General features: G+C 36.2%; 2 protein-coding genes across 2 annotated transcripts; one reads left to right on the top strand and one right to left on the bottom strand.

Moving 5' to 3' along the window:
* Nucleotides 1–34908: 34908 nt before the first annotated feature.
* Nucleotides 34909–84818, top strand: LOC149774970 (neural proliferation differentiation and control protein 1-like). Its single transcript, XM_089944612.1, has 7 exons — nt 34909–35075; nt 45524–45616; nt 52856–53059; nt 54957–55023; nt 67196–67360; nt 68758–68857; nt 75955–84818. The coding sequence occupies exons 1-7, from the start codon at nt 35003–35005 to the stop codon at nt 76036–76038; spliced, it is 786 nt and encodes a 261-aa protein (XP_089800738.1). The 5' UTR covers nt 34909–35002; the 3' UTR covers nt 76039–84818.
* Nucleotides 84819–87983: 3165 nt separating this feature from the next.
* LOC149774969 (uncharacterized) lies at nt 87984–114486 on the bottom strand. Its single transcript, XM_089944613.1, has 9 exons — nt 114359–114486; nt 113292–113345; nt 95017–95096; nt 92417–92488; nt 91988–92129; nt 90500–90588; nt 89893–89964; nt 89308–89434; nt 87984–88093 (listed from the first exon to the last, which is right to left on the bottom strand). The coding sequence occupies exons 1-9, from the start codon at nt 114387–114389 to the stop codon at nt 88074–88076; spliced, it is 687 nt and encodes a 228-aa protein (XP_089800739.1). The 5' UTR covers nt 114390–114486; the 3' UTR covers nt 87984–88073.
* Between the last annotated feature and the right edge of the window lie 469 nt (nt 114487–114955).

The raw sequence follows: 114955 nt of genomic DNA, 5'->3' as shown, positions 1-114955 counted from the left end.
GGTATGATCCAGTACAATTCGAACAGAATGTGACAATGAAAGCAACGCATACTATAAACAAATTTGTACTACCCTCTATTATGGCGATTCCACTCGATGGGCTCTTATTTTGGCCCAAGTTTGCATGTTTAGTACATGACAAACATTGGAAAAATCCATAGCGATATATAACTTTCGTCTGGAAGTTTCTTGGTGACAGTTAAGATGCAGAGCATTCAATAATCAGGACTGAACAGTCTTTTGTTACAGAAAGTTAGTGTACAATTTTAAAAGAACAATTTATATTTAATTTAAAATGAGTAAATGCACATAGACGATCCATGTGACTGGTACGATGGCTCGTTTTGTTAACGATAAGAGATCTTTATCACACATGCACAATAGCATATCGTTAACCAAATAGCAGCTTAATATTTTCCTAAGATATAAATTCCGTACTTAAATTAAAAGTTAGTTTGGGTCAACCACATGCGGGCGTTTCATTTTAATTTTTTATTGAGAAAGTTTCCATGTGACCCCACACTTGTTTTCGATGGCGTTGTTTTATTTTCGCAATTTGATTTTCAATAAAACTGACCTACACTTCAGGATAAACAATGAAGTCGTACGCACGACTGGATTAAAACCAGCCAATGCGATTTGACAATTTTTTAAAACTTTTAGTCAGAAAATGAGGTTTTTAACCTGTATAATTCGCAATGTCATGATGACCGAATCTGCAAGTGGCGATTCCATCAGGGAGTATCCATCGCTTGGTACTGCGCGGAGACAAACTCATCTTGGTACATAGATGTATAACTATATGATGCGTTTTGGATCGCATGCTATTTGCAATGTGTGCAATTTCACTTAAATCTGAAGACAGTCCAGGTACAGTTCGTGCTTGAGATTTCTACAATTACCTTCGGAATACCTTTGCCAATTTTAATGTTCTTGGGTCCGATCACATTCGAGAACATTTCGGATCGCAGTCCCACATACTATTCGATTAGTTTACCTGCGCATTTGTCTTTCTCTTGTCAACCACCATTATATTCGCATTGCTAAACAACGTTTGTTCTTTCGAACACTCGCTGGTATCAAATGCGATGACCAAACTTGATTTTGCTATGTCCACATACACATCATAGGTGGTGATGTGCATCAGCAGTGAAGCAATGTTAGTGTACAGCATCTTGACCTGATCCTGATAAAAGGTTTGATCGTTCCATATTAAAATTCGTACATGAGCAGCTTTGACAGCTCCAACAAGGATGAACCCATATAGAATGAGTTTGTCACATTGAGTTTAAATGTTTTAATGAGAACGGCAATAAGTTCATCATCAGAGATTTTGTTCTGGATTCAAAGAAGTCTGCTTCCGCAATGAGCCTTCGAAGTTTGCTTTGCTTATTATCACAGACAAGATCGGCTCGAATTCATTTGCCCAGATTTTCTATGGTTTTCCCAGAACGGCACTGTTCATGAGTTTGGAAACGTCCTTGTAAGAATAGAATCATTTGTGGCATTGGTGCGCAGGTCCATATTCATCTGAATGTGCGGCGCCATTCAAACTTGTTGACGAAATCCACGCACTCAATGAATCTTGGTTACACGCGTACCTAGTCGCATATACAACTACAGGTTTGGAACGTGTAATGTATAATCGTGTTTGGTTCGAAGACTTTGGTACCATTTTAGTGCATCCAGTGTATTTACAGCCGAATTCATCAATGATCGCTCACTGATACGGATACAATCATGAACTGGGCACCCATATCGCTTCTGTGGCCATCAGATAATCGTTGTGTTCCTCGTGTGAATGCTCAGGATATTCCAGGTCAGCTTAAAAGAAGTATACATGATCACCATGGATAGTGTGATTATGCACGTGTCTTTTTTAGATCACTGTACGCAGGATCGATCCATCGAAATCCACCAACCGGAAGTTGCTGCATCATGGCCTACAATACAAATTATTGTCATCTAGATACATCATATAACTGTTGGGTCAGCGGGGTCATATCCGTCCACGCTGGTGTTGTTGGCACAAGCGTATATGTGGCTTGACATAGAAATTGCGCCACGAAGCGATTGCGCGATAAATAGATGCTGCTCAGTGTCAGTGGACAATTCCAACTTGATTTTGGTTTAGGTCAACAATGCATCCCAGCCTATACCCGGTAATGAGAAGTAATGGGCGGGATCAAGCTTATACAGAAGCGAGGTAGTATCACGAAATTTCTCAAACACATCAGCTAGCAACATCGCATATGTGCGTAGATACAAATCGTGTTAGTCACCTAAGATTTTACACTCAAATGCAGACCAAAGTTTCGTTTCATGTTCGTAATTTTCTTCTGAAATACCTGCACGTGACAAATGTAATCCAATCACTCTTTTACATGTAGCGATAAACACCTTTATTTGTCAACAGGTCTGTATTGGTTGGACAGTATCGACGAGTGGTTTTGAAGTTTTCCGCCGTCAGATTGTTTGTCAACTTGTCCAAGGACCAATTCAAAAACTGTTTCGAATCGATAATATGCAACTGACCCAGACGAAACATTATGCAGTTTTCCATGTTATTGGAGATCACGCTTATCGAGAGTTTGATGTGGCTATTACTTGCATTATTAAGTGGCCATCATACCCACACAGGTTATGAAGCACCAGAGGGATTTTGTTTTTCTTGGGGTACAGTGACATCACTGGGGGTAATGCAGGGGGTGCGAACAGCACCGGGTGACGCCGTCAGAGGGGGTGACACTAAAATGATTGTCTGCAAAAGTTGTTAATTTTTGTGCAGGAAGGAGGTGCATCAGTAGTATAGTGGGGCGATAGGGGGACTATAGAAAATACAGTCAAAAAGGTCGCAGGCCTGTATAGAGACAATATTTATAGGACAAGGGAAAATCCAGTCGAAAAGGTCGTTTGCCGCTATAGGGACGAAGGAAAGTGGAGTCTGTATAGCGACTGACGTCACGGTATGGGAGATTGGTAACAATGTTGCAAAAATGTAGGACGTCACTGTACTGAGTAAAGAGTGGGTGGACAGGTGTGCACCGGACTGACCTCAATCGAGAAGAAAGAGTGGGGCTTAGATTTATATCACACATACAACATACAGTCATAAACACGTATACAACGGACAAAAATAAATTGAGGCAAGAAGGCAAATGTTTTCGAGGCATATGAGGGGGCCATGAAAAGGGCCTTTGGGTTTATGTTAACATTATTTAGTTAACATGGAGGGCATCGCATAGGTCTTCTTTTCCTCAAATTTCTTCTGACTGCTGGTCCGTAGAGAAGGACCCTCTTCAAACAGCCTCGTCTCTCCACATAAGTTCTTCTTTTCCAAACGCTCATATCCGTGATCCTAATAATTGTCCATGATGATTTCACATGCTTGGGTAAGTTCGTATGGAACAGTATTGACGACACGAGAGTAGATGATTCTACGTTGGTCCACATCTTGTGACGAGAACAGTTGAAGGGAATGCAGTGAACTGCGGTTATTTATAGGGGAATGGCGGATCGAAACGGATTGAGTTTATTCAACAATCCAAACACGAGTTACAAAATTCATTCACAACACGGAACCAGTCTTCCAATCCGAAGACAGCGACCTCTGACGTCACATTCCCTACACAGAGGCACTAGCGTCTGTGCACAGTCAATCCATGCGACACAGCTTTCAAGTATGACGGAAACTAAGAAGACGATGAATTGGGGTGCACCAGCCGTGCAGACGACAAGCGATGTTATAGCAATGGCTACTAAAGTCATCACATGCCGACTTCCAGAAGAGGTTGATTTTAATTGGGATTTAGTCGATTTTCTTTCTACGCAAGAATTTGTTCCGGTACCAGAACCATCACCACCTTCTCCTTTTTTACCACACTTGGAGGATTTTAAACAGAGAGAGAAAGAAGAATTGGATAAATTTTTACAGCAGCAGAACAAGCTTTTCTCCTTCAACAGCAATAGCGAGAAGAAGATGCAAAAAGGAAACAACAGGAAAAAGCAGCAGAGAATAAACAAGATCTAGGAGAGAAGGAGAATAGTGAACGCCAAACAGTAACGATACTTTTAGACATTTTAGCAGAGATAAGGAGTCTGAAACAAATGTATCAGACTTCGTTATTACGACCCAAGAAGAAAAGGCCTTCCCTAGCTAAACCACCCAGCCTTGTTACTACGCCTGCGATACCACACCTAGTGATTTTTACCAAATCATCATTGACAGTAGCCAGTCCAGAAGTAGGCCTTAGTCGTGGCAAAGGCTTTAGGCAATTTAAGCAGATTACGTCCCGTTCCTGAGTTTTTTTTAAAAAAAACAAACAAACAAATACCCAACGGTCCTTTTCAGGGCCACCCACTTCTCTCGAAAAGAGATAGTATTTCAAATGCAAAAATCAATTGAAACTCAAAACCCCTTTTTAACCTATGATGTACGTGTGTGAGTGCGTGGGTGTGGGTTCTTATTCTAAAAATCAAAACCAAGAGACACTAACATTTTATGCCTGCTTTATTCTGGTACAAATTTTACAATCCAATTCACAACACAACACAACACTTTAAAAAGGACATAGGCATCTTTTGTGTCTGTTTTCATTCTCTCTTTTAGTTTAATTTCTTCACTTTCACAGTTTTTTCTCCACTTCGTCCTCACTTTCTCCTCTTCTTCTTTATCTCTCATTTTTCTCTTTCTGCACGTGTCTGGGTTCTTCCTTTGGGGAGGTACCTCTTTTTCTTCCTGTTCGGAGCCCCTCTCTTCTTCTTGCTCCTGTTGATTCTTATGGCAATCTGTTGACACTGATAACAGGTATCTTGACTTTTGTCTCTTCTAACACCTGTTTTGCTTTTTTGACGGTCTGGACACTCTGAAGACCAATGCCCTTTCTTCTTATAGATATAGCATGTATCTTGACTTTTATCTTGAAAGAAAGGGTAGTTGTCCGTCGGCTTGTCTGAAGAAAATTGTATTATGACACCTCACAAAGCTCTAATCAAAAGTTCGATATGTGCGGGCCCTTCCGACGTTCTGCTCAGTTTGAGAGTGAAATGAATGTTGGAAGAGACGTCATACACCCTTTATATATACGCTGGTCTGCCATGGATATAAAGTGACCCTTGGCGTTTAAAATGTAGTATTTTTACTTTTCGCAGTCAAGATGAAACGATAGTATAAATTCGTGGAGAAAGGAGAAGAAAGTAAGAGGCAGAAACGTGATTCATCGCCTCGTGCAGTAGCTGAAGTCTTGGCACAAACTCATGCCAGTGATTTTCAAAATGACATTAATGAGCCGGAATCCAGACCCAGACACTCTACACCTAGCCAAGTTCACCACCATTAGTAAGCCCTGAACATTACTATCACATTCGAGAGACGGAAAAGCGATCCTGTAGAAAATGTAGAACTACGGCATACGCCTAAACAACATCTGAAGAAGCAAGGTTCACAGCATAAAAGTGCTTGTCAACTGCTGAGATTGTGCCCTACTTGTAGACAAGGCATACGTACCAATAATGCCAAGGTACACGTATGTTCAGGAAAGAAACGATGTCACTTTTGTCACTACATCGTGGACTTTGAACACCAATGCTATATTCAAAAATACCATTCCAAACATCAAGTGGAAGACGATGACCAGAAGAAAGAGAATTTCATCTCTTTTTATTTTGATTGCATGCAAGAGGCTGCCATTCACATTCCTATTTTCTGTGTTGCTCATCGAGCGTGCGAGAAATGCATCCAAGAGCCTATCTTTAGTCATTGCCCTCACTGCTGCAAGATTCCTGGAGGATTGGAAAAAATATTTCGGGGACCGAACACACAAACCGATTTCGCCCAATGGATCTCAGACCCCATTGACGAGACGTGGAGCCAAGAGGACATGGAACGTTACGGAGATTGTCATCACCATGCCACGGTGATGGCTTACACTTTCTCGGGATACCATGGACAGTTTCTTTTGAGATACTATACAGAACAAGGCACAGCAAGTCCTAAAGTGACTTTGAACGGTGCCAAAATTATTTACATGCAAGTGGGACAAGTACATGTCACAGAATTAGGCAAAGAAATGACTTGGTTTTGTCTTAGAACTATTCGACTATTTCTCGTTGTAAATGCGTACAACGTTATCTAGGGTGAATAAGTGTTTTTCCAGGTAAGCAACTGTATTAACATGTACCTAGCCTGTTCATGTGGTGGATTCATACAGAGTGCGAGCGACCGATAAGAGTGTGGGCCAACCCAAGGAATCGAGCGACTGTACAAGGAGTCTAGAAACATACGTTTGGATCAATTGTTGTTCCATTGCATTTTTATATTCATAAGATTATTTTGAATCTTGGTTGTGTTCATAAGATTATTTTGAATCTTAGTTGTGTTCATAATATTATTTTCAATCTTAGTTGCGTTCATACCATTATTTTGAATCTTAATAGAATTCATATTCGAGATTATGTGAATCTCTCTTATAGTGTAAAATACTGTTTGAGGCGTATCTGCAGTCCATCAGGTTTCTTAAATCTGTATTTCATGTCGATTTAATATTTTTGGTTTATTTTCGATGTGTAAATGTTGAGTAAATCGTATGTTGAGAGCGTGAGAGAATCATTGTATTTTTACATCAGATATTTGTCTTTATTAATTTATTCATAAATTTCCATCTTTCTCGCATTGTGTTTGTCTTATTCATTTAGTCCAAAAAACCCACTCGGTTTCTATTCTGCGACATTACAGTTTAAAGATTCGATGAGTTACTTGACCATACCATTGAGTCGAATGCCTAAAACGTTTGGAATGACAGAAAAGGCCAAAGGTTATTTTCCTCACTTTTTCAATACCCAAGCCAATCAACACGCGGTTCTACCCCATTTACCTGAAGCTCGCGACTACGACCCCGACAACATGCGTACCGTGCAACGAGAAGCTTTCTACCCTTGTTACCAGACTCGCTCCTCGGACCCGTTCGAGTTTCAGGAAGAATGTTAAAGTATTGTCGTTCCGACGTGGACATTTGTCGGCGTTGCTGTGGAAAATTTCGAGAATATTTCATGGACACGGTGGAATCGATCCTTTGAAAGAAGCCTGCACCACTGCCAAAGCGTGTCCCTTAGTGTACCGCCAACGATTCATGCCCGAAAACACCCTGGCTGTCATCAGCCCTCAAACGTCAATACTCGGTCAAAGACCTACGCTGACTACATTACTTGTACAAATGGATTCAGCACGCCCGCAACGAAGGAGGCTAAAAGATCATCGGAACGTAATCAGTGGATGGCTGTGACTTAGAAAATCCCTAGATAGTGTGCGAGTTTAACGGTTGCTTATTTCACGGATGTACCCTCTGCTACCCTGAACATGACACTAAAAATCAGCTTTTACAACGAACCATGGAAAACTTATGCGAGGTCACTTGTCAGTGACGCATGAAGTAAGAACAGCCAGGATACCATGCGGTAGAAATGTGGGAACACGAATACGATCACCGTTTGAAAACCGATCCAGAGTTTAAACGCATCGTGGAAAGTTACAAGCTGGTTGACCCATTGAACCCACGGGATAATTTGTACGGAGGACGGACAAATGACACATGTTTGCTGTACCACGTTAACGAAGAGAAAGGAGAAGAAATAAAATACTTGGACGTGTGTTCACTGTGTCCCTACGTGTGCAAATAGTGTCGCTTTCCTGCAAGACACCCGCAACAAATCGACCTGGACAACATTCGACAATACGAAGGACTGATCAGGTGCAAAGTTTTGCCTCCCACTGACTTGTATCATTCCGTGTTACCTCACCATTGCAAAGGAAAACTGATGTTTCCCTTGTGTCGTACTTGTGCCGAAACGTGTAACCAAGACCAACCTTGTCATCACAGCAGGAAGAACGCGTCTTGACGGGAACGTGGGTCAGTATGAAATTGTTCAAAGCTCTGGACCTGGGATACTAAGTGTTAGAAGCGTACGAAATTTACTACTTTCCCAAAACACAAAAACAACATAAGAGCGACGAGATTCAGAAAGGCATTTTCGCAGACTACGTGGATGCCTTTTTCAAACAAAACAAGAAGTCAGTGGCTATCCTTCCTGGTGCCACACTCCCGAAGACCAAAAGACATTCAAAGATAAACACTGGGAGCAGGAAGGTATTACTTTAGACCACATCGAGAAAAATGAAGGCAGTTGACCGTTTGCCAAATTGTTTGTTAAACTGATTGTGGGGCAAAATGACACAACGACCGTGTTTCGCCAACATAGAGTATTTGACAGAAACTTCCCGGTACTTTCAGATGATTCACGACAAAACCAAATACTTGATATACGTGGGCGTGTTTCGTGAGGATTTGATCGTATTCAATTACGAAGAAAATATGAACTTTGTACAACCCGACGAATTCGCAAATGTCATCTTTGCAGCTTACGTCACAGCCCATGCTCGCTTAAAATTGTAAAAAGCTTTAAAACTGTTAGGTGATAGCGTTTTGTACTTTTACACAGACAGTTGCAGCCGATAGTCTGGGTCAACGTCACCCTGACATTGAATGAAACCGTTTAGGAGCCTTGACGGACCAGCACCCCGTAAACAGGATTCTACGTTTTGCTAGTGACGGTCCTAAACATTACGGCTACGAATACAAGGACAAACGACCGGTGAATTTTGGGGTATTGAAAGAAGCCTTGCAGTCTGGAGAGGATGGAAACTTTAGAGTGACCACCTACGAACCGAACAAGATTATACGTTTACCTACTCACCAAATCGTCAGTCGACCCTTGGAAAAACTGTATTGAATCATGTACCAGAAGCGAGTGCGTCTTCCCAATTACTTCACGTTACCGTATGGACATGTCGGTATAAAAAAAATGGTTGCAAGAGGATAGCCACCAACAAGAAGGATGATTCCGCCACAGCAAGAATCGAGTGAGAGACACAATGAAAACATTGCCATTTTCCTGTCTTCTTGCCTAACTATAACAATTGTTCCCGTCGATTGGAAATGTTTCGAAAATGGCCTACGGATAGGGAAGGATTACCTACTTTGAATGTTTTAGCTAGAACATGATTTGTCCACTTGAGACCTGAGAGGGGATTGGGAAACGAAGTACAGTGTTTCATTTGTGGTCTGAAATTGCGAATGGATCAATGTATCTATGCAGATTCAGCTATTCTGGAACATACTTGATGGTCTCCGCACTGTCCTTACCTTTATATGACCTTTCCACCTATCAAATTCCGGTACATTTATGACGGTACCTTAGAGAAGGTAGTACCGTTGTCCAGGAAGAGAAAAAGGAAGACTTCCACAACTAGACATAAAAAAAGAAAGATGTACAAGCTCGAGACTTCAGTATGGCTAGTATAAAAAGGGACAACGTCCAAGATTTATAGTTCATTGTAACTACCAAGACCATGTGAGAAAGATCGTTAAAAACAGACATCATTCAAGTTCGGTGATCCTGAAGTGGAGTGCGATGTTGTGCCTTGCGAAGAGAGCGGTGTAGTAAAGCATCATGGGAACTTTGTTATCACTATTACTACTTGCACTACACCTACCATGGAAACTGATGATGTGCGTATCAAACCTGACGGCCGCGAAAGCGATGCCACTAGTTATCGGGGACTCTTTACTTGTTTTCATTGTCTATGTCAACCGTCCCGAGAGACCATGCGTCTGCCACCATACGGATTCATCCAAAACTGATGAAACTACTGTCGATGTCACCCTGCTATCTTCGAAGCGAACCTGTGAAAGATGAATATTCGTTCCCTGTGCGTTTGCCTGAATACTGAGACTTTGAAAATCGTATTCAAACCTTTCAAGGAAAATGGCCTAAATATCTGGGGGGGACATACCCCCGAAGAATTAGCCAGAGCCGGATTTTTCTACTTGGGCGAAGGGAATACAGTCAAGTGCTTCAGTTGTGGTGTGTTACTACACCAGTGGGAACAACAAGATTCAGCATACATGGAACATGCTCAATGGTTTCCGTATTGTCACTACTTACCTTCAGTGGGACCAAATTATACCATGCCGTTCAAGAAACCAGCTTGGTTAGGAGTCAAACCTTGGACACCACCGAGACCAGTATATAATCCCCATTTAAAAATAATATTCAATCATTCCAAACGAACTGCAAGAGAAAATCTGCAAGGAAGTTTGGAAGAGACTTGCCAGAGCGAAATCTTAATCGGTGACTGTATAACCTTTGTGTCGAGAAATTCACAAGAGGAAAGTGAAAAAAGTCAACAAACGGATCAGATTTTTTTGGATCTAGTGTGCGTTCATCCTATTATTCCGCTTTAGACGGTTTACATTCAGAAGATTTTATTGATATTCTTGACCGTTACCCTGAATGGCAGTGGTCAGAAATTACTCACTATGTTCATTACTTTCGCTCTAGGAGAAGATTTTAAATAAAATAATCTTGACTGACATAATTATGGATACTTTACAAGAGAACATTCGTGGATTGCCTGTGGAGTTGAGAGAACGCATTTACCCAAAGCTGGTAAAAATTCAAGTGAAACGCAAAAAACAATTGCAACCGTTACGTCACCGGAGTTTAAACCACTGGTACCTGAATGCTATAAGAGGACTGATTCATTTGAAAACGTTCCAATGGTCAGACATTCTTCAACTGGACAAGGACAAGAAAACTTTGGTGTCTACTCATCCTACCTGTTACATGTTGACCATACTACAAAGAGTACCAGAGGAATAGTGAATTACTAAAATCTTTTACGTGATGGAATTTTGTCTCTAGATTAAAATTCTCTGCGATGTGTATTGTGTGAACTAGAGACTAAACAGTTTGGTTTAGCTACTGGAGTACAATCAGTTTTGTGCAGAAAGTACACTTATTACCTCCGACAAATGATGGTATAAACGGGCTACCATGCCACTAACTTTATTAGAAGTGATTCAACAGATTCCCTGGAAGGAAATCAATGAGGCTATTCAAACAGTTGAAGGTTACCAACACTTATTACGAAAACTGTATCCATTCAATTGGGGTCGCCGTGTGGTGTGTGTCTTAGCGACTTGCTTTTTGGGATTTCGTTTACCAGCCGATTCCTTCTGGACTCTTTACAAACAGTACTTACCACCAAATATTTCTCGACCTCTACGGCAAAAAAAAAAGAATCGTCAACTTTTACGTACCGAAGATGTGTATGACGATGTGTGTTTTACTTGTGACTTACACCCTCACTTGACAGATGTACGTGACTGGAAAAATTGGGGTTTTGAAGCTTGGACAAAAGAAGTGGCCCATTATGCTCAAGAGCTGTGAACCTCCAGTCAAACGTCCAAGGAAAAAAGTCACTTTTATACCTGTTTGTGACATTACCAGAAGAACCCGTCACCGAGGATAACCACTCCCTTCAGGACAGGACTGTCATGGACATTCCTGAAAGACCATACCGGGAGGACACTTGTGTGACATTACCCCATGTAGAAACCGTAAGAACATTACACACTGTCCCTAGGACATCTTGGTTACCAAAAACATGTTGTAGAGAGACTTGTTTATATTCCGCTTTGATCGTTTTGATGTGTATTTTATTGTAGTATTTAACCATTTGGTTTTTATCTATTTTTGTATTTCGTGTTTATTTTTTAAAAATCAGTAAAGGTACCCTGAAAAGAAACTATAAAACTCTTGTCTTGTCTATATTTGTGTCAAAGGTAACATTCCTTGCACTATGGCTATCTCTGCTCTCTCTGCTCCCTCTTCCTCCACTTTCAAAGTCATCGACGAACACTTAGATCGTGCCAGTTGGGATGCCTTGTATCTTCGTCATCCCTTTAACATGTTAATTGCTGGACCTAGCGGTTCAGTCGAAACCGAATTTGTCAAACGTTTGATCGAACATAAGCATCATTTGATCGATCGTCCACTTCAATGAAACGTGTGGTGTTACAAAGAGTGGCAATCGGCGAACATTCTCTTGCGAGAAAGTCAAGACGATTCCATCGTGTCTGTGGAAGGCATTCCTAGCGAAGACGACGGAATAGTGTCTGACTCAAGTCAAACATATCTAGTCATTTTCGACGACATGCTAGGACAAGACGAAGAACAAATTAAACTGTGGTTTACGCGCAAAGGGCATCATCGTAATGCCAGTGTCATTTACATTACTCAAAATTTGTTTCAGCAAAATAAAGCCCATTGCACCATTAATATCAATGCTCATTACGTGGTCTTGTTTAAAAGCCCTCGAGATTAATCGCAAGTGCAAGTCTTAGCCATGCACCTTGGCTAACTCATGCGTACGACGATGCCACTCAAACCCCACACGCCTATTTACTACATCCCTTCAGACTCATTTTCCCCTCAAACTGAGTTGTGCTTTGTGTGGCATCAGTCGCGAAAAAATCCATAAATACGTTCTCGTGTCATAGAAGCCAGTCTCAAAGAAGTCTAACGATGGTTTACAGTCACAGGACGTCAATTACTGCAAGGCATCATCAATCCAAACGTTTTTTAACACAAACAAAGTAGCCTTAATACAACTGGCCTATCCCCGCATCGACACTCAAACCAAAAAGAAATCATTTTGAAACACTGGAAGGAGCGGTTCTCTACGAGGTGTTATCATTGGCTCCCTCTTAAAATGAGATCCTAATGGCCCCAAATTCTCCCCAAGAAAATAGCCACTCCCACAAAAGCGGACGCAACCTTACATTTGCAAACCACGACCTGCACCGACTTCTCCGTAGCCTCAGGTTCTTCCACTTCTCCGTTGCTGGTGATGCCTGCTGAACCCAATTTGACACCCATTCTTCCTCAGTTGATGAAACAATGGAAACCCGCGTCTCCGAAAACTTCACCTCCAGCGGTCATACCTTCTTCCTCTTTAGCTGTAGTGGCAGCTGCTCAAAAAGTACTTGCTCCCAAAATCAAAGTCCAAGAGAGATCGGGCATGTTACAGAGTTTACTGGATTTGTCCAAGCAAGAACTGTCTCGATTTAGTCCGTTACGAACCCCTCCACGTCGCGTGATGCCTGTCATCAAGTTGGTACGACGTAAAGACAATCAGTGGCGACGTGTTCCAGTATTAAAAAAGGCCTGAGACAAAGCATGGGTAACAGTGTTTTTGTGATCTTGAAGACCCAAAGATGTCACCCCCTAGAAAACATTTTTCTAAACCCAAAGGAAAGAAAAGGAAAATACTGCCTCCTCGTTTAGTCAAACATGGGGACATGTTGCCAGTCCTGTCCAAAGCTTCTCCACCCATGCGGGGAAAAAATCATTCAAACTGCCTCCAAAGATGTCATCGATACCGTGTACGAATGTTGTTTGAATGTCTTGAAAGACACGGTACCTTTGTCTAAACACCAGAAACAATGCTTAGCCAAACATCGTCACGTTCAAATGCATCAAAAAATAATCCTCATTCGTCAAAAGAAGAAGATGTTGCTACAACGCAGAGGAATTTTACTTCTGTTGTTAGGACCCTTGCTGAAAAGAGTATTTGGAACCATGCTGGTAGGACTCGTGGGAGCAAGACAAAAGAGACCTCTGAAGTTCAAGCATCTCAGACGTGACCCTTGAAATCGATTGGAAGGACGAGAACTGGCTTTAGTGCCGTACAAACGATGGACAAAATACCAACTTTGGCAAGAACAACGGACCCCGCATTTGCCTCCCAATCCAAATTTGACCGAGATGTCCCAGTTACAACACGAATTGCAGTCATTAATGGATCGCCACGATTTGTCCGAAACAGAAAAATCGCAAAGGCATGGTCAACTCTTGCAACGACTACAACTCTTTCACTCGAAAGCTTTCGACGAAACAGCTCTACCCACTCTGAAAGATTTTTAAGACCTTGATGAAAAGTCCATCACCCACACCACCACCACCACCAGCACTCCACCCCCAGTGGTCATGAGAGACACAATCCCACGAAATCCTGAGTAAGAAGAGGAACGAGAAGTCTTTCAAACACCGTTATCAGATCCCATTCCTAGTGAGATTTCAGCGTCTTTGTTGCCCCTTCTCCCACAACCCAACGAGAAGAAATGAAAGCTTGGGTTAAAAAGATGCTGTCCACTCCTCCTTCGACAGAAGTTAAACAGAAAGACGGGAAACCAGAAGTGAAAAAAGAAGACCAAAGCCATTCCATTACCACCACCTCCACCACTACCTTTGACTTCTAGTCCCGTGGCCCATCGGACACGTAAATCCGTTTCCAAACCACCCTTTCGCCTCGTCCAAAGTAACATCAGCGAACTGGGTGACTTATTAACAAAAATGGAGGTGTTAGCCAACATTTACTACGATCCATCCCATGCTGCAGGTTACGGAGGAGTTTAGAAATTGTATCGTGCTGCCAAAACTCGACTGAAAAGTCTCCGTTTACCTCAAGTGCAACGATGGTTACAGGAACAAACCACCTACACTTTACACAAACCCATTCGACGAAAATTTTCAACAAGTAGCACTCGGGTGGAAGGCATCGATCATCTATGGCAAGCCGATTTAGCCGTTGTCTCTCATTTGGTCACCTACAATAGTGGCTATAAATTTTTTATTTTGTGTCATCAGTGTCTTTTCCAGATTTGCCTGGGTCGTCACATTGACTTCCAAATCGAGCAGTGAATTAGTGCGAGCCCTCCATTTGGTGTTGAAACAAAGTGGTCTTCGCCCTCTTCGATGGCAAACTGACAAAGGCATCGAATGTCTGAACCAAGCTTTCCAAAAAAGAATTAAAGAAACGTGACATTCATTTTTTCGCCACCGAGAATTCCGAAACCAAAACCACATCTTGAAACATTTTCAACGTACTTTGAAAGAACGCATGTGGAAATATTTTACGCATCACCACACTCTCAAGTACATCGACGTCTTATCGCACCTTGTTCAAGCGTACAACAATCTTACCATCGAAGCATCGGACGTGCCCCCCAAGAAGTTACTCTAGACAACGAATTGACCGTTTCTGAACGCCTGTTTGATAAGTCCCTGACGGTGGCTGTCCCCAAGAAAAATGGAGTGTTAGCAGTAGGAGCTTGGGTGCGCATTGGCAAAACCAAATGCACTTTCGACAAAGGTTACTTACCCAACTGGACCACCGAATTGTTTCATGTCACTGGACGACTGCATGGTCGTCATCCTGTCGTCTAAAAATTGGAAGACATGAACGGTGAAGTTTTAAAAGGAACATTTTACTTGCCCGAGTTACATCGTGTTACTAAAAAGGAAGACGACGTATACGACATCACAAGCATTCTCGAACGCAGAACCCGTAAAATGTGAAAACGACGTTTTCAAAGAAGTCAAAGTGCGTTGGAAAGGATATCTTCACAGTTTTGATTCTTGGATCTACCCTTCGCAAGTCATCGACTAATAAAAGAAGTGACAATTATGCCCTTCAACACAGCCTCAGCTACCGCTTGAACAACTTTTTGCACTCGTTTACACATAGAAACACGCATTAGAACGAATTTTAATTAAGGTTGACAGATATTACAACTTGTTTGAAAACATTTTAAAGTCGTTTGAGCAGTTTATAATTTAGTATTTTCCATTTACTTGAATCCACGCTCAACACACGTTTATATTAGTCCAAAACGCCTTTTTCAACTTCGTTGACGTATTTTGAAGTATTTTGAATAATTTTAAAGGTAAACTGTACACATTACTCCAGTACGTGTCCAGATTTGTACAAAACTCCTTCTAACCGCTTTGAAAAGCGATCAAGCGAGTTATAAGCTTAGTAAAGTGAGTTTGCTTGTTGTTGTAGGGTTTAACGCCATTTTTCAGCACAAGATAGGCTATACATGGCGGCCAGTATAATTGGTGGAGGAAGAACCCTGGAAAACCCCGGGAAGAACCACCGACCCACGAGAAGCTACTGGCAGGCTTTCTCACGTACCAACGTTAGCCGAAGCTGAGACTTGAACTCACTCAGACAGAGGTGAGATGGCAGTGATCCGTAACGGCGAGCGCTTTAGACCACTCGGCCACTCGGGGCCCCTAGTGAGTTTGCAATGTACCTCAAATGAGAATTAACCTTATTCAAACAACTTCAAATGTTGTTAAAGTATCGTTCAAACTACTTTTACATTCGTTATATTTGTCATCCCGACGGTAGATGCTAGAATACCATGATCATCTGATAAGGAAATGAGTCACTCATATTCATGAGTTAGTTAATTTATTATTCAGAAAGGAAACAGAGTGAATTGCTTGGAGATATGGATTGTGTATTTTTGTTTTTTTAGAACAGTTTTATTGTCTATATTTTCTGTGTTTTAAGTCAGTAACAACTGGTACAAAATTGCACAAAATAGGACTGTCCTTGGATAATGTAAGTTGATGGAAATTCTATATGTTCGACGTTTACAAATAAATATTATTAATAGCTTAGATTATCAATGACTTGCAAAGCAAGAATACACAATACCCCTTGATAGGTTAAGTTGATATAGTTTTGCATTAAGATCAGAGTAATGGCGTTGATGCTGCTGCTGATGATGATGATGATAATAATAATAGCGGTGATGATGATGACTTAAAGCTAGATGAATTAAAATATTGCACATTTTAAAATTACTATATAAAATAGTTTCCTTGAATAATTATTTTTAAACTTCAACCGCCATGTATCATCGAGTCCCATAATTCATCCCTTTGTCTGAACACCTATTCTGCATACAGGATATCATGGGTTTCTCATAGGAAGACCGAGACAGGAAGATTAGTTATGCCACTGTGTTAGAGACTTTCAGGGACACACCTAACTGTTTAAGTTAAGGTAGCTTGGTACAGAGTGACATGCTCGGAAGTAGAGTGGAGGGATCTACAGGGCCAGGGCTTGGATCAGATCAAGACATTCTGATACATACAGTAACTATGAAGGTAGTCACTGACCTATCTGAATGTCAGCCTGTGAAGAACAATTTCCTCATGGTGAAGGATGATGACTTTACTCATCCTGAATATGTTAAACTACAGACAGTAACGATACTACCCGATAATATTCCTCTTACAAACTTCTTTTATAAACCAAATGAATGTGTAGACGCATATTGTAGAGTTGTGTTTCTAAACACCTTTCTTCATCATGTTAATGTTCCTGGTGAAGACATCACTGCCCAAGCAAATGACCACGTATTTGCTGTAAAGTGTACCAAATGGTCTAGTGAAGCTCATGAATGGTTCCAACGCCGCTGACTATATGAATGGGCCAAAAACAGATCGTATACAAAATGCAGAGAAAGATGGTTGTTTTACTGTAGCTACTGGACACCCGCGCAGTTGCGAGAAAGATTAAGTCTGGAGATTTTCTTTCTCTGTCACAGAAAGAAAATTTACAAGGTCTTTTGAGGACACAGTGATGTATGTTTGTATGCATGTATGTGTGTATATATATATATATATATATATATATATATATATATATATATATATATATATATATATATATATATATATACAGTTTAACTCTCTTCTGCATTAAATCACATCCTTGAACGAGCACGTAAAATGTACTATCTTGCTGTAAAGTCAGCTGTATTTGGTACCCAGTAATCGTAGATATTTGGTTTGCATTTATTCTTACGAGGATTGGGGGGGGGGGCTGGAGGCGGTGAAGCATGATACATACACCTTCATCGTATTCTCGAAGATATTGAGTTGATAGGCAAAGACCAATGATACTATTATAAACATCAAACGCAAAGTGTAAAAAGAATCAAACGGCACTAACCACGTTTTGATATTATTATGGTTCTATTGTAATGAAGATCTGGTAAGAAAAAATAAAAGTTTTCCATCTGAAAGCAGTATATGTTGATTTCTTTAAACATAATTTTATGCAGACATAGTACCACGTCTCATGATTGTTTAAAAGCAAAAAAGTGAAAGTGTCATTTCTATGAACATAATAATTTTCTTCTCGTATGATCTATGGTCTTTAACTAAGTAACATAAATGAGCAGAAACCAACACGTTTTGAAATATTCAACAAAAGATGTATTCTCCTCTAATGCAAAGTGAAAATTTAAAACGAACTTTCAATATTGTTAATTAAATCCCAAATAGTTCTAAAAGTTCTCTCAAAAGCCCAAACCTATGAAATCCCCATTGAATTCCAGTGGTAGTCCAAAATAAATTCCAATATTGAATATAGTGATGTGCCTGTAGTCTCGAATGTGCTAATGTGCCAATGGCCTGGAGTGCAATGGTGTGCTAACAGTCGTTTGATATATCACAATAATATAATCCAAAATTCCCTTGTCTGGATTCAACATAATTCCAAACTAATGTTCCAGTCCAAGAATATTATTTAACACTTTGTAATTCCAGTGAATCATATTTCGAATAAATAATTCCACTCAAAGTAGAAAATGAACACAACAACACCATTCTGCTTCCGATCTTAAGGCAAGAATGGGTCATTTTGAAAGTAAACAACGTCATATAAAAAGCTAAGACACAGTAATACAGCCAGGATTAGGCCAGTATACTCTATAAAACATTCAAAGCTGTCAAAAGATTAAGGATATTCCAAGTGAAAAACTTAATGTCCTAGAGTCAGATTCAAGTAAATATGTTTACCATTAAGAATGTTCTGAATCATTGTAAAGAAAATGTTAGCTACGTACTATGTTGTTAAGAAAAATAAATGTTACTGGTCAGGTACTCCATGACCTTGATTTTGGACAAGGTCAAATACAGAAGCACATAACAAATAAACATTAAGAAAAAACGAAATATATCATTTTTAACATGCATAACACTTAAATCTCAGGCATATGGATATACAGATGGTAATGATAACGATTGTACTTAAAACTTGGAAATAATTCCAGTACTTTCTTCTGTATCTTTGGTAAAAAATATGCAGAATCATATTTTCATTTTCTTTTTCATTCTGGACATCCTTACTAATCATAATACTACTCCGTTCGCCCTAAGACGTAAGCGAAACTGTTTGCCACAGAGTACGGGTATATAAGACAAGAATAAGGGGTATGTCGTGCCTCATTGTGTACTAAAGATGGTAATTGCTCATCCCTCTCACCAGGGTCTGACCCACTACCACCAACTTCAGACTTCCGATTTCATCAGATAGTATAGTCCCTTTAAGCCCCCATCTCCACCCACCAGTCCACGTCAGGAAAGTTGGTGAATAGATGGGACAGTTCAACATTGCTTGATGCCAGTCTGTTTGCCCAAGGATTGTCTCATTGTTCTCTTTTCTGTTATCTCCAACGCTCCTCTTACGTCTCCATAAAGCTGGTGTTCAAGCAATACTGACGAAGATTCCGGGTGCAAAGCAGAACATTTATTCGCTCAAGGTTGTGTCAATCTGGACAAACTGATCATGAAATCTGGTATGCTGTCGCGAAAAAATATATGTTTATTACAAATTGCATACCTTTTACTTGTTAGCAGTTAAGAGGACAATAATTACAATGATGTGGGATGTGTCTCTTTGGCATACATCATAATATACGATTTGTTCGTTTTTAGCTGGTAAACATCCACAATTCTCCACCAAACTAGAGGCTGATTCCATTGCGACAGAAATCTGAATACCTGTCTCTCAAAGTTTATAACCGATTTTATATACCGAAATCTAAGAAAGTCATACAAATCTTGCATATTATCTATTCAAAACATTAGAAGACTCACGGACAGTTTTACAGCTTTATTTCCAACATATGACAAAGTCCAACACGCATGCAATAATTAAGAGCAACGCCCTCTGCTTTACTACTCGAATTAAATTGATTAATTTTACGTGCGATAACTGATCAATTTCCGCATCATCTCGTTTTGTGTCGATTGTCATATACCGAATACTGTTTGGTTCACATACACACCGCAACACGACGAAAGTGCAAACTTATATTCCTGTAATCTGATTAAATCCAATTGCACGTGCAGAAGCATACTTCCTTCGTTTTTGATAATGTATATGTAATACATGTGTGTTAATTGGCTATTAATAGTACTAATCATCACGGAAAACACATCGTGTGTCCTCAGGCGTCGACATCACCACAATCTCAATAGGGTGTCATTAATTATTCATAATCTATTTTTCGACGGGAAATAAAAAGACAAGAATACATTGGCAAAGTACGCGTATCAACGACTGAACCCAGGTTATATAGCCGCATGAAGATAACCGAATAACGAGACATTATTTCAAATTTTTAATACGTGCAAATACACGGAAAAAAGTATTCATATCCTGTTTTCAATTGCACTTTAATTAGACAATAATTATAATTTTCCCGTCTATTATAATGTATAATTTCTGTTTGGAACACTTCCATTTGTAATCTAGTCCAAACGAAACTCTCGCCTAAGCGCTTTCGACTCTTAATGAGTCTTTTTCAAAGGCAAATACAAAACATAGGCAAGACAAACAAATAAAACAGACAAACCGTTGTCTTTGTAAACCTTTACACGACTATGACTTGTTGTGGATGCTGAAAGATATTTCATATCGAAAGCGCTTAGGCTAACTAGATACTAGTGTTGCACAGTTTATCACATTTATCTTAATCAATCCCTGACAAACATGATCCCTTGCTGGTTCCAGTGCACTTGAAAGGACTGTTATTTGTCATATGATTTGCATTCTTTAATTGTAACAGAAATGGTCATCAATTCCAAGTGATAATATTATTTATTTTAATAGGTTTGGGGGGATTAAGGACTTTAATATTACTCCTATGAACATTCCTAACTGTGTGTGATGCTATTGCTATTTAATACAAGTTGTTCATGCTGTTAGTTATTATGACATAACACGAAATAAAGCGCGTATAATAAGATAACATGTAAATTATGTTACATTAATTTATTTATTGACAAATATAGCATTTTAAGACTTTAATGAACCATTTATTTATCATATATAAATATCAAAATGGTTTTGGGTGGGTTTTGAAAATTAAAGTTGAAAAAAAATGATTTATCCAAGTAAACAATTTCACAAATTAAGCATTGCTGGATCTGACAGGCTATATAGACAATCAGAGAGAGCTGGTTTGAAATTACCAGACCAGACAGACGGCAGAGGCTCATCTCGGGAGTTATGCCATCAGTACACGGCCATTGGTAAGGCGTCTGTGGTTGACAAACAACAAAATTAGACTCAACAATATTTTGAATTGTACTGCTAGAATAATTGCAAATGTTAAGATACTAATATGTAGTGCTCTAATGTCACCAAATCTAAATGAAACAAAGGAACACCATATAGCAGCGTAAAGTCCGTTCGTGCGTTTGAATACATTTCTGAGTCTGAGCAATAGAAGCTAACTATCTGTTCTTTTGCCAAACAAGACTTTACAAAAGTCCAGAAAATCCCGTCATAAAATTGAATATAATACAGAAGTACATTCCCATCGGTATGCATATTTTTCCGTATAGCAAATCTTTATAAGATAGTGTAGAATACTTTGTATACTGTTTTGCTTGAAAAACTAGAGTTAACGAATCCCCATGAAAAATAGCCGCAAAATAGAATAAAATATATAACCACATATCGAATAGGATGCACTTCTCACACACATCAGATGTGTATATGATATTGGAACACATTCGCGCAGCTTTTCGGCTGGCAACTAAGCGCTAAGAGACTGACTTGAAATATTGCAAGACACACTAAAGCGACGTTATTATTAACACGTACTCATCGATAAACAACGTACTAAAGAAGAAGTCTTGATGAAAGCAGGAAAGAATGAGTTGATTAAAACATGAAAAGGCCTCCTAAATCATCAGGACACTTCCACAAATTTGATTCACGATTCCAGTGAGTCCAGCAAGGACAAGGCAGAAAGAGACGTTGAAGGCCATTCAAACCTCATAGACATTATCAGAAATGAAATAAGCAGAAAAGAACATTGGCCGTAGAATCGAATGTTTTGATTACTAACGAAGAAAAAAAATGATGCACAAAGATTCTTCAAAATGTTCCAAATTATAACTCGATTTGTTTGCCATGCTACTGACGATAATGATAGTGCAAGAATCCAAAATGATTATAATTTTATCCTATGTCATTTGACGACCACAGCACCTGCCAAATTTGAAACGAAGGGCCAAACCAATGGTTACATCAATCTGAATAACACCTACTTGTACTTGAAAAATGAACGTTCTCAAAACGGAAAACAGCAATCCAGGAGACGATGCCAGAGCAGCTACAGTCAAGACGTTCATGCATGCTGTTGTGTATATTTAATTTGTATTTTGTGACATACATACATACATACATACATACATACATGCATGCATGCATGCATACATACATACAGGAATGCATGTATCTACATACATACATACATACATACATACATACATACATACATTGTGTGGTTGAAATTGGTCAGTAACTGAGTTAGGGCTTACCTGACTAATGTCTTGTTATTTTGCATAAATAAAAGAAACATATTACATTGCTTATATTTGATTTTAGATTTTATTTTAAGATCAATCTAATTAGGAGGTAAATGTGTTTACTTGGATCTGAATTCAGGTCATTAATATTGCCCTTAGTGAAATTAATTTTGTGTTTACGATTAAATCACTATTTTGGAATTATTTATGAATTCATTAAAGGGCATTTTATATAATATCATTGCAATACATCTAGAGTTTTAGCACATTAGCACATTTGAGACTACCTGCACATCAGCACATTCAAAATCCGGCATTTAATCGGACCACCACTAAGGCTCATTCGGAATACTTTATGCCTTTGGACCTGTGTTTCAATTTTTAGGACTATTAGAGATTTAGTTCAAAATACTTGAAGATATTGTTAGTCATATTTGTTAGTTCTTTCTGCTACTTTGTTTAAGGCCATTGAGTCGTAACAATGCATTCGTTGTTAAGCGAAGTGGATTAGTACTTGAATAGCAACCTAGTGAGTAGTAGTAGCATGTCCACTTACCATGGAAAATCTCTTGACGTACGGAGAATAGAAGCTACGAACACATATATGAATGCTTGAGTGGTGTAGAAATATAAAACGGCATGACTTGAACGACATAGAGATGGTAAAAGCTAGTGATTGTCACAATGTTGGCCTTAACAAGCGCCGAAAGAAAGTCAAGGAAGGGCGTAGATTAGACATTAAGGGTCGTTTGCATTTAGACATGTGGTTGCATGACATATTTTCGTTAACTTTATACGTCTGAGATTGAATGAAAGTAGTACTCTGTTTCATTTCTTTGCTACGCTAATGAGCACAAAACGAATATTGAAGAAGTCACACTACATGTACATAAACGTGAATAATAACATCAATCACACGAAAGCATAATGATATCCAAGCATCTTCTACAACGAGTGGAAGTCACAATTTTAACAATTCCCTATGGAGTCCGATCCATGATCAACTAACAAAACCTTTACACATCGGAGGCGTCAGCAATGCGACGCTCAGAGGAGCTACGAGTAAAAAAAAAATTCGAGTTCCAGTATGTTACTACGTCCAAGATACAAGTTGCATGAGATGGCCAGACATTATGAATCAGGCCCCTTGAAAATTACTTTGGACAGAAAATTAACTGAGATCTTGCTTTGACTCTAAAGTCAAGGACAGTTATGATTCAGCAGTATCAGGGCATTTCGTACAATGCGTGTGCATGAGGTTATTCTTTGTTGAGATTTGATTTCACTTCAGATATTAGTTCTTATGAAAATCGTCTTTATGAGAAGAAATGCAGTATTCACAATCATTGATGCAAAATTTACAAGGGTCAGACTTGATAGTGTATGAACAGTGTCGTGTATTGTTTCTTCATCCACGCAGTCTTTTATTTCACTAAGAATATTTAGTAACATTTCTTGTAAGTGATTACTCTAGAAATGATGACAAAATGGTAGGTGGTTTGTGAATATTATACCTATATTTAGCACATAAGCTGTACTAGTTCATTGGCAGTCTAGACAAACTCCATAACATTGTCAACCTATTATATTTATCGGTTACTGCATTTGTACTAGAATATATGAACGAGTTTTTGGATGGAAATACTGCACGACCTTGCGAGTGCAGGATATCCATCCGACAAAACGAGGTCTTATTTTCCCATACAAATGCAGTAACCTTTATATTATATGTTCATTTTGTTATTCTTCCTAAGGCTCAATTATGTAAACAAAAATAAACTACACGAAACAAATAAATGAATGTATGCCGTATTCCAAACTAAATACACAAGCACAGATTCATCAGTACACAACAACATTACTATCACGCACATAACTTAATATAACTTTTAAGTTAGTCGCGCGCTAAACACAACCTTCGAAAGAAAAATGTGTTTTGGTCCACTTTAAATTGAAATTTGGGGTCATAGTGTGAATGAATGCGCATTGCAACAACTTTTACATTTGATCTGAAATGAATATATTTAGGTATTTGTGTCGTCTCTACGAAATTTCGTGATGATGGGCTGGATTTATCTGTGCCAATCCTATATGAAGTACATCGGATTTCAGCGGCGACTGAACAGTGTGTTGACATCTGCAAGTTTGTTTCTGTTCGGTCATTTAATGTTTGAAATCATAATATGGGGAAAATATGAAGTCTTTCAATTAAAATTATCGAAAAGATCCCGTGGAATATAATGTTTATTTCATTTTGAGTGCAGTAAAGAGGATGTAATTGCACTTGGAATATTGTCGAAATTACAGTACAATTTCGCAATGTGTAATCAAGCGTGAGAACCCGTGACGTGGCTCATGTAATTCGGATTTGCAGAACTAAGAAAGTACATTTTGAGTAAATTCATGATGTAAAACTGTAAGCATATTTTTGCCATTCTTATTAACAGCTAAAGAAGACATCTTATGCATTGTCACTTGCATGTTATTTGTAAGGATCATGTCTGGCGTTTATAGCTAGTCTAAATCCGAAACACTGAATCAAGAAAGTTAACGCGGAATGTGGCAAAGCAGCTCGTCTGTGGCAGTCCAAGAAACATCTGTTTTAGTTCATTCAGTTGGTTTACTTCATATACAGACAAAACAAAAAGACTTGTTTGTTTACAGTAGAAAGTAGTTCCTTTATTCGCGTGAGTTCAGTATGAAGTGCGTGCAAGTGCCATATCGTAAAATACTGAACGATTCTGACAATGTAACGTTAACGGAGAAAAAAAAAACAGCCTATGATAAACGTTAATCTTTAAAGTTTAGTATTTGCACAAGAAGAAGAACATTTCACTTGCCGAGGTTCCGAAATATTAACCTATCCACACCTTAGCCGATCGATCAGATATTTCACTACTTTGTCCAAGAAATATCTATTGGATTTCATGAGTTGCCTCCCTTAGTACAAAATGAAAATTAACCAATATCGTGTACCAGCGGTACGTTGTACATTGGTCAAAAATGGTAGAGGAAAACAACTTCAAAGGAATACTTTATAAGTTTAACATCGAAAGTATGACTACTTACCAGAGAGAAGCCATTTCAAGTGTATTTGAGCGAAAGTTTGTATTTGTGCAAACACGGATCGGCAGAGGAAAATTGCTTATTTTATGAGTCCAATCAAGTTGTGTGCTTTCTTTGTCTCGATCATATAGGAACAATGTTCAAATCTGAACAAAAGCGAAACCATTGTCAACAAATTACAATCAAGTCTAAATGTAATTGGTAAATGGGCAGACAAATGGGATTTCAAAATATCAACTAGCAACTAGGGGGTGGAACTGATACGCTGAGATGGCATAGAGAGGTGTAATATACCTATTAGACTCAAACTGGTTCCAAACATCCAATAGAGACGCGAAACCCCCAAAGTAAACTTAAATGCGCTATCATATGGGACCAAACAAGAACAACTAATAAAAATAATGGAAAAGTTACTCTCAGAGACAGACAAGATATACAGATGATATACCAAAATATTTTTAACGATGGCATAAAGTCCTCTGACGAGGCTCTCACTGTAAGGACGGTTGTGAGCCCATAGAATGTGATGACGCTGGTAGCGAGATTACCTGACTCCTGCTCTATTTACACTATGTAAGTTTGGACTAACAACGAAGCCATTACATGGATTGAAAACACAAACGGAAAGAGCAGTTATAGTTAGCGACTCTTCAGTGTGTTGCGTTCCTGGAATCAGACAACTCCTTGTGCAGTGAAAATCTATTAAATAAAATAAATAATTCCTTTTAAAACTTGGAATCCAAAATTTGTAATGTAGAGTTCATGTTTGTTCCTTCCCGCATAAATATTCCAGGAAACTAAGTGAATAACAAAACGAAGCAAACAAAAATTCAGTGATCTCAATATCCTGCAACTGGGTTATGGCACCCAGAAAATATACCTTACAATAAAAGCAATAGACAATAAATGGTAAAGGGAAGGGTATAACAGTCAGAAAGGGCGTATAATATATAAATACAAATAAGCAGTAATAGAAAAGCCCCAAAATTGGTAAATCCCAAGGAAACTAAAGCAATAACACGACAAAAAACTGGGAAAACATTATTAGCCACTAGTTTCGACACATTTTTTCATCATCATCATCATCATCAGTCTCATGACCTAGTGTGGTTGTTGAGGCACTGTGCTGCTGAACATCTGACCAGAGAGAGAGAGAGAGAGAGAGAGAGATTTTGTCTATAGGGTAGGGCAATGTGGGCTGTTTATGTTTGGGGTGGTGGCAGGAACCGTCCAAAGCTGATGGCTAGTAGGATTTAGTTCGCCAGGGAGTGGCTGAACATTATATTTTGAAAAGGCGAGACGTTATACTAAAAACAAAGATGTGAATGACCAGGAGTACCCTGAACTCAGTGAAAGGCAGACAAAATAAGAACAGGAGACAATATGAAAGACATCAGGGTCACCAATCCTTACATTTTACTAAGCAAATGCAACTAAGAGAGAGAGGTCTAACTGACATATACAACGGGTATACTGAGCTAGCACCAGCAAAAACATTTCAACCCCAAAATCATTTTATATTGTGTCAATGCTGATCAGTTACAAAACCAAACAGCCTTACAAAACATACCGTCGAAAATAACCTGAGATATATGATGAAAAGAATCATGACGCAGACAGGTAGCATGCTGTACTATCCAGTCACATTATCCTGACACCAGGCCGACCAGTCCTAGCACTAACCTCTTAATTCTGAGCGCCAAGCGAGGCAGCTGTTTGTACCATTTTTGTAAGTCTTTGGTATGACTCGGCCGGGGATCGAACCCACGAACTCCCACATCCGAGGCGGATGCTGTTACCACTAGGCCACCGGAGCGGTGTAAAAGATACGTTAAAAATCGAAATCACACACATAAATAGTTTGTGGGAAAAAACAACATATTCCATAAGTAAAAAAGCAAAAAACATCTTTATAATTACTAATTAAATGCTGGAATTTGATTTTAAAAAATAATATAAACGATTTGACAGATGTAATCGAAGACTTTGATAAACAAAATAGTTTATCATGACATTTATAAATTTGACATTCATCGATACAATGAATGGGATTATAATAACTATTCGAATAATAAAAGTAAATATATGTTAGAAAATTAACTATTTAAATAATAAATGTGGGGTTTTTTAATAGTCGGATTATATAATTTTATCCTGTACCTACATATGTATTACTAAGTGAACGAAATTGCTGCCTTTTCAGTTAGAGTGGTTGATAAGGGCAGAAAAAGACATAAATAACTGAGAAAATAAGAATTTTTACTTCAATTACGGCCTAAGTATAAAAATGAACTTGTTGTACAAAATCACACGGGAACATGTCTAAATTAAATCAACAATGAAACTTTTAGGAGAATCAATTCACCACATTTTGTTTTACAGCGATGCATTGTTCGTCTAAATGCTTATGCAAATAAATGATATTAACAGTAATTATGTTCGAATATAGCTTCCAAAGTTCCAATCACTGGTCAATGTCGGTACTGTAATGGCGACATTTCACATAATACAAATACGGCCTTGCCCATTAAAACCGTAATGGTCTAGAGACACCGAAAAAATTACATCCAACAGATTCGAAACTGTTTCTGACGCCTGCGTAGTCGAGTGCTAAGTGTGGCCGCTTTCCCTTGATGACGAACATTAGTGAAAACAATGGGGGGAACTTATTTATTTATTTATTTATTTTCTATTTTACTTTGAATTGTAAAGGAGAGATATGTCCCTGATTATACTCTCTGTGCGAATATTCACCAAACACAACAGAACATAAACGGTAAACCGCTGATATGTGAAATACTCTTTAGTTTCGTCAGGGATTTAAATGAGGCATTTACATTTGTTTTAAAATATTATATTTCTCATTATTTCCCAAGTACATTGAACAGTTTCAGTATGCATTTAATGAAATAAACCCCGACTGTATGTGTGATCATGGTGTTGTTACATATACTGAAAATCAATTATTTATTCCCCCCTTCTCTCTCTCTCTCTCTCTCTCTCTCTCTCTCTCTCTCTCTCTCTCGTGTGTCTGTGTGTGTGTGTTGGTCTCAGTATGCTAATGTTTTAGTTTCTTTTTTGCTTATATATATATATATATATATATATATATATATATATATATATATATATATATATATATATATACTGGTTTAGGAATGTTAATGCCATTTTTAAACTACATTATGTAGAATATTTATTTATGCTAAATAAATCTTGATACGTAAATAATAAGCACCGCAAGTAATTTTCATTACCTGAATTTATAATGTACTATTTAACTGCATGGATATTATTATTGAAATTGGATACTATACAATAGGAAAGATAAAAAACATAGATTATTATTTAAAATAGTTTTATTTACGTAATATAGAAACTGAGAAACTTACATGGTCTGTAAATCGGGAACGTAACTTCGGCAGTTGATTCGTGGAGGTCCACTTATCAGCGTAGGTCTGCCATGGTGTGTGTGTGTGTGTGTGTGTGTGTGTGTGTGTGTGTGTGTGTGCCCCACCCAGTCACATTATCCTGACACCAGGCCGACCAGTCCTAACACTAACCTCTTAATGCTGAGCGCCAAGCGAGGTAGCTGTTAGTACCATTTTTGTAAGTCTTTGGTATGACTCGGCCGGGGATCGAACCCACGACCTACCGCATCCGAGGCGGACGCTCTAACCACTAGGTCACCGGAGCGGTGCCATGGTGTCATCGGTCATATTTGGCACTTTCTGGTCTGTTTACGTTGACATGTCCTGAGTTTACCCTCAAATACCATCTTAACTTAAATGATCACCGCTTGTCTATCACTTTGTTTAATCATTACAGCCTTAATTAATTTAAATGCAAACACTGAAAGTGAGATCATCTGACCATGAACAGGCAAAACCTGTTTGGCCATTGCCTATATAATTAAAGCATGTTTAAATTCATTTGCCAATTTTCTCAGTTAGTCACCATTATAGAACACAAAATAGAATGCTGACTTTAAATAATTTTGCGATCATTGGTTTCATGGAAGTTTTATTATACTATATTATATTATATTATATTATATTATATTATATTATATTATATTATATTATATTATATTATATTATATATTAATGTACAAAAAGATATACTCTGAAATCAATATTTACTTGTTTTAAAATGTGCTTTAAATTAAATATTTTAAAATGTTTCAAAGGCTAAAACTAAAATAGCTTGGTTTACTGACTCAAGATTTATCTCAAAAGACAATTCAACGATCGCAGTAGAAAAAATATAACGATAACAGCGATGTACGTTATTCTATAGCTTTGCTCATCGATAACTTAATACAATTTTGTAGTTGTAAATATAACGCACAGAAAACACGATTTGCTTGAGATATCAATAAATACATGAGTCAATTTATAAGAAATATTGCTCAATAATTTTTATTATGGACTGGTTAATGAAAGATTAAATATATATTTTCTTTACTGAAACACTGAAAAGTTATTTTGGTTAAAACCAGGCTAAATGCTATAGCTCGCTCGTATCTATTTTATTCTGATTTTGGACATAAATGTGTTAAAAACTATCTAATTTTTTAAACTTAAGAGCTGAATTTATATTATATTACCGTGCATGCGAAAACAGCAATAACTATTTAGTAAATCTGGTGTGTTTCATTATTTATCTTTTATTTTTTAACATGGTCCGAATCAGCTTGGCATCTGAGCCGAATCAGCCTGTAACTTGGGCTGAATCAGCCAAGGTCCGAATCAGACATAATCCGAATCAACCAGCTTTATTTCAAGGACGATGAACTACATAACATATGCTACTAGAAAAGAAATATGACTATCGTGTTACAAAGATAACTCCAGTCTGATTCAAAATGTCAATATGCTGACAGTGTTTGGGGCCCACTGGTCACAATCAGCTCATAAATTATAAACTGATGAATGCAGTGACTGTTTTGTGCATTTTTTTCTATATCTTTGATACCTTTCGTTTTTAAAATTGGAAGGCGGTACAAATGAACGGGAGGGTGTGCGAATTCTATACTTCGATCTGTTATACATACTGCTAGGCAATGCATTTGAGCATATAATAACAGAGAAGTTGCTTCCTACGAGCAAATACTGGATATGTTTCATCTTGTGCGTGAAAAACTTCAGTAATTGCACTTGTGAAAATTCTGAATTTTTCACGCATTCGATGAAATATATGTGAAAATTCTGAATTTTTCACGCATTCGATGAAATATATCCCTTATTCGCTCGTTACAGGCAAATATCCTTTCTATATAGTATTAAATTGCATCTTTGATACGCCACTCGTGGTATAAACCTTCCATTAAAAGGAAACTCGACATGACTCGTTTCCTTTCAATTAAATATTACAACACGAGATATATCAAAGATGCGGCGCACATCCTTTCCCGTCTTTATGCATCTATATTTTAAAGATCGACAGCTATCAACATCAATATTGCATACAAATATCTTAAATTTTATAAATAAAACACCCATCAATATAGGAAATTTTCATTTAAATAACGTTTTAAACCGTCTTTGTGTGTCTTTGCATGCTTTTCCCCCAATATTTACTTTCTGTTTATAACAAATGTGTACTCCAATGAGTATTGACCATCATTATTAAATGACACAAATCTGATAAAAATAATGGCAAGATTTCATTTCTTGAGAAAGTGCGTTTCTGAATAATTGCCAAAAGTCATTACAGTTCTGAGTACAAAGAGACATTTTTTTCATTTACAAAAGGACATTAAATGGACAATACTAGCATTTCTAATTCTTACACATTTGTTTTAAACATAAAACTGGAATCAACATTCGGCGTGTTCCAGTATTGTCAGTTTAAAGCTTCCTTGTACCGTCTTTACCCAGTCCTTGCTCAATTTCAATGATATCTGATAAATTTAGTTCAATAACAAAGCAATATAATATCACATAACGTTTTTGCACTATCTTTAAAATTTTACATGTTTTTCCCGTCTTGATGGTGTTTGTTGTTCGTCCTTCGAGTTCGATGACAATTACATCACTGACCGGTTTGGTTTCTTCGAGTGCGTGAATGCCAGTTTGTGGTACACTTGAAAGGAGATACCGAATGCGTGCCTGATTCATGGAAGATATCCTGTTATTTGTTCCCCTGATATTTACTCTGCTGACGCTTCTGCACTGCCTCTGCAGCTCTCCGTTCAAACCATGTAGCCTTAGTTCTGATAAGACTCCACTAGGTGGAGCGATCCTATTTTAAATCTTCCCAAGATTCAGGGTCATTACTGATGTTTTCCAAGAATGGCTTGAAGGAAACTTTGCCGATTTCATTCCATCTTTCAGTTCGCCATAGAAGATCTTCTTTGGTAGACGCTCCTCTGACATTCAGGGGGCGTGGCCTGTCCATCTCATTGTGATTTTCATCAGTAGATTGTGGATACTTGGAATGCAGGCTTGTGCAAGAACCTCAGTCTCAAATCCTTTCCTGACATATTATCCTCATCAGCTCATCGGGCAGCCCATGTGAAAATGGTTCAGCTTCTTGGCATGATGTCGGTACATTATTCTGATTTAGCAAACATACAACATGGTCGGCAACACAATATTTTTTTAGATCTTATGTTTTGTTTGTAGAATATTGCCTGGATCCAGTGACAGTCGTGAAAGGCATCAGAAAGCATTGCGTAGATTTTCATTATGAAGAGGGTTGGGGACAACATCCAGACTTGCTTGAATCCATTGGTGACTGGGAATGGTTCAGATGAATCACCATGATCCACAAAACAAACGATCATACTATCATCGAATCGCCGAACCATCCAAACGAATTTCTCTGGGAAATCACACTTCGCCATGATCTTCCAAAGATCTCCACTGCTAACTGTGTAAGCGGCTTTTTCCAGGTCAATCAATGTCGTATGCAGATTGTAGTTCTGTTCCGGACATTTCTCCTTGAGTTTACGAGCTGCAAACACCATGTATGTGGTCCCTCATCCGTTCCTGTACCCACGCTGACTCCCTGGCAGAAACCCTGGACCAATGTGATGCACAAAGCGACTCAGAATAATTCTGGCATGGATTTTGCCAGCTATTGACAGGAAGAATATGCCCCAATTGCTGTCACTCGATTGTATGTTGCCTTTTCACTTGTACAAGTTGACGATGGTAAAGTTGAAATACTAATTGACAAACATGGTTCAATTCTGCCCCATGCCAGTTTCACGTAATGATTCTACTTGATCAAAGAAACTCTATAACGTGGTCGACAAGTTAGATTTCTCACCTCATATAGGCATACGTATGAAAACGATTGCCTAGGTGAACTGTCTAACAGATTTTGCACACCTGAAAGTATTCCGCAGATCCTATAGTCAAGTTCCTGTGAAATGGGTAACACTGCCCTTCTTGTAACAGGAATATCCACATTTGTAAGACAGCTAATAACACTATGTTGTCCTCCAGTTTTCTAATCTGGTATTCGATTCTTAACAAATCTTGTATTAATATTTTGTAGACAAGAATTGATGTCTATCAAGAAGTCGTCAGTTTCATTTCTCTCCATGATTATTCATTGAAGTAACGTTCTTTCAAATAAATCACAAAGCACGATTAGTGCAGGACCGGCAGACACGAAGGGAGATTAATCTAAATTCCAAACGGCATAGTTTCTATTGTGAACGTTTTCTACTGCTCACCTTACGATTACTCCAGCTCACTCTACGATTACATCAGTTCACCCTAGATCCCTCCAAGCTCACCCAACGATTACTCCAGCTCATCCTAAGATTGCTCCAGTTCATCCAACGATTACTTCAGCTCATCCCACAGGGGCTCGTTACAAAGAAAATCAAGGGATGGGGGGTCTAACCTGTAACAATATAACATTATTTTGTTACAGGTTAGAACCCCCATCCCTTGATTGTTACAGGTTAGAACCCCCATCCCTTGATTTTCTTTGTAACGAGCCCCTGTGGCTCACCTTACGATCCCTCCAGACCACCATATGGTTGCTCCAGCTCACCCTACGATTACTTTAGTTCACCCTACGATCTATCCAAGCTCACCCTACGATTATTCCAGCTCACCCTAAGACTGCACCAGCTCACCCTGTAATTATTTCAGCTCACCCCTCAAGCTCTCCAAGCTCACCATATGATTACTCCTGCTTAACCATTTTGAATGATTAGGCGTGTTATATGTTTGAATCCTGTGGCACGAAAGTGTCAACACGTCTATAGACAGGTCCGAATGTAATGGATGGCCACTAGTTCCTACTGGACCTGAGCTAATGCCCTGCGCTGTTCACACAGCTTTTGCCTGCTGCATTGACAGCTGGCGGTTGAGCGTCTCTGCTCGACCGCCCAGATCCACCAGAAGGGAATTTCCAGAGAGTTCCAGGTGTAACTGTCCGTTCTAAATGAGCACTCTTTGGCAGTGCCGTCTACTGTGTCTCATGGTAGTAGGACATGTCTGACCTAACGTGTTTAGTAGGGCCCTCGCAACTAAGGTATTACGTCGTCAATTATGGTATTATGTCATCAGTTATCCTCAAAACACGGGTATCGAGCACCACTATCTCCCCCCCCCCCCCCGTGCTTTTCACAATTCTGCGTAACAAATCAGTAAAATGAACATTATTAATTCAACAAACAGCCAAAACGGTGAAACAGCAGCTTCTTGAAGAAATGGATACGAATCCAACCTGATTTCATCGTCGTTTCTTGCACTGCTGAATCTTCATGAAATATTTGTTCATCATAAACAATAAAATTAGCTATATTATTCATGATGTTCATAACACTTTCGTTTGTTCCGTTTCCTGGCTGTATTTCCCTTAGTTATTCATTCCATCTGATTTATCCTTTTCAGCGGTTTGCATTCTCGGAATCAACAGTTCTTGAGAAATTTCGCCGCAAAAGCGGAATTTAAATATATTAAAAAGCTTGCTGGAGTAAAAAGTACTTTTGGTCGCATTTCTGAAACAATGCGGAAAAAAAAAATGAACACTCTCTCTCTCTCTCTCTCTCTCGTTATTTATTTTTATTAAGAAAGTTAAGTTACATTTCGAGCAAAGTTGAGCCATGAAGATCAACAAAAAGTAGGTCTTCGCGTCCTTGACAAACAGGTGATTGCTCCTGAAAAATACAATTTGTACATTTTCTTCTAATGTGCGATTTGGAAATCAATTATAGTCCTACATGTAGGCAAGTGTGGGCGTAACTCCGAATCAATACTTTTCAGCTCAGGTCATCTTCTTTCTTAGTGAAAACGAATATATCTCAGTTCTATTTAATAAGTCATTTAGCCTAACGCTACCGCCATATGCTTAAAGATATCAAACTACCTCACATAATAAAAATAAAATAAATCGATAAACTGCAGAACAATGTCCTAAGAGCAAGTCCGTTGTCGGATTCTAGATTCGTTTAACATATGTTGTGCATAATTGTGTAGCTTGAACAGTGAACCAGTCACGGTAACCCATACATTGACGTCAGAGGATATATTATCGGGGAAGGAAAACAATGTAGATCAACAAAATTCTCAGGAAGATCTTCCATTTAGTCAAAATGGCCTGGTTTTTTCGTTTAACTGGATTACTTCTTATACTGCCGGGCTTCTATTCTAGTATACCCGTGACAGGTAAGGCGATAGAACACGGAAAATGTTGCTGGCATGATAGTGGATGGACATCGAATCGATCAAGATGTCATTAAATTTATGTATCGTATTTTCTTTGTTAGTGGTTGAAACTCAAAGCTATTCTTTGCAACAGTTCTTTTTTATATTTATGCACACGCCGTTTTTACACTTATATGGAATCGGTTATATGCCCAGACTTTTGCCGTGGCATTAGTGTCTGTGTTTTAGATGTTACCTAATTTCGCGGGGTTTGTTGCTTCTCTTGAGTCTTGAATTTGGCCCATATGTAGTATTTTTGTATGCCGATCGCAGCAAATAAGCGGGTTGGGAATAAATATAAAATGTATGGACAGTTTGTTAGATAATGTATGTTTCAGTCAGTGATTGATACATTCGACTCAGTTGTACCCATACCAGTGTTTACAGCACAGGGGCTCGTTACAAAGAAAATCATGGGATGGTGGTTCTAAAACACAGGTTAGAACCCCCATCCCTTGATTTTCTTTGTAACAAGCCCCAGTGGTTTACAGTACAAGTCATACATATCATTTAAATGTTTACTGTATAGTTCGTTCCACAAAACATAGAGAATGGTATTATATTATTACAGGTTAGAACCCCCATCCCTAGATTTTCTTTGTAACGAGACCCTGTGGTTTACAGTACAAGTCATACATGTCGTCTCAACGTTTACTGTATAGTTCGTTCCACAAGACATCACAAATGGTATTCATGTCTGTTTTTCATTCAATTTTCACGTCCGTTTCTGGAAATGTTGCAGAAATTACCAAATTGATTTTGGGCATGAATGATTTAAACATAATTCAGGCTGACATATAGCACTGCACAACAGCATTCAATTGTTACATGATGAAAAAGACTGGCCTGCGGTACGTCAAATCCGCCATATTCTTCCTGAGTTCTGGAAGACCAATTTTGATAATGCAGAGAAATCAAAGGGAGGCAACTACATTATGGCCGAATCAAAGCCAAATAGGAAAGTTGATCACTCCTTAAATAAACAAATCAACTCTTCCACAGGTTATGGTGGTATACAATAATTTTATGTAAACAGATCACATGTTTCAGCATGTAAGGAGTGGCATGTGCTGTGATGTTTATCGATACAGATGGTGTTGAAATAGTTTGTGCTCAAAGCAAGTTAAGAAATTTTCCAAGCATTTAAAGATGCTGCGAAAATTCACTGAACTACAGACATGGGTATCATTCGTGATGTTGTGTGAAACAAACTACAGTATGAACTGTTTCAGCAATGAGTGTTATTTTGCTTGAATCATACCTTTACATGCCAATTATTCACTTTATTTAGGTCCTCATATATTATTATGACTCATTGGTCATAAAATAATTACTGGAAAAGAGTGAGAACCAACAAGTTTTGTAAAATTCGACAAATATTTTTTTTCCCTAAAATACAAATTGATTAATAGAAAAATAACTTATGGTATTGTGAATTCAGTCCCAAAATAATTCTGTAATTTCTAAAACAGATCCTAAAGATTAAAGTTCTGAATAAACTTTAGTGGTATTCAGGGTTCCTGCCATCATGGAAATTCTTGAAAAGTTTGGAGATTACAGAAAAGCGTTTCTGGGGTGTTGAAAAGTTTTGAAATCTTCATAAGTCATTCAAAATTATGGAAACATCAAGGAATTTTGGGGGTTTTGGATTGTTCGGTGGCAGTTTAGTTTGCAAATGCAAAATTTTATCAAACTACCTAACTTCAATGATGGATTTTTTAGGGTAGGTTCCCCATAAACATCCAGGGATCAAAATCATTTTAATCAAGGCACTCATAAGAGAATCACCTATCTAATATAATGAAGTATACCCAAAGCCACTATAGAATAAGATGTTGTATTAAATTTACATGTTAGGTAAATATTAGAGGTCTTAAATTTTATGTAATAGATACTCTTGAAATTGATTAAAAAAAAAGGTCTTGGAAAAGTCATGGAATTACATTTATTAAAGATTGCAGGAACCCTGGGTATTCCAAAAAGTAATCCAATGCTGGAAGTGTTGATGTACCTGTGGTTGCCGGTGCCATGATGATTTACCAACAGTCTTTTATTTTGAATCACAATAATATAATTCAAAAAATATATCCTTATTTGAATTTCACTATAAAAGCAAGTCTCTATTTCTAAGAATGTTGTTTTGGAGCACTTTGTATTTGCAGAAAATAATACCTTGAATTAAATATTTTGATTAAATAAATTCCAGCTCAAATGAAATACAGGACACAACAATAATACAACTGAATCTGCTCAGATCTTACAGGATGAGTGAATAATTTCTAGATAAACAAGATTATATAGTCCTCTACTTGACATCAGGTCACAATTTGCATTTTCTTTTATTAAAAAAGAGACTACATGTATTACCTAATGGAAAATTTTATTATGGAGGGTTCCAAATGTTTACAAGACAAAATATCTGTTATAATTAGAAAGTCTGTTACAAAAAATTTAATATGAAATGTGGTAATCAGTTGGTAGACCCGGCATTTCATAGGGAATTTCTAATGTTCTGGACTCATGTTGTTTACAAAGCTTAAATGAATTATTCAGGTCAGGTAGAAAATGAACTTGATATTGGACATTAGCTTAAGTCCAAAATACAATTATCCATTGCATATGATGAATTTTTTCAAAAACAAAATAACAAAGAATGCAGTTGAATATACATAACATCCATATTTGTTTGGAAGATCATTATTTTTGCACACTGATAATTACACAAGGCAAAATTAATGTTAAGATAAATGGATAGCCTGAAGGTGTTATCGAGATCAAACTGAATTTATTGGTACACACTGTGAGTGCGATGTTACATTAAAAGCTGTGCACATTGTACCCTTTTCTTTGCCTAATAAGTTTGTGGCCATCATTGTAATTTACAATTTCCAGATGAAATTTATTGATTACTAAAGTCTTTTACACTGTAAAAGACTATAGTAATCAATAATTTTCATCTGGAAGCTTTTAGATGACATTTAAGGTGCACATTAACCACCAGTTAGAACATAATAAAACTTATTCATTGTATGACAGACAGGAAGCAGTGGTAAAGATGCAGAGAAACATAGCACAAAATTAACCATTAATTGTTCTTTAAAGTACAGAGATGCTGCATCACAAAATGCGCAGTTATACAAATTTGCGCAGAGCCGTGATGTGCGAGAGCTCCTAGAAATTAGTTGAAATTCATGCAATATGAAAATGTACTTCACGCATTATACAATTTTTTGTTAATGAATTATCATAAAGTTCTTTTTGCCACATCCATCATGCAAGTAGATGTATCATATAATTTGTTGTGATATCCTTTCTTCAGAATGGCAGCAATTTAAATATCTGTTATCTTCAGCTTGATGTGACTGTTTATTAAATTAAACTAAAATTTAATTGACAGTGTGCCCTGTAATGAACATTATGTCATTGTTTGAACCTTGCAACAAAGCAATTTTGTAAATGCATGTTTAAAATATTGGCTACCTTGAACATTTAAAAAATGGTGCATTCTCAGCATTTTTATCTTCAGATGACAAATTTTGTTTTGTAAATACTGGCCGATGATAGTTATAATGAAAATAATTTGTAAAGTTATGAAGTACTGGAAGTATTGTACATCAAATTGTTGGTGCTGGGAGTGTTAACTGAGATACCAGTGGGCAATTTTGAGCCCAAAAATGGTGTTAGATATGAGTCTGGTGTACATGATGGATGGACATAAATGGATGGCATGCAGTTCAATCACCCTTTCAGCAAGGGTAGAAAAGGCAAAATACCAAGCCAGGTTAATATACAGACATTTTCAAATTGAACACAATTTTCTAACCCGCAGGATCCTGTGCTTCCCAACTATATATCCCTATTGTGGTTAACGTAAACTGAATAAATGAGAATGACAGAATTAAGAAGTAACAATATTTATTTTACCAGAATACCTCTGTCTGGTGGCTAAAGTAAATCCTGTATCTAATCAAATGGAGCAGCCTTAAATGGCTTAAAATGGTTAATAAAAGTCAGACAACTAACATGTAGTCTGTTGAAAGTAATTTTTTTTTTGTCATCTTGTAATGGATGAGAGTGGCATCTAATAGATCTTAAGCATATGTCTGTCTATAATTTGCCTACTGGAAATACACCAGTTAATCACATAAGGCCAAAAAATCCTGTGTTTTTCATATTGCACTTGTTCAAAAATTAGGGTAGGTAGGTAGATTTTTTAAATGGTTTTTATATTAACATTATGTCTATTATAATGATTAGTATGTATAATGTACTAAGTGCTTCAAGTACTGAACAAAACTAGCTCACAAATCAGGTTCAGAATTTTTTTGTTTAAAAAACTTATAATCTTTTTTACTGTTTCTTTTTTTTTTATACAAAAACCATGAATGGTCAGCTGTCTGGAAACACATGGGGGAGGCCAGAAATGGCACCCCCTACCACTAACAGACCTTCTAAAACTGGAAAGACCATCAAGTTCTTTTGCATATTTATAATGTATCATAATGCAGGCTGTGTATAATGAACCACAGTGATATTGGGTGCAAGTGTATCGTTTCACCCCTAATGAAAAGTTGCGACAGAAGGGAAAAGATTTTGACATACAATAGACCACCTCTATAACGGACACACTCACCAGCGGCCACCCACTTCTTATGGCCAAAATCCCTTGGCACTGACAAGTTTGTATTCAAAAGTACCACTCAAGAATGGCCACCCCTCTAACATGACCAGCAGCCAGCATATTAGGACAAAAATATAAAATGTTCCCCTCACAAGTGGCCACTTTTTTTTCTCAAATATATCCAGAACCAATAATTTGTGTCATGATGTACAGTAAGTAATCAGATTATCTCTGTCATCGATACATGTCTCCCAGTGTCAAGTTTCTGTTACTGAAAGAAGTGTTGACTAAAGTACATGTAACAGTAAGATTAATGTTATATTATTATTGTCTCTAAAAGCTGATGTTTGCAGGAAATAGACTCAACAATATGATGATAGAGTTTTGGGCATCACACATCTGTCGAGTTCTTCTCTTTGATCATTACAGCCGGACACTTGTCAAGATCATAACAGGGTCAGCATAGGCTAAAAATAAATTCTGTGCATTAACAGACACACAGAAATTAAGCTTGAACAAAACAGCGTACCAAACAAAGACCGAAAAATCAGGTGACAGCACATTTATCACCTCCTTAACAAAGAAGGCATCTCATCCACACATCAAAATTTTCGTCTACATAATTCAAATGCATACAGTTAGCAACATCCAAAGAAATAATTACCAAACATTAACATGTCATCAAAAAAATGGAGACGTATTATCTTAGAAAAAGTCAGTTATTCTACTCAACGACATCGGGTGAGGTGGGGAGGGGTGGACTTGGCGAACAACTTTATGTAGAAAAGACTCGAATAAAACAGTTTTATGTTGCTAAGACTTGAATAAACAAGTCATAACCGATAAGGAGGTTATTCAGTAGCATTGGGAAAATGAATGGGAAGAAAATTATGTATGTACCAAATTTTAAATGACACTTTTGAATGGTTTTACAATGTTCATGACAACAATACCTTCTTGCATATTACGCTTACACCAAGATCAAGAACAGTTAATGCATGTTCTGTTGAAATAAGTCTATTCTTAGGACAAGAACAACCTTTTAATAATTAATGTTACTTTTAAATGAAGATATTAAATGCTTTGAAGTATGTAGCTTTCTTACTACATACATTACATATACTTCTCACAAAAAAATTATCCCCCCTCTAGAAAGGCCACCCTTCTTTTAAGGCCATTTTCCCAGTGCAGAAGGGGTGACTGTATAAGAGGGGTGCTACTGTACCTAATTTGTAAATGTACCTGAAAATTTGTAATTTTTGGTTCCACATTTGCTGAGGCTTTTGTATTGGTATTACCCTTCTGTGCTTAACTACCGCTCCAGTGGTCTAGTGGTTAGAGCGTCCACCTCGGATGCTGAGGTCGTGAGTTTGATCCCCAGCTGATTCATACCAAAGACTTACAAAAATGGTACTAATAGCTGCCTCGCTTGACGCTCAGCATTAAGAGGTTAGTGTTAGGACTGGTCGGCCCAGTGTCAGGATAATGTGACTGGGTGGAACATCGTGCTACATGTCTGCAGCATGATGCCCCAGTGCTAGACATCACTATAAACTGCCACATAGCAGATATCGTAGCGATATGACTGAAAAATTGTTAAAGCTACGTTAAAAATCCAAATAACATCACATCTATGCTTAACTGGTTTTCTCTCAGATTGATTATTTATAAAATTTTAAAAAATTATTTGAGAAAACTATGCTATAAAATTGCCATGTGCAACTTCATATAGGGTGCATGCTATATAGCAATTTTTAAATGCCCCTGTACGATATAACCAGATAAAACCCAGCTGTTTGCCAGATTGACCTGCAAGTCTTAGGTTGTACACATCTACTTTATGATTTCAGCCAAAAGCAGTATTTTTTTCATTGTAAAAATCTAATAATTGACAACAAACAGACATGCTCCTTGAAAATATGTTTGAATTAAAATTTATTTCAGGTAAAGTCGGATGGGGACGTTTTGTTTGATCTGTTCCCAAAATAGAATTGATGAGAGAAATTCTTATATTTACATATTATTCTTTATTTCCCCAAGTTATAACATGATTCAGTGTCAGACTCATTTATTTTAATTTGTAATTAAATAATATTCTTAGTTCCTTCACTTTCCCATATATTTTCATTGCCGTTTTAAAATCAAATTGGGATTTTTTTTAAATATGACAACTAGTGTTCATAGGTACAGCAATTCATATACATGATTGCAAATTTATGGCTTACGATTTGTTTACTTGCTCATGTAAACATTGTGTATTTGTTGGATGTTATTTCTTTTGACAGTTTTTTTTAAATTATATCAAAACGGTGTGATGTAACAAAACAACCTTGACCTTACAACACTTCTTGAAATCCACAATATAGCATTGTCCCATATGTTTCTGACAGTACGTTTTTGAAAAATCACTAAATCTTTTATCATGTCATATTTATGCTTTGCTTTAAATAAATTGTGTATTTACCTTATTTCATGTGCACAATGAACAATAAACAGGCACTCCACCAAAGAGATACTTTTAAGACATAGCGATGTCTGCTGTTGTTACATTTTGGCAGTTTCTCTTGAGGTTTTCAAACTGATTTTGTAAAGAAAACAGCAATTACAGTTACAATCTTAAAAACATATTTAGAAAGTGCTTTTTCTGATTCTTTTCTTAAGACACAAATTGTTATTTACATATAGATGCTTTAATTTTTGAATTCATGTTGGTGAATTTTCATCAACATGAGATGATATTTTCAGGATTATACAGCATATAACAAGGGAATATTTTATGCACACTTTGAGCATGCAAAATACAAAAATGAACCCATCTTGGTGATATCTTTTAAAAAACAAACTGACAGGAAGCATTCAAACTTATGTACCAGCCACCATTTTGTAATAATAGTCTTTGGTTGCTTTTTGCAAAATCTTGACCTTGTGTTATTTCATAATGGAATTTGTTTGTGTGTGTGGTTTTAATTTTTAATGTAACTTTTAAAAAATTTCAGTCATATCACTACGTTGTCTGCATTGTTGCAGTTTATAGTGATGTCTAGCACTGGGGCATCATACGGCAGACATGTAGCATGATGTCTCACCCAGTCACATTAGTTAAGCCAACCTGCTCCAACACTCACCTCCTAATGTTGAGCACAAAGCGAGGCAGCTGTTTGTACCATTTTTATAAGTCTTTGGTATGACTTGGCATGGTTTTCAAACTTTTAACTTCCCGCATCCGAGGCAGATGCTTTAACCACTATGCCGCCCAAGAGGTCATGATTCAATTTGCATATTTCATATATATGGTTGTATGGAAATGTTTTGTGAATATACATTCAGCTTTAGGAATAAATACACTTTTACTATGTTCAAGGTACTTCTGAAGCCTTTTTGTGCTTTTAGATTGCACACACACACACACACACATGCCCCCAACATTTATGCCTGAAAAACCATATTCTTGTGTCAAACACAAGTTGACATTTAAAACTGGTAGTATATATTCATTTCATTGATCTTGTACATGTATACATTGATCTGAAAGAAAACAGTTTTATAAATAACAACGAACACTTTAAAATTTAGTTTTAAGATATTTTGGTCAATTTTAATATTTTAAAAATAAATTAGTCACCCCGCACCCCCTGAACATAAATAAATTGCAACAACAACCGTATGTGGTAATACCTGATCATCATCAAGATATGACATCTCAGGTGATCTCAGTCTGGGTCAGGTTTTAATCATTAAATGGGTGATCTATGAATACAAAGATAAAAACTTGAGGTAGGCTGTTACAACAGATTGGACAGACCCAAGGGATTTGGGTCATGTGGACCTTCTGTTTATTGCAGTTTTCCACTAATTTTTCATTACACTAAGTCAGGATTTCCTGGGTGTAAATTTTGGATGTTGAGGCAATAAATCTTGGCTATTTCACAAAAGGATTAAGATGTGCTTCTCAGACCTCTATTTGACTGGCTCAGCTGTGTGCTTTAGCACCTTTAGGCTGTTTGAAGCTTAACTGATTATACCTCGCTTTGTTCAATAAAGAAACTATCAACAGCACTGTGTCCCCTTTTGAATTAACCTAGCTTGCCCACTTTTATTTATTTTCAAACCAAAGAAACAGTCTATAAAGTTCACACAGTAATTTTATAAGTTCACACAGTAATTTTACTTAAGTAATTTGTTTATTTGACAGATGAGACAAATCAAACACAATTTGATATAGTATCTGTGATACCACATGACCATTGTCTGGCTGTGCCATATATGCCCAGGTCAAAAACCTTTGAACTGCCAGTTAAATTCCTGACAAACATGACGTATGTACGTTCATACCTTACTATTTTTGGGCACCATATAGTTATCATAGTACAAAGGTGTAAAAGCTAATGCATCCATCCATCCATATACGCACACACACACACACACACACATGCAAAAACACACAAACATATGATCTGACATAGTGCCAATAAGTTTTTGAGCATGTATATACAGAGGGTCCAATTAACTCAACATAAACATCTCTAGTTTATAATTGATGTATCACATGTTGCTGGTTTTATGTCCCTCTCACTCTTCCATCCATACTTTTGCATCAGTGACATAAACATTCATTTTAATTCAGGACACACAAACACATATGAAGACTAATTTTGAAGCATGTATGTATCATATGATGGTTCATTGTGACCTACTTGTTTATTATTGCTTTTGAATAACTGTTTCCAGATTACACAATTCATCCAGTTGCCACATATGCCTCTTGAGATGAAATGACATCAAAAACATAGTAACATAAACCCACCTGTTAGAGTTTTTTCAACATTTCTCAGAAATACTGACTGTCGCTTCAGAAGTGGCATATCTTGTGTCAGTCCCTGCCCAAAAGCCACTTAAGTTTGTGAAAATGTTCTGGTGTGACTCAGATTATCTTGGCGTATGTACATTGTAACTATTAAGCAAATAATGTTTTCCTGTAGCATTGGTTTTAAAAGTACAGTAGACAGGTAATTTTTTTTTTTGGTGTTTTAAAAAACAAACATTTTACAAACTGTAGATATTATAATGATTAGTATATATAATGTACTATGTGCTTCAAACTACTGGGCAAAACCAGCTTAATTAGATTCAAAAATCAATTGAGGCAGTGTGTATTTGTTGGTATTTTTACCATGGGCTGGAACATTACTAGGGTTGGCAGTGAGAAACAGGAACAGTTAGCAGACCTGAAACATATATTGTGGGGTGGGGGTGGCAGGGCTGCCTTATACACAAGGGAACCTATTATACAGGTGTATATGCATCCAGTAAGGACCAACTGTGTTATATGTGTAGCACTATTACTGCAGTAAGAATAATCAAAAATTAAATTAATGAGATCAAGGGGTGGGGAGAATAAACAAACACCAGCAAAATGCATAGTAGTACTGTTACTATCAGTCAGTTTATGTAACAATCAGGATATAGATAACCCATGCTAAATAAAATTAACCATTGGTGTGTAAGAACATTAATTTTGATCAGGAAGCTCTAAGTTTTCAGAAACTTGACTGAATTAATTTTACCTGTTTGTTAACTTGGCTGAACTATTGCATTGTGTCAGGGACATTTAATTAAGAGAAAAAATGAGAGCAAGGATATAATTATGTTATATTCAAATTTGTATTCTAAATAAGCAATCTTTTATGGGGCTTCCCTATTCTGAGGAAAATTTCAGCCAAATTTTTGCAACAATATACATGTAATATTTATTCAGTAGGTTTTCATTTCTAATTATGTCATCTTTCAGATCCTGATAAAGAAAATGAAATCTATGATCGGTTGCTGTCCTACATGGAACAGATAAGAACTGCAGAAAATGAAGATAAAAGAGATGGCACAAGTAAGAATTAGTTATTTTCTCCCTTGTACAGTATGGCACAAGTGATAATTAGTTATTGCTTCCCCTGTACAGCATGGCTTAAATAATAATTAGTTACTCACTCCCGTAAAGTATGGCACAAGTGATAATTAGTTATTGCCTCCCCTGTACAGTATGGCTTAATTAATAATTAGTTATTCACTCCCTGTAAAGTATGGCACAAGTAATAATTAGTTATTGCCTCCCCTGTACAGTATGGCTCAACTAATAATTAGTTATTCACTCCCTGTAAAGTATGGCACAAGTAATAATTAGTTATTGCCTCCCCTGTACAGTATGGCTCAACTAATAATTAGTTATTTACTCCCTGTAAAGTATGGCACAAGTAATAATTAGTTATTGCCTCCCCTGTACAGTATGGCACAAGTAATAATTAGTTATTGCCTCCCCTGTACAGTATGGCTTAATTAATAATTAGTTATTCACTCCCTGTAAAGTATGGCACAAGTAATAATTAGTTATTGCCTCCCCTGTACAGTATGGCTCAACTAATAATTAGTTATTCACTCCCTGTAAAGTATGGCACAAGTAATAATTAGTTATTGCCTCCCCTGTACAGTATGGTTCAACTAATAATTAGTTATTCACTCCCTGTAAAGTATGGCACAAGTAATAATTAGTTATTGCCTCCCCTGTACAGTATGGCACAAGTAATAATTAGTTATTCACTCCCTGTAAAGTATGGCACAAGTAATAATTAGTTATTCACTCAGTGTAAAGTATGGCACAAGTAATAATTAGTTATTCACTCCCTGTAAAGTATGGCACAAGTAATAATTAGTTATTCACTCCCTGTAAAGTATGACACAAGTAATAATTAGTTATTGCCTCCCCTGTACAGTACGGCTCAACTAATAATTAGTTATTCACTCCCTGTAAAGTATGGCACAAGTAATAATTAGTTATTGTCCCGTCTGTACTATAAGTACCATGAGATGAAGTAACAATTTTCAGACACCAATGGCATCAGCAATTTTTTAATTTTTAGTGTGTTTGTGTGTGATTTGGATTTTTAACTTAGCTTTAACAATTTTTCAGTCATATTGCTATGATGTCTGCAGTGTGGCAGTTTATAGTGATGTCTAGCACTGAGGCATCATGCCCAAGACATGTAGCACAATGTCCCTCTCAGTCACATTAGCCTGACACCAGGCCGACCAGTCCTAACACTAACCACTTAATGTTGAGATTCTAGCGAGGCAGCTGCTAGTACCATTTTTATAAATTTTTGGTATGACTTGGTCAGGGTTTGATTTCATGACCGCCCCACATCTGAGGCAGACGTTCTAACCACTTGGCTACCAGAGTGGTCTTTAAGTTTTATTTTCAGTGGTTTATATGTTAAATAATGGGAGAAGATACGTAAGTATATGGTCACAGATAATACACAATCAGACCACACTCTGGACTTTTTGTCAGTGCTTGCTAAACTCATTGGAAATTCTTTGATTGTTGACATAACACATATACATATACTTTTTTGTACAGATGATCAAGTTTTAATATTAGATTAATGTGCATTTAGGTGATAGAGACATATTGCAAAGGGATACACTCTTAAGCAAACAGCATAGAAATGCATTTTTTCTGTTAATTTATGTATCCGAGACATCTTCAAAACTAATGATTATTGGTATAAGAAAATACATTGTTCTCCTTTTCACTGATAACTGGCTTAAAATTGCACTTGTCTGTTTGAGCTAGAGTCCTTATAAAAAGTCTTTTTGAGCTAGAGTCTTAAAAAAAAGAATCAGTTGCCATTCCACACAGTCATTAATAACTACAACCAGATGTGTGGAATTTTCAATCCCTGCATTAAGTGATCCATTTGCAGAAACCATTAACGGATAATACCCATACAGCCACAATAGCGAGGTCAGTTTAATTCTTTTGAAAATTTAGTTGGGGGACATTAAGGTAGAATGTTTTTAGAAATGGTCATGTTTGTCTTGTGCTTTATTAAAGTAGCCTTTGAAAGATCTTACAGATTAGTGAAAGTGAACTGCCAACATTGTTTTATTAAGGTGGAGCTTAGCAGACAAGTTATATGGTATGAACAACAGAGCTGACAGGAATCTGTTGTGGTCCAGCTTTGCAGTTTATTGGTGTCAGGGAACACTGCTTAAACATTTATTTAATTACTTTGACAGATCTTATTGATTTTATGTCAGTTAGGCCTCTTGCAGTTAGGATACACTTATCCTCACTTACAAGTCATGTTTAACTGCAAACAGCATGTACATGTAAACAGATCTGCTTTTGCATAATGGACAGGTATCTTTGGGTCTATGCAGTTTGTTAGGAGTAATCGGCAGTGCAAACAACATAGATCCTAATTTGCTTATGCATTATGTGATGATAGATCAGGGTCTGTGCTGTTGAACTGGATTTATAAGCAAGTATAGAAGGTACCATTATAGCAGCAGTGGTTAAATTTTATATTGGGACCCTTTTCCAAATAACCATTCCTCCAATTTTAATAAAAATTGCTTGGTTGAAAGGTTGAATTTTAGGTGCATTATTGGTTTAAATGACTTTCCCATGGATACAATGAGAATGATTTTCAAGTTTGGCCTGGGCAAGTATTAAACCTATGTCACTATGAAATGATCATGTCAACTGAGTAAATGTGGCTTTCCCAAGCTGAGAACTTCAGAAGTGCACATTAAGTCATTAAGTCATTTTGAAGCTTGAATGAGTCATTTGAACATTCGTTTGTTGAATTGTTGTTGGTATAGGTATTATATATCAATGATACATGTGCCTGTAACATCTTTTGGTTATGTGTGCATGGTCGAGACGGTATAGGAGTCATTGTTTACAGGCAAGGTGATGCCATTTACCAATGGACATGGGTTCAGATCCCCATAGAGTATGAATTAATCTCTAACTTCTCTCATTTAATTATATAGGCATATATATATATATATATATATATATATATATATATATATATATATATATATATATATATATATATATATGTGTGTGTGTGTGTGTGTGTGTGTGCTTTTCTTTTCCGTTAACATTACATTGTTAGAATCATTCAGTATTTTACACTATTGCACTCGTGTGTGCCCAGTAGTGTATTAGAAACTACTTTGTAAACAAATCATGTACACTCATGTAGCAGACGCATTATGTTTTGATTGATTAAATTTGTTTCTGAATGAACTAAAGCAGATGTATCATGGACTGCCACATACCAGATGCTTTGCCACATTCCGCTTTAACTTTCTTGATTCATTGTTTCGGATTTAGGCTAGCGATAAAATTTAGCTGGTAGTAAGAATGTCAAAAAAATATACTTACAGTTTTGCATCCTGAGTTTGCTCAAAATGTACTTTCTTAGTTCTGCAAATCTAATTACATGAGCCATGTCATAGGTTCTCAAGCTTGATTACACATTTCAAAATTGCACTATAATTTCTATTATTTTCCAAATGCAGTTACATCCTCCTTACTGCACTCAGAATGAAATAAACATTATATTCCATGGTGTCTTTTTAATAATTACAGTTAAAAGACTTCATATTTTTCCCACATCGTAATTTCAAACATTCAATGACAGAACAGAAACACACTTGCAGATGTCAAGACGCTCCTCCTTAGCTGCTGAAATCTGATGTACTTCATGTGGAATTGGCACAGATAAATCTAGTTCCTAATCACAAAATTTCGTGGAATCAACAAAAATACCTGTATCTATTCATTCCAGATCAAATGGAAAAGTTGTTGCAATCCGCATTCATGCAAGATATGACTCCAAATTTCAATTTTAAGTGGACCAAAATGCCATTTTCTTTTGAGTTAGTTGCGTATTTATAATGTTGTGTAATGATGAATATAATGATGAATCTGCGCTTGTGTGTTTAGTTTAGAATACAGCACACATTCATTTACTTTGTTTCTTGTAGTGTATTTTTGTTTATATAGTTAAGCCTTTAGGTAGAATAAGTAAATGAGCATAGATTAAAAAGGTTACTTCAACTGAATGTAAAAATATGAACTCGTTTTGTCTGATGGATATCCTACACTCCAAAGGTCATACAGTATTTCCATCTGAAAAACTCAGTCATACTTTCCTCTACAAATGCAGTGACCTATATAAATATATATATATATATATATATATATATATATATATATATATATATATATATATATATATATATATATCATGAATCTTAATTTGTTAGACCTTTCATGTCCACACAAAAACTTAATACACATTCATGAACTGAATCAGAAGATGTATCTACTATGACAGCTCTGGTGGCCTAGTGGTTAAAGTATCCATCTCGGATGCGAAAGATCGTGGGTTCAATCCCCGGCCAAGTCGTACCAGAGACTTACAAAAATGGTACTAACAGCTGCGTTGCTTGGTGTCAAGCATTAAGAAATTAATGTTAGGACTGGTTGGCCTGCTGTCAGGATAATGTGACTGGGTGGGACATCATGTTACATGTCTGCGGCATGATGCCCCAATGCTAGACATCACTATAACTGCCACATTGCAGACATCGTAGTGATATGACTGAAAAACTGTTAAAGCCACGTTAAAAATCCAAATCACATATGTATTTACCAAAAAAATTTGACATGTATGGAAACAGCTGAGCAAACTGTATACAGTGTGCATAATATTCATTGATAGTACCAATAAAACTTGGCTTTTATTTTGCAACATTGTTTAAATTATGTTTATATTGTTTATATGGTTGACTACCTCCTGACACCTGTGTCCAGTTTGATTGAAAAGGTTTCCCTTTTACTTACATTTAGCACTGACTTTATTGTCAGATTCTTGCCACAATCACCACAAAAAGGATGGTTTATTTCTTTCTCTCTATATTATGATTCACATAAAATACATGCAAGCCTATCATACAGTAGTCTGAGTGATAGTAATAGCGGATACCAAATGAAGAATCAGTTGTTTTCATGTCAGTTATTTGGATCATACAAAGCTATTTCAGCAGAGTCTTGTAGATTCAATACATGTGTTGAGGGTTCACTTACAGAACACAAATCCATCTGATGGCTTGGGAAATGCGTCATTTATATTATACAAATCCATCTAATGACTTGGGAAATGTGTCATTTATATTACACAAACCCATCTAATGGCTTGGGAAATATGACATTTATATTACACAAAGCCATCTGATGGCTTGGGAATTGTGTCATTTATATTACACAAATACATCTGATTGCTTGGGAATTGTGTCATTAATATTACACAAAGCCATCTGATGGCTTGGGAATTGTGTCATTTATATTACACAAATACATCTGATTGCTTGGGAATTGTGTCATTAGTATTACACAAAGCCATCTGATGGCATGGGAAATGTGTCATTAGTATTACACAAAGCCATCTGATTTGGATTTCTCATATTTAACAGTGCCAATCATACTCAACAATCAGCAGTAGAACATGTTTATTTGATAGATAGTTGCCTGTAAAAAATAAAGTTAACTACTGAAAGGAATAATAATGTGGGAAAATTGTCATCATTCCAAGTCTATTCTCTCTGACACTCACTTTGTGTCTCAGTCCAGAAATTATTAGCAATTTCCAACGGGTTGTGTGGACTACCATTCCAACCCTGCCTTGATTTTATGTGTTGCTATAGTCATGCATCTTTGGCATTTCTACAGTTCTCTCTCTCTCTCTCTGTCTCTCTCTCTCTCTCTCAAAAGCATGCAAGTAATTTTAAATTGACTTTTCAGTTGACTTTTAGCTAATATAAAATTAGTATACCATTACATTCTATTTTCAATATATTGAGACTGACTGTACTCTTTTAGTTCCTAATTGCATTTATCTCTTTAACTATTTTTTACTCCTTCTCTCTGTTATTCTTGCGATTGTACAATCAGGGCTAATTTATTATATAAATGCATACATTTAGCTGTAGCTCAGTCCGTAAGCACACTTTTCAGTACCCAGTCATAATGTATCATTTCTCTTTCTCCTTCTACTTATAACCTATGTCTTTTTTTATTTTGTTTAAATATCAGTGGAAAAGTATTACTATATGTGTAACTAAGAATATCTTCATTTGGTCTTTAATATCATTGTGTCAGCTTCGGACAGACATCGTTGTCAAGAGAGCCCTGTTTTGAAAAACATGCAAGTCAGGCTTATGAAGAAAACCATCTTGTACCAAAAAAATTTGATCGTGCAGTTCTTTTCAAATATTGGCTGCATATGAACCTTCCTCGTCCAGTATATGTTAGGGTTTATGAAGCTTATTGGAGGCAACAAATTGCATGTATTGTCAAATTATGAATACAGATTTACTTGTCTTAAGCTTCTTCTATTTCTTTCTTTAACAAAAGAATTTGATGATTTGATTCATGACATTTTCATTTGATGTTTACATGATTACAAGATCGCTAGTACGTGATATTTTACTTTTGTGATGATGAAATGACGAGAATCTACACATACTGCTACATCTAGCAATGACCCATGTTCTTCCCATATGTTGAATAATGCACATTATCGGAAACAATCCAGAGAAACTTCATGCTGAACAATGGTAGAAATATGGTGATCATTTGCAGTGCGGGGGTTTCCCCAGTGACATCATATGGACTTGAGTCCTGGAAACTGGGAAGTTATACATGGTCATGGGGAATATTACATGTATATTTAAACTTGAATATCTCAATAAATGTTGATCACATTGGGTTGATGTTTTCATATATTGTGTGTATGATGATTCTGAATAATTCAGGTCAATCTTGAATATTAATGAAATAAAGTATTTATATCATTTTGTTATTGGACAAACATCGTGCATTAATACTTTTCTATCACTGTTTGCTCATAAGGATATTGCACACAGAAAGTCAGTCTCAAGTCCAAGGTGAAGAACTAAAGTCAGAATGATTCATTGTATCACCTAGGGGTGAAAGACTGAGATTCAAAAATCCCCTTGGTGTAAGAATTGGGGGTCAGACAGTGAAAAAACAAACTTTGGCATCAAAACTGGGTCAGATTAAAATTTGAGGGGATCCTGAAAAACAAATGAGGGTAAAGGAAAGCAGTGCTATTAAGGATAAAGAGTTATGTCGTTGAAAAGAGATGACTGCTTTGAATAGGACAAAACTATTGGTATCTTTTTTAGGCTATTATAATAATTTTGTATGCATTTATAACCATTATGCTCTGATGTTTATTTTCAGATTTAGAGGTCGCTGCCGATTTAGATACAGAAGAAAAACAAGATAGGAAACTGACAGAAAAAGAAACAATTAAAGATACAGCTACACCTATCAGTAGTTCACCGATGTCGTCAAGTAAAATACTCCTCCATCCCACCCCTGCACATCATATTTTGGAAGAAAAGAAAGATGTACCTCTCGCTAACAGGGATTTCTGGTTTGTTGGTATGTTTGGATTGAAGGGGAATTTAATTCCTAGTAATACAAACTTGCAGGATGCAGATTATCTGGAAGCTGATTATTGTGATTGTTAGGGGAGTTGAACATTGCCAGAATTATTGTATTGCAGTATATTATGATGAAAGACATTGTATTACAACACATGTTACAAATAAATTAGGAAGATATGAAAAATGTAGGAATAAATGTTAGAGTGAACTGAGATCAAAGATTCATGTAATTAATTTATTATTAAATCTCTTTAAATAAACACTGATTGGGAAATATCTTTACTTGTGCATGAATCCTAGCTACATCAAACAGGTTTTGGTTTAAATTGCGCGTTCTCATTTGGCATTAATGATGGGATGATGTAGGCAAATGTGGGTAGTTCATCATACCACATACAGACTTCACCTCTGCATTACATTTCAAATTAATGAAAAGATTATTGATTCGTTTCAATCTTTTGTGGAGAATTTTAGTCCAGAATTGCTGCCCAGTCATTGATTTTGCCTTTTTATTCAGCAGTCGGTGGGATATATCCTGTAGTTAACCTATTTTCTCACTATGGACATATTTTTCTCAAAATCTTGTTGGACAACAGCTAATGAAAAAGACAAAAGCTTGAAACAAGGATTAAGAAAAGCTAAATTGGAAATTTATTTGTGTACTATTTATAAAAATAACCACAAGATCGATTTATTGGAATGTACCTTGGTACATGCACTGTGTGATCCATACCACAATACCACACTATGCAGATGCATCAATAAAACTGCACATCCAGTTGTTTGCTTGTATTGACTCCAGTCCAGTTCACCTGAAATTTGCATTTTAAATCACCAGTTTATTAAAATTCGCTATCCAGATGATTGATTTTCCAGTACAAAATTATTGTCTCCTGGTGTGTCTGGATAATTGGAATCTTTACTGCACTAAACTGTTCTTAACGAAACTTTATGTTTTAGGAGGTACTGTATATACTTATAGACTGAGTCCAGTTACAGACTGCACAGACCTAGATCAGCTGTTGCATAATGCGAGGCAGATCTGGTTCTTTGCAAATACATCATTTGTCTCAGATGAATATTTTCTTATCATTTTAGTCAGTTTGGATGATCTTTACAATTAGATGCATACATTCAAGCAGAATTCTTTGCTACTTGCACCATTTCTTCAAACATATAATTTCAGGGCATTCATGTCCAGTTGACACATTTATCGTTTACAGTTTAATTATTATTTTTTATATTACTTTTTTAAGAATTTTTATCCATATATTTTGTATCTAGTAAGAGTACATGTTGTCTTTTCTTAGGAAGGTTTTATCTAAAATGAAGATTTCAGTAACTTTTATTTTTACAAATTTTCTTTTTTTTCATTAAGTATATTTTCTTGTCACTGTAGGCAGAATTGTGTTAATGTGCCATTAAACCAACAGGGCAAGCAATATTTAAAGGCTAACTAAAATATTAATTGCCAGCAAATCTGCCTTCATACATGCTTATATTGATATCATTAATAATATTTGGTAATATATCACTAATTTAAGCAAAAAATGCTTTTGTTCAAACTAAGTTTAATGCGTATACATAGCTGAGCTTATAATGTAATAACCAGATAATGTAATAACCAGTGCTGCAACCCACCACCACCTACAGTTTCTTAACACAAAGGGTTCATATGGCCATTTCTGTTGAAAATTTATTGAAAAGATAGTGTTTGTGGGACTACTTTCTCTTCCATGGTATATCAGGGGCAATCATAGATCCCATTAAAAGCCAATGGACATATATAAAGTATACATGTAGTATGTGATATTGTCTATCATCATCAGTATAGATAATGTTCTTCATATATGTATACATTGTACAGTTAATTATTTTCCCCCTCTTTTCAGTTATTGTTGCTGGTTGCAGTGTAGTTGCCCTTGTTGGCATAATAATGGCGGGAGTCTGCTGGTACAAGTATGTATATTGGTGAAGACCATGTCCCGCTTGCATAAAACTTATCAACTTGAGTACATACTCAACTCAGAACTTTGTTGCTTTGCAAAAGTTTGTTAATTTAGATTTACAGTCAGGGTCTTGTTTTTAAGCCTTAGAGCTTGTTTCATAATGTAGCTTTGGTGAGTTTGACCGAATGTAATTTACAAATAATCAGACTACAGAATTTGAGCTAAGTGTTTACTCAATGTTGTGGTGTTTTGTGAAAGCCTGACCTTTTACTTTGTGTCAGACATTATTATGCATTTCCAGAAAACTCCAAAACCCCAAATGAGTTAATTTTATAACAATATCCTTTATTTTACCTTAATTAATGTTATATTTCTTTCTTTTCTTCCCTTGTACAGGGGATATAAACTTATCCCATGCACCCCATTATTGACAGGTTAGTGCTAACAGAGATGAAACTTGATTCATGTCAAGATTGGATGGCCAGTGGTTTTGCACTACCCAGAAATACCTGGCCTGTATGGATTTTAAGATAAAATTTTTAATCTTGCTGGGTCATGTTCTCCACTCCCCCATCCCCACCCCAGTCTTTCTGGGTTTTGTTAGTAAATTAATAAACTCCCAACAGACTTTGTTTTATGGTGGACAGACATGCTGGTGATAGAGGTGCGTGTGGAAAGGGACAAAATGGGAGTAGAGGAATCTGACCCAGTAAAAATCGACTTGGCTAGGTACTTCTTTTCCAAGTACTTGGCCTGTGGATGCTGTGTTAAATAGTGATGTGATTTCAAAATAGTACATATGGGCCCCAGTGACCCAAACCATATCAAAAAGGTAAGTCATTTAATAAATGCAAGGATTGCAAATACCCTTACCTGCCTGTATCTTGATTATTTAAGAAGTTCAAATACATATCTTTATCACAAGCACATGCATCATGGATTTATTAATATCTGGAATAAATTTTCACTTTTTCAGCATTATATGCTTCAAATTGGTCATTGTAGAGACAAAGCACAGCACATAGTTCAACTGTTTTCTTATTGGCTAATACAGTGAAACTCCACAAAAACGGAAACCTCAGTATATCAGAATCCCCTCAAAACTGAAATTTCCGTTTAGTCCTGAATTTTTACTGCTTTTTCCCATTAAACCAGAACCTCTCAACTATGAATGCTGAAACAGATTTAGATCCCAGATCTGTTTTACATAAATTAGAAACTCACTTCAAATTTGGAAATATATTTTAGCTGCTAAATTCCTGACACACACTGGAACAGATTAATTATGGTTAGCAAGTATTGCAGTGGGCTGATGTGTGAGACAAAGACCCAAAATATAGGGCTGACAGTAGGCTAATCTGAAGTCTTTGTACCATACAAAAGACCCAGTTTATAAAAGGTGAACTAAAGTCTTTGTACCATACAAAAGACCCAGTTTATAAAAGGTGAACTAAAGTCTTTGTACCATACAAAAGACCCAGTTTGTAAAAGGTGAACTAAAGTCTTTGTACCATACAAAAGACCCAGTTTATAAAAGGTGAACTAAAGTCTTTGTACCATACAAAAGACCCAGATTATAAAAGGTGAACTAAAGTCTTTGTACCATACAAAAGACCCAGTTTATAAAAGGTGAACTAAAGTCTTTGTACCATACAAAAGACCCAGTTTGTAAAAGGTGAACTAAAGTCTTTGTACCATACAAAAGACCCAGTTTGTAAAAGGTGAACTAAAGTCTTTGTACCATACAAAAGACCCAGTTTGTAAAAGGTGAACTAAAGTCTTTGTACCATACAAAAGACCCAGTTTGTAAAAGGTGAACTAAAGTCTTTGTACCATACAAAAGACCCAGTTTGTAAAAGGTGAACTAAAGTCTTTGTACCATACAAAAGACCCAGTTTGTAAAAGGTGAACTAAAGTCTTTGTACCATACAAAAGACCCAGTTTATAAAAGGTGAACTAAAGTCTTTGTACCATACAAAAGACCCAGTTTATAAAAGGTGAACTAAAGTCTTTGTACCATACAAAAGACCCAGTTTGTAAAAGGTGAACTAAAGTCTTTGTACCATGCAAAAGACCCAGTTTGTAAAAGGTGAACTAAAGTCTTTGTACCATGCAAAAGACCCAGTTTGTAAAAGGTGAACTAAAGTCTTTGTACCATACAAAAGACCCAGTTTGTAAAAGGTGAACTAAAGTCTTTGTACCATACAAAAGACCCAGTTTGTAAAAGGTGAACTAAAGTCTTTGTACCATACAAAAGACCCAGTTTGTAAAAGGTGAACTAAAGTCTTTGTACCATACAAAAGACCCAGTTTGTAAAAGGTGAACTAAAGTCTTTGTACCATACAAAAGACCCAGTTTGTAAAAGGTGAACTAAAGTCTTTGTACCATACAAAAGACCCAGTTTGTAAAAGGTGAACTAAAGTCTTTGTACCATACAAAAGACCCAGTTTATAAAAGGTGAACTAAAGTCTTTGTACCATACAAAAGACCCAGTTTGTAAAAGGTGAACTAAAGTCTTTGTACCATACAAAAGACCCAGTTTGTAAAAGGTGAACTAAAGTCTTTGTACCATACAAAAGACCCAGTTTATAAAAGGTGAACTAATATTAATTAAATTCTTGTTGGTAAGCCATTTTAGAAAGACCATGTTTATTTGCAAATTATCTCAGATATTGGTTCTATTCATTTGTATACATGATCAATGGAATGTTGTTTGCATGGTTTTGTTAAAATTAAATATCAGAGCTTTATTAACCATGCATGTGGCCTCGCTTTTAATGACTTGCTGATGGAGACAAACAAAGTAGTATTCTAACAGCATAGCCTGAAGTTTTAGATGTTATACAGAGATTTAAAAAAAAACACTTCATGAATGCTAAGGATGTGCTTAATTTGGCTTTGGCATAGGAAATGGAGTCATTAACTCGAGCCACATTACTGGTGGTTAAAAAAAGATGAAAGGAAATAAAAACAGATATTGATCCATACCTTCTTTGATTTTCAGAAAGAATTTATTATTAAACTAATTTTTCATCAAATACATGTTTTTAAAAAGAAAACTTTTCTCAGTTTTGTGCACTCATATACAGATACTACGGCCCTTATAATTATATTCTCTTCTTCCCCTCATCTCTCTCTCTCATCACTTAATTACATTATCTTTTTCCCCCATCTCTCTCTCTCTCTCTCTCTCTCTTATCACATATTTACATTCTCTTCTCCCCCCCATATCTCTCTTATCACATAATTACATTCTTTTCTACCCCCCCCCCCCCAATTTCTCTCTCTCTCTCATCATATAATTACAACTAAAACCTTCCTCGTTTTCCCGCTGCTTCTCACTGGCATTGTGATGCAAGACCAACTAGAAGTAATGGTTTGTTCATATTTTAAGTTCATTGGCATACAGGTTATATACTTGCTTAAGATTTTATGACAAATTATTATTATGTACACTACTGTGATATGTAACATTCCATATTACTGTATGTCTTGTTTTTCTTTCTCAGAGGCACATTTTTCTGCCTATGTTAAGTGACATTCATCTACAAAATCGCATGAAGATTTTCACTGAAAGACATCTTTTGGTGCCTAGTTTGTTTGAACTGAAAATGGCGCCAATGTGACATTCAGTATGACTGTGGCATCCATATTGAAAATCTTGGGGTTTTTTTTGCATCCAGTATGTAATGGGTAACCTTTTGAAAATCTTGTTAGTTTGACCTCCAATATGACCATGGTAGCCTTTTGAAAACCTTGCTTTTACAACTTCTAATTGGAAAGTAATATCAACATGGAATTTTCACCAGATGACATTTTATCATGTCTAGTCAGACATCCATTATAGCCTATACAGTGGCTATCACGATAATTTTCTTATCACTACTTCTGAAAGGATGGTTTATCAACATGGAGTTTTCTCTTGAAGACTTCTTATGATGCCAAGTTTGTCCAAATGAAAAAGATGCTGTTTTGATTACCAATATAGCTGTTAAGCACCCAGTTTGAAAATCTTCTAATCACTGCTCCAATTACACAGAAAGTCATATTCACATAGGATTTTCACCAGAAGACTTACGAGGACTCTTACACAGAAAGTCATATTTACATAGGGTTTTCACCAGAAGACTTCTTACGAGGACCAGTTAGTCCAGCATAAAAATGGTGCCAACTTAGACATACAAACTTTCCATCACAGCAGCTGTCTTGTAAATCTTCTTACCACTACTCCTCCTGAATGGATGGTTATATCAACATTGGGTTTTAACTAAATCTTCTTATGATGTCTAGTTGGCCCTAAATGATAAATGGCACCAATGGGACATCCAGTTTGGCCACCATGGCAGCCCTATTTAAAATTTTGTCATCGTTACTCCTATTGAATGGAAAGTCATATTATTATGGGTTCGTAAGAAGACTTCTCTATTGCTGCCATTTTAAAAATATTTGTTGCAGCTACTATTCCATTTTAATGAAGGATGGTATCAACATTGGGTTTTTGCTAAAAGACATTTTATGATATCTATTTTGTCCTGAATGAAACTACCAAACTGACAACCAATATTGCCACCATCATAAACATTTTTGTATATCTTCTTATGAATGGAAAGTTTGTGACATGTGGTTTTCACCAGAAGACTAATAAAGAAGTCTAAATGATAATAATCCCACTTGGACAAAAGGTATAGCCATGACATTGGCCATCTGGAAAATACTGTTACAGCAGTTCCTCCAATAAAATGGTCATATCAGCATAGGGTTTTCACTAAAAGAATTTGTATGGTAACTAAGTTTTTATAAAGGAAAATGGTACTGATCTAAAATCCAGTATGGCCACCACAGATGCCATGATGAGAATCTTATCGCTACTACTCCAGAACAGAAAGTCATATCAGCATGGTTTTGGACCAGAATTTTTTTAATGATATATAGTTGATATTTAACTGAAAATTGTGCTCATCTTTCATCCAATATGATCATCACAGTGAATATACTGTCACTGATACTTCCCCAACATGGAAAGACTTGTCAGCATTGGGTTTATACCATAAGACTTACTGTGATATATATAGTTGTTTCAAAATGAAAATGGTACTTATCTGATATCCAATATGGCCACCAACACATCCATCCTGAACATCTTGTTATAGCTACTCCTCCTAAATGAAAGTAATTTGACATAGCATTTTCAGTGTCGGTCCTAAATAAAAATGATGCCAATCTTACCTTTGATATGGTTGCCATGGCAGCCATCATGATAATCTTGTTACTAATGCTTCACCCAAATGGATAGTCTTATTGATATTTTGCTTTTGCTAGTTAGTCCTGAATGAAAATTATATTCTGCAGCCATTATGATCATCATGTCTTGAAAATCTTATTGCCACTACTTCTTCAGAATTGATGGTGATTTCAAGATATTGTTTTCACTTAAAGACTTTGTGCCATTTAGTGGGACCTAAATGTAAATGGTGCCCATCATATATCCAATATGACTGCAGCAAAGTCCACCTTAAAATCTCGTTATCACTAACGCTTGAATGAATGGTCATGTTGCCATGGGATTTTCACCAAAAGTCTTGTAAAGATGGCTTAGTTTGTACTGTATCAAAAATATGGCCACCACAATGGTAATTTTAATTTATTATAGCTCAGAAATGGTTGAACAATTAGTAGTTAAAGAAATGGTCCTATCTTGATTTCCTGAAAATTCTTTTTAGAGAGTAGATCATCATTCCCTTCAAAGTACTCTTGGTTTGTCTGTAAGCATAAAGAGATTTAATTTTACTGATACAGTATAAATATGTTCAGGAATGAATTTTAACTGTTTTATAAAGGAAGTTTGTCAGTTTGAATTTAACTTTAAAGGAGCCATTTGATATGTAAAGAGTGTATATGCGTTTGGAATTTTGACCAAGTGGCAACTATTTACTGTGAACTATCATTGTAGTCTATGTATTTGGACTTTTCTTAAGAAATGCATCAGAAAAAAGGGCAGTTTTCATTATTATAGCACATTCATTCCATTCCTCTGTCTTCGGGATTTAATTTTTTTAAATATGTTTGGGTAGGACTTTTCAAGATAACAGTGTTTCTCATCAGAACTGAATTTGACAATTAGCCCTTAAGTTAAAACTAGTGTTTCATTTATCTACTTAGCAAATATATGGAATTGGGTCATGTAAGTTGTTAAGAGATCCTGTTTGTAATAGCTTCCATGCTCATAGATCAAAACATGATTTCAGATTTGCTAGTATTTTTTATGCATATCAAGCAACTATGAGATCTTATCCATTTGTCAAAGGAGATGTTGGAATACTTTTTATTAATGCACATGACTGCATTTTGTGGACATTTATTATACATATTTGCATTACAATTGTGTTATTACAATATTATATAGTCCAGTCATGATATCACGATTCTGAATACAATATCTGCATTGTGCTGGACTGGTTTAGTGGTTTAGCATAATGGTGTGAGCTCAGTTCCCACCATTTATGCACAGTGAAATCCCATTAAACCTGACACTTTTTCCTATCCTTTTTTATGTGTTTAAAGTAAGGCAGGGTATATTATGTTAAGACATCTATCCATCTGTCACCAGTTATTTTTCTGTGCAATTAATCAAATTATCTACCACCAACAGTTATCAAACTTTGTGGATGGCTTGTATTTGAAATTAGGAAGAACCTTATCAGTTTGGAGGTTAAAAGGTCAGAGGTCATGGTAAATGTTACCTAAAGATGAAAAATGGTTTCTGCTTAATCTGTTTTTTTGTACTATCATTATCAAACTTTGTGGATAGCTTGCATTTTGAGCATGGAAGAATCAAGTCCGTTTTAAGGTCAGAGATCAAGGTCATGAGGGGAAAAAAATAAAAGTGGGTTCTGCACATTGAGATTTCTCCGCCATCAACAATCACCAAAACCTTGTTTGATAGTTGACACTTACGGTAAGAAAGAACAATGTTGGTTTCAGCATAAAAAGGTGAAAGGTTAGTGTCACTGTGACTGAAAGAGGAAAATGCCAAACTTCATGCACTGCTTGCACTAAGGGAGAACCATTTTTGGTCAAAGGTTAAGGTCACTATGACTGAAACCATTAATATGGTTTATGTACACTAACATCATAACTACATCACATACTTGGACCATATCTTGTAGATGTCTTTTGCTATTGGTAAGGATGAAGCCTATTGATTTCGGTTCAGATAGTCAAAGGTCAAAGTCATTGACTGAAGGAAGAAAGTGGTTTCTACAGAAAAACTTGTTATTTGCATAGCAGCTGTTAAACACAGATTGAACTTTCGGTGTGCCTTTCATGGCATTTTCATTCAGGTTGGTAAATTGGGAATCCAGATTGATGATTAGCATAATGCAGGCAACTCAGAACCTGTGACCTGGCTTTATCTGCTTATTTACATCATTGGGTGTGGCCTTAAAATAGCATAACTGGTCTGTGACCTTTAGGAAGTTGCACAAGTCTGCTTTAAAGAATGTGAGAAAATTCATTTGCAGAAATTACAGATACCAAGACATTCCAGTAAATGCGGATTTTAGATTAACAAAGTTTTTCTGCACATAATGAATCAGAACAATTCATGAAAGGTCATTCAGAGTTTACCCCCTTTCCTTACAGTCACACTTTTGGAGAAAGTAGGTGGCTATGGTTGACATTGCATTATCTTGACTCTACTTGAATTATCTTTTCTCAGACTCATATTACAATGAATGAATTTTGTATTGCACGTCACTGGCTATGTTCTCACATGCCCAGCAATGCTATACCTGTTTCTGCTTCTGTGGGAGTAGACTTCTGCCCAGACATAATTCTCTGTGGCACAGGGAAGTATCAGAAAATTTGGTAGACATTGTCCTGTTTTTATTTGTTATGGGAGTGGAAGTCAAGTACAGACATTGTTCAGCACAGCAAAAGTATGGATATCTTTCTCTGTGGCACAGTGAAGTATCGGACAATTGTTCGACTTGTCCTATTTTTATTTTTATGGTAGTGGAAGTTCAGCCCAGACATTATTCATTGTGGCACAGTGAAATATTGGAAAGATTTGGTAGACTTGTCCCCATTTATAGTTTTGACTTTATGCTGTCAGAAATGCCGAACTTCAAATGTGCAAGCTCTTCAGATTTTCTCTACCTGCATTTGAACCAAGCCAAACATTGCCAAAAGAAAACACTCAAATACTTATCAACTAAACAAGTGAAGTGAGATTTCACTCTTTCTTTTCATTTTCAAACAGCAGTTTAATATGAGAATTTCCAACATTCCATTATCATTAATTATAATCACTTGTGGGTCAGGTCCAACTCCACAGATCCAGATACGCCATCACATAATGTACTGGAAGCTTTTGGTCATGCAGTCAGTTAGTAATTAATAGAACAAACAACATAGACCCTGATCTGCTGGCACATTATGTGACAGCAGATCGGGGTCTGTGTTGTTTGCATTTGGATTTACTAGTGAGTACATAAGGGTAAATCTTATTGAATTTTAGTGAAAATGTCAGAATTAGATACTTAAAGAGAAGATATTGACTGCATAATGGATCTTTAGTGTTCACAACTAATTTAGGGTGTGACAGAACATATGGCTCTATATATATGTGAGAGCTGTCTGTCTTACTGGATAAGTGCTATCAATGGAAACAGAGAACATTGATGACTTGTCCCGAAAACCCAGTAGATAGAACATTGATAATGTGTCCCAGTTTTTATTGATTGAATGCACATGAAACAGACAATGCTTATGACAGGACACTCTGGACTGAATGCTTACAGTTAAATTGTTTGCACGATTTGATAGCATTCCAAATTTCTATGCATGTTTTGATCAGTTTGCTTGGTCAGAGTAAATAAATACACTGCTTATCTGAAGTTCAAGCCGCTAGCATTACAGTAGAGGAATAACACATGGTGCTTTTATATTGATTCTGCTAAATCGAACTCTGTATATCATCAATAAAGACAAATTCATGTGTTTGTAGAACTTGTTAACATTTATTTTAATTCCCAAAACGTATCGCTCATTGATTCATTTGGAAGGTTGGAAGGGGTGTTGGTTACCATGTTGCATAGTTTGAAAATATAAAATACAGATAGAATAAATACTTTGTAAAGTACCTTATAGCAATAATGATCAGAAAATAAAAGTTTGGATTTTTTTCTCATGCATAAATCCATATTAATTAGACCTCTATGAAAATGAGAGAAATCAATAATAGTCGCAGTATTCTTCCCATGATATAAGACCATAGGCCGGGCCTGATAATCATGCATATTTTAAGATATATGGACTCTTGTGTCTAATTAAAATTTTATTTCTGTTTATCTAGTTCATGGAAGATGCAAGTTATGAACTTAGACATATTACTTTTTTAATGGCTGCTGTTTTTCACACACATCAAATTAACGGAGTTAAACATTTATTTGCACAACTCAAAATGGCTAGTGAACATTTCTAGGAATATAATGAATTTTCTAATTACTCACCCAGTCAGGTGAATGCTGATTTTGATTCTGGACTAACCAGAGTCTTTCTTTATTAAAAGGATGTTTTGTAGAGAATATTGCAAACTCTGTCCGGTTAAAGCCCACGCCTTTTTATGGAAGTTTGTTTTGATTAAACTCATAATAGTACTTTGCTCCCATTCTTCAGGACTGATAAACGTTTACCAGAGTTAGAAAAGACTAGTATTTATTTGTGATTATATGCAGTCAAATCTAGGTCATTAACATCTTCAGTTGTTATATTTCTGTAATAAGTGGTTCAGTAAAAGTTTATTCCGGGCAGGTAAACATGTCAAGAGCTTTGCCTGATGGATTTTCAACCCCTGGATTTAGAAATCTTTAAGTTAATTATAAGTGGTCCAGGGTCCAACCCTATCATATATGCTCACTTATAAGTGAAGTCCAGCTGCTAACTGCATAGACCCAGAGCTGCCATTGCATTATGTGGTGGTAGATCCATGCCATTGCAGTTTGCCTGGAGTACACAGTAAAACAAACAACATAGAATCTGATCTTCTGGTGCATTATGCAACAGCAGATGAGGGTCTATGTTTTTTGTCTAGGAGTAATCAGTGGACCAAACAACATATCCTGATTTTCTGATGCGTTATATGATGGCAGATCTTGGTTAGTTTGTATTGCTGAAAGTAACCAGTTGAATAAACAACAGACCCATATCTGCTATATTGCATAATTTGCTGTCGTATCTGGGTATATTGTTATGTATATTTAATTTTTATTGTGTAATTAACCTTTGTCCATAATTGAGGAAATAAGTTATTTGTTGAATTCTGCAAAACTTTTTGCATTTTGTTCTTTTCTGTTACTTAGAATCATAACAATGGGCAGTTTCTCAGGAGTCATCAGTGGAGCAAGCAAAATAGATTTTGATATTCCTGTGCATTATGAAAGGGCAGATCAGGGCCTTTGTTGTTTGCAGTTAGGCTCAACTGATAAGCAAGTACATACAGTAGATTTTTTAAGCTGTTTATGTTTTGACCGTTACCTTTTTTATTTGGAAATGGGGGGTTGAAGTTTTAGCAGTTGTATCCTAGATAATTTTTACATCTATACTTATAATAGGCACTATTTACATACTTATTATGCTAGATGATCTTAGATTGTGGGGTACATGCCAGTTTCTGAAACATCACACCACAAATCCAGCCCAGAAGGTGAAAGTAACAGATAATATATGCAAATCCAACTATTATTTGTTCATTTAATCTCTCCTGTATTTAGAAACACCACTTTTTTTAATTTTTCTAAATATTTTCAGTTCTAGAATAGAATACTGAATTTGCCTTCACAGGACTATTTTTTTTTAAATATCATTTACAGAAGTTTTTAAAATAGGATAATTATTTACATGTGAATACAGAGGCAATACTGTATCATCTTTTTTCAGATATTTTAGTATTTGTACATTCAGCATAGGTAGAGTTGTAATAGAGTGTCAGACTTGTAATCCAAGGGTTCAGGTTCAATACCCACCAGGAACACTTGAGTCAGCTGCCTCTAGGTTTGTCCTTGTGAGAGGAACTTGGCTTCCATTTCCTATGCATGATATGACCAATAACTTGTTAAAAGCGCCATTAAAATCAATGAAAACAGAACATCTAACATGGGAGAATTTTCCACAATTTGAAGTAGCTCATGAACTTTCCATGGGGGGGGATAATTTTGTCTCTTAAATTGACTTTAATTTTCATAATGAATACTGTCTTCTTTCCTGTCAAAAGCAGTTCATATAGTAGTTAAACAATACTGTTGACTTTGTGTCATTTCTGTATGATTTATGCCAAAATATTGTAATTTGAGTCCACTGCCATGTTGTATACAGTACCATGTGACCATCCAATACTCTAAAGTTTACGAGTGACATACAGAAAGTGTAAAACCTACAGTTGTGTGATTTACATCCTTGGGAAGAGGTGAATTATGATGCCTTCATGTTAATCAGCACTGATTAGCAATGCCATGAAAATAAAATAGGCGACAAAGGCCAAGAATCACATGTATACTAATTAGTGTGTTTAACAAACCAAGCAAACACTTGGTCCACTACATATCAAATGCATTGCCAACTACATCTGAAGCACATGGCCCACTACATTTAAAGCACATGGCCCACTACATTTAAAGCACATGGCCCACTACATTTCAGACACATTACCCATTACATTTGAAGCACATGGCCCACTACATTTCAGACACATTACCCATTACATTTAAAGCACATGGCCCACTACATTTCAGACACATTACCCATTACATTTGAAGCACATGGCCCACTACATATCAAATACATAGCCCACTACATTTGAAGCACATGGCCTACTACATTTTAAGCACATGTCCCACTACATTTGAATACATGGACCACTATATTTCAGTGGACCATCACATAAGGATGGAAGTAAATGCACAGAGCATATTGAGAACATTGATAAGATAGTGGTTGGTCATGATTTGGGAGGGGATCAGTAGCCACTATCCTAATTGGTCTTCGGGAAAACACTGATTACTCACATATTTGGGAGTTGTACCTCTTAATGTCATACAATACATGTACAGCATGGTATTACCAATACATGATTAATATGAATGATATGTGGCTTAAATATTTATGCACATATCCTCACATTTCAGACTCCACAACAGTGTGAAAGCAGCGAGTGAAGTGGACTACCCAGCATATGGGGTAACAGGTCCAACCAAGGAAAGAAGTTTGTCACCCGGTGATAGAAAATTGGCACAGAGTGCACAGATGTACCACTATCAGCATCAGAAACAACAAATGCTTGCAATGGAAAAGTTAGTTTTTATTTTTACATATTCAGATTGATTTCTTCAATTTCTTTGAGTTGTATATTTCACTGATCTGTAATGCTTATTTTGTCTTACAAGTGATGAATTTTGCAGAAGGTGAGACAAATCAGTAACAGCAGTAGATTATAAAATGTAATGACAAGTTTGGGATAAACTTTTCCGATAGGGTTGGATCACATATTTTTTTATTAGTCATCAGAGTTTGCCCACAGTGGTAAGGGCTTTTGGAGGGAGAGAGATAGCTTTATAGAGATAAAACTGAACATAATGTTAAAAGTCAGGATCATAGCGTACCATTGTTTGATTTCAGGTGAGTGGTAGATGGTTATGGCTTTATATACACCCACTATATTTTATGATGTCCATTGTCTGTCTGTAAACAACTTCATTTCCACACAGTAACCACAGTTTTTGACCATATGCAATTTATCAGACTATGTTGATGACTTGCACTTCATGTAAGGAAGAACCCTATTGATTTGGGGGTCAAAGATCATAGGTTATGGTCATTATGATTGAAAGAAGAAAAGTGGTTTCTGCACAGTAACTAGCCTTCATCACCTACAGTTACCAAACTTTGTTAATGAGTTGTACCTAAGGTAAGGAAGAAGCCTGTCAGCTTAAGGGTTATAAGAATGACTGAAAGAAAGAGAAAGGTTTCCACATGATAACATGAGCTCTTCATCACAGGCCTGCTCTGTGGATAAGGAAGAAGCCTATTATTTTGGGGGTTGAAACTCTAGGTCACTGTGTCTGAAAGGGATTTCAGTAAAATGTGATCATAGATAGGTATCTTAGTTTGAACCAGATTTACCAGTCTATAAGTAGCTCCCTTGGGATGATGGATCAGATGTCAAGGTCACAGGGCAGAATTGTGTTTAGCATTGGGTTAAATTGTCAAAGGTTTTAAGATGTTCCTGTAGCCCTTTTTTCTATTTACAGAGTTGTTACCAGATTGGGCAGACAAGTTTTCCTACTGATACCCCAAGCAATGAGGTGATCAACATTATTTCATGTCAAGGTCACAGAGGTTATTTTATGAGTGATCTGGATGGTTATCAGTGATGTGGTTTTACATCTTGGCGTAGTCTGTTGTATTTAGAGGCAAAAACAATTTATCCGATTTTGATCAAACTTGATACATAGGCTTATATCTTCAGGATATCAGATTGAATTGATTATTGGTTTAATCCAGATTTACTAATTGGGCTGAGAGTTGTAATCAGTAAGAATATGTGTTCTGTTGGAATTTGCAAATGAGCTGATTTGAACTAGATATTGTAATGTAAGATCACAGTGACCTACTTGCAGGTTGAAAAGTAAATTTTGATAATTCTTTTGTTAGTTCCCATTTTTATTGATATAAAATGCTTTAATTACAGGGCAAATGGAGAGATGAAACATGATGCATCTGAAGACGAATCAGAGGAGGAGAATGAGGAAGGGGATTACACTGTGTATGAATGCCCAGGGCTGGCACCGGTATGTTTTATTTTTCTCAGAACACACAGTAGAATTTGGAGCATGAAAACCTAGGTTTGCATTTTGAGTGCATTTTCTTTCAATTTTGAATAAGGTGGAAAATAAAACAATGAAAAGGACAGTGGGGAAGAAAAGAGTAACGTTTAAACTTGACATTTTGCTATTAAAATTTTACCTAATCATATTAATATTAGAAATTATTTTGTTACCTCTGGAATCCAGCCATAGACTAGCCAAAAATCTCCTGGTCTATAATTGGTATTGATAAAGGGAAACAACTCTTACAAATTACCACCCCTTACCCCACTAGGTTCCACTCTATATACAGGATATAGCCAGTTTTTTTACCATTTAACAGGTTTTTTTGTAGGTGACACAGTAAGTCAAACAATCATTCTATGTACCGCATACTACATTTTCATGTATTTCAGTGAATTTTAATACAGACATAAGAGGAGATAGAAAACAGGGTTTTTCCTCCTCTAGGCATCAAGTGCCCAATGATGACTTGCACCTTCTCTTCCACTATTCATTTTCCAATTTATTCCCTCACAAAAAGTGGTTGACACAGTTGGTTTCAGAGGGGCTCCGCATCATGTTGAGCAAGCTCCTCCCCCTGTCAATCCCCTTTATGACAGAGACTCCAGCGCATTACTATACAAACAGCAGGAGAGAGCATTAAAAAACAAGCATCATCAGACTTCTATTCAAGGCTGTTCTTGGTAAAGATACCCACCAAAAAGTTGCACCAATTATAGATTTAAACAAAATCAACTTGCTTACAAAAGTCCCAAAATTCAAATGGAAAACCTAATGAATACACAATAAGTTGGACCTCTCCAATGTATACTTCCTCATTCCTATCCATGTAACTTCAAGAATATACCTACATTTCACCTATGGTGAGTTGTATATCAATTTCATGACCTCCCATTTGGCTTCAACCTCACCCCTTGGACTTTTACCAGAACTGGCTAATTCATTGCCCTCTTCCAGGCAACTTTGTCATCTGGGATGACAGTGATCTAGACAATATCCTTCAAAAGCACTTTGTACGTTCAGCTTTGCTGCATTACATGAATATTCTGTCACTCTTTAAAAGTTCAGGCTGAAGGATAGTAAATATGGAGAAGTCAGCTCTTGTCCCTTCCCAACATTTCATTCATCTGGATATGGAGCTCCTCGTGCTTATAAACTTAGTTCATCTTCCTCCCAGATGCATAGACTGTAATGTTCTTGTGCTAGAGAGAGCTTCTTCCAAAAATATTATCATGGCGAGGGAGTTCCATCAGCGTCTCATCCTATTCGTTGAAGCAACAGATGCCACTGAATCTAGCCACCTCTTTCTACATTTGCCCTTTGCAGATGGCTATCTTTTCTCCGTGACATCAAAACTGTTGCCCATTACACTGGCAGATAAGGATCCCAATAGAAATCAGACATTCCCTGATACCATGACAGAACATTGGATGGCTAGCATCAAAAAATTCCATTGGAAACCCTCTAAGCAGAGGTTACAATCTGCTCAGATGCTACTGAACATCGAGATGGTCATTGGCAAGTGGACACAGTAAGAGAGAACCCTTCATATCAATCTCTTGAAAATGGAGGCAATCCTGAACTCTTCCTACACTTGGCAGGATAATCTTCATTCTAATGATAATACAGTCCCAATAATGCTGAGCGATATTGGCTTAATAGCCTCCATCTACTGTCAACCAGAATGTACTTCTATGACCTGTCTCATTGATTGATCCTTTGAGAGAGGCAAGATTACAGGACCTGGTACTCTCTGAATCTATCTGAAGCACACGAAGTGTACCCTTTCTGAATGCTAAAGGCTTTTCCTTCCACTCAAGCCAGGAAAAGTACACATAACCCTAATGTATTATCTTCATGGCCAAAGAGACTCATCCAGTCAGCATACTCAGGTCTCTCACAGGATCAGGTGTGTCCTATGAAGATTTTGGCTCACAAAATATGAGCTATTTCTACAAGCCTTGCCTTTCAGGGCAATGTTTGACCAAAAACATAATGGAATCTTGGCATGACCAGTCCACTTTTTCCACTTTGTGTGTGTGTGTGATTTGGATTTTTAACATAGCTTTAAAATAAACTTCAGTCATATCACTATGATGTCTACAGTGGGGGAGTTTCTAGTGATGTCTAGCTCTTGGACATCAGGCCACAGACATATAGCATCATGTCCCACCTAGTCACATTATCCTGACACCAGGCTGACCAGTCCTAACACTAACCTCTTAATGCTGAGTGCCAAGCAAGTCAGAGCTGCTGGTACCATTTTTATATTTTTGGTATGATTTTACCTGGGTTTGAACTCATGAACTCAGGCATCCAAGGCAGACTCTCGAGCTGTTTATGACACTGGAGCAGTCACTTTCTGTTTGTATGACAGGACATGAATCTCATTAGTCCTTTTGGTTTTTGTTGCCCAAAAAGTCACCAGATTAGGTCACACCTACAGTCACTTTCTTGGATAGAAGTTGTTAATCCTTCACTGGATTCACCTGAGAGAATCTTTCCTTGTAATTACTTGTTATGGTATTTCTTTGCACATGTATATACACTTTTATTTGGTTGTGTCAACTGACATTAGGACAATTTCACCCTTGAAAGTAGAGAGTTCTTTTGACCCTAGAGCATACTTTTAGGTAGATGTTGGATGCACAGCATTTCCTCCTCCTCTTACAACAAATTTTTGTTGTTGCTGGCATTGACTGTTAACTAGAACATACATTTCATCAATACAGTTTAAATTGGCACTTTAAGTTAGGTCTTTGTAATGATCACTGCCATAACTTCAGTTCATTTTAATACATGCCATTAAAAATGGGTAAGGACCATGAGATGCAAAAACAAATATGATCCTGCATACTGTAAAGGATGGTCCAGCTTTAAAAGTGAAGAGTCTGGGACTAAACACTAGAAGCATGGACTTGTGTTATTGAGAACTCCTCTCAATATTGCTTCATAACTGCCATAAAGTCAGCCCTTTAATTTGTTAGGTAGCTTTCTGGTTAGTTTTTATCATCAAATATAAATGGAACAAGATAAACATAGTGGTCTACATTGGTGGCAGCTGTTACCACAGTGTCATTGTTAGTAGTTTCTAATGTTAGGAATACAAGCCCTAGTACCTCCAGAATATAGTCTTTCCAAAGAAAAAAAACATTGTCTTTTCTGTCTATATTATATGGACTAAGGGCAATAACTCTTTTCCGTTACCTCCCTTCATCACCAACAGGTGGCACTATTTTTAAGCTGAGAGGAACATCATGTCATGGGATAATCTCATTTTGAGGAGGATAGAAGAGATAAAGAATGTGATTGGTTAAGTATTCTAGGAGAAACAATTTACTAAAAAATCTGCTTTTTTTATATGTTTTCCAATCACATTTACATTAAAAGAATAGTTGATAGATGGAGGGAATGTTTAACATCATAACTATACCTTGGTTAACCTCTGAGGGATGAAGATTGGTTTCCCATTCGAAGGTTAAATGCACTATCCTAAACTGTAACAAAGCAAATTTGATACCAAAACTATTTTGCATGTTGACAAGATACCTGTAAGTGCAGTACAGAATTCATTATCATAGCTTTTCGTTATGAATGTGATATCATGGACTTCAATGATCTTGTCAGGGACAATGTCAAGAAATGATATGATGAATTTGGTTAAATCTATTATCTTTTTGGATAGAGAGAAAAGTTATATTGAAGTGATATCATTTAAGGTATTCATCAGCTATAACCACAAACTGAGTTAAATTATAAGAGTCCATTCACGTTTGTGTTATGCTCACAAATCAGCAGTTTGACCTTAAAATCCGTATTAGAGTGCAATCAATCACTGGAATTCAACTAAATACAAGTCTTGTCAAAATTCATTTGTGTATGTGCAAGTAACTTTGCTCATAATCTCATGGAAATATAAAACCGCTAACAATGACCACTGACTTGACCACAAGGCTAATTAGATCTGGTTGTCAAACCTCTTTCATGCAAGTATGGATATGTTGATCATCAGAGTGTGTTTTAGTCAAAGACCCATGTCAGTGACATCATTCATCAAAGAGAAGTTGTGATAATAAGACTTTTTGAATGACAGTGATGCCATATTGGAGGTCAGATAGGTGCCATTTTCATTAGCACTAGCTACCATTGCATGGGACAAACTAGATATAAAATATCGTTTAGTGGAAACTCCACGTAAATATGATCATCCATTTGGGTGTAGCAAAAACAATACTTTGAAGATGTCTGTCATGGTGGCCATGTTGGCTGTCAGATCAGTACCAGTTTTATTCAGGACCAACTATAAATCATGAAAAAAGTGCTTCTGGCTGGTTTTTCTTCCAAATATGTTATGATGGTTTTTGTCAAGGTTTGAGTCTGAACCAAGTGTTCATACCATTAATGGTCTTTGTGAATGGCCATGGCACAATATTGAGATCAAATGGGAGAGCAATAGATTGTTATATTGTGCCTTAATAGCCCAACCAAAGAAATTTGTATAAAGCTGGGTGGATAAGTATATAAAAAAAGATGTGGCAGTTGAATATACACCAGTTGCCGAGGCCATATTGGTGTGGTACTTTTTACCAATCTCAACCTCATTCAGCTCCCTAGTGTGTGTATGGCATGGGTTTTCAGAGCTAATCTCCAGCATGGAGTGGATTTCATGAGAGAGGTTTTGCAACTTTTGAGCTAATTCGACATGACTGCAGATTTGACTCTTCTTGCTACTGTTTTCATGTGCTTTTGCAGTGGCCTTACTGGCCCAGTGGTGCCCCCTTTTCTGGTCATCTAGATCAATGTGTGATGCTCTTGATCAAGCCTTATATGTCAAGAAATTTGAACCTTCACGCCGTGGAGAGATTCTCACATGCAAGAAGGACCTCCACTTTATAGGATTGCGAGAAAGAGTGTAGAGATTTGGGGACAAGTAGGCATAAAGCATCATCCCTTTAAGCATCTCAATCCCTCAGTTGACTAACTTTTTTCTCAGGCTTTTGAGGAGAAAATGTTGCCTTCTGTTACTGTCAGAGACAGTTGTTCCATGATTTCAGACACATTTGGGCATGATGGTACTGGTGATATGGGCCATATTAAGGTCCCTTTGGACTTGCTGGCCAATTTTTATGGGAATAGATTTACATCATTCTGCTTGTTGTTTTCTAAGAGTGACCTTATGTGGGTTTTGTCTTGGCACAACTCAAACAAGTTCAGGTCATTTTATCCAGAACTTAGCTGGAGCTACTATCATGGAAAACATGTTTTCTTATTGCCTAAGCTTTGGGATATGGAGTGAGTAAGTCGCTATTTTTATGGTCCCAAACTTTCTATTGTGCAGAAAAATGGTTTTGTGCTTATAATTAAATAAGCGGATTACTTAGGTATGAATTTATTTTCACTGCTTCCTCTCCTAGTCGATATGTTGAGAGAGCTAGATATGCAAGACCCATTCCATGCTCTGAGACACTACTTGAAACAAACGTAAAAGGCTCATGGGATCCAACAACATCGTTTATCTCCAGTGAAGGCTCGCAAAGAGGATAAACCCTTCAAATCCTGGCGTTGTGGCTGAACTGGATAATTTGCTCACTTTTCTCTGATGTCTTACATGACTGGATACGCCTGTTTTGAATTTCAGTGCATGAAGTTAGAGGCATTTATGTGAGCCTTATGTTGGAATACAGTGTTTCAACCTGAGACCTCACAGAAGCTGTTGTCTGACATGCACAGTCAATGTTCTTGAGTTTTTGTCTCAGAGATCTTGCTTTGATGAGATGTTAATTGAATCTAGTGGGTAAAGAAGCTGTTGCCTAGAGGACCACCATCTGGAACTAGTTTACTTCAGCACAATCTCCTCACAAGCAAGGGTTCATCTCTTTCACGGGATTTGCTTGGGTTTATTTTTTGGTAGGGAAAACATTTTTTTCTTTCTTCTTCTTATCTATCTAATGTCATCGCAAGTTATATGACCATTAGTTATGCTGTCACCATGTCAAGAGAGCAATTTATCCTTCATACAGGGAATCCAGCCATTTTTCCCATAAAGGGTGTCCAGGGTATAGGTTGATGGTTGTGCATTTCCACCGCCTATTACCTATTTTCTTCATGTTAATGTGATTGGGGAGTGTATATGAAAGAGGAAGTATATGATTTTGGTAAATTATGTTTCTCCAAGAATACATACCTGATCACATTACTCTTAATCCATCCTACACCTCCCTGCAAATGTCAGCATTCTTGTGAATTCATCATTCAGCTTATACTGGTAAATATCTGGTTGATGGTCGTCACCCTGCAGTGGTGATGGGAGTTAATTGGTAAGAGTTTCTTCCCTTTGCTTATATGGCATTTAGATGGATGGTGAATTTTCATCTGTCTGGGAGGGCTGTATTAAAGAGGTAGCAGAGTATATTTTCTTAACGTTAATATGATTGGGTAAGTATTCTCAGACTAATATAATTTAGTAAACTATTTTTTCTGGTACTAAGTTTAGCAAATGAGATTGCTATACGGTAAAATGTTCTTGTAAGACCTTCCCTTTTGCCAATTAAAAGTGGTAGATCAGGGTGTGATGGCTCATATTCAGGCTCAGTTTTTCCACATATTTTTCTGTGCATCTCAGTTCAGAATAGTCTGCATTCCATTTGCAAACCAAGTAATTATGATTACCAAGGATTAAAAAGGGTCAATGATATTTATGTCTATTTCTGCAGTGCAGTCATTCATAGTACTGTTGTGGCAGATATTGTTTTTAAAATCATGACCAGTGATCACGTTTAGCAGGTAGTCACTCATGGAATCAATCACATTTGCATAATAAAATCAATCCCTACTCGATGATTGTGGTCACAGATGACAGGTAGTCTCTCATAGCAAAGGTATCTCAAGTAAGGTTGCATTTGATGTGCATATGAAAACAAAACTTTAAAATGTTTGATAATATATGCACATTGATTTGTTTTGTGTGCTCTGTCTGTCTGTCTGTTTTTTTGTGGGTTTTTTCCAGTTTTGCATCTGTGTTGCATGATTATTTTCTTCATAAATATTTGTGTTTTCAGGCTGGAGAAATGGAAGTCACAAATCCTTTGTTCAAAGAAGATGTCCACACTCCTGTTAGTCCAGTTCCAGGGGACAAAGAATAGGGGACAGTCTGGTTTCTTTGGAAGAAGATTAAGGGACTCTTAATGCTATCAATGCATATTTGTCTCCTTGGTTTTAGTTTGTAATTTTCTTTTAATTTTCCTTCTTGGTGACAGGGTTGGGTTTAGTACATAGATGTACTTGCAGTACATTACCTTTTAGAATAACATGTAAAATTCTGACTGATTGGTGGTGATTCAAGTTTGATTTTTTTTTTTTTTTAAATTGATTTGAAATGAAACTAACATGAGCATTCATAAAGATTGTTATCAAGCAAAGTTTGAAATTTCTCAAAATCCAAATATGGTTTAGAAAATCTATCAAATTCCAATGAAAGAATTTAGTTTAGGATTAAGAATACAACAGTACAATATTTTGATTTACCGAAGTTTTTTCTTTAACTTGTATGCAAGAAAGTGTTTTACTCAGCAAATAAATAACAATCCAAATGCTGCATTGTTTATATACTTTGTATTGATATGCATACCATTCCATTTAAAGTAGCAGTTCAGAGTGATTCTGTAACCAAAGGTAGGAAAAGTTTCATTTAGGCTATCAGTATATTCTAATATATATAATGCATGCCTATCTTTGAACATCAAGATCTGATGTTATAATCAATGCTTTTCATTTTGCTTTGATATTATAGAAAGATCCTGAATTGCTATTGCATGATGGGTCTGCAGATCTAAGCCGGTAATGTTCACAGTTGATTACACATTATACAATGTAGAATAATTTCCTTTTTTGCCTTGAGGAATTTCAACTCAAAAAGTCTGTGACACATTGTTGTCTGTCTGTCACTAAGAATAGGTAACACGTTTCTTAAAATAAGGCACTTTTTATATTTAGCACTTCTGTTCTTTTGATCATGGAAGGGCAGTCAAGATTTGCACATGGTCAGAACATAGTTTCTAATCATTAAAGGAAGTGATTAGTAATAAGGGTTCTCTCCCTTGATATAGTTTGTCTGCTACTGTGTTGCACTTCAAACAAAAAAGTATTATTTCAATAAAAAATGCTGATCAAAAGTAATTTCCTAAATACATTTCTCAGAATGTTTTCATGAGTTTTTTAATTGCTTCTTCTCTATGAGATAAAGGAAAGAATAGACTTCACACATTTTTAGTTAAGATTGCATGTCTTCAGCAGGATATTGGTATCAACTTATAAAAAAGGAACATGATTGTAAACATCATGCAAGTTTAGGTCATTCAGTTATTCATTCTGATTAATCTAGTATTACTTGAACCCTCCATTCCACTGTGTTCACAGTACTCTGATTCTATAAACTGTTAAGTTATGTCATATTTTATAAGCTCACTTATTTGATAATCAATATATCATCATTATTTTTTAAAAATGAAACTCTATCAACAACTCAGAAGTCTGTGGGCATAAACGTAAATCAGACTTTTAACTGTTTTGTGGTTTCAATGGTAGCAGATGAGAGAATGACCTACACTTACTCTGAGTAATACATGGTCTTTAAGTACTCAATGTATTGAATTAAGAAAGTTTTACTGTGTATAAACAAACTTAAAATTGAGACTTGTGTGAATAAAGGTAAATCAAAGTATCATGATTTGTGACATGGTTTGTTGAACATGATTTTTCTTTTAAAATCTTAAAGCACATTTCTCAGATTTTTTGTGAAATTTAAAAGAAATGGTAAATCATAATGCGTTGTGTCATGTGTCACACAAATGTATGAACCTTCATTTGTTATCTTAATCCTGTTTTTTGTTTAAAATATATTATTTTTAGAAGCAAGCAAGCAGGCAAGCACATCGTAGCCTTAAGAATTGTGCAATATTTGTGTTTGTTCAGTTCTTGTGGTTTATCAGATAAGTTAGGTCACATCACATCAGAGGCATCCCTTCTAAATTCATTTGTCACTAGACAGTTACAACAGTTGTATCTCAGTTGTTTAAAACATTTACTGGAATTTGCTTATAAGCAATCTGTAAGGACCAGTGAAATATGTTATCATGATGTTTAGACAATAACATTCCCCAGCAGATTGAATGATCATTATTAGAACTTTAAGTACTCGATCATTTTGATTTCTTATTGTTTTTCTTTGCACCTTTGTTTGCTCCAAGGTTGGTTGATTTGTGTAATGACTACAGTTAAATAAGGCACAAATATATGAGTAGCTGTAATATTATGTCACCATTATCTTAAAAAAATAAACAATAAACAAAGCTCTGCAAAGGTAAGGTTATTTAGAGTTTCCTTCAACTGTTTTATGAATAATGCTTCATACAATTCGTCCAGACTGGTTTGATCTTTCTTTTTTAGTTGCTTATTCAAAAAACAAGGTGAACAAAATTTTTTCCTTAAAACTATTTAATTTTTCTCTTGAACTTATACTAAGATAGGTCCAGCATTTTAGATAAGAAGGATTGGTTCACAAAAGCTAACAGACTGATCTTTTGACACTTTGAAGTAACTTCGATCAGAAAGTATTGAAATACATTAGTTTTCCAGATGGCATTTAGTAATGAGCTACGTAATTTACCAGACCAATTAAAATAAGTTTTTTGGTCTCGTGATACAGTTGCCCTCCCATCTCTGGTTATTGATCTTGAATGCAATGACACAAATATAATGTAATTCCTTAATAAAGTTTGTAATATTAAATTGCCAGATATAAATTAAGTGCAGCATCCATTACTTGTATATTTGTAAATTGCTTAAAGCATAAGCATAGTAAAGGGAATTGGCAATTATGGCACAGTCGAGGGCTGAAATCAGGCTTAACATTTTTTTTTTTAATGGTTGTGACAGGTGTGTGAAAGCTTCATTGTGATTAACTTTGTTATGTTTTTCTTTGCATTTTATTTGCATGTATTATAAATCAACTGTTATTATTCATATCTGATTTAATTTATCTTCTTACTCAGATACTAAACACAGCCTTGTGTAGTCACTCTTGTTACAACAGGGGTGTAACTAAGGCTTTGTCTAAGTGGGTTTGATTTTTGGAAGATGTCATTCATTTCTATTGGAATGATAATTTTTGCAGTTTTTTTCACTGCAAATGTACTAGGGTCAGCTGAACCCAAAACTCCTATTTTGATCCACCAACTGCCGACAAATAACCAATTCAAACAAGATTTAATGTGCTTCATATTGAGTCACATTTTAATGATTTTGTGCTTTATGGAGATGGTTTTATCATTCCATTGTGTTCTTCATCGGAACATAAAATATACTTTTACAGATTTGACTCTCACAAGTCTGAAATGTATTTTTATGGTGGAATTTACTAAGAAAACAGAGATTTCTAATGGCCTGTTCGTTTGCATTCTGCAGAGATGGCAAACTTTAATTGTTGGAAGTTCTTTTGTTTTGTATCATACAAAAGTTTAACTTTGTTATCATATATTTGTGTTTAATGTTAAAGACTACTTGCTATTTTTTTTTGCAAATTTGTTCTTCATAAATATCATGGAATATAGAGATCTCAGACCAATGCAAAAACTTATATTTTGTTCCACGTGTCTCTCTCTCTGGTTTTTTATGGACCACAGGCAAGACTAGGACTTGTGCCCAGATTGAACAAGTTTTGTTGTATTGTCTGTTCATGGCACTAATGTTTGAATTTCAATAAAGATTTTACTGTACATAAGTGAACTTATAAAGTTATGTGCAATTTTTTGACAGAAAATGATTGAATCTCGCATCTTTCGGGTTGTATTTTTTTATTCTGTAACACTTCAGTATCTTATATCCTGTGTAATTATATATGAGAATAATGTACCAATATGGGAGTGAAAAATTGGTCCATAATATATAGATCTGTCAGGTTTAAAATTGTCTAATGCAGCCTGATATATTTATTACCATCTTAGCAATTTTAATTTTGTCACACATTTTGTAATATATCTGTAGAAACTATTTAGTGTTGCTTGCATAATAATCTTGTTAATTCTTTGAAATCCTAAAATGCATCCTGAATTTCTCAGTAACCCATGACAAATGTTTTGAAAGCTTTACTTTTTTCTAGCATTTTTTTTTAACCTTTAAACATAGTTCATTAATGTCTTGTAAGACATGGCAATACAAAAACTAGGAATGTAGATTTTTTCTTAGGAACCGATTTAGCTTGCCTGGCAATAAGGTCAAGTGAGCATATGGTATGATCCTCATCCGTAACACATTGTTCATAATTAATATTTACAAATTCTTCTAAATGTATGCTCAAAAGAATTAGACCAAACTTGATAGAAACCATCCTGGCTTGCACCTCATTCTGACTTGTTCAACTTGTGCCAGACCAGCTTCAAATATGGCCACCGTTGCTAGAAATAGGAAACTTTACATGACTTCTTGGAAAAAGCACTTAACAGAATTTAACCAAAATTGAGAAAGAACGTCCTGTAGTAAGGTCTTCCAAGCTTGTTCATATGTTGCTGAGCCCAGTCTACCATCAAAAAATGGCTGCAGTAAGTAACAGTAGAAATCAGTGTAAGAACTGCTTCTCGAAAACCACTTAAAAGAATCGGACCAAATTTTATGGAAAGCATCCTGGCATAAAGGTGTTTCAGTCTTGAATTTGTACCAATGATGCTGATTTGCCATCAAGTATGGCTGCCATTACTGTAAGGAAAACAAAAATTTAAAATGTCTTTGTCCGAAAATGCACAGCAGAGTTTAACCAAATGGTACAGAAAACATTGTAGCATTAAGGGCTTTCAGATTTATGCAGATGATGCCACTTCATTAAATAGAACTGTTATTGCTAGCAATAGAAAATCCATTGAAAGACTTTTCTAAAAAATCAGTCTACCTAATTTGAGTAGATTTTACAGAATGCCTCCTAGCTTGAATGCCTTTCACATTTGTAGATACGATGCTTATCCACTATCAAGTTTAACCACCATCCTTTAAAAACAAAACATTTACACAACTTTATCGACGTTAAAGAAGAAAAAACATTTATGGAAATTGATGGACTCGGACAATGTCCTGACATAGAGCCTTTTCAGCAACAGTCAAACAGTGTTGGTGCCAAATTAGATATGGATGAAGATATCAAAACCAGAGAACCTTGAAACATTTCTTTTCATAACATAGTGTGAAAAGCATTTGGAAAAATTTGAACAAATATATTCTACTGTCCCAGAATTCTTGAGCAAGTGCTCTTGCATTTGACTATAGGAATATGTCAAGATAAAAAGTGTTCTGGTCTTAGGACCAATTAGGCCTCTTGTTCTCCTTGAAAAGTACTTGCAATCATAACAGTTTAAATCTTAAATCCTGTTGTATCTCCCCCTCCCCTTTCAACATGAATAATACATTCAGTTCTTATATTTTGTTAGGAGTGAACATTTCTTGAAAATATGTATTTTCTTTTATTCTTTTTAATTTTGTTTTTGATTTTACACTTGATGCTTTAGGATACTGAATATACAAAGTTTCTTTGTTATGATTTCTATTTTGAGTAAAAATGTATAATTTCTTAGTTCATTCCGAAACTTGCATTCCTTTAAAGAATTGTTTTGAAAACCTATCATATTTGAAACTAGAAAGAATGTAATTACCTCTCTATGTCTCTCCATTCCTTTTTCTTTCATGTATGTTTGATTACGTTCCAAAATGACTCATTAAATCAGTTGCAATTGATTATAATAGATGCAGGTATGGAATGGGGATGGGAAAGGTTTAAGTTGTTATCAGGTAGTAATTTTGTTTTGGAAATGCCTATTTCCATCAGACATGGGTTAATTCTCTATGAAAACAGGCATATTCATGAATACATGTATTAAGTTGTAGTAGTTTAGTGTTATTGTTGTTCATGAGTTTTCTTTCATATTGCTTATGTCAGCTGATATTGCATTTCTTACATGTGGTTATTGGGTACAATGCTTTGGATTTTGTTACATCAATACACTTTAGAGTTTTGATACTGTTGACATTTCTTCTATGTCCTAATGAGCTTAATTTGTATGAAGAAGAATTCCATGCTGCTTATTTTATTTAATTTATTTATTTTATGAACAAGGCATTATTTTTATATTGATTTTGTTTATTGAGGCAGAGAAAGGTTTAATTTAAATTTCATTTGCACTGAAATTCTAAATTGAAAAATCAAAGTATTCATTTTTTGGCATGGGGTGTGGGGAATTTTGTTTTGAAGATTGATTAAAAAAAGCAGTATAATTCTCGAAAGGAAAAGTATGATCAACTCGTTATACATCAGAGAATTTTGACATTTGTTATGTGTCTACTCACTAATTCACCAGCTGGTATATGTAACTATCATTGCTCAAGATATGGACTGGAACTTGTCCACCTTTTAAAGTTCTTAAAGTGGAAAGAGAGATAAGTATATATTCATTTATCAGTCACCATCCAACTGCACCTGCATAGATGCAGACCTATCATCACATAATGCATTGCATGTTAACCCTGACTGACAAGCGAGTATATACAGTACTGTCTGGTGATCCCAGGATTAATCAACGGTCATGAAGGATCACTAAAAAAGAGTAGCCGAGATTACCTACACTATGCAAGTGCCATGTTATGATAGTGTTGGTGGGGACAGTAGACTCTAAAGTCTGCATCATTTGTTTAATTATTTTTCCTTTTTGGGGTTTTTGGGTTGTGATTTTTTTTCTCTTACACTTACACATGATTGAATAAATCAGTAAAATTATTATTTTGTTATTGTTAATAAACAGTTCCTTTAGTATGCTGATCACCAGCGAATAAATTATCATTTGTTATTTATGAGGAGGAGGAAGTTGCATTTTATGACTTCATATTGTGAAATCCTTATACATTTTTGTCCCATTTGTTATTTCTGCATTACTATCAATAGTTGAATTGGTTTATTTTAAAATAGCATAAAATATTGTCCTACTCGCTCAGGTATTAAGCATTGGCCAAAACCTTGGTGTTTCAGATTATTGCATTTTAAAAGGGTCAGAGTGTTGCACATAGCTACTTTAAAATGAAGTTATCTCTGCTTTATTGTCATACAACATTGCACTCAGAAGTTTGGTCAAAGGGTCAGAGTGTTGCACATAGCTACTTTAAAATGAAGTTATCTCTGCTTTATTGTCATACAACATTGCACTCAGAAGTTTGGTCAAAGGGTCAGAGTGTTGCACATAGCTACTTTAAAATGAAGTTATCTCTGCTTTATTGTCATACAACATTGCACTCAGAAGTTTGGTCAAAGGGTCAGAGTGTTGCACATAGCTACTTTAAAATGAAGTTATCTCTGCTTTATTGTCATACAACATTGCACTCAGAAGTTTGGTCAAAGGGTCAGAGTGTTGCACATAGCTACTTTAAAATGAAGTTATCTCTGCTTTATTGTCATACAACATTGCACTCAGAAGTTTGGTCAAAGGGTCAGAGTGTTGCACATAGCTACTTTAAAATGAAGTTATCTCTGCTTTATTGTCATACAACATTGCACTCAGAAGTTTGGTCAAAGGGTCAGAGTGTTGCACATAGCTACTTTAAAATGAAGTTATCTCTGCTTTATTGTCATACAACATTGCACTCAGAAGTTTGGTCAAAGGGTCAGAGTGTTGCACATAGCTACTTTAAAATGAAGTTATCTCTGCTTTATTGTCATACAACATTGCACTCAGAAGTTTGGTCAAAGGGTCAGAGTGTTGCACATAGCTACTTTAAAATGAAGTTATCTCTGCTTTATTGTCATACAACATTGCACTCAGAAGTTTGGTCAAAGGGTCAGAGTGTTGCACATAGCTACTTTAAAATGAAGTTATCTCTGCTTTATTGTCATACAACATTGCACTCAGAAGTTTGGTCAAAGGGTCAGAGTGTTGCACATAGCTACTTTAAAATGAAGTTATCTCTGCTTTATTGTCATACAACATTGCACTCAGAAGTTTGGTCAAAGGGTCAGAGTGTTGCACATAGCTACTTTAAAATGAAGTTATCTCTGCTTTATTGTCATACAACATTGCACTCAGAAGTTTGGTCAAAGGGTCAGAGTGTTGCACATAGCTACTTTAAAATGAAGTTATCTCTGCTTTATTGTCATACAACATTGCACTCAGAAGTTTGGTCAAAGGGTCAGAGTGTTGCACATAGCTACTTTAAAATGAAGTTATCTCTGCTTTATTGTCATACAACATTGCACTGAGAAGTTTGGTCAAAGGGTCAGAGTGTTGCACATAGCTACTTTAAAATGAAGTTATCTCTGCTTTATTGTCATACAACATTGCACTCAGAAGTTTGGTCAAAATGACTAGCCAACTTCAAAATGAGGACAAGATTGAAATGTAAGGTATGTGCATGAGGTTGACATATCTTCGGTTTAGAACATTAAAATGTTTTCAGGAATTCAACTTGACAGTTGGGTCATTCGTTTCGTTTTCATAATTCTGGCACTATGTTTAAACTTGACAGTTGGGTCATTCGTTTTAATAATTCTGGCACTATGTACAGTTTGTTAAAATAGCTTAATATTTACATTGGGGAGGTGGGGGGCACATGTACCTTAATCTAACAATGGACTGTTTGTGTGACCTTTGACCTTGACATGTTGTGAAGTAGTACATAGATCGTGGATGTTATAATGGTTGTAGTGTTTGTGGGTTTATGTTAAATTATTTCAGCAAACTTACAAATTTAAATTTTACGTTGAAGAAATATCAGTGGAAATTAACAGTCAGCTTCGATAATTTGAAAAGTTTTTGCGAAGAAACATTTTTGTCTTTATACTTTCATATGTTTGGACTTTCTCACTTTATTAAGGCAATATGAAATAAAACTTACAGCATTATACTGTGTTTTTGTGCTGTTTCAACCCACTCCTCTCTCTCTTATCTTGTTTCTCCTGTGGGCTTAAGAAGTAGAATAGATCTGATGGCCCTCCTGCATGTTATGAGAGGTTGGCTTAAGAAGTAGAATAGACCTGATGGCCCTCCTGCATGTTACGAGAGGCTGGCTTAGATAGTATAATAGGCCTGATGGCCTTCCTGCATGTTATGAGAGGTTGGCTTAGGTAGTATAATAGGCTTGATGGCCTTCCTGCATGTTATGAGAGGTTGGCTTAGGTAGTATAATAGGCTTGATGGCCTTCCTGCATATTATGAGAGGTTGGCATAGGTAGTATAATAGGCTTGATGGCCTTCCTGCATATTATGAGAGGTTGGCTTAGGTAGTATAATAGGCCTGATGGCCTTCCTGCATGTTATGAGAGGCTGGCTTAGGCAGTATAATAGGCCTGATGGCCGTCCCACGTTATGAGATTTTGGCTTAGGCAGTATAATAGGCCTGATGGCCTTCCCGCACGTTATGAGATTTTGGCTTAGGTAGTAGACTAGGCCTGATGGCCCTCCTGGATGTTATGAGATTTTGGCTTAGGCAGTATAATAGGCCTGATGGCCTTCCCGCATGTTATGAGATTTTGGCTTAGGTAGTAGACTAGGCCTGATGGCCCTCCCGCATGTTATGAGAGGTTGGCTTAGGTAGTATAATAGGCTTGATGGCCTTCCTGCATATTATGAGAGGTTGGCTTAGGTAGTATAATAGGCCTGATGGCCTTCCTGCATGTTATGAGAGGTTGGCTTAGGTAGTATAATAGGCTTGATGGCCTTCCTGCATATTATGAGAGATTGGCTTAGGTAGTATAATAGGCCTGATGGCCTTCCTGCATGTTATGAGAGGTTGGCTTAAGAAGTAGAATAGACCTGATGGCCCTCCTGCATGTTATGAGAGGTTGGCTTAGGTAGTAGAATAGGCCTGATGGCCTTCCTGCATGTTATGAGAGGTTGGCTTAGACAGTAAAATATATTGAATGGTCATCTTGTGGGTCAAGAAAGTAGAATAGGCCTGAAGGCCCAGCTGAATGTTATGTGAGGTGACTAATAGAGGCAACCAACATGAACTGGGATGCTTTCCATGGTGATGCTACATTTGGAAGGTCTTCAGATTTTAGAAAGAATGTCATTTATAATATTTTTAATTATTGGGCTTGTATTTTTTAAGGTTTTACCCTTTTTTGGTCTTGTTTTTGTTTAGTGTGCCTTTTGGGTGGTACATAAATGTCTTCTGCACTAGCCAAAATTGTGCTAATGTGCCATTTAACCACATACATACATACAGACATGCATGCATGTGCACATACATACATGTATATGCATACTCTCGTGTCTCAAAAACATAAATAGTTATGTGGCCATTATGCCATTAATAAGGGTCCCTGCCATAATTTATATTTAAAAAATAGAAGGAAAAAAAACTACATCAGATGTATATTGATTGCTGAGTTTGTATTATGGGTCACTGAACTGTAAATTGGCAAAAATTATAAGACTATGAATAAAGGTAATTGACAGGCAAAATATGTCATTTGGCTTTGGTGGATTTCATTCCTCCAAGCCAATGGCATGCTATGTCTGTTCCTAAAAATAGTTTGCTTTTCTAATAATACAGCACATTTTATATTTAGGTCTTCTGACCGTTTGACTTCGGAAAACTACCGGTAGTCAAAATTTGTAAAGCATTGTAACATACATTCTAATCCCGAGAGGAAGTGATTAGTCACAGTAGTTCGCTTTATATTGTTTGATGGCTTCTATGTAGTACTTCACACACAACATAATTATTTCAACTGGAAATGCTCAAAGGTAATTATTTTAATATTTTTCTACATTATTGATCAATTTTCTGTTAAGAGATAAATAGAAGAAAAGACTTCAAACATTTACATCCAATATTTAGATGGATATTGGTTGTTGCATTTTATCATAGAAAAAGAAAATTATAAACAATATCTTGCATGTTATGTTCGTCCCTTTTTTGCTGTTTAATGCAGTATTACCCTAGCCATGCAAGCTATCTGTGGTAATTCTATTTCTGATCAGCTGCTTCTCAAACTTGGCGCTAGGCTTACATTATCAAAATGTCAAATTATTATGAGAGATTTACGCATGTTATTGAGGTGATCACGCTTATGGTTAAATTAGCTTCTTCCCGCTCAAGAGACTTTATTTTTCGGCCTATTTTATATAAACTCGGTCAATGGACTAATATCAATATTATATATATATATATATATATATATATATATATATATATATATATATATATATATATATATAAAGAGAGAGAATTATAAATATACACCAGACAGAACGGAAAATGCTATCCCTGGTTTCTATTAGAGAATCCCTGATAGTCGTAGCCAGAATTAATATTAAATACAAATTATATATATATATATATGAATGAAGTGATCCTGCATCAGAGTGCATAGTAATTTTATTTGCATTGTAGGATTTAGATCAATTTTCCTAAATTAATTTATGTCATCAAGATCTCAGTTGAATATGATTATGAAGAAGATCCAAGTATATTAATGACATTATCTTGTGTCAGACTAGCTGGGATTATCATTATTTTAGCAATTATGTTTAATTAGACTATGATCTAACTTGTTATATCTATTATTATCAAGATGTTGGATGAGTTAATTCTGAGCAAGATCTATGAATATTAATGAGGTAATCTCATATCTGATTGGCTGAACTTGTTATCATCATGGAGACCAAATTTCAATAAAGTGTGCTCCAAATTGATAAGTAAGTGTAAATAGGCTGAGAGGTTATATAATAAGTGAGATATGCGCACAATAATACAATTACATCGCATCTGATTGGCCATGCTTGTTACCTCTCGAGCTCAGAGACCTATTTTTCTTCCAATTTCTAGAAACTTTATCGAAACGGTGTAAATCAAGATCTTGAGTGACTTCGATTATGAGCAGGAGACAATGCATGTTAATTATATCTTTATCTTTAGAAATGATTTTCAATCGGATTATAGTAAAATAAGCAATCTCATCACGATATAAAGTTTGGGAGATAGTTTATACAGGCTGGGTTCTTACAATACTACATAAGCCTGCTTTGTAAAATAGCTGTTAAATTATGTAAGCCAGATGAATACTGTCAGGCCCAGTTAAGCCTCCAATTTTATTGTTTGGGCAATATTCATCTTTTCATGATTTTATGTATCCGGAAATTTGCCTCTTCTAACCGAAGTGTTTGTTTGCTGGAAAGAAAGAAAAAAAGTTGAAATTAATCCAGTGAAAGATTGCTTGCTACTCTATTACAGAACGTATAAAATATAAGAAAAAACTACACAGACGGTTTACAATATGAGAAAGGAGCACGTAAAAAAAGTATGCAATATGAAAAGAGTGCATACACAGAATGCAATGTGAGAAAAGAGCAAATACAAAAGTATACAATACGAGAAAAGAGCAAAATACAAAGTATACAATACGAAAAAGCCCCTATAAAGCAAACAATGTAAGAAAAGCTCACACAAAGTATGATATGAGAAGAGAGCAAAATACAAAGTATACAATATGAGAAAAGAGCAAAATACAAAGTATACAATATGAAAAAGCACCTATAAAGCATACAATGTAAGAAAAGCTCAAACACAAAGTAAACGATGTGAGAAAAGGGCAAAATACAAAGTATACAATGTGAAAAAGCACTTATAATGTATACAATATGAGAAAAGCTCAAACAAAGTATACAATATGAGACAAGAGCACACAAAAAGCATACAGTATGAGAAAAGCTACAAAGTATATTCCATGCACATTATGTATCAGGATGTGGTTGACATTATTATGGACTAGGACTACGTGATCACATTTTTCTATGGGGATATTTGTCTTCGCTGGAGTTTTTTGCAGAATTTATCTTTACGTTTTTGGAACTTAACTTTTCATTTGCTCTAAATAGCAAGGATTTGGCTGACGTGCAGTTAAACCCTAAACATACATGCATGCATGCCGCCCAAAAGTTTCATCTTCTTAATTCACATTATATACTTGGATGACGAATTTCGTGTGTGTGTGTGTGTGTGTGTGTGTGTGTGTGAACATTCCATACAAAAAGCTAATAAATGTTTCTTTCTCGATTTCACGTGCCAATCTTTTCTCGAGTTACCACTTAAATCGTGTGCTTAAATTTTCATACATTAAGCCTGTCAAACTAAATGCTTAGTCGTGTTGAAATGATGTACAGATTAAAATCACTACATTGTGTTCAAATGGTCTTATGGTATGTAACAATCAGTCTCATAGGTAAGCAGCAGCGTCACAATTTCTGAACGACGGTGTTTTAAAAATATAATGTCATAGATCGGAATTCAAGCATCATTACGTGTTCGAAACGTGTTACGGATTTAGCACCCTACATATGTTTAGTTCTTGAACACTTAACGTTGCGATGTTGTCTTGTACTTACTGATATTCTGGCAGCCAGCGATGTTACAGGAGGATGTGTTGCAGCAACCGTTGCAAATGTGCGTCCCATGCTGACGTTTGCCATGTGGAATTGTGTTAGTGTTATGCATAGATATGATGTCGCATATCTGAAAAAAGATAGATAGATATATAGATAGATCGATGGATGGATGGATAATCAATATTGAATCGTAAAACTTTTAATTCTCCAAACGATCAAAGATCTTCATTTTTCTAAGGTCTACATTCGATACCTTTTTCTGACCACTTTTCGTTTTTTAAAAGACGTTACTGTGACGTACAGCATCAAATGGAGATAAGTGTATCTGAAACTAGCCAGATAGTTGTGACCTATGTTCCAACCAGTTAATTCGAAATATTTTTTAACGAGAATAAAACTGGCATCCTGCTTATTTTTTTGTTTCAATTTTTTCTAGCATTCTATTTTTTCGATAAAAAAAATAAAATTATATAAGTACTAGCTGATATCACCTAACAGTAATGAGTCTACTGCGTTTTGAGTCTACTGAAATAAACAACCTTTAATGGCATATCCTCGGTATATTTCCTTGAACACAAAACATACCCGTTTCTGTCTGCATCCAAGATGATGTCGAATTTCACCCATGTCCGTATAGAACGTTTCGGCGAAACATTCCTGAAAGTCACACAATTAAAGATACCGTTAATTTTTATAATTTCCTACAGTGAGGCGAACGGTAGGAAGCAGAAGTAATCGACATAAGTATTTTTTCTTATAATGATTTTTAAATGTTGAGGGCGGGGTGGTGGGGTATTTCCTTCAGAATTTAGGACTACAGCAAACTCCAGCCACTACAGAGTCCTTGTTTAATCTTATGAGCTCTCATGACCAAACCATCGCACAGATATTTAAATCGAAACCAACTTGAAGCCTTCGATTATCAGGAGCCAAACACATGACACTAACGTCTAAAGACTTTCATTCTGTAATATATTACCGCGAGCTACATGTATATCATAATATTAATTTCAGGAAATTTAAATAAATCTTTTCTTTTAAAAGCAAACAAACTATGAAGGACTGAAAATATGAGAAATACATTATTTTACCATCATAAATTTAATTAACTTGTCCTTATTAATGAGTCTTTTTACTATCTGCCTATCATTTACATCAGCGAAATACTTTTATTCGTAGCAAATTAGTTTACCTGATCGGCTTCACAGTTCTTAAGTGTCTCACACGCTGACACAGATTCTAAATCGTTACATGTATAACATCTCAAAGCTGGAACCGGTGCTGAAATTGTGAATACATAGTAAGTATCACGTTAAAAATGTAAGTGTGGGTGTAAGAGGAAGAAATAAAAATACATTAAGATGATTTATAATTGTCTGTTTATTTCTGTCTGTACGCTGGTCGGTTTTTCTGTCTGAGTCCAAGAGTGAGGGCTGCATTATCACATCCAATAAATGAGTTCCCGCAAGCAAAAAGCAAAACATATGAACATTATAATGTTAATTTTTACAGAACATTCTCTTACAAACCCCTGCACCACGACGTAATCACACTGAGTCATCAAAAGACATATGCAGGAAGCAAGAAAGAACCTGTCCCTACCATACATTCTGTTTTCTATATGTCAGTGCCAGTCAGAAATATTCCCGTGCATACAGAATGATAACAATACTGTTGTGTTTACAATTAAAACTGCGGTGGCTCAATGGTTCTCGTTCTGGACTCGTGACAGGAAGGACGCGTGTTCGAATCCTGCCCACACTAGTCAGTAACAACAACCCGCCAATCAATCAACAATTTATACCTGGAAGGTGTAATTTATTCTCATCTATTAAAATTGGATGAAACAATTTGAATTGTAAAGCATTAAATGAAATGAAACTGACTCAGGATTTACATATCCAATCCCTGTTTTCCCTTTAAACCCAGTTTGCCAATGGCGATTCAGTCTCTTCAGAGATATACCCAAAGATTCCATTTTTATTACATTATAAAATCACTACTTTGACTACAGTCTAATAATTTTATTTTTGTAATACCTATATTTGGAGAATTGAAAGAATTCTTTTTTAGCTTCTTTGACTAAATGAGCACGTTTTTCACACTTCTATATTCTTTGTCAATTTGAACCCATTGTTTTGATTTTAGCGCTGAAATTCAAATTACTTCTTGGTGACTCGGTCCTTTTAATTGTTTTCTCGCATGAAACGTGGAAACTACTATGCAGATGAAGAGACAATTACATATAATGACACACCGCGTCAGCGAAACGCTTTGTCTAGTCTGCATTCTTTAGTGTTGACACTGCTGCCTGCTGTTGCCAGAAGTTGTAATGGAAGCCACTGTCTGCACAAACCATTTGATCCCTAAGGTTAGTCTTGTTTTGCTTTGTCGTATCAGCTTTATTTTGAGCTGAATTTTTAATACTTTAATGACAAGTAAACTACAAAGCTTGTATATTGCGAGGCACTCTGCTGACATTTTTTATGTGTCTCCCTTACTTTATTCAAACGCCTGATCAAAGGAACTAGGTGTTTCGACAAGAAAATTACAGATCTCAACTCCTAGCAACAACGACCTTTCCAAAGAACTCATGGCGCCAATAACAAACAGTTTGGTGGCACCTACGTCGCCATATCTGCTAACACAAATAGGACAAAATACGCTAATATTAACTCACTCGTCACATCACTGCAAAGTTTGTTGTTGCAGTATCCAGCATTACAACACTTGGTACAAAGATGGATCATGTTTCTTTTGTCCAGTTGACTATCCTCCTCCTCTATAGCTCTCCGTCCTATCTGGGCCATTAGGGAACAAACCTGAAAATATGACAGCTAATTAGGACAAAAAAATATACTGTTTTGATATAAATCTTCTTCACGTTATCTGCAAGTACCAAAAGGTCATATTTCATTTGAAACACGAGTTTTACATTTTTAATCTGCTATTTGTTATACGAATGTTTACATGCGTATGGACATACATACATACACACACACGCATATATAAATACATACATACATACATAGACGGACGAACGGATTGGTGGGTGGGTGGTGGGAGGAAGGATAGATAGATAGATAGATAGATCGTTAGGAAAAATTACCTTGTTGATCTTGCACCCAAGGTTGTATAGCACGTGGTTTTCTTCGGTGACATACTTATCTGTGAAACATTGCTGAAAGTGGAATGTTGATAGTAACAAGCTTTTGCTTTCAATATATGTCAATGTGGAAAAATGTGAGCAAAATGTGTACACATACAGAATCGTCTTGCTTTAATACGTAGAACTATCATGTACAGAATGTGTACATGTACAAATTCGTGTTTCTTTGATGTTGTATTCTGTCAGCCACTATCGGCCATCGTGCTCGTGATTGAAACCGATCATGCCATTATTTGTAAATTGTTTGCATAAACGACGCACAATCGTCTGCTGCACTGCAGTGCAAAAAAAAATCGACCCAGTACGACATGATCTAAAGTCTTTTATTTGATAGTAAAGGACACACTAGAAGATACGGCATGGGCGATGCATTCATACGTTTGCTAATGCTGATGTAACAACCTACAAGAAAGTATCGTTATACCATGTTCCTTCTGTAATTGTGAACACATTTAGATGAAATCCGGTTTATTAGCTACAGATTCAGATGCACCAAGTATATCTTAATATATTAATCACAACAGTGGACACAACATTTAAAAAAAATCAAAAAAACAAAAACAAAAAAATACCCATCCATCCACCCCAAATGACAACAAAAAAGAACCAGCATAGGTTATACTGCGTTTTATGGAAATAGAGACTGCGATTTTTTTGTACAAATGACCTTTCCGGAATCGCACCTGTTGGTCAACCTATGCAAAAGCCTATGTTCAGATCTCAATAAACAGTATGTACTCTGTTTAGGATGTACTACTGCTTTCTGTTGAATACAATTTACATTTTTCAGTGGTTAACAAATCTCCAGGAAGAATCAGATAAACCACTGATATATGTATGTGTGTGTGTGTGTGTGTGTGTGTGTGTAATTCATTGATATTTAATGAAAATTATTCATAGAGAAAATGTGATACGGGTTCTAAAAGAACATGTTTTTTTAAAGCAAGCAGCAAACGAGTAATTATTTTTTCGAAAACCATTCAGAGGCAGCGTCAAAATCTCGCGATTGTTTTGATATATCGTTCAAGCTACCAAGTCGAAATGGTCTTTTTAACGAAAATAAGTCAGACATATTTTGTTTCACATTAACGCAATAGGCCCATGGATGAATTCTTTCCTGCTATATCATGGCCAATGACGCCTTAGATCTAAAATGCAAAGTTTTTACTTTGGATCTGAACAAATGTCGATGCTAAGGTCTAAATCAAATTTAGCTAGAAACGTCATAGCAACTTCAATAATATGGCACATTTGATGATAAAGTACATACACAAAGAACTCTGCTGACAATTCCACCTGAAAAACATTATAGCTAAAATAAGCTGCAATATTGAAAATGCCAGTGCGGTGTACTTTACAAATGATGTAAAAAACTAACCATCAATAAAAAAAAAACGTGTTCATCGCTGGTGACGCAAGAATATGTACAATTTTGAGATTATATTATTCGCCATGAATCTGTATTAATTCGCAGCGGTAGTAAGCATGCTGTGTACATTTTAAGACATTTAGCTTGACAAAACAGGGTCAACTAAAAAATGGTATTGTTACACAAGCTGACAACGTCAAATCAGCCAATATCCTCAATAGGACAAGAATGCAAAGTCGTCCAAAACTATAGCATAACAATGATTTTATTCCAGCACACGATACATGCCTTCATACCTTTCAACTATGAAATTGTTTTCCATGGAAATCAAATATGTAATAAAAAAATCATATACAGTGTTATGACCAATCCATTGATGTAAGAAATCAAGATGAATAGAGACACACATCGGATGACTTACAAAGATGTCTTAAAAATCCTATTTGGTAGAATACGATGATAAGGTTCCAATCTTCTAAATACACTAAAGTAAATTAGTTCATACTTCCCATTGCAAGTAGAGACATTGTAAATCTCTACCATTTTTAAAATCCAAGCCAAAAGTTGAGTTCTTATATAAGAACGCTATCCTAGCTGGTAGCTGGTCTGAAATTATATATATGAATTCAGTATGTATCTGACGCGGATATCTTGCTCAGTATGGAATCGGAATATAACGCTCGGCTGTTTCCGTCATATCGAGAAATAGCCTTCCATGCTGTTGTAGGAATACATGTATATATAAATTTAATGATTCAGGTGATTAGCCTCTGACTGAGTGCTCCACATATGTTGCAACAGAAAGGGCCATTAATATTCTGAGTGTAATTCTGCTCCTTTTGTCGCCATATTGTACCACATAAACAAATGGATTTCGAATAAAGATCTCCATGACGGCTATTGACAACTGAGGTTTCTTTCTTGACTTGACGGTCAAGGCCAGGGAAGTTTCTATTTACATATAGTTATTACCAAAGGATTCGAAAGCGAAATTATGTGCAGAGATTGGATATCTGGTTCAAAAAGAAAAATAATGTGCACACGAATTTCGAAATGAAAGTTAGCAGGTCAGAGACCTTATCACACGAGATCAAAAACGCTCTTCGGTTGGGTAGTTTGCACTTTAAAAACATCATGCCGACAACACGCGTGAAATATTATATAATCTCACCTGGTCCGCGCCACATGTGATCACAGTCTCGCAGTCCACGGGAGAAGCAACTCGGTCGCAGTTATAACATTGGGGTGGACCTGAAATATAGAACATGCAGATATGAAGGTTGTAGATAAAATTGTAAATAATAATAATAATAATAATAATAATAATAATAATAATAATTTATTAATTGAAAAAAAGAGCATTTATCATGTGACGTTTCATTATGTGATCGCTACTGAAACATCCATTGAATGGTACAAGAGTTATATCATGACCTTGTGTCTGTTAGTATGTGAAGTCCATTGGTATTTGATGCTGACACGAGTCAACAGTAAGTCACTACTATAATACGTATATTAGTATGTGAAGTCCAATGATATTTGATGCTGACAAGTGTCAACAGTGCGTGACATCTATTAGCATATGAAGTACTTTAGTATTTTATACTTACAACAGTCAACAGTAAGTCACTACTATAATACGTCTAATAGTATGTGAAGTCCAATGGTATTTTGGTGCTGACAATAGTCAACAGTAAGACAATACTATAATATGTATATTAGTAAGCGAAGTCCAATGATAGTTGATGCTGACAGAAGTCAACAATAGGTCACTACTGTAATACATCTAATAGTTTGTGAAGTAAAATGGTATTTGGTGCTGACAAAAGTCAACAGTAAATCACTACTATAATACGTTTATTAGTCAGCTGAGTCCGATGGTATTTGATGCTGATAAGTGTCAACAGTGCGTTACTAGTATAATACTTCGATTAGTATGTGAAGTACTATAGTATTTGATACTGACAACAGTCAACAGTATGTCACTAGTAGAATACATATATTAGTAAGTGAAGTCCAATGGTGTTTGATGCTGACAAGAGTTAACAATAAGTCACTACTATAATACTTCTTTTAGTAGGTGACGTCCAAAGGTATTTGATGCTGACAAGAGTCAGCAGTGCGTTACTATTATAATACTTCTATTAGTATGTGAACTTCTACAGTATTTGATATTGACAAGAGTCAACAGTGAGCCACTACTATAATACTTCTAATAGTATGTGAAGTCCAGTGGTAGTTGATACTTACAAGTCAGCAGTTAGTCACTACTATAGCACGTATAATATTAAGTCCAATGGTATTTGATACTGACAAGAATCAACAGTAAGTCACTACTATAATACGTCTAATAGTATGTTAAGGCCAATGGTATTTGATACTGACAAGAGTTAACAGTAAGTCACTACTATAATAGTTTTCATAGCACATGAAGTACAATGGTATTTGATATTGACAAGAGTCAACAGTGAGTCACTACTATAATACTTCTAATAGTATGTGAAGTCCAATGGTATTTGATACTGACAAGAGTCAACAGTAAGTCACTACTATAATACTTCTCATAGTACATGAAGTACAATGGTATTTGATTCTGACAAGAGTCAAAAGTAAGTCACTAATATAATACGTCTAATAGTATGTTAAGGCCAATGATATTTGATACTGACAAGAGTCAACAGTAAGTCACTCCTATAATACTTCTCATAGTACATGAAGTACAATGGTATTTGATACTGACAAGAGTTAGCAGTGCATTATTGCTATAATACTTCTATTTGTATGTGAATTACTATATTATTTTATATTGACAACAGTCAGCAGTAAGTCACTACTATGATACGTCATATACATGTGTCTTTTTGTCGCAAAGACCAACAAATAATGTACATGAAGAGAATAGATCTCAATACATAAATGTCACTGGGTTTAAACTAGGCGTGCAATAACATATCGCTGAGAAGTGGAAAAAATGTGTGCAATAGGTGGTTCGTCTTAAAGATCACCAGGGTTTACTGTCTAGCTAAAACGTCTTAATTATATCAATACGTTTGCCTATACGCAGGCACGAACCGTCTATTCTAATCCCAAAATTATAATGGACACCATTCCTTTGTTTATTCACGAATTGCAGTATTTTATTTTGAATATCCTAACATAGCATATATTATTATAAATAATAAAAATGTTATAATAATATTACAAATCTCATTACTTCTGCAAATACTGCTGTATGTTATTTGAATTGATTTGATTCTTTTGCCTGTAAGTAAACAAATAAATGACTAAAACATATAGGGAAAAAATCAATAAATTCATTGACAGATTGACAAATGAATAGATAAATAAGTATATTCAGCCTATGTATTATAAGATATATTTATATCACAATCATAATCAAATTATCATTCAATATTAGCAGCTCTTACAAAATCTGTTTCAGTCTTATTGTAACGATTTCGGTAAATTTTATACAGTTTAAAATAAATCTCATGTTTATATTTTCGTCTTACACATTGCTTAAACGTTTCTCATGTATGATCATAGATTTTCAAGAAACACGTCATAAATTAATGAAAAAGAACATGCGCATGCATTGTAGTTACAAAATCAGATGGATAGACAGAGGAGGGGAAGAAATATCAGACACAACCCTGCCCGACTTGAAGAAGACAATTCCTAAAACGTAACAAAGACAATTTGTAATCTTCAGGTCATATATCGCATGACGACTAGAACCTTTAAGAAATACGACGTTACGTCATACCTTAAGTATTCTGCTTACTGCAGTTAACCTGTTAAAAACATAGAATATTGGCTAGGTAATGTGTACTCTCAGACTATCCGTCGTTATCAACTATCAATTTAATTAAAGCGCGTGCGCGCGCGCGCGTGTGTGTGTGTGTGTGTGATTTTGATTTTTAACGTAGCTTTAACAGTTTTTCACTCATATAACTACGATGTCTGCAGTGTGTCGGTTGATAGTGATGTCTAGCACTAAGGTATCATGCTGCAGACATGTAGCATGATGTCCCACCCAGTCGCATTATCCTAACACTAACCTCTTAACGCTGAGCGCCTAGCGAGGCAGCTGTTAGTATCATTTTTATGTCTTTGATACGACTCGGCCGGGGTTCGAACCCGCAACCTCCCACATCTGAGGCGGACGCTCTAACCACTTGGCCATTGGAGCGGTCCAGTTCAATTAATACATTTATTTGAATCACTAGATGGTCTCAGATTAGACTGATATGCAATCACTTGATGGGGGTGGGGGTGGTGCTGTCCTTTATATTATTGCCATTTTAAAGCATCCAAACAAATCAGATTCAAACTGAATATTAGTCAGTCTGATTATTCAATGGTTATAGATGAACATAAGGTAATTCATACTTAAGTAACGTTATTAACGGTTCTAAGAAAGCCGCATATACTGGCTAATAATTCTGGTCAAACTGAAAGAAAAATCATAGACCCAGATCTGCGAGTTCATTATGCTGGGTATATGCAGTATGCAGGTGGATCTGATATATAAGCCAGTATATAAGGTACGTATATATGTATATATGCAAATTTTATTCATGCATTAGCCAGTATGTAAGGTATGTATATATGTATATATGCACATTTTATTCATGCATTAGCCAGTATGTAAGGTATGCAGATTTTATTCATGCATAAGCCAGTACGTAAAGTATGTATACATGTCGATCTACAAACATTAGTCATGCATAAAGTCAGTTTATAAGGCATGTGGATATGTCTTTATGCAAATATTAGCAATGCATAAAAACGCCGTAGTAAACCAAACAGAAACGAACTTGTAAGAGTTTAAATACAAGTACTTCGACATATCCTCATTGTTTGATTACATATAAATTATCTGTACTAATTTTAGGTTAATTTCTTTACCCCACTGCCACGCTATGATCCCATGTATGATTAATGATTTACATTTGTTATCAAGTTTCATCCATACAGGTTTTATCTACCTTGCTCTCGGACATCAATATATAACTGTTTCGTCGGCGCTGATACCAGACACTTTTACAATATCCTTGTTAGCGTAAAAAGAAAACCACTGACATTTATTGAATACAGCCTCTCAACATATAGAAATCGATCTAGCAAGGGAAATCAGCTCCTACCCTAACTTACCCGTTGTCGACTCCGAAATAGATTCTTTGAGCCATCAATCGTAACGAGAGAGGGGGTGGGGTGATATATCATTTAATAAGAGATCACCTAATCGAGTTTATAAGTAAATGTACAGAGGTTAAATATTCACAACACAACATATATGTAGTCTATGAAACAAAAACTGTGAAGTATGCGAAAATCAAAAGAAAATTATTAACGACGTGGTAGTCCGTAATTTTAGGCCTGCTTTTATATTTTTTATTTCTTTTTATGCCGCTGGAAGTTTTACAAATGCTCTCTCTCTCTCTCTCTCTCATATTCAAAATAACTATTTGACCTACCACCATGATTGTGTGAAATAAGACCATGTGCCTATGTTATCTTAGTCCCAGATATGACGCAATCGTACTCATTCAACATCATCAACATGGACCTATATTAAATTTGCACTAAGGGTCTAAAAAAAAATCTCAACACACTGATTTTTGCATAACAGAATCTTTCCTGATGCATCGAACATATTTAATTTTACACAATTATCACATTAACAAACATAAAGATAGGTTCAAAAAATGCATACAATCAAAGCAGTAGTTTCTGATATGTTTTGACTCAAATTCCTTTTGTACCTCATATGTTTCAGTACACTTTGTGGGAACTTTTCACACCTGTTTGACCCACAATATTTAATATTATACAACAACTCTATCAACAGCAGGCCCAGGCTGACAGCTCTAACACTAGCAAAGCAAGGGTTAGTGATATTTCAGAAAGGTTTTTTGATCTGTGAGAGTATAAAATTTAAGTGCACAACATTGTAAGATTACACCATGTAACTGAAGTGTGAGATAATGCAAGGGACACAGAAGAATAATAAAGAGCAATATACACTTATTAAAATTAATCAGCCCGCCGGTGAGACAAAACAATAGATTGGCATCTGCTCTCTTCATCTCAGCAACCCGGTACAGGATCAGACACCTCTTTCAAATCCTAGCAAGTGAACAGTATGGTTAATAACTCCATAATTGGTACCAGTATTGACTTCTTCCCTTATGGCTGGTAGGACAGATGCCGTATATTTAATCTTTGCCGTTAATTACTGGGTTCAATGAAAGAGCAATTAACGAAGCCAAAATGCTTCCTGAAACTACACGTTCCTTTAGAGGTATTCAAGTTTTACCTGCATGACTGGGGAAAATGAAGTTTTTGTAATATTCAAACGGAATTCCAATGTAATAATTAGTGAATGGTGAAGATAACCACGTATGTAGATTTGATGTCTGATGTTTATCTGATTAAATCTATCCTATTTTGGTTTAGTTTTCTTATGATCAAAACTAGAAAGACCGTCTCTCAGTGTGAGAATCAGTTTCTCTTCTTTTATCTGCTTGAACTATACTGCTCTCTCTTCTCTGAATAATTCGTAAGCGGAGTTGAGTGATGGGGGTGGTGGGGTGTACTCAACTTACGTACGTTAGGTATCAAAGAAAACCTAATGGGTGAAAGACAGTGACAGCCCAACTCTGGAGGATGCTAAAATTCCAGATATGGCTGAATCGAGGTCTTTGTCAACCAATAATCATGCAAGTACATATACTGTATCTTTCCAAATCAACAGGATCTAAGAATTATTGAGGATGCAGGCGATTCTATTGTCAGTACAAATATTGAACAAAAAATTGCAGAATTACAAGAACAGTTGGATAAGATTTGAAGATAAACTCTATAGAAGCTAGGATTAAATCCCTTGAGTATCTTATCAATTCGAGGAGTGATGAACTTGAACTGGGCAGACGTATAAAGACCGTACGAATATACAGTATCCTCTAGGAGAAAAGGTGAATGGGTGGTGGCTTTGAAGATCTAATGTATTTGGAAACCGCAAAACCACCAGGTCCAGATCCACATTTGCTAAGTTTATCTCACGCAGCATAAAAGTGGAGATTTCTGAGAAAAAGGAAAATCTGAAAACCGTCGTCATAAAATCTCACTCTATGGATGATGCTTCCGAATTTCCATGTGTTCAACAGAAACTACAGAACCGAACAAAGCACATGGGTAATATTCAGAATGGAGTATCTAACAAGTACTCTAGAAGAGTGGATCAAACGCGTCAGCAAACTGAACAATGAACATAAAATGACACTTATAGACACAGGCAATGAATGCAATAAATATTTTAATTAAGACGACACCGTCGAGTATGTAATTCAAAAAGGCGACGTTGCAAGAATTCGGATATTGTTTAAAAGTTAGAATGAACGTCGAAGCAATTTCTATCACAACAACCCACCACTAACTCAAACTGAAAATATGGCTCGTTTTATCTTCGGTACCAGGAATCAAGTTTACCAGTCTGCTAGCTCCAGCATTTCATTTTTCTTTATGCTTATTTGTGTTCTAGTTCAATCTTTTTTGACCGCTCATGTCGCCTAGTGGTTAGAGCGTGCGCCTCAGATGCGGAAAGTCGTGGGTTAGAACCCCGGCCGAGTCGTACCAAAGACTCATAAATATGGTACCAGCAGCTGCCTCACTTGGTGCTCAGCATTAAGAGATGACTGCTTTGACTGGTCTGCCTGGTGTCAGAATAAAGTGACTGGGTGGGACATGAGACAGGATGCTACATGTCTGCGGCATAAAGCCCCATTGTTATACATCACCTTCTAGTGTCACAATGCAGACATCGTAGCGATATGACTGAAAAAGTGTTAAACTACGTTAAAATAATTCCAAATCTCTCTCTCTCTCTCTCTCTCTCTCTCTCTCTCTCACACACACACACACACACACACACACAGGCACGCACACACACACACAAACACACACACTTTTATAGGGGCCACGAGTGGTCGAGTGGTCTAAAGCGCTCTCCGTTACGGATCACTGCCATCTCATCTACCCCGAGTGGCCGAGTGGTCTAAAGCGCTCTTCGTTACGGATCACTGCCATCTCACCTCTGTCTGCGGCGGTTCGAGTCTAGGATTCAGCCAATGTGGGTATGTGAGAAAGCTTGCCAGTAGCTTATCGTGGGTCGGTGGTTCTTTCCGGCGTTTTCCCGGGTTCTTCCTCCACCATTAATACTGGCCGCCATGTATAGCCTATCGCGTGCTGAAAAATGGCGTTAAACCCCACAACAACAACAACAAAGCCATCTCATCTCTGTCTGCGTGGGTTCGAGTCTCGGATTCGGCCAATGTGGGTATTTGAGAAAGCTTGCCAGTAGCTTCTCGTGGGTCGGTGGTTCTTTCCGGGGTTCTCCCGGGTTTTTCCTCCACCATTAATACTGGCCGCCATGTATATAATCTTTATTTGTATGCAATGGTCCAGTGAGTGGGTGTAACTGTGTGCTCAAATACAATATTTTTTATCGTTATTTTCACCCAGTAGTTTACGATCAACTGTTAATATTGTGAGTTTGTGTATATGTGTGTTCTAGTACAACCTTTTTATGTCGTTATTTTCAGAGCGATTCACGAACTACATTTAATTGTTGTTTTGTTGCTGTTTTGGAGTTTACCGCCATTTCTCAACACATGATATACGTGGCGGCCAGTGTAAGTAGTTGAGGAAAAACCCCGGAAACCCAGGCAAGACCCACCTTGCAAGCTTACTCACATACACACATTATCCATGCTCGAGGCTCCAACCAACGCGGACGGACATGAGATGTCAGTGGTCGGAAACGGGGAGCGCTTTAGACCACTCGGTTATCCGCGGCCACAAATTACATTTAATATTTTGAAAGGTGTGTGTGTGTGTGTGTGTGTGTGAATCAATGTGCCCATGACAGATCCATATCAGAATAAAGTAAAAACTAATAATATTAGAAACAATTATTTAGAAAGAGCATTGAATTTTTCTACTAAAATCTTTGTTGAGCAAATACTTTCCCCCGACGCGGGATCCATTTTAATATAAGTGTAAAGAGACACGTCTATATAAGACAATAATGTCCATTTGTACGAAAAATATTATTTTTGCGTACGGCTATTTTACCTCTTTTCAGACACAAACGAAACTAAATATTTATTTCGTCTTTTTTCATCCTGTTTAATTTTTTAATTTCACTGCATCGTTCTATTGTATCACGAAACTGGCACTATCTTATCGCTAAATCGTACGAATGATATGTGTCAACCGTCTCCAGAATAAGTTTGAACATTATTGGACAATTTGCTGTTTCTCTTTTATTTAAATATTTCATTTGTTTTTTATGTAGCTCGTGACCGTTCTGTTGCTATAATTTATATTAATACATTTATATTAATATTCGGAAACTTTGGGTTTTGTAGGAGGTTGTTGTGGGTTTAGGGTCATTGTTCAGTACTTGATACGTGGCAGCCGGTATATCTGGCGGCGGAAACACCATTGTTCATCACATGATACTTGGCGGCCCGTATATGTGGCGGCAGAAGAACCCTGGAAAATCTTGGGAAGGACCGCCAACCCATGGGAAGCCACTGGCAACCTTTATCATATACCCACTTTGGTCGAGCTGGAGACTAGCCCGTGCAGACATCGGTAAGATGTCGGCAGTGGCGTACTACGTGTAAATGCCGCCCGGGGCGACGATGATGGTCCAGCGGGGTTTTAGCACCCCAAGACATCTTGCGCCCGGGGTTTTGGCGCCCCGTCCGTACCACAACCCCTTTCCATTGTATACTACTGGGTGTCGGTGAACTGTAAAGGCGAGCGCCTTAGATCACTCGGCCATCTAAAGTAGAAAGAAAGAAGTGTACATACTTTTTATTGTTTTGTTTACATTTCACCGTATCTTTGAGTTTTGTTGACATTTTCCCCAAGATTTGAACATACGTTTTGCACGCTTAGAGCATTCGTGATAAAAAAAAAAAACAAAAAAAAAAAAACAATTACCTGAATACTTTTCAGTTCATTGACAATACCAATATTTAAGAAACTGATTGGAGAAAACATTAAGTTCATTTTCTGGTTACCTATGATGCAAATAAACTCTTGACCGCACACAGTCTCCGCGTTTATTTTAGCTCAACGCTGTGACAGTCGTGATTATCAATATTGATACCTATCCATGAACCCTAAAGCTGTACAGGGTTCTGCTTGGGCATTGCACTGCAAGGACTGGGACACAGACAAGCAAAATGATGGTTAGATACGAAATAATAATTCCTTGTTTCACAAAAACTCGCTTTAGTAATAGAGGATATATGTCTGTAAAATGTGTGTGTGTGTATGTGTGTGTGCTTTTGTGTGTGATTTGGATTTTTGACGTAGCTTTAACAATTTTTCAGTCATGTCATTACGATGTTTGCAGCGTGACAGTTCATAGTGATGTCTAGCACTGTTGCAGCATGCCGCAGACATGTAGCATCATGACCCATCCAGTTACATTATCCTGACACCAGGTCCACCAGTCTTAACACTAAGCTCTTAATGCTGAGCGCCTAGCGAGGCAGCTGTTTGTGCCATTTTTATAAGTCTTCATTATGACTCAACCGGGATTCGAAGCCCGACCTTTCGCATCTGAGGCGGACGCTCTAACCACTAGGCCATCGGAACGGTCTCTCAACATTGTCTTGTGTGCAGGAAGGTGTTCTTTTTGAAGTTGTTTTCATTACTAGTACACAACTTTACTCGTTCCAAAATAAGAGAAGCATGAGTGGGGATGTGTGTAATTTTTTAGTAGAGCTGAGTAACTTCGATGTTATTTCAGTCAGTAAAATATGTTTACAGCAATCAATTCCAACAGAAAATATTAGCTTTCAGACTATTATAGGGCACCTGGTCAGTGACAGAATAATATTTTAAGAGGTACCGTGAAAAACATATAAATATAAAAAAGACATCTGATAACAGTACCAAACAAATGAAAATTATTGACATAAAAAAGGAGACGGTACCTAAAACGTGAGGGGCAGAGTTGGTAAGACGCAAATAAAAGAAAATATAAGCAACGTCAATCACTAATATACGTTGCACATAAAATGTAATAGTGATAAAATATGCACACACAAAGGCACGAAACGAAGATACTTCAACATTACTACATAACAAATGTATCACATAAAACATTTATACATAGAACAAGTAAAGAAAGCAAAGCAGTTAACGCAAGAAAATGCGATTTATCACACGAGATAAACATTACAATTTATATCTTTGATGTTGTACACGCTGAACATATTTTTTTTCTTAAAATTTACTGACGAGCTACACAATTGGTGGGAGTGAGCTGTACATCTCCATGGAAGTGAATTGTACACCTGGTGGGAGTGAACAGTACACCTGGTGGGAGAGAACTGTACACCTGGTGGGAGAGAACTGTACACCTGGTGGGAGGCCAATCTTTGCCCTGACTCTCAAACATGTCGAAGAATTAATGTAATCGTAAACAATTATATACATTCAGTATTTAAACTGATCTTGTACGATGGGAAATCGCACGAGACTTCAATGTTAATCGTTCGTTAAGTGTTTGAGAGCCAAGGCATTTACAACTTTTCACTTGAAGTAGGGTCTTAGAAAACTTAACTGGAGGAACACATCAACACAGTAAGAACAGTAGTGACAGTTTAAAAATATGCGCATGCTGCTTTCTTATTCGTTTTCTTAAGTCTATCCATATAAGTCATTGGCAGACTACACCAAATGTTGGAGACCGCTGCGATGGCCTAGTGTTAGAGCGTGCGCATCGGATGTGGGAGGTCGCGGGTTCGAACCCTGGCCGGGACATAACAAAGACGTGTAATGGCACTAGCTGCTGCCTCACTTGGCTCTCTGCATAAAGAAGTTAGTGTTAGGACTGGTCGGCCTGGTGTCAGAATAATGTAAATGGGTGGGACATGATGCTACATGTCTGCGGCAGGATGCCCTAGTGCTAGATCTCAATATAAGCTGTCGCATACGTGGTAGTGATATTACTGAGAAATTGTTAAAGCTACGTTAAAAATCCAAATCACGCACACACACACACACACACACACACACACACACACATTGTAATTGATTTTGAAAGGAATGACATTGTTATACAACAAATTTTCTTAGTATGGATTAAAAAAAAGCAGAAACTTATTTTAGATTTCCATATATTCATTTCATTTAAATCTAAGTCTAAATAATCAGTTTACGAATCTCGAAAATGTCTTTTTGTTGAGGTTAAGAAATATGTTAGTTGAGCAAGTTTTGGTTATGAGATCAACATTGGGCTACTTACTTACTGCTGTTTTACGGCACAGAAATATAACGACGCTATTATTTCGTCAGTAAAGTGCCATGCCCAAAGACAAAATTATTGAGGACCCTTGCTGATCCTATGTTTAGAATCTGAGACAAAGACAAAGTTATTGAGGACCCTTGCTGATCCTGTGGTTAGAATCTGAGATAAAGACAAAATTATTGAGGACCCTTGCTGATCCTATGGTTAGAATCTCAGACAAAGACAAAAGTATCGAGGACCCTTGCTGATACTATGGTTAGAATCTGAGACAAAGACAAAAGTATTGAGGACCCTTGCTGATATTATGGTTAGAATCTAAGACAAAGACAAAAGTATTGAGGACCCTTGCTGATACTATGGTTAGAATCTAAGACAAAGACAAAATTATTAAGGACCCTTGCTGATCCTATGTTTAGAATCTGAGACAAAGACAAAATTATTGAGGACCCTTGCCCTTGCTGATCCTATGGTTAGAATCTGAGACAAAGACAACATTATTGAGGACCCTTGCTGATCCTATGGTTAGAATCTGAGACAAAGCCAAATTATTGAGGACCCTTGCTGATCCTATGGCTAGAATTTGAGACCTTTGGTCGCAATTCTGGCACGATATCCACTTAGCTACCACATCTTCGCTAGCCAAGGCTATCATATCGGAACCTTAGCTAGCTACATTGGCTCATTCACTGTAAATAATGGACAACTTTGTGATACAACTAGCCGCAAAATGCCTTTCGCCTAGGCAATTCATATTAATTGACTTTCACCAAACTCATTTTGGAATGGAATGTTCTTTTTTTGCCATTTGAAATAAAACTTCACCACGAATATAGAAAGTGTCTTAGTCTACAAATTTTAAGCTGAAATGTAGGCACATTTTCAACATACACAACTTCAATATCATTTTAGTTCATTAAACGATGATCTTTTCAAAACCCAGTTTGTATTTGACAATAATTGTTTATGCGGAAACTGCAAAGCATCTTCTCATTGCACACAGTATCTTGCTCTCAGAAGGGTACAACTGCAACATGAGATGTTTAAGGCGGCTCGGAAGTTCATAATGAACAATTAAGATATTTGTTTACTGTGCTTCGTCACTATGTCTTCCCACTTGCCTTATATATTTCAAGTACGTATTAAGTATCTACTTATATACGAACTGAACTGCAGTTTGAAGTACTTTAACTTTGCTCCCCCCCCCCATCATGTGCATCAACATTTTCATAGTGTGCCTTTTGTTATGCAGCCAGACATTCCTGCTATTAGTACATGTCGGTTACTGTTTCGTACTATTACAGTATTATGCATACAATATTCTTAAATATCGTATTAGTCTGTGTAAATGTCAACACCACAAACGTAATCCCCACCCCATCCGCCATTGTTGATATTATCAATCGTAAATATCAAGGACGTATCGAACGTTTATGGCCCATGCTTTCGTTTACCATCTTTTGTCTAAATGGTAATGCCTCGAAAAATGGTCTTACGCTTTCTCGACGAGAGAGAGAGAGAGAGAGAGAGATCACTTTGTACACTTTACTGTATACATGGACTTGTATATGCACGTATACAAGTCCATGCTGCATGCGCTTTTGGACAAATTCGATAGTCTTTCAATATCTCTAGAATTTTCACTAAGGCCCAATGTATGAATTATCCTTGAAAAGTGTCAAGATAGGACGGTGACTAAAAACAACAAAACTGTTCGCATGATTGGTCCCCTAACAATAGATTTGAAAACTTCAAAACAAACTGTAAAGCAAGTAAACATTACAGATCTATGATATATAACTCCAACGAACAAACGAGGAGTGTTTAAAATTTGTATTTTAACAAGACAACAAGAAGAGCGAGACCAAAAAGAACAAGAGTACTAAAAGCTAGCATTTCTGGCTTCCAGCAATTATATATATATATATATATATATATATATATATATATATATATATATATATATATATATATATATATATATGCGTGCGTGCGTGTGTGTGTGTGTGTGTGTGTACAACTTTTAAGAAAATGAAGTTTAAATAGAATTCCCATTTCGGGTGTCATTTCCGACCAAAGTTTGAAAACAATGTTTTTAGCTACATGAAGTAAATTCATTACAAGATAAAATTTAACACCGATGACATTTACTCACATTTTACTGGAGACTTGGTATGACTAGTAAAAATTCCATATATAGCGGCTTAAATTTTGACAACCAGTATACCTTTTTCAATATTATGTATGTTTAAGTTATATTCCATTAGCATAAATTCAAGGAATAAAAATATCAATATGCTTTTCAACTAATTATCTATGTCCACTTTATCTTTCTTATTTCTACTTGCTTCCATAAATACTGAAAGAAGAAGAGAAGCAGGGAGAGGAAGGACGTAAAACTAATCAAAGCATAAAAAAATACAAATAAATATCTGACAAATCATTTAGCAATGATCAAATTAGCTTTGCAGATACATTGATCAGCAAAATGGTAGTAAATGGTTCGAGATCAATGGAGGAATAAACACCTAAACAATTGAACTACAAAAAAGAATAAAATTGAACTGATCATTTTAATGTCCCATTATGTCCCTTCCAGGTAGTTGGAAAATTTCAAGGATTTATCGTGAATTTCTGCATAAATACTAATGACCGATAAGCTGTTCGTATATGTAAACAGGTGTGCCCATAAAGTTCACATCCTGGAACGCCATTGTTCCCTACGGAGTTCATAACTGAAACAATACGACGTTTCTTCCTAGTATAAACGTCTTGTACGAGAAGCGAACTGAGTCACTTTTAATCTTAAACTTACTGAAAGTAAAGGGGGTGAGGGCCACTAACGGCACATCAATACCGAGTTAAAGCTATGCATGAAAAAAAAAAACGTGTCATGGGAAATAATAGGTGCAGTTGTGTAATGATATTAGAAATTAGCACATACAGTTGGGTAATGTTTATGGAAAATAATACGAACATTTGGTTAACGCAATTGGAAAATAAATACGAGCATTTGATTGATGTAAATGGAAATCAATAGATGCATTTTGTATTAGGTACGTTAAATATGCAGTCACTGATTTTCACGTATGCTCAGCCCTAGTTTGTAAGTCGTGTATAAACTAAGGTATTATTACAAGCCATGGTTTGGTGTCTAAACATTGCCACAGGCTAGAGTTGATCTCTTACGCAAGGTTACCGTGACCAGAGAAAAGACCCAACATCTTAAAGCGGCACAGGCGTTGGATGGCGCGACTTCTCACCTATGTGTCAGAGCTTAGTCCTAAGATCAGAGGAATCCGAGGGGGACCGGGGCGTGTTCTAAATCCGTTCCCACATGGACAGACAGCGAGAAGGACATTGTCAGCTAAGTTTGATTGGATCGGGTCAGCGACACCCAATCGGAATTTTGACAACAATTTCGATCTGAATTATAACTTCTAAATAGCAAGCAAAAATTTAGTGTCACCTAGGAAGATTGCTGCGCAATATAGGGTTTCCCCGAGAAAGCCACTTGTAATTTGGCGGTAAGACTTAGAGAGGAGGTTCTTAGGAAAGATAAAGTTTCGTAAAGGTCAGTCAGTTATTTGCTCGATTTTTGCAGACTACTTAGGCATTGTTATTGTAATTATGTGTAGTATGTATACTTAATTAACAGGATCTTTTAGTACGTATAATTACCTTTGTAGTGTTTAATTTACATATGTATTTGCGAAATGAGCTTGAGTATTATGTAGAGAATTATGTAGATTGTTAGCTTGTGGTCAGAATTAATTTTGTAATTCGCTATTAGGTTACTTCGTAGTAAACTAGTGCATTTATTCATGTGATATGTTAGAATTTACACATGCTTGAATTGTGAATTTGGAAAATGGTTGAAGTGTGTAAGATTCGTTAAAATGAATGTATGTATATATCAGGGTATGGATATTTGAATATTTGTGTACTTTGTATGAGTTGTAATGTAAAGAAATGCGTCTGATTGTTGTTATATTGTTTAGTATGGTTGGATTAGGAATATGTACTTATGTTACGCAACTTATTGATGCCGTGGTTTAATTACGGCGTTGTTTTACCATACAAGAACGTATGAGTATTTCGATGTGAATGAATGCGTGACGGAAGAAATTTAATAGCCGTTATCTGATGATAGGCTGGGTGTAGTGTGAGATGAGAGGGCTAAGGAAAATATTGTACCGTCCTTGACACACCACACTAATAGTGAACCATAGACAAGAATGATCTACATTCTCGACTTTGATAAGATGACTTTAGATATCAGACTTTCTTAAACAACTGGCGTGGCAATCCTTTGTTGTCCTGGACGGATTACAAGTCAGATTTAGTCGGCCAGCTATTTAGATTGGTAACGGTTTCTTATTATTCATCATAAATTAGTACGGATGAAAACATAATTGTTGCAATCAATAAAATAGTTCTATCTATCTATCTATTTATCTATCTATCAATGTTGCATTTTATCAAGAATATTGGTAAACTGCTATCGTTATACAAACTCTTAAAAAAAGGAAATGCAAATGAACGTCCTAGCAACAGAGGCATTAGTTTACTATCTGTATATAGCAATGGTATTGATGTCGATTTTAATTAACATGATAAATGAATGGCTGGACGAAAATGAATTACTTGGCGAAGAACAAACAATATATATATATATATATATATATATATATATATATATATATATATATATATATGCGCACACACACACACACACACACACACACACACACAAGTATATGCAATACTTATAGACTATAATAGAGCGGTTGTTAGGATAGATAAAATTTGACTGTACCAACAGCTAGGTTTTGGTAATGGAGAGAGAAAAAAACAATTTTATTACCGATGTATTTAATTTTCCTGTGGGCGTCCGCCAAGTTATGGTTTATTGCCATCTTTATTTCTGAACTATCGGAAATCCTTCGTAGCTGACGTATGCAGGAGAGTTTAGATAAACCTTAGAACTATTTTTACCGTTGTATAAAGACGATTTAATTTTCATGCCGACACTGCCCACCAGTTGCTAAATATTCTCAGTAGACTGCATACATATTGCTTATGTGGAAATTGAAATTGAGGATGAAAAAAAAACAAGAATGAATGTATTTCGCAGAGGTGGCCATCTAAGAATTTATGAGTAGTGGTGTTATGGACCAACACAGAGAAAGATTTAATCATGCTACAAGTATATAGGATGCATATGTTTCTTCCAAAAATCATGGTATATGTGCCAGAAATCTCTGTCTTTGCAAACCCTGAAGGCTATACATAATTTGAAGGAATGTCTTTATACATTTCTCAAAAATACATGTAACTGGATTGCTTCGTCTTTATCTCTCGATGATGGCTCCCATTTTTGATTATTGTTATGAGGTTTTGACGTTTAGAATGCCACTGATACTGAAAAAGTCATGTGTAGTTGTGTAAATATATTCTTGGTATATCTAAGTCTATTCCAAATGCATTCATATATAATGAATAAGAAGAATTGGTATGCAGAATATAAGATACAAACGTATTTTGAAGTATTGGCTTATAATTCTGAATGTTTGGTATAGTCAAGGCGTAAATGATGAAGGACCATTTTATAAAATGTTTAGTCAGAGATATAAATATACCTTTAGTCAAAATCTTCAGAGATTAAATCAATCGAAAGACAGAATTTCTAATAGTCATTGAGAGCAGAATTCACTAGACAAGGATGTATAGAATTGTTAGGAGATGGAGATTGATGTTATATAATCACTATGCAAAGAGCGGGTAACTTGCAAATCAGAGGTAGGATAGGAAGAAATGAAAATATTGGTTACGAAGAAAAACCGTGTAAAATTTGTAATATTCATATTGAAAATGAATTTACGAAGAATTATTATCACTCATTTGTATATACGATTCCAATTTTAGAAACATTTATGACTTTTTTACAGAACGATACTATTAAAATTATGATGACTTATTAGCAATGTTTACTATAAAGACCTTAACGATTATAAAACCCGTTTATTCTCAACTTCTGCTACATAGACTTTGGATCAATATAACAAAACTTCTCTTTTCTTCATGCTGGGCTTTCTTTAATTTAATAATGGGAATAATGGGTAATGTGTAATTGTATTTCATCCAACTAGAACAAAAAGACAACAATGATTACTTTCATGAATAACGCTTCCAATAGATACGATTCTGTTACACTGTAAACTATTTTTGAACCTCATGATGCATGGATATGTGCTACTGGCAATTGTCTGTATTATAAATAAATATTATTATTATTATTATTGTCATTATTATTATTAGTAGTAGTAGTAGTAGTGGTGGTGGTAGTAGTCTTATTAATTAATTTATTGTCATTGTATCCGCCTTTGTTTTCTTATTTGTAGAAAGTGAGAGGAATATATTAGATATGATCAAGAAACACAATTTAATTTAGTCTCTCGATAAAATTAAGTATGACCTTTCAGATGGCTCTTTTGGTAGTAGGGACGGACATTTAACACATTATTATTTTTGCCTGTGGATTATCCTTGCACTCAACCTTAATAGCTTTAGTTCAAAAACTAATAATTCGTTATCACTATATTCAACCAGTTAAACATCCACCCTCAACGCTTGCCTTTGTACAAATTTCGACACAACAAAAATAAGGAAGCAATCTAAGTGGTGTGTCGGTGTGGAGTCATGAAAGTGAAATGGAGATAATTCAGGTAATTTCAGAGTAGCTGAAACCAGGGCAACATGACACAGTCCAGGAACGATTGAATCTTGGCAATTATGAAGGCCGAAATTTGGCTTTATTTTCTGTCTTACACGCCATGCATACAAAAATGAGAAAATCTCTAGACGCGACAATGTTGTATTGGGTAATAGGATAGAAAACCACAACAAAGACATGTGCAAAGCAGAATGGATGCCAAGATTAACACACTGCTTCGAACATATCAGTACACAAGAAAAAGTGAAGACAAAAATATAAGACAAAAATACGAATTTAAATCTGTCTTGATATGGCTTTGACTGGTGGCTTCCAAAGAAAGTGCTAGATATCAAACGTGCTGAAGAAGAAATATAAACTTTGGGAAACTTACTATCTCTGTTCACCAACACATTGCTTTCAATCCCACTGATTCCCAGTAGAAATACTGAAAAGAGAGGGGAGATCTATTTATCTATCTATCTCTTTCTCTATATATATATACATACATACATACATACATACATACATACATGCATACATACATACATACATACATACATACATACATACATACAGAGACAGAGACAAACAGAGATTGGCAGAGTGATATACAGAGATTTAGATAGAGGCATTATATTGAGAAAATAGGAACAGTGGAATACAAGCCAATAAATCTATCATTAGTTAATTTTCCTACCAACATGTATTGCAAGACATATATACTCCGCGTGAAAATTTTAAGTGTGACGTGTATTTCATTCATTGTATTCATCGCTACGTCTCTACAGTGCCTAGTATGGGATCCACGTTAACTCAGAAAGATAATGTTTATTTAAAATGCAGATGTACATTATACTGCTACGGTGGCCTCAGTGGTTAGAGCGTCCGCCTAGGATGAGGGAGATCGCGGGTTCAAACCACGGCCGACTTATATAAATGGTACCAACAGCTGCCTCGTTTGGCTCTCAACATTACAAGGCTAGTGTTAGGTCTGGTCGGCCTGGTGTCAAGATAATGTGACTGTGTGGACCATGAAACTACATGTCTGCGGCATGATGCCCCAGTGCTATACATCACTATAAACTGCCAGACTTCAGACATCGTGGGGATATGACTGAAACATTGTTGATGTAATCACACACACACACACACACACACACACACACACTGATATACATGATACATATAAGATGGAGATCGATCCAGGATGTATGTAATGGTTTCAACAACTGCGAGCAAATTTATACAATTATGTTTTCACTACAGAATCCATTGACATTCATTTTAATTCCTATTTACTTTTAAATCTCAATCAACATGTCAAAAATAGCTTTGAAAAGGTTTAAATGAAATTTGGTATGAAAATCCGAAATGGAAGAAGTTCTTGAGTTTTAAATGTTGGCATGCGTAACAAGATATCCAGTGATTCTACGTTCATGATAATAAAAAATAGCTTACCAACACCAAATACAGAGTACAATGTAACCATTTTCGCCTTCGTCGCTTGGTCTTCTGTTCCTTGAAAGAAAGAAGGAAGTGTGGTTACTTAAAGAGTTGTTTCTTATCAGATTACGTGTTGAGGTCACGATTCCAAACTATAATCAGCTTGAGGTGAATATATACAATCCTCCAGTTTTTGATCTGTACTACAACGACTCTCCTTCTCTGAGTTAATAACATAGTTCCTACTCATTTGGATCTTTGATAAATAATGGCCCCCTCCCTCGTCCCCCGCAACAAAACAACCAACCAACCAAACAAACATGGCTCATGCAAAGTAAATTTTCAACATGTTTTGCCTGGTCGCAAATCTCCTAACTGAAAGAAGGAACTTCTTCTTTCGTCAGTTTTGGTCATTGCTCCAATCAATTACACTTGACTACATTGATAGTGTTATCCCGCACTTAACATTATACATTGGTGCATGCACTTTACGACATTGAATCTGTTGTGCCATGCTTATACACCAGTTCGTAAACTTGGTTACACTGAAAATGTCATGCCATACTTTTTTTTTCCTCAGTGCTTACAGTAGATTATTATAATGGGAAGCTA

This window comes from Sinohyriopsis cumingii, unplaced genomic scaffold (assembly GCF_028554795.1).
Source record: "Sinohyriopsis cumingii isolate HCF-2022 unplaced genomic scaffold, ASM2855479v2 utg000066l, whole genome shotgun sequence".
NCBI classification, from domain to species: Eukaryota; Metazoa; Mollusca; class Bivalvia; order Unionida; family Unionidae; genus Sinohyriopsis; species Sinohyriopsis cumingii.
Note: the sequence above shows the minus strand (reverse complement) of the source record. Positions and strands in the feature narration are given on the sequence as shown.

Bases quoted from the DNA above. Each gene is read 5' to 3' on its own strand.
- LOC149774970 (XM_089944612.1), top strand. From the start codon at position 35,003: ATGGCCTGGTTTTTTCGTTTAACTGGATTACTTCTTATACTGCCGGGC. The intron at 53,060-54,956 runs GTATGTTTGGAT...CCCTCTTTTCAG, and splicing joins CAGGGATTTCTGGTTTGTTG to TTATTGTTGCTGGTTGCAGT. The intron at 55,024-67,195 runs GTATGTATATTG...CTCACATTTCAG, and splicing joins GCGGGAGTCTGCTGGTACAA to ACTCCACAACAGTGTGAAAG.
- LOC149774969 (XM_089944613.1), bottom strand. From the start codon at position 114,389: ATGGTTACATTGTACTCTGTATTTGGTGTTG. The intron at 89,435-89,892 runs GTATGTTTTGTG...ATCTTTTTTCAG, and splicing joins TTGGATGCAGACAGAAACGG to ATATGCGACATCATATCTAT. The intron at 88,094-89,307 runs GTAAGTACAAGA...CTTTCTTTCCAG, and splicing joins CGCTGGCTGCCAGAATATCA to CAAACAAACACTTCGGTTAG.